The sequence below is a fragment of the Cetorhinus maximus genome, chromosome 34 (assembly GCF_964194155.1).
Source record: "Cetorhinus maximus chromosome 34, sCetMax3.hap1.1, whole genome shotgun sequence".
NCBI lineage: Eukaryota > Metazoa > Chordata > Chondrichthyes > Lamniformes > Cetorhinidae > Cetorhinus > Cetorhinus maximus.
In genome coordinates this window covers 4,301,284-4,445,462 of record NC_135912.1, presented here as the reverse complement: position 1 = coordinate 4,445,462, position 144,179 = coordinate 4,301,284, and the positions used below count along the sequence as shown (strand labels likewise).

General features: G+C 47.5%; 2 protein-coding genes across 2 annotated transcripts; one reads left to right on the top strand and one right to left on the bottom strand.

Moving 5' to 3' along the window:
• The first annotated feature begins 49,048 nt into the window (after window positions 1-49,048).
• LOC144671726 (uncharacterized) lies at window positions 49,049-58,122 on the top strand. The gene is made up of 2 exons (XM_078533736.1): window positions 49,049-49,133; window positions 54,685-58,122. The coding sequence occupies exon 2, from the start codon at window positions 54,718-54,720 to the stop codon at window positions 56,266-56,268; it is 1,551 nt and encodes a 516-aa protein (XP_078389862.1). The 5' UTR covers window positions 49,049-49,133; window positions 54,685-54,717; the 3' UTR covers window positions 56,269-58,122.
• A 15,094-nt stretch (window positions 58,123-73,216) lies between these two features.
• Window positions 73,217-119,652, bottom strand: ap1s1 (adaptor related protein complex 1 subunit sigma 1). Its single transcript, XM_078533884.1, has 5 exons — window positions 119,506-119,652; window positions 90,964-91,142; window positions 81,028-81,136; window positions 76,767-76,904; window positions 73,217-73,421 (listed from the first exon to the last, which is right to left on the bottom strand). Exons 1-5 carry the CDS (start codon window positions 119,506-119,508, stop codon window positions 73,374-73,376), a joined length of 477 nt encoding a protein of 158 aa, XP_078390010.1. The 5' UTR covers window positions 119,509-119,652; the 3' UTR covers window positions 73,217-73,373.
• Window positions 119,653-144,179: the final 24,527 nt, after the last annotated feature.

Genomic DNA, 144,179 nt, shown 5'->3' with positions numbered 1-144,179 from the left:
CACCGACATATGAGAAACACCTGACCTACCCACCTAATCCCATTTACCAGCACTTGGCCCCATAGCCTTGCACGTTATGACATGCCAAGTGCTCATCCAGGTACTTTTTATAGGATGTGAGGCAACCCGCCTCCACCACCCTCCCAGGCAGCGCATTCCAGACCCTCACCACCCTCTGGGTAAAAAAGTTTGTCCTCTCATCCCCCCCTTAAACCTCCTGCCCCTCACCTTGAACTTATGTCCCCTCGTGACTGACCCTTCAACTGAGGGGAACCATAAGGCTCCCTATCCACCCTGTCCATGCCCCTCAGAATCTTGTACACCTCTGCTCCGTAGGGAAGAATTCTTCGACCCGCGAGCGGGCAGGTGCACGCCCTAACCGAGCGGGAGTGAAAAAGTGCACGATGACGTCGGGCGAGCACTCTCGCGACCTTTCGGTTGGCGGGCGCGCACGAGAGGCGGCAGCGTGCCCACCGACAATTAAGGGGCCTATTAAGGCCCTCCATCAATTTATCAAATTGAATTTTTCGCTGCCCGTCTGGCCACTCGGTTGGCCGGCGGGCCGATAGGCCAAGTGGCCTTTGCATTTTTAACCTCGCCTCATCCAGGGGTGGGATGAGGTTTCGAACAGCGACTAAAAAGTGTCCTCTCAACAGGGTAAAAATTCTGCCCACAGTTTTGAACAAACAGAAGGAATTTTACTGTACAAGTCCTATGGATGAGGCCTTAATCCGAGGGCCCACCTGCCTGTGGGTGCGAAAGGCCACATGGCCAGCATTTTGAAGAAGAGGCGGGCGTTGATCTCGTCGGTGCCCTGGCCAATATTCATCCCTCAATCAACATCTTTAAAAAAACGGGTTATCTAATCATGACCACGTTGCCATTTGTGGGAGCTTGCTGTGCACTTATTGGCTGCCGTGTGTCCTGCGTTACAACAGTGACAACTCTTCAAAAAAGCACTCCATTGGCTGTAAAGAACTTTGAGATGGCTGGTGGTCATGAAGGGCGCTATATAAATGGAAGTCTGTTTCTTTTTAACCAAATCCTCCCCACTTGTATAAAAATTATTTTTTCTCATGTCGCCCACTGTTCTTCTCCCTTAAACGGCTATCAACCATTTGGCCAATTTCTCTTTATTTACCCTATCCAAACACTTCAGCATTTTAACCCTTTGTGACCCAGTGCTTTCCCCTAATTTGAAGATGGGGTTATCCCATCTTAGAAAAGTCAAGAGCTGTCACTGCTAACTTATATTCAGGCCCTTGTGAGAGAACCTATATTTTTGGACGTGTGTTGTTGTAAGTTAGCACCTGTGGAGGGGTGACCTTTGGTTGATTGGAGATGGTGACATTTAAGGTATAGAATACACCCAGCTTGGATATACCAGGGTGTTGCCTCAGAGCAGGAGTGGAACCCCGTTGGGAGATATTAACAGGTCACACAGATCAGTTCAAGGGGTAGGGTGAACAGCAGCCCACGGTGCATATTGGTTAATCAGATTAGCCTGGAGCTGGAGAGGCAGCGGAAGGTTGCCAACTCCGTGCAGCAGAAGGACTGTGGTTATCTCCCCGCTGCTGGGGCTCAGAGAGGTCCAGGAGCAGTAATTGCTCGGTGCAGCTGGGGAACTTGGGGCTCAGGGAAGCCCGTGGGGAGCAGTTGTCAGCTCAGTGATGCTGGCAGTTGAGGAAAAGGGAAGCCCATGAGCAATGAGGTTCTGCTCAGAGCAGCTAGGAAGCTGGTAATTAGATGCTGGGGTGCAGCCTTGTGAATCTAGTGGGGTGTGGTCTTAGGAGAAGCGATTGAGCAGCTGGGTAGAAAACAGCCACTGGGGCATTCCAAGTCTGAGTCCTTTGTCTGACAACCGGAAGGCCTCCAGGCTGAATAGGAGTGACTTTTGGGGGAAATCAGAGGCCAGATCCTTGAAAAAGAAGAGGTGAAATCTGTCGTGAGGTACGCAGACTTCGAAAAATCTTTGTGACTCACTGATGTCTGGGTGGGTTTCTGAGCATTCATGGAATCTGTTCTAGTTCTGCCTGCCCTTTAAGGTACAGTTTGCGGTGTGTTTGATCACAGTTTGTCTGTTAATTCATGTGTACCTCATGTTAATTCCGGATGTTAGAGTATAAGATAGATAATATTGACTGTTTGCTTTGTTGACTCTTATATAGTAAAATGTCTTCTAATTGTTTAAAGCTATAGAATCTTGTGGCTTTATTCTCTTAGTGAGTACCTGGGATTTCAAATTTCATCTGAAAAGTTACTGGTCCCTAACCAGTAACAAATTTTGGGGTCTTGTCTGGGAGCGTAATAAATTGTTCCAAATTAATTCATATAGGGTATTATCCTCTTCACCTTTTTCATACCTCCAACTTCCATCATTTGCCATCACACCCTACCAACCCTTTCCCTGAATACTCCACTCTGGCTTTTACCCCTGAGGAAGTCTCCTGTGTGTTCAAATCCCACTCCAGGGACTGAAGCAACACGGCTGGTGCTTCAGTGCAGTACTGAGGGAGTGCTGCACTGTCAAAGGTGCTGCCTTCTGGATCAGACATCAAACAAGGCCCTCGCCTGGGCCCTCTGATGGACATAAAGGGTGATTCACTATTCAAAAAAGAATGGGAGATTCTGTGGATGGTGCACACTACAACTCTGCTGATGGAGGGAGTCCATATTTAAAGTGGTGTCTGTAGTCAATCAAATAATTAAAACCTGCCACGCTTTGGAAAAAGTTAATCTGAAATCCGTAAATGCAATGTGCTAGCCATTATTTCAATCACACAGTGACCTTTATGGAAAATACAACAAACAGTATTTCATATTCTGGCTTGCATAAACCTTTGCACAGAGAGTGGGAGAGAGAAATCATTGTTTGTGCGCAATTATAAAAAGTTCAACGCTGGGGAGTGCGAAAGAGCACACACACACACAAACACAACTCAAGCACACACACGCAAACACAACACACACCCGCAAACACAACACACACACGCAAACACAACACACGCACACAAACACAACACACACACACAAACACAACTCAAGCACACACACGCAAACACAACACACACACGCAAACACAACACACGCACACAAACACACAGGCAAACACAACACACACACACATACATTAATACAACACACACAATCACACACACATACAACATACACTCGCACTAATACAAGACACACAAACACACAGACACACACACACAAATACAAGACACACAATCACACACAGAAATACAACACACTAATACAACACACACACACACACAAGCACACGCATACACTAACACAACACACACACTAATACAACTCTCACACACACACACACACACGCACACAAATACACAGGCAAACACAACACACACACATACATTAATACAACACACACAATCACACACAAATACAACATACACACACACACACTAATACAAGACACACAATCACACACACAAATACAACACACACTAATACAACACGCATACACTAACACAACACACACACTAATACAACTCACACACACACACACACACACACACACAGAGTAGTGAGACACATTCCAGACACAAGGATTAGGAAGTAAGCCTGATGTAGACACAGGAGCTGTGTATGTTAAATAGACCCAGACAAGGCACACGGAGGCTGGGAAGTGAGACACACACTAGTCACACAGGCTAGGGAGTGAACAGGCACTGGACAGCTGACACAGGGGCCGGAGGTGGTGTTGGAGTTGTAGGAGGGGGGGCGGCGATCAGGGGTGCGGGGGTGGTAGGGGTTGTCTGTGGCTGGTCAGGCAGAACCAGACACAGCACAGAGGGTCTTGGAAGTGAGCCAAAGGCATTGCTCATACGTCAGATCATTGAGATCACATGGGGCTGTCTGCATTCTAACCTGCCAGGTTTCAGAGCTTGGACCAATGACTCACTGTTCACAGCTCTAACGAGTTTAACGGGATCAGTTTAAAAGGCACAGAGAGGACAGGCACTCACAGTGACAACCCTTACGTACGGGTCAGTGGCCACGTTAATTTCAGCACTTTATCCTCGCAAAGCCTTCTTCTGCCCCATCACAAACAGACCCGTGGCATGGGAGTGGTTAATGTTTAACGTTCCAAACTCATGTTTAGCTAATAAACCAAAGGTCTGTTTGTGTTGCGTGGGGATTGTGGAATTGTGATGTTTACTGTCCTCAAGGTCAGAGGTTTTAGAAGGAGGAGAGCGGGGGTTGTGGTGCTGGAGATGTAGTGTGGAACACGAATGTGCCATACAGCCCCTCAAGCCCATGCTACCATGGAATTAAATCATCACTGATCCGTACCTTAATGCCATTTTCCCCACATTAATACCCCTCATCCAACAACCTCAGTCTTGAAATTTCAACTGACCCTCAACATCCAAAGCCTTTTGCGGGAGAGGCTTCCACCTTATATTACCCGCTGGCTTTATTCTTTCGCGGGATGTGAGTGTCGCTGGCTGGGCCAACATTTGTTGCCCATCCCTAATTGCCCTTGAGAAGGTGGCGGTGAGCTGCCTTCTTGAACCACTGCAGCCCATGTGGTGTAGGTACACCCACAGTGCTGTTAGGGAGGGAGTTCTAGGATTTTTGACCCAGCGACAGTGAAGGAACGGCCGTTATATTTCCAAGTCAGGATGGTGAGTGACTTGGAGGGGAACTTCCAGGTGGTGTTGTTCCCATGTGCCTGCTGCCCTTGTCCTTCTAGGCGGTAGAGGTGTTTGGAAGGTTCTGTCTAAGGAGCCTTGGTGAGTTCCTGCAGTGCATCTTGTAGATGGTACACACACTGCTACTACTGTGCGTCGGTGGTGGAGGGAGTGAATGTTTGTGGATGTGGTGCCAATCAAGTGGGCTGCTTTGTCCTGGATAGTGTCAAGATTCTTGAGTTTTCTGGGAGCTGCACTCATCCAGGTAAGTGGAGAGTATTCCATCAAACTCCTGACTTGTGCCTTGTAGATGGTGAACAGGCTTTGGGGAGTCAGGAGGTGAGTTACTCTCTGCAGGATTCCCAGCCTCTGACCTGCTCTTGTAGCCACGGTATTTATGTGGCTCGTCCAGTTCAGTTTCTGGTCAATGGTAACCCCCAGGGTGTTGATAGTGGGGGATTCAGTGGTGATAATGTGTGAAGAAGTGATTTCCAATTTCATCTTGAATGACCTGGCTCCAATTTTAAGGTTATACCAGCTTGTGCTTGATTTTCCCCACTGGAGAAGTGATTTTGCTGTTCCCATCCTATCGAACCCATTCACCATTTTAAACACCTCCGATCAGGTCACGCCTCGATCTTCTCCTCAATGGAATGCAAAGCCAAGTCATGCCACCTTGTCCTTGTAATTTAACCCTTGCGGCCCTGGAATAATTCTGGTCCATCCATGCTCATCCCCGCCAAGGCCAATTTCTCTTTGCTGAGGTGCGTTGTCCCGAACTGAACACAGTTACTCCAGAGATGGGGGCTGACCACAACATTAGACAACCGTGAGATAAGCTCCTTCCCTTGGGCTGAATATTTCCCCTCGTCGGGCGGGCGGGCACACGCCTGACCCGAACGGGAGAAAAATAGCGCACGAAGCGGGCGGGTGCTCCGATGTCATTGCGCACTTGCGCGATATTTCGGCCGGCAGGCACGCGTGTGAGAGGCGGTGATGCGCCCGCCGACAATTAAGAGATCTCTGAAGGCGGAGGAGCATGTTAGTGGGGTGGTGAAAAAGGGCTTATGGGACACTTGCCTTTATCAATCGAGGCATAGATTACAAAAGTAGGGAGGTCATGTTGGAGTTGTATAGAACCCTAGTGAGGCCACAGCTGGAGAACTGTGTGCAGCTCTAGTCGCCACATTATAGGAAGGATGTGATTGCACTGGAGGGGGTGCAGAGGAGATTCACCAGGATGTTGCCTGGGATGAAACATTTAAGCTATGAAGAGAGGTTGGATAGACTTGGGTTGTTTTCCTTGGAGCAGAGAAGACTGAGGGGTGACCTGATCGAGGTGTACAAGATTATGAGGGGCATGGACAGGGTGGATAGGGAGCAGCTGTTCCCCTCAGTTGAAGGGTCAGTCACAAGGGGGCATAAGTTCAAGATGAGGGGCAGGAGGTTTAGGGGGGGATGTGAGGAAAAACTTTTTTAACCCAGAGGGTGGTGAGGGTCTGGAATGCGCTGCCTGGGAGGGTGGTGGAGGCGGGTTGCCTCACATCCTTTAAAATGTACCTGGATGAGCACTTGGCACGTCATAACATTCAAGGCTATGGGGCCAAGTGCTGGTAAATGGGATTAGGTAGGTAGGTCAGGTGTTTCTCACGTGTCGGTGCAGACTCGATGGGCTGAAGGGCCTCTTCTGCACTATGTGATTCTGTGATTAAGGCCCTTAACCAATCAATTGAATTGAATTTTTCGCTGCCCGTCCAACTTTATGATTGGTGGGCGGGCGAAATGGCCAAGCGGCCTTTGCATTTTTTGCGAAAGCTCATCCACGGGCGGGATGAGGTTTCGACCGTCGATTAAAAAATATAAAAACTTTGGAAACTCATTTTTAACATGTCCCTGCTCATGTGACCAAGTTTCTTTGGAGGGGGAACATGTTTTCCTTAATTTTACCATCTTTATTTGTAAATTTAAAATTCTTCGGCTCCCTGAGGCAGCTCTGTGCCTTCGGGGAGCTTTCGCCGAGCGCACCAACGTGTAATGCGCTGACTTCCGCACTCGCCCTCCTCCCCCTCACCCCACCCCCCTCACCCAGGCAGCGCTAAGTGTTTCAGCGCGCGATTCACGCTGGCTGGCCGTTAATTGGCCCGATCGTGGGCGCTCCCGGGACCTCCTGCCACTCCTGCCCGGCAAGCGGGAAAACCCTCCCCCTTGTCATTCCAACCTCCTCGAGATTAAGGCTGTCATCCCATTTATGGCCCTGTGGGGGGATTTTAAACAGGAGGGTGGGACAGGAGAAGACTAGGGGGAGGAGGGAATGGGGTCAAATGAAGGGACTCTGCAACCCCTCAGCCTCTCTGGGCTGACACTGCACTCTTGGAAGCGCGGTCTTTCAGATGAAACGGTAAACCGAGGTCCAGTCCTTGTAAAAGATCCCAATGCCGCAATTTTAAGGAAGGGGCTGGTGGGGTGGTGGAGGGATGGGTTTGGGGGCTGCGAGTCCTCCCTGGTGACCTCGGAGCCAGCTCTTATCATTCAAGCGACATTGCGAAAACGATGAGTAGCTCGTGACCACTTTTGCTGTTTGTTGGGATCTTGCTGTGCGCAATTTGGCTGCCCATGTTTCCTGCACTGCAGCAGTGATGACACTTCATAAGTTCTTTGCTGATGGAGAAATGCCTTGGGGAATCCCGGGGTCAAGGAAGACGCACAGAATGGTTACAGCAGAGAAGAAGGCCATTCGGCCCGTTGTGTCTGTACTGGGTCTCCGAAGGAGCAAAGCACCTGGTGCCAAACCCTCCCCACCCACTCTCCCCCTCGTAACCCTGCCCCTTTTCAAATAATAACCCAACTCCCTCTAGAAGGCCTCGATTGAACCTGCCTCCACCACAGTCAGGCAGCGCATTCCAGACCCGAACCACTCGCTGCGTGAAAAAGCTTCTTCTCCTGTCTCCAGTGTTTCCTTTGCCAATTGCCTTAAATCTGTGTCCCTCTGGTTCTCGATCCACCAATGGGAACAGTTTCTCCCTCTCTACTCTGCCCAGAGCCCACATGACTTTGAACACCTCGATCAAACCTCCTCTCAACCTTCTCTTCTCCAAGGAAAACAGTCCCAACCTCTCCAATCTACCTACGTAACTGAACTTCCTCATCCCTGGATTCATTCTCGTGAACCTTTTCCACACTCTCTCTAATGCCTTCACATCCTGCCTAAAGTGGGTGGCCCAGAACTGGGCACAATACTCCAGTTGAGACCTAACCAGTGTTCCATACAAGTTTAATGTAACTTTGTTGCTCTTGTACTCTTTGCCCCTGTTAACTCACTGACCTTTTATACTGCTGCCAGTGTGGAGTGGTTTCCAGGCAATCGACCGTCAGTGTTCAGGGTCGGAGTTCCTTGGTGTGCATTAATATTGGCAAAGGTCCAGCAATGTGCCAAATGTGCCTCTATTAACAAAGGGGTCCCTCAAATGCATCAATATTTGCATAAATGTGTTATGTTGTTATAGAATTTACAGCAGGAGCAGGCCATTCAGCCCAACAGCTGGATACTGGCCCTTATGCTCCTCATGGTCCTCCTCCCACTCTTTCAACACACCCTCCTTTTCGTTTCTCCCTCATGTCCCTTCAACACCTCTGATCGGGGGGCATCTTAGAAGCATAAACGATGTTTCTTAGAGGCGCCACTTGCCCAGAAGCGTGTGAATATTTTCAAGGGGTGGGGGGTCCATGAGTGTCTTGCTCTCTGAAAGGTGGGGGGGAGGGTCCTCACACATTTATTCCTTATCTGGAGGTGGGCCAGGGCGGGCACAAGGGGAAACTCTTTCGAGTTATCAACAGTCACAGATTGTAACTCTTTCGAGTACAATCACAGTTCTTGGTTTCCGGGAGTTGGGGACATGAACCCACGACCTCTCTGATTCAAAGGCGAGGAGTGCTATGAACTGAGCCACAGCCGACACCTCCAAATTCTTTCGAGTTATCAACAGTCACAGAAACTTTGGCTTTCCAAACTGTGAGAGGCAATTGGTGTTTTTGATCGATTTTGCGGGGAGGGCTCTGTACCGTTTTGTCCTGTCAGTTTCAATGCAATTTCCGCACGCCTGAAATCACAAAGCCTTTTGAAACCAAAAAAACGATTTAAAAAACTACCTGCAGCAGTTTTGATGCACTTTGCAAAGGGCTGGATGCTTTGAGAGGCAGTCTTAAAAAGTCCTTGTGCATTGAGGTGTGTTAGAAATTCTCCCCCTCTCTCTCTCTCTCTGTCTCTCTTTGTTTCAATTAGTGTTGTGAAAGCTTTTCAATATCTCCCCACACAGCAGCACTGACGCACAGTGAGTTTTGCAGTGGGTGAGTCACCAGTCTCAGGGGACTATATCACAAATATAAGCAGTACTGATGGCTCCTGAATACAGATGAACGACTCCTTCCCTCCCAGCCCCCAGCCCCCAAAACCAGGAAAAACGAAAACCCCATTCAAATCTCATCAACACTTCAAAGCTTCGCCCCCCGCCTCCCCCCCTGTGACAATGAGGTGCAAGTCCTCTCTCTCACTCTCTCTGGTTGTCATCCACCGTCGTGCCCTGGGTTCTGTTTTTGTGAGCCGCGCCACGTCACCCTCCAAGCGCCACACGATCCATGTCGTTAATTTAAATGCCATTGCACTTTTTGCCATAACCATTTTGAAATGTCTGTAACGTTCCCTTCAATGTGTCCGAGCACCTCGGAGTGCAACGTGATCTCTCTGGAGAGGATTTGAGTAGCATTGATTGCACTTTCTGTAAGGACCCTTCTGAAATGTTTGTAATGTTATTTTATGAATAAAGTATATTTTTGCAAAAAAAAATGCATTTACCCTTTATGGTATCTCTTTATCACTCTCTCTTTTCTCTTCCCTATTTCTCTTTATAAACCTCTCTCTCAACTTTCTCTCACTTTCTGTCCATCTGTCCTATCTCTTACCTCTTTCCCTATCTTTCTTTATCAATCGTTCTTTCTCCCTCTCTATCTTTCTTTATCAATCTCTCTATCTTTCCCTATCTTTTTTATCATTCTTTCTTTCAACCCTTTCTCTCTCGATGTTTCTTTCTGTCCATCAGTATTATCTCTCTCTCCTATCTCTTTCCCTATCTTTCTTTATTAATCTCTCTCTATCTTTCTTTATCAATCTATCTCTCTCCCTATCTTTTTATCAATCTCTCTTTCAACCCTTTCTCTCTTGCTATCTCTTTCTGTCCATCTGTATTATTTCTCCTACCTCTTTCCCTACCTTTATCAATCTCTCTTTCTACCCTTTCTCTCTTGCTATCTCTTTCTGTCCATCTGCATTATTTCTCTCTCCTATCTCTTTCCCTACCTTTATCAATCTCGCTCTCTTTCAACTTTCTCTTTCTTGCTTTCTCTTTCTGTCCATCTGTATTATTTCACTCTCCTACCTCTTTCCCTACCTTTATCAATCTCTCTTTCAACTTTCTCTTTCTTGCTATCTCTTTCTGTCCATCTGTCTTACTTTTCTCTCTCTATCTCTCTCCCTCTCTTTTTTATCAATCTCTCTCCCCCCCCCTATCTTTTTAATCAATCTCTCTTTCAACCCTTTCTCTCTCACTTCCTCTTTCTTTCTATCTGTACGCAGGGATGATGTTTCCTTTGGCTAGGGGGGCCTAGAACAAGGGGTCAGAGTATTAGGATAAGGGGTCGGCCATTCAGGACTGAGATGAGGAGAAACCTCTTCACTCAAAGGGTGGTGAACCTGTGGAATTCTCTACCACAGAGGGCTGTGGAGGCCAAGTCACTGAGTACATTTAAGATGGAAATAGATAGATTTCTAGACTCTAAAGGTGTTAAGGGGTATGGGGAGAGAGCGGGAGTATGGTGTTGAGGTAGATGATCAGACATGGTCATGTTAAATGGCGGAGCAGGCTCGAAAGGTCAAATGATCTACTCCTGCTCCTATTTTCTATGTTTCCATGTTGGCAAACAACCATGGCCAACATCTTCTCAGGGCATAGAACCTCAAGAGAGAGGGGGAGGGTTTTTTAAATTCTTTCATGGGGTGTGGGCATCAATGACAGGGCCAGTATTTATGCTTATCTCTAACTGCCCCTCATGCTCACAGTGAGATGAAGAGGGGGCGGGGAGGGTCTTGTGAAGCATTGGATAGCATGGAAAAGTTGGGCCAAATGGCCTGTAGTTTGCACTGCAGGAACTCACCAAGACTCCTCAGGCAGCACCTTCCAAACCCATGACCACTACCATTCAGAAGGACAAGGGCAGCAGATAGATGGGAATACCACCACCTGGAAGTTCCCCTCCAAGCCACTCACCATCCTGACTTGGAAATATATCGGCCATTCCTTCACTGTCACTGGGTCAAAATCCTGGCACTCTCTCCCTAACAGCACAGTGGGTGTACCTACATTACATGGACTGCAGCGGTTCAAGAAGGCGGCTCACCCCCACCTTCTCAAGGGGCAATTAGGGATGGGCAATAAATGCTGGCCCAGCCAGTGATGCTCACACCCCATGAATGAACATGTATAAGAAAAATTATTTTGTAAAAACCCATCTCCGCTATTCTGGTGGACGTATGTTTAATAGAAGGAGAGCTGTTGGCCATGGGGCTGGGGTGTGAGGGGGCGCCATCACAGCTAACCCCCCTCCCAACCCTACATGTGGCGACAGAGATACACAATGGGGTACTAGACTGAGTGGGAGCCCTGGCTGATTGCCCCGCTGCTGGTTAACTCTGAAGGATGGGGAGGGGGGCGGTGGAGGGATGGGTACATTGGAATTGGCATATGGATCCCTGGCACATAAAACTCTGAGAGAAACTGCACTCCTCGACTTGAGATTCTCCGAGACATTACTGAGAGCTGCGGTGTCGTGAGATAAGGACTTATTTCTCCTGCAGGCTCCTCTGTTGCTTCTTCAGAGAGAGAAAAAGTCCCGGCATCAAAATTCCAACTACTGCTTGATTCATCAGTTCTAGCCTTAATAAAATCTGAATGGAAATTCAGAAGGGAAGCATATCTGCTGATGCAGTGGCTCTGTGAGTGTTTTATGTTCTCCATTATAACTCCATCTCATATGTTCTTCATCCTCTGGAAGTCTTGTCTGTAACAATGAGTCATCCGCAAGTGTATCTTAGCATCATCTTAGCTGAGAAAGGCACAAGTTTGTCAGACGCATCGAGGGAGTGGGGGGGAAGGGTGGGCTGGTGTGTTAAAGAATTCAGATACCGAGCGGTCAACACTTAGAGTGTACATTCCTATGACAGCTAGAAGGGAGGATTTGCATTCACATGGCGCCTGTGACATCCCAAGGCACGTCTCGGGAGTGTAATCAGACAAAACTGGGCACCGAAACGCATGGGCCAGAATTTTACCTTTGGTGCGTGGGCCTGTCACGCCTGACACGCCTGAACCGCAATAGGACGCGGGGTGACGCCGGGCGTGTGTCCCGATGTCATCGTGCGACTTTTCGTTCGGCGGGTGTGCACCTGAGTCGGCTGAGCGCCCGCCTATAGTTGAAAGGCCTATTGAGGCCATCGACGAGCTGATTAGCTTGAAGTTTACGCTGTCCGTCCAACCTAACGGCTCGGAGGGTGGGCGAAATGGCCAAGCGGCCTTGACATTTTTTAGGGAGCCTCATCCACGAGCGGGATGAGGTTTCCTAAAGCGTTTTACAAACTGAATAAAAACTTTACTTTGAAAATAAAAACGTGTCCCATCTCACGTGACACAGTCACACGAGAGGGGACATGTTTCATTCCATTATTAGTGTCTTTATTTATTTTTTTTGTGATCCACGCAGGGCGGGTCTTAGTTAGCCCTGGAATCGGGGTGTGGAGCCGATCGCAGGCGGTGGTCAGCTGCTCGACTGCCCCCGCCCGACCAGGCCAAAATTCAGGCCATAAAAAGATATTAGGGACAAGTGACTAGAATCTTAGTCAAAGAGGTAGGTTTTAAGGAGCGTCTTAAAGAAGGCGAGAGAGAGAGAGAGAGAGAGGCTGGGAGGCTTAGGGAGGGAATTCCAGGGCTTAGGGCCCAGGCAGCTGAAGGGGCAGCCGCCAATGGTGGAGTGATTTTAACATTGGTTGCAGAAGAGGCCGGGATTGGAGGAGCGCAGCCATCTCAGAGGGCTGCGGGGCTCAAGGGGGTTACAGAGGTAGGGAGGGCGTGGTGAGAACAAGGAGGGATTTGAAAACAAGGATGGGAATTTTAAAGGTCAATGAGCACCAGGATGATGGGTGACCAGCGCTTGGTGAGACTTAGGACACAGGCAGCGGAGTTTTGGATGAGCTTTAAGTTCATTAATGGTGGAGGATGGGGCCAGGAGTATGTTGGAATTGGCAAGTCTAAGGGTAACAAAGACACGGACGAGGGCATCAGCAGGTAGTTGTGCTGTGGGAGGGGTGAAGTCGGGCGTTGTTACAGGAGACACGGACATGCGATCTTCAAATCATCCCAAAGCGCTTCACAGACAATGAAGGGCTTTTTAAACGCAGTGACTGCTGCAGTGCAGGAAATTCAGAAGCCAACGCCTGCACAGCAAGACCCCACAAACATCAGCGTGCTGATAGTCAGTTTTGTTGATGTTGGTTGGGAGGTTAGCATTGGCCAGGACACCAGGGTGAAGTCTTCCAGTTCTTCAGCCAGCAGTGCTGTGAGGGCTTTTAAGTGCGCCTGGCAGGTGAGTCAGAGCTCATGTGAAAGACGGCACCTCCAACAATGCAGCACTCCCTCAGGACTGCACTGGAGGTGTCAACCTACCTGGTCTGGCCTACATGTGACTCCAGACCCACAGCAAATGCGGTTGACTCTTAGCTGCCCCTCTGAAATGGCTCAAGCAAGCTGAGCTGTTCAAGGGCAATTAGGGATGGGTAACAAACATTGGCCTCGCCAGTGATGCCCGCACCCTGTGAAAGAATAAAGAAAACAAATGGCAGGACATGTTGTTAAACTCTTCTTTGAATTTATTCTCTGTCTCTCCCACTCCTGAAGTGAAGGAGTCGAACTCCGTTACAGAGTTATTGGCACTGACATTCCCCCAAATTCACAGGTGACCTGAGAGAACGGACATTTTTAGCTATTCCGCCACGGAAGGCAGCAGACAGGAGAAAAAAGGGAGTGATTTTACTCTTTGCTTGGCACTGCGTCCAATTAAATACCCTGTATTGCACCTCCTGAGAGCCATTAACAACTGAGGCCCAGGATTAAATGCAGGGAAGAGCTGGTTCCCAAAGACTCAAGCTCAGGGACAGGCTATTTGTTAGAATTTAAGAGGTGGTGCACAATCACTTTAAAGTTACCTAGAATCTATTTTCAAAGCAAGTATTATTTCTATAACTCCAAACAGATACGAATAATGAAGGGTATGAGAGGCCTGGGCACACTACATTGAAGTTACATTTCAAATTTTAATATGAATTAAATAGCTCCTTTGCAGCACAACCAACATCTAATTAGAATAAATTAATTTTAAATTATAATCACCCAAAGTATGTTGGATGCTGTTCAGTCACCTCAGGGAGCAGTTGCATAGAGCTCAGCTTCATATAGATCTTCACTACTCACTGAACCCATCTCCTTATTGATCTCATCTCCACACTGGGCCCATCTCCACACTGGGCCCATCTCCACACTGGGCCCATCTCCACACTGGGCCCATCTCCACACTGGGCCCATCTCCACACTGGGCCCATCTCCACACTGGGGCCACCTCCACACTGGGCCCATCTCCACACTGGGCCCATCTCCACACTGGGGCCATCTCCACACTGGGCCCATCTCCACACTGGGCCCATCTCCACACTGGGGCCATCTCCTCACTGTGGCCATCTCCACACTGGGCCCATCTCCACACTGTGGCCATCTCCTCACTGTGGCCATCTCCCAACTGGGGTCATGTCTTCACTGGGGCCATCTCCTCACTGGGGCCATTACCAAACTGGGGCCAACTCCACACGTGGGCCATCTCCTCACTGGGGCTATCTCCTAACTGGGTTCCTCTCCTCACAGGGTCCATTACCACACTGGGAACATCTCACTGGGGCCCTCTCCATACTGGGAATATCTCCACACTGTGGCCATCTCCACACTCAGGACATCACCTCAATGAGGCCACCTCCACACTGGGAATATCTCCACACTGGGGCCCTCTCCACACTGGGAACATCTCCTCAATGGGGCCCTCTCCACACTGATCCTGGCTTCTCACTGCAATTCCCCATTTGTTCTGTGTGTCCACCTCAGACATTGGGCAAGACATTATCGGAGGTCGATCTGTACATCTAATGAGAACCTGTTGGATTCGGGTAAGTGTTTCTGCTGCCAGCAATTTAGAAAATCAGTCGGCCCAATTGGCAGTGGGGGAGGGTTGAGTGTTTGAATCTGCTGTTCCACTTAATTACCCCCCCACCTCGCCCAATCTCTACTGAGCTGGTGGGGAATACTGCCCCTCCAACTGCCATCTGCTTACACACTCTAATCCGGGCACACTCTCCACAGGCAATGATTAATAATGTTAACACACTCAAAGGCAAGCATTATCCAAGGCACGTCCTCATGTACGCCATCACCCTTATGTGCTCACGGTCAAGTTTACACTCACACCAACGCTCAAACATAAGCACATGTGACCACTGGCACACACACCCACTCACCCCTATACGTTCACAGTTGTCCCCACTGGCGCCTGGGCAGAATGCGCAAGCAGTCACATGTACAGCCACCAACTTGCATTCATACACCAGGCAGGCTCTCCCTGTTTGTTTAAGTTCAGGTGGCTTCACTAAAACCAGTGGTCTCTCCCTAACTTGTTAAATACAGTTGGCAAGGAACCAGCGCAGTCAGATTAGCTCCAAGCAGAATCATATCCATGTCTATTTATAAATGAATCTCAGAGGCAATATACTTACTGGCATTCATTTCATTACAGCTAGGCTGTAGCACCAATAAAGAAATGTCAGGCCCCATCACCCAGAGCGCTGCAGATGGATTAAACCCACAAGACAGAACCAACTACCCATTAACGTACCAGAAGGAAAAACGGCTCATGATTTTATTCTGGCTCCCAGGACAGGTACAGCACGGGGTTAGATACAGAGTAAAGCTCCCTCTACACTGTCCCCATCAAACACTCCCAGGACAGGTACAGCACGGGGTTAGATACAGAGTAAAGCTCCCTCTACACTGTCCCCATCAAACACTCCCAGGACAGGTACAGCGCGGAGTTAGATACAGAGTAAAGCTCCCTCAATACTGTCCCCATCAAACACTCCCAGGGCAGGTACAGCATGGGGTTAGATACAGAGTAAAGCTCCCTCTACACTGTCCCCATCAAACACTCCCAGGGCAGGTACAGCACAGGTTAGATACAGAGTAAAGCTCCCTCTACACTGTCCCCATCAAACACTCCCAGGACAGGTACAGCACGGGGTTAGATACAGAGTAAAGCTCCCTCTACACTGTCCCCATCAAACACTCCCAGGACAGGTACAGCACAGGCTTAAATACAGAGTAAATCTCCCTCTACACTGTCCCCATCAAACACTCCCAGGACAGGAACAGCATGGGGTTGGATTCCGGATCTCCAGTCTCTAATCCCATTCTGTGCTCCCAACGCTCCCCATCTCTAATTCCTGAAATCTACACTTGGATCTTCACCACGTCTCTGCTAATCCATCTGGTGAACGGACGCTTTCTGTGCTATATCATTCTTTGAATCTATAGCAGGGGAATGGGACTAGTTGGATAGACCTTTGGAAAAGCTGTCACCGGCTCAATGGGCTGAATGGCCTCCTTCTGTGGGGTATTATTCATACTTCCATGCTAATGTGAGTCGATTGTTGGCTGCAGTCGAGTGTGAAGCAGTGGCATCTTCGAGGTGTTGCTCACACACTTCCAACGCTGAGTCTTCTCGCATTCATTTTTATTTTCATGTACATCGGGAGCTCTCTGGAAGATTTCTGCCAAAGCATGGGGTTTGCAGGCTTCAGAGGGGCAGGCTGTGCTCGAGCGAATGGCACAGAGCTGACCGCATTAAAGCACCGCTCAGAACCTCAGAGCACTTCAGGGACGATCAAGGTGGGAGCCTGGGAAACTGCTGTTATCTGGGCACGTACCCACGCACAGGAAGATCCCACAAACAAATGGCATGCAGCAACGGCTAATGATTTAAATGATGCTGGTTGGGATCATTGAAAGGCAAGGCACAGAAGGCGGCCGCTCTGCCCCTCGCACCTGTGCTGGCCCCTTTGAAAGAGCAACCATGTTTAGTCCCACATCCGCATTTCTGCTGTAACCCTGCTAATTCCTCATCTTCAAGGTTCTGCCTGCCAACGCCTTTAAAATGATTTAAATTGGCTTTCAGCACCTTCTCAGGGCGAGCTCTCCAGATCCCGACAGCTCTGAGTGAAAACATCTCTCCTCATTTCCCGTTTAGACCTTTTACCAGTGATTTTAAATCTCGGAGGTCAGATTATTGACCCGCTTGCCGGAGTCAATAATTATTTTCCTTTTTACTTCGTAAGCACCTCTCTCATCATCTTGGAAACCTTTGTGAGGTCACCTCTTCTTCACTGTACTTCTTAACTTTCTCTTTGCCAAGGGGAACAGTCTTAACCTTGCCAACCTTTTCCAATAGCTGACATTGAGGTGATGGTGGTATAGTGGTATTGTTATTGGGCTACCAAGCTAGTGCCCTTAGGGTAGAGGCTCAAATCCCACTGTGCCTGTTGGTGGAATTTAAATTCAATTAATAAATCTAGGAGGCAAAGTTAATCTAGTCTCAGTAACCTGGTTCTCTAATACCTTTTAGGGTAGGAAACCTAGTGTTCCTACCCGGTCTGGCCTACATGTGACTCCTTACCCACTGCCCTCTGAAATGGCCTAGCAAGGCACTCAAGTTGGTGGGCAACAAAGGCTGGTCTCACCAGTGACGCCCGCAAAAGATTTTAAAAAAGAATGTTTTCTACTCCTCTATTTTTAAACCCAGCCACCCCACCTTACCAACCTGAATTAATGGCTTGTGTGCATGGGCATCATTGCCTCTTTCCCTCCCTCTCCAAATTTACACTTATCAGAATGATGCCCTTTCCAGTTTACTCTCGCTCCATCTCCGTGTTTCCGAAGTATATCGCCTCACAGTTCTCCGCACTTCACAAGCCTGTGTCAATCCGAAGTTTGTAATTAATCCCAACACTATCTGCCGTTTTGCCAAGTTTTGTACCATCTGCAAGCTTTGTAGCATTGCTCCCCGCGTCTAAGTCTAGTGCGGTTATAAACATTTGAAAGAATAAGGGACCCAAAGCTGTCCCTTATTGCTCGCGTGCGTGATGACCTCGGTTTGCACGCCTGACATCACTCACGGAATTCACAGAGTCATTATGGTGTAGAAGGAGGCCATTCAGCCCATCGTGTATGCACTGGGTCTCTGAGCATTTTAACTTAGTGCCATTGCCCTGCCTTTTCCCCATAACCCTGCACATTGTTTCTATTTAAATAATCATCCAATGCCCCCTTGAATGTCTAAATCGAACCTGCCCTCCACCACACTTCCAGGCAGTGCATTCCAAACCCTAACCACTCGCTGTGTGAAAAAGTGTTTTTCTCACCTCGCATTTACTCATTTTGCAAAACACTTTAAAACTGTTCCCTTTGGTTCTCGGTCCATTTACGAGCAGGAACAGTTTCTCCCCCATCTACTCCGTCCAGACCCCTTATTTTGAAAACTTCTATCAAGTCTCCTCTCAGCCTTCTCCTCTCCAAGGAAAACAGTCCCAACTTCTCCAATCTTTCCTCATAGCTGAAATGTCTCATCCCTGGAACCATTCTTGTAAACCTCTTCTGCACTCTCTCTAATGCGTTCACATCCTTCCTATAGTGTGGTGCCCAGAACTGTACACAATAGTCCAGCTGAGGTCTAACCAGTGTCTTATTTAAGTTCATCATAACCTCCCTGTTCTTGTACTCTATTAATGAAGCCTAGAATACTGTAAGCTTTAGAAACAGCTCTCTGTACCTGTCCTGCCACCTGTGTGACAGGGGTCATGGGGCTTGACAAGTTGTTTCCCCTTGTGGAAGAGTCTAGGACCAGGGGACATAATCTCAGAGTAAGGGGCTCGCCCATTTAAAACAGAGATGAGGAGGAATTTCTTCTCTCAGAGGGTAGTGAACCTGTGGAATTCTTTACTGCAGAGGGCTGTAGAGACTGGGTAGTTAAGTATATTCAGGGCTGAGATAGACAGATTCTTAATCAGTAAGGGAATCAAGGGTTATGGGGAAAAGGCAGGAAAGTGGAGTTGAGGATCATCAGATCAGCCATGATCTTATGGAATGGCAGAGCAGACTCGATGGGCCGAATGGCCTCCTTCTGTTCCTACGTCTTATGGTCACCTTTAATGACATGACATTTCGCGCAATTTCACGTGAGTTTGGGTTGGGTGCGCGCGCACCCGATAAAGGTAAGGTTCTGGCCTGGGTGCTACTCTGTCCTTCCATGAGCTTTTTCTTTCTTGACTCTTGGTCATGTGTCTCTCTCTCTCTCCCTTACGTCATCATGCGGGTGATACTGTTTCTGCAGTCTCGCAGAAATTAACCCTTTCAACACTGTACGCCCTAGTGCTACAGAACTCGAGACATATTGATTGTGAGAGTTGTCTTGGGCGCATTTCTCTCCTTCCCTACCCTCAGGACTATTTCCCAGTCTAGATTAGGTAATTAAAGTCTCCTAATAATACCACTCTATTTTTACTACGTGCCTTCGAAAGTTGCCAACAAATTTGCTCATCTATCTTCGTCGCACTGTTTGAAGCTCTTTAAAAACCTCACAGCCATGTAACAGTCCCCCTTCTGTGCCTTAACTCAAGCCAAATAGTTTCTGTCCAAAGCCATTGACTGAATCCTTTCTATTTTGAGAGTGCCAACTTAGACTTTTATAAGATTTGTTCCAGAACGCGTTCTCTCTCTTGTTTCCAAGTCCCAAGGGCTGTTCGAGACCTGCTCCAGGACTTGAGCAGCTAATACAGACTGGAAGTCGCAGTGCAGTGCTGAGGGAGTGCTACGCTGTCAGTAGGTGACACGTTACCTGAGGTCCCTGTCTGCCCTCTCAGAGGGCTAATAAATGGACTATCCCAAGAAGGGTTCTGCCCCCCACCCCATGTCCTTATCAATATTCATCCTTCAATCAGCACATAACCTAGAAGTTCCCCCCTCCAAGTCACTCACCATCCTGACTTGGAAAGATATCGGCTGTTCGTTCACTGTCGCTGGGTCAAAATCCTGGAACTCCCTCCCTAACAGCGCTGTGGGTGTACCTAAACCACAGGGGGCTGCAGCGGCTCAAGAAGGCAGCTCACCACCACCTTCTCAAGGGGCAATTAGGGATGGGCAATACATGCTGGGCCCAGCCAGCGACGTTCACATCCTATGAAAGAATAAAAGAAACAGCTGACCTGGTTGTTGTTTGTGGGATCTTGCTGTGTAATGCAGTATTTCCTTACATTATAACAGCGACTGCACTTCAAAAGCACTTCACAGAATCACAGAATTTTAACAGCACAGAAGGAGGCCATAAGACCATAAGACCATAAGACATAGGAGCAGAAATTAGGCCATTCGGCCCATCGTGTCTACACTGCCTCTCCAAATGAGCATTATGACCTAATGCCATTGCCCTGCCTTTTCCCTGTACCCTTGCACATCGTTTCTATTCAAATAATCATCTAATGTCCTCTTGAATGCCTCGGTTGAACCTACCTCCACCACAGTGCATGCATATTCCAGGCTGTGCATTCCAGACCTGAACCACTCGCTGTGTGAAGAAGTTTTTTCTCACGTCACACTTGCTTCTTTTGCAAATCACTTTAAATCTGTGCCCTCTCGTTCTTGATCCTTTCACGAGTGGGAACAGCTTCTCCCTATCTACTCTGCCCAGCCCCTTCATGATTTTGAACATCTCTGTCAAATCTTCTCTTAGCCTCCTTCTCTCCAAGGAGAACAGTCCCAAACTCTCCGATCTATCCTCATAGCTGAAGCTCCTCACCCCTGGAGCCATTCTTATAAACCTTTTCTGCACTCTCTCCAGTGTGTTCACGTCCGTCTGTTAGACCATAAGACATAGGAGCAGAAATTAGGCCATTCGGCCCATCGAGTCTGCTCCGCCATTCAATCATGGCTGATAAGTTTCGCAACCCCATTCTCCCGCCTTCTCCCCCGTAACCTTTGATCCCCTTACCAATCAAGAACCTATCTTTCTCGGTCTTAAATACACCATGTTAGGGGAAATAAGAATTTATTGAAAGGGAATGAATTACCTAAAATCTCCAGGCAAAGGTTACCAGATGAACCTTGCACAGGCTTAGGGCCTGCAAACAATAGAAAGGCCTTGGGAAGTGGACTGGAGTCAGAGGATGACAACAACATAGATTAAGTGTGCTCTTCAATAGATAAGGAAAGGGAAGATGGCCACAGCCTAGGCAGGAGGCGAGGTCTCTGCCAGTGTGAAAGAGCGTGTATGATGTAACCTATATGCTGACAAGGTTGGAATTTGAACATTGTTCTTGTACGTGATCAGTGATGTATACATAAACTGTATGCTTGTAGTTTGGCAGAGTGCTATCTCAAGCTGCCTTGAGATGGTTCTCTCCTTGCAAATTGCTCGAATAAACAATCATGACCTGTACCTGAGCCTCCTGTGGTCTGTTTGTCAAACCTACCACAACACTTGCTATAATGTGGCGCCCAGAACTGTACACAATACTCCAGCTGAGGTCTAACCAGTGTCTTATGTAAATTCAGCATAACCTCCCTGCTCTTGTACTCTATGCCCCTATTAATAAAGCCCAGGATACTATTAACTGCTCTCTCCACCTGTCCTGCCACCTTCAATGATCTATGCACATGTACACCCAGGTCTTTCTGCTCCTGCTCTCCCTTCAGAATTCCACCCCTTATTTTATATTGTCTGTCCATGTTCTTCCTACCAAAGTGCATCACCTTTCATTGGAAGTATATGCTGCTTCTGGATATCATGAGGTCATGATATTAACTATAAGTCCTAATGGATGAGTGAAAGGTAATGTGCTAATGTCAGGCATCCATCTGCGTTTTTGCAAACATGTAATTTACAATTGGCTGTGGGAATGTCACTGAACAATCTAATTGTGTTGAATTAAATCCTCATATTCTTTGTCATTACGCAAGTCACAGTTGGTGAATCACTTTAACTCAAGGACCATTGCATGAGTGATGAGCTGTGACACCACCTTCTACATCTGGATTGCCGCATCCCAGCGAGCTGATGGCTCCCGAGTGGCATCAACTCATCCGCAAAGGGGGAATCCTTCATTCATCCCCCTGCTGCCCTTTGCAACCGTGACTCTGACTCTACATCTCAAAACTCTCCGGCAAACGATGGCTGCTTTTGTCTCCATGTGGCTGCCGCGTTGTCCTAGTCGGCCGTGCTTTGCTCAATGAAGGGGGAAAGTCTGGCTATTCAACTGCATGAGTCATCACAGGAAATTAGCCAGCCCCCCCCACCCCAAGGCCGAACACAGTGCGATTGCCAGCGGGGTCAGAAGTGGGACCCCCACTTCCACTGCACCCAGCCCCTCCCCCTCAAGCCCATTCCCCGCACCCTATCCCCACGCGGCTGACATTTCTTCTCCGGAGTCCAGTGGCACCGAGGCCGATTGAAATGCCCTACCCCAGTGAGGCACGGGCACGCAAGGGCCAGAAGGCCCCAAGTTTCCTTGCTTGCTCTGGGGCGGGTTAAGCTGAGCCCAGCTGGCACATACAATACCATAAGAGCAAGGGAGGCAAAACACAATCAGAGGGGGTCCGTGCTCATGGACCCTAGCCTCCTTCTTCTTGGGCAGCCCCTTGGGGTCGAGGGTGGCCTGCTTCCGCTCCGGTTCAGCGGGTTCTGAGATGGTTGGCAGGCCTGATACGCAGCCTGCAGATCCTACCACACCCGGGGCAGGTGGCGCCTTGAAGGTTCTGGTCGATGGCTGGCTTGGAGGGCTGCGCGCTCCCTCCGACGTCTCGGCTTCTCCTCTGCACATTCCCACTGAAGTCCCTCCATGTGCTCGGTGCCTTCTCGAGCGAGCCTCCTCCATTGTGGTCGGCCACAAGCCCAGGGCCTCCTCTGAGTCGGCGGGAATGTCTGACCTCCTCAGGGGTACTTTGAGGGCATCCCTAACGGCGGCTCCGCTGTCCTCCTGGGGAATGTCCTGCCACCACCGAGTCCCGAGTAGAGCAGTTGCTTCGGAAGCTTTGGGTCAGGCATACGAAAGGCATGTCTCGCCCAACAGCGCTGATTTGGAGTGATTAGCGCCTTGGTGCTGGGCAGGTTGGCTTGGGAGAGGACGCTGCTTTCTTGCCACTGAATTTGGAGGATCTGGTGACGGTATTGCTGGTGACCCTTCTCTTGCGCTTTGCGGTAACAGCTGTAGGTTGCCCAAACCTCTGAAGCACATCGGAGCATGGAGACCACAAGCTGTGCAGCAGACCATGACTGTGACCTCAGGCATGGACTTAGAGCCATGATCATTAATCACATCCCTGCTGGAAAGCACATGGCGTGTCTGTGTGTGTGTGTGTGTGTGTGTGGACATTGTACAATGACAGGGGCTGGGGCTGAGTTACGATGCAGCCCGCAGTCGACAAGCTTGCGCGGCGTTCATGGCCGAAGCTCGCAAGTAGCCGCTTGGGCAAGGTCCCAGAGGTGACTGGAGTTCAGGCGGGGCAAGAGCGGGGGCAAATTGCCAGCCACCGATAGGCTCAATATGGCTCTGACGGTGACATTCTCGCCTCTTGAGTCAGGAGGTCTCCGGGTTCAAAATCCCACTCCAGAATCTTGAAGCTGTCATGGGCATCGTGCCCTTGGGGCTCATGACCCAACGTCTTGGTGGGGGCACCTCCGTAGCAACCGTGCAGCTGCGGCTTAAGAAGGCGGCTCACCAACCACCCCCTTCTCAAAGGGGCAGCCAGCAATGGGCAATAGACGCTGGCCTTGCCAGCGATGCCCCAAGAATGAATTAAAATATAATTGCTGTTGCAGGTGACGGTTGCCAACAGTTAGTTGGCACAATCCTTCACCATCCTGTATAACAGGAGACCGAGGAACTACCTGGGCTAAGAGGCTTACATTATGAGGGCAGGTCACACTGACTAGGCTTGTAGTTCTTTGAACGTAGAAGATGAGGCAGGAACCCTCACAACGTTTAAGAAGTATTTAGATAAGCACTTGAAAAGCCATTGCATACAGGGCTATGGGCCAAGTGCTGGAAAATGGGATTAGAATAGATAGGTGCTTGATGGCCAGCACAGACACGATGGGCTGAAGGGCCTGTTTCTGTGCTGGATAACTTTATTAAGGGGTGACCTCATTGTGGTGTTTAAGGTGATGAAAGGATTCAGTAGGGTCGATAGAGAGAAACCATTTCTGCTGGTGATAGGGGGTGGGATCCCAGTGCAAGGATGCAGAGCATTAAAATGAGAGCCAGGCCATTCAGGGACGATGTCAGGAAGCACTTCCCCACAAAAGGAGAGTGGAAATTTGGAACTCTCCACCCCCACCCCCCACCCCCAGAGAACTCGGGGGTCAATTGCACACTTCAAAACTGAGAGTGATAGGTTTTTGTTTGCAAAGGGTATTAAGAGATACAGAGATGGACTATAGGCTAGCCATGATCTAAATAGATGGGCGAACAGAAGGACACAGGGAAGAGGGGGAAGAGTAGACCACACGGCCTGTCAAACCTGCTCCGTCATTCAATACGATCATGGCTGACCTTGGGCTTCAATGCCATTTTCCTGCCCACTCCCCATACCCCTTAATTCCCTGAGAGATCAAAAATTCTGTCTATCCCAGTCTTAGATGTATTCAACAATGGAGCACCCACAAACCTCTGGGGTAGAGAATTCCAAGGATTCACAACCCTTTGAGTGAAGTAATTTCTCCTCATCTCAGCCCTGAATGATCGGCCCTTTATCCTGAGACTGTGCCCCCGGGTTTCAGACTCCCCCGACCAGCGGAAAAGATCTCTCAGCGTCCACCCGGTCAAGCCCCTTCAGAGTCCTGATCATTTCACTGGGACAGCACAGGCTCGAAGGGCTGAATGGCCTCCTCCTACTCCCAGGCACTTGTCAAGCCTGGGCCTGCAGCAGATTTAAAGTTTGCACATGGCTTTAAAATTCTTTCAAGTTATCAACAGTCACAGATTGCAACTCTTTCGAGTACAACCACAGTTCTTGGTTTCCAGGAGTGAGGACATGAACCCACAACCCTCTGATTCAAAGGCGAGGGTGCTATGGACTGAGCCACAGCTGACAACATGCTCCTCATTGGCTGTTCTTTTGAAACATTTAATGACAGCTTAACCAGATTATGTGTCTAGATGCAGCGATAAGAGGTGATGCTGGTGGGAGCTGATTAGCATGCGAAGGGGCAACACTTTGTTTTTGACAGCAGCTGTAGAATGTGCTGCCTGAACGGGTGGTGGAAGCAGATTCAAAAGTAATTAAGACCTTATTAACAGGGACACAGAGTACAAAAGCAAGGAGGTTAGGTTAAACGTGTATAGAACACCGGCCCGGCCTGAACTGGACTTCTAAGTACCACACTTAAGGAAGGACGTAAAGGCCTTCAAGAGATTCGTGGAAATGCTTCTAGGGATGGGAAACATCAGTAACCCCAGGGGAGGTGGTGGAGTAGTGGCATTGTCACTGGACTGGTATTCCAGAGACCCAGGGTAATTCTCTGGGGACCTGGGTTTGAATCCCACCGCAGCAGATGGTGCAAATTGAATTCATTTTTAAAAAAAAAAATATATCAGAAGTTAAAAGTCTGGTGATGAGTATGAAAAGTTAAAACCCATCTGGTTCATGAATGTCCTTTAGGGAAGGAAATCTGTTGTCCTCACCTGGTCTGGCCTACATGTGACTCCAGACCCACAGCAATATGGTTGACTCTTAAAAAAAACTCTGAACAAGGGCAATTAGGGATGGGCCACAAACACTTGCCTCGCCAGTGACACCCACATCCCATGAGTAAAAGGGGAAAAAAATAGTAATGAAGATAGACCAGAAAATTCAGGCTGCTTTCCTTGGATTGGAAAAGGGAAGGTTGAGAGGAGATTTGATCGAGGTGTTCAAAATCATGAGGGGTCTGGACAGAGTAGAGAGGGAGAAACTGTTCCCATTAGCAAGGGGATCAAAAACCAGAGGGTCAAAGATTTAAGGTGGTTGGTAAAAGAAGCAATGGAGACATGACCTTTTCATGCAGCGAGCGGTTAGGATCTGGAGCGCGCTGCCTGAGAGTGTGGGGGAGGCAGGTTCAATCGAGGCTTTCAAAAGGGAATTGGATTATCATCTGAAAAGGAAGAATGTGCAGGGTTATGGGGAGGAGACCGGGGAGTGGCAAGAGGTAAATCGCTCCTTTGGAGAGCCAGTGCAAACACGACGGGTGGAATGGCCTCTTTCAGTGCTATAACCACCCTCTGATTCTGTGACCTCACAAAAACGAATTGGATAAATACTTGCAAAGGAAAAAATGCAGTGTTGGAGTGGGGGGGGATAGGGTGGCAAGTAGAATTTGGAAGTCCTTTCAAAGGGGGCGATGGGCTGAATGGCCTCCTCCTTGATGCTGAGGGAGTTCAAGGTTCATCCGCTGATGTTTCTGATGAATCAATAAGTTCCTGGAATTGTGCAGAATAAGAGCTGTACATGGTGTGTTTCATCAAACAATTGGAGTTCATCTATTTCAGGCCTTCCCCTCTCTCTCTCTCGCTCCCTGTCTTTGAGAGTGCTGCTCTGAAGTCAGCTCCCATAATTTTGGTTGTCATGGGCTGTTGAAATGTTTCAGATCTGTCCCTCCCCCCACTTTGCTACATAAATAGGTCACGTCAGCTTTTGCTAAGGGACGCTGGGAGGATGTTCCCCTTCTCCAGGGAACCTAGCTCTGGGGGGGGGCACAGTTTCGGAATGGGGGGGTCTCCCACTTAAGACAGAGATGTGGAGGAATCTCTTCCCTCAGGGAGTCGTTGGTGTTTGGAATCCTCTACTCCGGAGAGCAGTGGAGGCTGGCCCACTGAATATATTCAAGGCTAGGTAAGAGAGATTTCTGAACTATAGTGGAGCCAAAGGCTATGGGGAGCAGGCAGGAAAGTGGAGTTGAGGCCAAGACCTGATCAACCATGTCTTTACCGAATAGCGGAGCAGTCTCGAGGGGCCGAATGGCCCCCTCCTGCTCCCAAGTCATATGCTCTTATGGGGAATGGGATGCACAGGCCCTGTCAGGTCAGAAGATCCTTTTTTTAAATTCATTCACAGGATGTGGGATTTGCTGGATGGGCCAGCGTTTATTGCCCACTCCTAGTTGCCCTTGAGAAGGTGGTGGTGAGCCGCCTTCTTGAGCCGCTGCAGTCCCTGTGGTGTGGGTACACCCACAGTGCTGTTAGGAAGGGGGTTCCAGGATTTTGACCCAGTGACAGTGAAGGAACGGCCGATATATTTCCAAGTCAGGATGGTGAGTTACTTGGAGGGGAACTTCCAGGTGGTGGTGTTCCCATCTATCTGCTGCCCTTGTCCTTCTAGATGGTAGAGGTCATGGGTTATCCTGGATCCCATGTTATCCAAGAGTGGAAGCTGAGGAAGGGTTATGGGGGGTGGTGCGGGTGAGGTGCACTGGAGGCAGAGACATTAGGACAGCTGGACAAAAGCTTGGCCGAAGTGGCAGGTTTTAAGGGGCATCTTAAAAGAGGATAGAGAGGCAGAGAGTTTTCAGGGGTGGGGGTGAGTGTTCCTGAGCTTAAGGCCCAGGAAGCTGAAGATAGCATCGCCAACAGTGGGAGCGATTAAAATCAGGAATAAGCGATTGGCCAGAATTGGAGGAGCTCAGAGGTCTCAGAGATTCGTGAGGCTGGGGGAGGTCACAGAGATAGGGAAGGGTGGGGCAAAGGAGCGATTTGAAACCAAGGGTTAGGGTTTGAAAATTGAGGCATTGCTAAACCGTGAGCCACAGTGGGTCAGTGAGCACATGACAGTGGGGGGTGGGTGGGGAGGGCTAAGTGAATGGGACTTTATGCGATTGAGGATATGGGGCAGCAGAAATTTGGATGAATTCAACTTTACAAAGGATTGAAGCTAAAAATGTGGCCAGGAGTAGGTTGGAATAGTTAAATCCAAAGGTATATTGACGATGTCAACATCAAGTGAAAAATGATCATATTCATTGTGACAGTCTCTGATATCCTTACCTTTTCCTTTGATTTGTTCATGTTATGAGGACATTGCTGGCTAGGCCAACATTTATTGCCCGTCCATAATTGCCCATGAGGAGGTGGTGCTGCGCTGCTTTGAACCGCTGCAGTCCCGTGTGGTGTAGGTACACCCACAGCGCTGTTAGGGTGGGAGTTCCAGGCTTTTGACCTAGCGACAGTGAAGGAACGGCCGATATATTTCCAAGCCAGCATGGTGTGTGGTTTGGAGGGGAACTTTCAGATGGTGGTGTTCCCATGCATTTCCTTGATATCTTCTATCTCGCACAGGCCCTTCACATATCCACAGGCATGCATGAAGAACACGTACCAGTTCAGATCCCCGCTCTTCAGTGGGACCTGTTACAGAGATTGCTAGGTTTTCACCTGGTGACTCACATCACAAGTGAGTAGACGGCAGAGTCAGCGACAGCAGTGGAGAGTCCGTGTTGAAGGGCGCAGTGATCTCCAAGCAGAGCTGAAGCCAGAAACAGGCGTTGTACCTTGGCAGGCCAGTCGATGAATAGGATAATCATTAAACAGCAGCAGAGGTTATGTGATGCTCCAGTGAGTGTTCCAGTTACACTGTCGAGGGTTGCAGAGAGATTGAAGGAGCCCACCTCAATCATGAGTGTGATTCTGCCTCAGGCCACCATCCATGGATAGAGCGACATGGACGATCAAACACCATCATTGAGCAATTATATGCAACTCTTGAGCAAGGACTTGCAAAATTATGTTTGAAATAGGATGAACAACGGAATAGCCTTCAGCAATCCACTGATCCAATCCACGCCCCAGAATGTTCTCCAGAGGTATAAGAGCAGGCAGGCAATTATGCTGGGCCATGAGAGGGATTATGGCAAGGGGGACATTGAAGTGGGAATTTATATCAAAGTGCGCCCACTTCTCTCCTGGTGCCCTCCCACCCACTCGCCCCATTCCCCAGTCCTTACCTTGTGCCAAAATGGCTGAGTCTGCCCCTGAATCTAACCCTCAGCCTAATCCTAACCCTAAACCTAATCCTAACCCTAACATTCTTATTAACCCTAATTCTAACCCTAACATTCACATTAACCCTAATCCTAGCCCTAACAACCCATGACCCTCACCCTAAATCTAACCCTTATCCCAATCCTAACCCTAACCCTCAGTTTAACCCTAAACCTCACCCTAACCCTAAACCTAATATTAACCCGAACCATAACCCTAAACCTAAATCCCAGCCTAACCCACAGCCTAAACCTAACCCTAACCCCAACCTTAAACCTAACCCTAACCCCTCCAACATAACCCTAATCCACCAGCCAAACTATAATCTATCCCTAACCCTGACCTTTGCTTAGCCTAACCCTAACCCCAACCCTCGGCTTAGATCTAACTCTCACCCTAACCCTAATGTTCGCCTAACCCTAAGCCGCCAGCCTAACCCTCAGCCGAACCCTAATTCTAATCCATTGTTGATGGCGGGAGTGGGGGGGGGAGGGGGGGCACGGGGGAGGGAGAGGGTACTTTTTCATGGCCCCTCACAGACTCAAAATCCCAAGGGAAATCGGCCAAGAGCATCTCCGAGCCGGAATGCGAACAGCTTGCCTCTTCCTCTGCTCAAACCACAAGGAGAGCACCATAAAGGAATGGCAGGGAATCAAAGAGTAAAGATTTGTAGTTGCCCAAAGGGATGAACATGGGTGAATTACACATTGCTGTATTATTAAGTTTCAATTCTCCATTTGAAGCACATGAGGATCAAGGATTCGCACCACTTTCACGTCTCGTCTACTTTGAGTTGCTGGTTGGCCGGGCTTTTCAGTTGTTTGATAATGAATGGGAAGACCTGATTGGACAGTGATCAGTGTTGAGGATGTGGAAAGGGGGTTTGGCTGTCTTCAGGACTGTTTTGTGTTAATGGCATTGGCGGGGGGGTTGGGGGAAGGGTGACGGAGTTGGGGAGGATAGGATGAAATTTGGCTTTTGCATGAGGTTGTGGGATGGGTGCGCTGGTGAAGCCGACATGAACCTCACAATAATCAGGGTAAGCCAGGTAGCAATGTTTGTAGTGAGTGGTGAATTTTCCTTATCGCCTCCTGTCTCCTTGGCCTCCTCCTTCTCCTCTCCCCTCCCTCCCCCGACTGTCCTTGGGATTCTTTGCATCTTGTTCCTCCTGCAAGGCCAATCCTTGCCGTTGGGAAATGATGTGCGGAGTGCAGCACACCTTGGCCATCCTGGAAACCCTGGTTGGTGTACCCTCATGCTTCGTCCCGGTCTGTTCAAGCACCACAAGCACACCTTTAGCATTGCCGAAGGCTTGATCTACATCACATCTGATGGTGGTTTGGCATTCGCTGTAGCCTGGGCCTCAATCCTCAGGGGTGTCACTGGGCACATTTTAAGTGCTCACCTCTTATCTTCAGGCTGACAGATGGTAACCCTTCTTCCATGTGCAAAGATGTTTGGGACATTAGCCTACCGCATGATGAAAGCATTATGGCATTGTCACAAGGATGAGGAGCAACAACTTTGAGGGTGATGGCGACGTTGGCATCTGCTCCTCAAGCATGGTCACCAGCTATCTTTACATGGGTAGGTTTTTAACTCAATGAAAACTAACCCCTTTTTGTCTTAAGTGTCAAGAAGGCCTGCCAGACTTGTTTCTTTGTAACCAGCACATGAATAGTTAAACAGACTTTGAGTAAATACCTTCATCCTTTTAAATCCTTCAGGAAATTTGCTACAGTCAGACTTGGGGTGGTGAGATAGGGCAGTCATATTTTACCCCTCCTCACATGACTGTAACAAAGGGATGTGAGCATCGCTGGCTAAGGCTGCATTTATTGACCATCCCTAATTGCCCTTGAGAAGGTGGTGGTGAGCTGCCTTCTTGAACCACTGCAGCCCGTATGGTGTAGGTACACCCACAGTGCTGTTCGGGAGAGCGTTCCAGGATTTTGACCCAGTGACAGCGAAGGAATGGCCGATATATTTCCAAGTCAGGATGGTGAGTAGCTTGAAGGGGAACTTTGCACGTGGTGGTGTTCCCACCTATCTGTTGCCCTTGTCCTTCTAGGTGGTAGAGGTCATGGGTTTGGAAGGTGCTGTCGACGGAGCCTTAGCAAGTTTCTGCAGTGCATCTTGTAGATGGTGCACACTGCTGCTACTGTGCATTGGTGGTGGAGGGAGTGAATGTTTAAGTTGGTGGATGGGGTGCTGATCAAGTGGACTGCTTTGTCCTGGATGGCATAGAGCTTTATTTTGCGTGTTGTTGGAGCTGCACTTATCCAGGCAATTGGAGAGTGTTCCATCACACTCCTGACTTGTGCTCTGTAGGTGGGGAGTCAGGAGGCTTATCTTGTGCACTTTTTTGTGGTTGCACTACATTAATGGAGTCAAAGTCCTTGAGATTGACATTTAATTGTGGGGATGCCATAATTACCAGTCGATGCCACCTTGCATTAGTGGGAAGCTAGCCAGAGCTGAAACTCCGAATGCCTGCTCATACTGACTGGCCTCCCCGCAGGAATAATTGGCAGCCCTGGCAAGCAAGCCATCGGTCACCTCCCCAACGCATTCAGGGGCTGCTGACTGTGGGATTCCACAAATGTCCCTGACAGAGGCCGCAAGGATGAGGAGCAACAACATTGAGGGTGATGGCGACATTGGCATCTGCTCCTCAAGCATGCTCACCAGCACCAGGCTGCACCGGGTCTTATTCCAGTCAGATGTAAATGCACTTGATGCAAGACCCTAAACCTCTTGAGATCCTGATGTTCAGACATGTTGAGGGAGCTTTTCCTCTGTCTGTAGACCCTGTGTTCTGGGTATTGCCTCCTGCGAGCTATACCTCTTCGCTACTCCCTTCCCTTATAGACCTATAGTGTGTGATCAGTGGGCCACCGCTGGCACTATTTCTGATCATCTTGGTCCTCATCTGAGGTCCAATTTAATGCACCCAACCTGATCTAATAGATCTTTGACTTTCAAAGTGCAGATCAGATCTCCAAAACTCCAAAGTGTAGATGAAACAGACATAGTGTGCAAAAGCAAGCAACTTATGGTCAACACCTACAAAACACTGATTAAGCTTTAACTGGACTATTGTGTCCAGATCTGTGCACCCGTACTTTAGGAAGGATGTGGAGGATTTGGAGGGGGTGCAGAAAAGATTCAGGGGAATGGTTCCAAGGATGAGGGACTTCAGGTATGTGGATAGGTTGGAGAATCTGGGGCTGTTCTTCTCAGAGAAGAGAAGGTTGAGAGGAGATTTGATATAGGTGTTCGAAGCCATGAGGGGTCTGGGCAGAGTCAATAGGGAGAAACTGTTCCCGTCGGGTGGAAGGATCGAGAGCCAGTGGGCACCAATTTAAGATGCTGAGGTGAAATGGGGAAAACCTTTCTTTCACACAGCGAGCGGTTGGAGTCTGGAATGCGCTGCCTGAGAGTGCGGAGGAGGCCAATTCAATCACAGCTTTCAAAAGAGAATTAGATAATTACCTGAAGAGAGAAAGAACGTGCAAGGCGAGGGAGAAGAAGAGATGCAGCGGGACCAGCTGAGTTGCCTTTGCAGAGAGCCAGAACAGTCAGGATGGGCCGAATGGCCTCCTTCTGTGCTGCAACCATTCTATGATTTTGTGAATTTAAATCTCCAGAGTGTTGGAGAAACCGCTAAAACTGTGCAAAGTGACTTCTGAACAGAAGCTCTGTGAAGGAACCCTTTCCCACGGATAAGCAGCTGGTAGATTTGCCTGAGGCTGCTTCAACCCCCTCAGTTGCCTCTGTGATCTCACCATGTTTTCACTGGCAAATTCCAGGCAGTCCAAAATTTCAAGTGAAAAATCAGCGTCACCTTTAATTGAGCGGTTAACATACTTTAGTGGGTAAGCTTCTTCCCCCTTTAACAGGCTGGAGTGAAACCCAGAGTTGGCAGGTTGTACACACTGTCAATCTGGCCAGGTTTAATCATTCCCCCACCCCACCCTACCCCACCCCGCCTCTTCCTGCCCAGAACCCCACACTCCCCCACAAAACCCATGCACTGTTGTGCATTATATTCCAGCCCCAGCCCTTTGGTTGCATTAACACTCTGGACCAAAAGCCTATAGTTTGTGAAGACCAAAGATAAGAGGCAGAGGTCCCTGAGGTAACAATGTACCGAGATATTAACCTAGGCGTGAAACATCTTCTTCAGTCCACTAGCTCGCAGGCAGAGTCTGATCTACAGTGCCACAACCTCCAAGACAGAGGCAAGGAGGCAGGTCCTGAACCCACCCCAGTCAGCCAGAACAGGGATCAAACCATGTACTATTGGCATCAATCCAATCCTCACCAGCCATCTGCCAATGCCCTCTCTCCATCCCAGCCCCCTCCCAAGGAGTCCAAGTTGCTGTGGCAACATACACTTTTACATACATGTTGTAGTCCAGAGCTATGGATAGCGATGGTAGAGGCTCCAACATTCTTTCTATTACATGGCTTACCAGGAATTTCTCCTGGTCTTACCACCTGCCATTGGCATGTGTTGGAATGATTTATAAGATGACACTCAAGTACTTTGGCTGCATCACGACTGCACCTTCCTTAGCCATCAAGTCCTGAGGTCAGACTTGAACCCGGATCATCCGGCTCAGTGGCAGGGATGCTACCCACTGCCCTCAAGACCTCCATGCAGCATTTATCATTGTACGTTCAATGAACTAAAGCGTGATAAAACACCCAGTGGAGTTAAATCTCAACAAGAATTAGACAATAGGAGTCTCTTTTTAAAATAGCATGAACTACAAATATAAACAATGTGCTTTGGGAGCTTTAGTCAGCTTCATGGCAAGATTCTGTGAATGAGTTTGCATTAGCAGCACTCATGATTGTTTTAAGATCTTTAGATACGTGTCTCTAGGTGTTGGGCTGTTCTGCGTGTTGTCTTAAGATAAATGTTTTGAAAAGATAATAGTTGTATTTCATTGTCGTTCTTGCCTTTGTTACCTATAGACTCGACTATTCCAATGCTCCTCTGGCTTGTTGCCCACATTCTACCCTCCATAAGCTTGAGGTCATCCAAACCTCTGCTGCCTTGTGCCCTAACTCGCAGGAGCAAATGAGGCCAATTGCCATTTGCTGGTTTTACTGACCTCAGGGAAGAGGCAGGGATTTGAAATCAGCGACTGATCTACATGCCAATTCTCATCTAATTGACCCCATTGGCCCGAAAAAGGTCACAGTCCCATCTTTGCAGCAGAATAATACATTGCACATCCCATGGCGCAACATTCGTAGAAGTCACTAACCAAGAGCAATGCCACAGGAGGTATGTGATAACATGATTTGCATTCCTGTTGGAAAAACTGTGGCGCGCCAGGCTGCAATGTGACCAATGACCTTGCCAAAACTCTAAAGGTACAGGGGACGTTCCCTGTTCATCACTCACCACTTGTAAGGCTGATGTTGTATGGCCAACTTTATTTGACTGACATTGTGGACTCCTCAGCTGTGGTAACGAAGATTTGCAAGGATGACACCAGACTGAGAGGTGATAACTATCAGGAAAGACTGAACCAGCCTGTGGCTCATTTATCCAGCATGGAGAAGGCCTGATAGAGGTCTCAAGGTTATGAAAGGGGTTTGATAGGGTAAATGTGGAAAAGATGTCTCCACTTGTTGGGGGTGGGGGAGGGGGCAGGGGGTGGGAGGGGGAGACTAGAACTAGGGAGCATAAATAAAATATGGCAATTGGTTACAATTCCTCCAGGAGTCCAAGTTGCATTTTTCCATACATGTTACAGTCTGGAGCTATGGTAGAGGCTCTGACATTCTTTCCATCACATGGCTGACCAGGAATCTCTCCCATTCCTACAGCCTGCCATTGGCGTTTGTTGGAAGGATTTATAAGATGACGCTCAAACACTTTGGCTGCATCACAAGCACACCCTCCTTGGTCATCAAGTCCTGCACTGGGACTTGAACTCAGAACTTCTAGCTCAGAGGCAGGACCACTACCCACTGCACCACACGATCCCCTGCATAGATGTGATGGTCACTAATAAACCCAATAGGGTATTCAGGAGCAACCTCTTTGCCCAGACACTGGTGGAACTCACTATCAAAGTGAGCTGTTGAGCTAAATAGCATAGATACATTTTAGAGGAAACTAGATACTGGTGGGAGCTGCACTCACCTGGATGTTTGCATCCCCCACATCACTTGAGAAGCTTGACACCATCCAGGGCAAAGCAGCCCCGCTTGATTGGCACTACATCCACAAACATTCACTCCCTCCACCACCGACACACAGTAGCAGCAGTGTGTGTACCATCTACAAGATGCACTGCAGAAACTCACCTAGGCTCCTTCGACAGCACCTTCCAAACCCACGACCACTACCATCTAGAAGGACAAGTGCAGCAGACACATGGGGAACACCACCACCTAGAAGTTCCCCTCCAAGTCACTCACCATCTTGACTTGGGAATATATCGGCCGTTCCTACACTGTCGCTGGGTCAAAATCCTGGAACTCCCTCCCTAACAGCACCGTGGGTGTACCTACATCACAAGGGCTGCAGCGGCTCAAGAAGGCAGCTCACCACCACCTTCTCAAGGGCAAGTGGGGATGGGCAATAAATGCAGGCCTAGCCAGCGAAGCCCACATCCCATGAATGAATGAAAAAAAATGTTTTTAAAAACTAGATAAAGGCATGAAGGAGAAAGAAAAACAGAAGGGTATGCAATAGAGTGAGATGAAGAGGGGCGAGAGGTGGCCACTCACAATATAAATATTGCCTAGAGCAGTTGGACTGAACAGCCTGCTTTCCTGTTGTAAATTCTCTACAACTGTCTCAAAGATTGGCACGCATGCCGTGGCTCGGTGGGTCGCACCCTTGCCTCTGTAGTTGTGGGTTCAAGTTCCAGTGCAGAGATTTGGACATGAGAATCGAGGCTGGCACTACAATGCAGTACCGATGGAGAGCTGCACTGTTGGGGGCACTCAGGCTTGGATGAAGTGCCAGACCCTCTCAGGTAGATGCAAAAGGTGGAGAAGAGCAGTGGAGTTATCTCTGGTATCCATGCCTTGATCAATACTGATAAAAGACCGATTAACTGGCTGTTTGTGTTGCTCTGTGCCTCAACTGTTTCCTACATTACAACAGAGACCACACTCCATAATTGGCCGAGGTGGTTGTGAGATTGTAAAAGGTGCTATATAAGTGCAAGTCCTTTGCTCTCTCGTTTGCCAAGCCACTTCTTTCTGTCTCCCCCCGGAAGAGGTGGCCCCCCTTTAATTGATGGCTGCTGAATTATCGGTGAGTCTGAGTCTGAGATAAATGATGTCTTGCGAAAGGACGAAGGGTTCACTGCAGTGAAGAGGAGTCAATCTGTGAAATTATATATTAAGCACAGGTTTGCTGTACCATTCAGAGGAGTCAGAGACACCCACACAAACCAACTTCGTGACAAATGGTTTTTTAAAAGTGTGACATTAGTTGGTGCAGAGAGAAGCTATAAATATTGCTAATGCCTGTCTCCATTCTTATTTTTTGATTACGTGCATTACCAGCATCAACGATCAAAGTTGTCCTAAGATCAAAGCTATCCTATTTGCAACAGGCTGTGTGAGCTGCTTTTTTAGCTTTGATGGGGTCTTATTTATCTCTCTGGCTCTTTTCTTCCCTCTTTTCCCCCTTCAGTTCCTCCCCCCCCCCTTCTCTCTCTTGCGGAAGGAAAAATAAGCACCCCGCCTCTCAGAATGATAGAGCGCAGAAGGAGGCCATTCGGTCCATCATGCCTGCGATGGCCCTTTGAACAAGCCATCCAATTAGCTCCTCTGTTCTCCATAGCCATGCAAATTTTGTCCTTTTCATGTATTTATCCAACACCCTCTTGAAAGTTCCCATTGAACCTGCTTCCGTCGACCTTTCAGGCAGCGCATTGCAGTTTGCAGTAGGTCGGGCTTTGCTTTGAGAATAAAGGTGAGGCTGTTATTTATGTGTAAATCAAGCAGCAGCAGATGCACATACTGCACTCAGTGAGAAAGCCCAGAAGTTGCTGTTGGAGAGGCGGCTTTCCCCCATCCGTTTCCTGGACATGACATCTGACCAAATGCACTGGACGTGTCTTGACCTTCCTGTCCTTAGAACAATACATCAGAGAAGGATGGCAGTTGACTGATTGTACCTGTACTGGCTCCTTGGTACAGTTTTGCAGTTAATCCCCCTCCCCATTTACCTAATAGATACGGACTAAACTAACTGCAAAAGTAAAGGTTTGTCTAATCCTAATCTAAATATGTTTTTGACAGCGTTTTAAGCACAAATCACAGCTCAACAACCTCTCTAGCCCTGAAAATTAACTTCTGCAAGTATGGAGTCGCGTTCCTGTTTCAAATTTAAAAGCTGTTAAAATTTTCAATCGTTTCTTTGATCTCTCTTAATTTTTTTCCCTCTCTTATATTTTACTTTCTGGGCCTGATTTGATATTGAATTCATTATTTAAACAGGGACTTCCTAGCTCAGGCTCTGCAGGGCTCATTAATGATTATTATCCAACTGATTGGTCAAGGAGACCCACAGCTGTCGGTTTTGATCACATAGATCCCAGATGCCCAGTAGAGGGTCTTGCGCTGTTTGGATGTTTGGTTGATAGCAACTTGCCTTGAAAAACCCTATAGCAAGTGTAGCCATTCAATCTTTGCTCACAGCAAGATCAGGCCAAACAACTCATTGCGCAAAAAATTTATTTTGGTGCATTGTGGAAAAGAGAGATGTTGCTGAAGCTTTTCTCCTTGTACTCATCAGGACAAATGCAAGAATGGCAAATTTCAAACGATCACAACAATTTATGATCCAGGAGAAAAGGGTGCTGAGTGGTTGGCAAGTCAACTCTGATCGGCCGAGGTGTTGCCTTGGCCAATCAGAATCACTTTCCAACCACTCAGCACCCTTTTCTCCTGTGGTATAAATTGTCGTGATTGTTTGAAATTTGGCAGTCTTGCATTTGTCCTGATGAGTGCAAGACGAAAAACTTCGACAACAATGTCTCTCTTTTCGGCAATATTCAAGTTCTGTGCTACCAAGTGACTGTTTGTTTTGTGGTATCGTGGCCAGTTCTAGGCACCATACTTTAGGAAAGATGTTGGCCCTTTGTCATGAAGCTATTAATGTATATAATATTTTGGAAAATATATTTCTTTTAAAATAGAGGTTTAGTCTGTGGGTGTGTCTTAATTGGATTAAAGACAGCTAGTCTGAGTGCTTTGATGGGTAGTAGTTTTGATATGTAAGAGAGATAGTGTGCATTTGCATTTTTTGAATAGAGCATTCAAGAAGTGGGGTGAAAACTTGACATCTTTCTAGCAGATACCAAGCCATATGTTTATATTACTAATAAAATTGGTACTATGAAAGGGCTTTCATTGTTATAAGGTGAAGTTCAAAGAGGCTGGTGAGACAATGAGAATTTGAATTCAATCAGTGGTGGTAGGTATAACTTCAGTAGTTTTCGGGTGTGCAGGGCAGAGGCAACGTGAGATCAAAAGGCAGCTGCAAGCCTCCAACTGGCTCCACAGGAACCAAAGTGAAAAGAACCTCATTTTGAATTTGTAAGGTGAAAATGCTTTGCCTGGTGTTTTGGTTAAGTCTATGGGTTGCTGTTACTTATCGAGGATTAGTTTGGGAATTTGTTAAAAGTTATGATAGTAGCAATTTGTAGCCATGTGTGAATATATTTTAATCTGTGTAAATTAATAAAATATGTCATTTAGCTTAATGTAAACCCTCGAGAACTGATGGTCTGATTCCTGAATTTGGTGTTGCATCTCAAACATAACATTAAAAATTATAGGTTATGACAGTTGTTTTAAGTTTCCCTCTGGGATTTTTAAATAACTCCACTTTACCAACTGCATCGGTCATAACACCCTTGAAGAGTGTGCAGGCAAGATTGATCAGAAATGAGGGAATTCAGTTCATGTCGAGAGACTGGAACAGCTAGGATTGTTCTCCTTTGAGCAAAGAAGCTCAAGAGATTTACTGAAGTGCTCAAAATTAGGAGGGTTTGGTGGAGCAAACTCGTTCCCTTGGGGCATCAAAGGAAGGGAGCCGGCATAGAGATGCATGGAGGATAAACATAAACTAGCTTACAAAACACTTACTGGAGATGCTGAAAGTGGAGGATTACTGTTAGGTTCAAACTGGTTACCCAGTCAGCCTGTGGCAACAGCAGCAGATGGACAGGCTAAATGAAAGTGGAGAAAAAGAACATAGATACTGTGAATCATTATTTCACACATTCGCACTCTTCCCCTTGGAGAGCAATGTGAACTGGTGGAAGGATTCTCGGACTGATGAACAGGCTGACAGGACACAACATGAATGCTCCTGCCTCCACCTTAACCATCTGCACGTTGGCTTTTGTGGACTTAGCCAGCTGAAAGGAGTAGGGATGGGGGCAGTGCTTAACCCTATACAGCAGACGGGCTCCCACAGCCCACGTGACTGAAAGAGAAAGGAGTCACGCATGCAAATTCAAAGCTCACCGGGTTCCCCCACTGTACAGATCAAACCATCCAGTTGCAGGGTTGCAGCCGTGCACATTATAACTCAGATATACCACTAGACAAACTAAAACTGAGATAGATCACAATAGGCAGAGTACAGTTTGTTATCAACCAGCCCGCACTTTTACTTTATTCATTTATGGGATGTGGGCTTCCCTGGCTGGGCCAATGTTTATTGCCCGTTCCAAATTGCCCCTTGAGAAGGTGGTGGTGAGCCACCTTCTTGAACCGCTGCAGTCCATGAGGTGTAGGTACACCCACTGTGCTGTTAGGGAGGGAGTCCCAGGATTTTGACCCAGTGACAGTGAAGGAATGGCCGATATATTTCCAAGTCAGGATGGTGAGTGACTTGGAGGGGAACTTCCAGGTGGGTGGTGTTCCCATGTGTCTGCTCCCCTTGTCCTTCTAGATGGTAGTGGTCATGGGTTTGGGAAGTGCTGTCGAAGGAGCCTTGGCGAGTTGCTGCAGTGCATCTTGTAGATGGTACACACTGCAGCCACTGTGCATCAGCGGTGGAGGGAGTGGGTGTTTGTGAATGGGGTGCCAATCAAGCAGGCTGCTTTGTCCTGGGTTGTGTTGAGCTTCTTGAGCATTGTGGGAGCTGCACTCATCCAGGTAAGTGGAGAGTATTCCATTACACTCCTGACTTTTGCCTTACAGATGGTTGACAGGCTTTGGGAAGTCAAGAGGTGAGTTAGTTGCCATAAGATTCCTAGCTTTGCAAAACCCAGAATAAGATGGCTACTGTTAGATGTGATTCTGCAATTGGACAGCACTCGCTGGACAATCCTGAGTGCACCAATAACAACACTAACAACCAATTTAAAATAATCTATTGAATCATAACATGGCTCATTTACACTTGCTAGAAGTGACATATATTCATAAGCAAGGACCCATTCTCTGCTAACAAAAGGAATGTTATCAAGCCTTGCACCTCTTTTGAATTGCCCAGGAGCTTGGGGAACCTATAGCTCCCCATTGCTTTCCCTATGGCAACAACTCAACCAATCAGTACCGTTTTCTCCTGTACTGTAAACTGTTGTGATCGTTTGAAATTTGGCATTCTTGCATTTGTCCTGATGAGTGCAAGACAAAAAGCTTCAGCAACATGTCTCTCTTTTCAGCAAGATTTGAGACTGATTTATTAACGACAGAGGTCAACTCAAATTTGTGATTCAGTTTCAACGGTAACGACTTCCCAGGAATGGATTAATATACAAATGGTGAAAATGATTCCCATTTTAGCATAGAATATAGTTTTATTTTGACAAGTTATTGAGTTCTGATGGATGGAGAATATTGCCTGCTAAAGAGATTGACAGAAGTACAAAACAATAGCAAGGCACTGCTAGGTACAGCCACAGCTAGCCTTGTGATCAGGTTAAGAAGTAATGACAGGGGCATTGCCTTCAGACAAGCCCAGGAATTCATTGCACTTGGTAGAAACATGAACAAGCACACACTTACTCTCACACAGAGTCGGACACTTTTTTTTTGTCGCCTGTCTTGAAGGCTGATTCATGCTGGGATCCATTAGCAACCCTCCCAATAACTCATTCACAAGCTATTCGACTCAGCGAGGCATCACAACAAAGTCCACCCAACATCAACGGGCCACTTTCCACTTGGCGCCACATGGTATCCATCTAGGATGGGATGCCAATCCACAGCCAAGGAGCCCCAAGGGCTAACTCTAACCCCCCAGTCATCACTGCTCTGGGTCTGCGTGGTTCCAGACCATGCCAGGGAGTGCTTTTATACACTTTTTTCAAATCGTATTATTCTTTCCTGGGGTGGGAGCAGCACTAGCAATGCCAGAATTTGATGCCCATCCCTAATCACCCTTGAACTGACTGGCTATTTCAGAGGGCAGTTAAGAGTCAACATCATTGCTGTGGGTCTGGAGTGACATGTAGGCCAGACCAGGTAAGGAAGGCAGATTTCCCTTCCCTGAAGGACATTAGTGGAGAAAATGGGTTTTTACAACAATTCAGTAGTTTTGTGATCATTCTTAATGAGACTAGCAATTCATTCCAGGTTCATTAATTGAATTTAATCACCCCCATCTGCATTTCTGGAATCTGAACTCACATCTCAGGAACATTAGTCTAGCCCTTGAGATTACTAGTCCAGTAACAGAGATTATAGGCTCCCCATGCTCCCAGGTAATTCAAAAAAGGCACAGGGTTTGAGCATATTCCTTTTGTTTACAGTGAACATGTCTTGCTTGTGAAAGTATATCATTTTTAGCAAGCGTAAGTGAGCCACATTATGAGTTTTACTGATTATCTTATATTTGTTGTTTGTGTAGTTATTAGCACACTCAGGATTGTTCATCAAGTGCTGCGCAATCGCAGAATCACATCTAACAGTAGATGTTTTTCTTTCAGGCTTTGCAAGCGCGGGCTGTACTCTGCCTATTACGAACAGCAAAAGGAACATACTGCTCGATGCTTCAGCCAATCAGAGTCGACTTGCCAACCAATCAGCACCCTTCTCTCCTGTGGTATAAATTGCTGTGACCGTTTGAAATTTGGTGTTCTTGCATTTGTCCTGATGGGTGCAAAACAAAAAGCTTCGGCAACTACTGTCATATCTTGGGGACTTCTCCCTCGCTTATTCCTCCTCACTCATGGAAGAATATCAGAAACGTTTCGCAGTCTGGTAGACAATCATTTCCTCCCTTCTTACCTCCAATCTCTCTTTCTCCCCTCCACTCGCCTCTCTCATGGTACCCTATGGTACTATTAGGGTCAGTGTTCTTTTAATTCTCCTGTCTTATCATCCCATGCTCCAAATCCTCTGCCCTCCACATGATGTCTCCATTCTGGGTTGAAGTGAAGACTCAGCAGACTCTCTTTGATTCAGACACAGTCTTCAATCAAGATACCGCCCAAGTCAACATTATAACCGATGCACTAACTCTTTGTTTGTTGCTTTTCTCTTCCAAAGTGATGTTTTGATTGCACAAAACTCAGATGAAGGTCTAAGTTTTATCGTGTAAGCAAAATGGTTGAGACCATTGGTTGGTAAGCCGTGGTTTGCTGATGAAAAGTTTTATCTCTTAAGATTCTGACTGTAGGAGGAGAAAACACCAAAGTTAGGTGGGGTGGGGTGGGGTGGGGGTAGGAAGGGGGGGTGGTGGTTGCGGTGGAGTTCCACATTTCAGCATTATTGGGAAGAATGAGTTACAGTAATTGATATCCTGGGAGGTTACCATTTAACCTTTAACTGGACCAGCCATATAAACACTGTGGCTAGAACAGGTCAGAGGCTGGGAATTCTGCGGTGAGTAACTCACCTCCTGACTCCCCAAAGTCTGCCCACTATCTACAAGTCAGGGTGGAATACTCTCCACTTGCCTGGATGAGCGCAGCTCCAACAACATTTAAGAAGCTCGACATCATCCAGGACAAAGCAGCCCCGCTTGGTTGGCACCACATCCACAAACATTCACTCCCTCCGCCATCAGCGCACAGTGGCAGCAGTGTGTGTACCATCTACAAGATGCACTACAGCAATTCACCAAGGCTCCTTCAACAGCACTTCTCAAACACATGACCTCTACCACCCAGAAATACAAGGGCAGCAGACGCATGAGAAAACCACTCAGCTCTGAGGAAGAGTCATGCAGAGTCGAAACCTTAACACTGTTTCTCTCTCCACTGATGCTGCCAGACCTGCTGAATCTTCCCAATATTTTGTTTTCATTTCAGGTTTCCAGCATCTGCAGTATTTTGCTTTTGTATTACATGGGAACACCGCTACCTGCAAGTTCCCCTCCAAGCCACTCACCATCCTGGCTTGGAAATATATCGGCCGTTCCTTCACTGTTGCTGGATCAAAATCCTGGAGCTCCCTCCCTAACAGCACTGTGGGTGTACCCGCACCAAATGGACTGCAGCGGTTCAAGAAGGCGGCTCACCACCACTTTCCCAAGGGCAATTAGGGACGGGCAACCAATGCTGGCACAGCCAGCAAAGCCCACATCCCGTGTACGAATAAAAACAGAGCGAGGGTGGGGAAGGAAAACAAAAGTCAAGACTCCTCTATTTAGAGTCATACCGTAATACAGCACTGAAGGAGGCCATTCAATCCATCATGCTTATGCCAGCCCTTTGAAAAATCAACAAGTGATTCCCACCACCCCTGCCCTTGCTCTATTGCCTCCAATGTTTTCCCTTCTCAAGTCTGTGTCCTTTGAGAGTTACATTGAAGCTGCTTCATATATTACTTGTAGCAGTGATCACAACGCCCTCCCTCACTGCGTTCAAAGAACTCGTTTGCGTTGGACTTGGGTAAACAGGGATTTAACAAAATAAATTTGCTTCCTAGCTAAAAAGGCAACATAATTGCACAAAAGAAGTTTGACAAGGCTTAAAATTGCCGAAATGGATTGCAGTCTGGCTTAACTTTCCATTCTAAAGAAACGTTTACGTATACAGGGCAGAAATAACCCCTGCGTCTGCAATTTAACAATTTGCGGTTCAAGGGTTTGCACCTTATGACAAGGAACTCACTTGAGAGAACAACTAATAGAGGCTTCCAAATGGTGTAGACAGTGACTGCCCTTGGCAGAACAAAAACACTGCAGTCCAGCTTTTCGACTGCATATGTTGTAATTTGCCAGAACTATGTTTTCTGAAGAATATAGGAGGCTGTGATCGATTGGATGTGCGTAGGTGCTGACGTCACTGCCATTGCAATCTCATCTCTTGGTCTCTGAAATGACAAAAGGTTTTTTTTTAAATCTGTACTGCCCGCCGTGATTCATAACCCGTCTACAGCACTGGACTGGGAATAGGATAGCAACAACTCAGTCCCTTGGTGCACCCACAGTGGCAAGGCACAGGGGTGAGGGTCAAAGGAGAGTTCTGGAGTGAAAGAGAGAGGGTCAAAGAGGAAGGGAGGAGAGAGAGAGAGAATCAGTGAAATTGGGAGGGAGGAAAAAAGGAGAGGGACACTGGGAGAGAAAAATGATAATGACAATCAGCCGGGGGGCAGCAGAAGATGGAAGGGTAAGGGGGGAAAGAGACAGAAAGGATCATGAAAGAGTAGATAGTGAGGGAGGATACAGTAGGGGAGGAGACAGTGACAGAGGAGACAGGAAGGGGGAGAGAGAGTGAGAGAGGAGAGAGTGAGGGAGAGAGAGAGCGTGGGAAGAGTGAGAGAGGAGAGAGTGAGGGAGAGCACGGGTAAGAGGAGACAGTGAGGGAGAGAGGGTAAGAGAGGAGAGAGTGAGGGAGAAGAGATTGAGGAAGGAGACAGTGAGGGAGGAGAGGAGACAGCAACAGAGGAGACAGGGAACAAGAAAGTGACAGGGAGAGTGGAGAGAGAGGAGAGATTGAGGGAGAGAGAGAGAGAATGAGGGAGGAGACAATGAGGGTGAAGGGGAGAGAAGAAACAGTGAGCGAAAGTGAGTGAGGGAGGAGAGAGTGAGAGAGGAGAGAGTGAGGGAGAGAGAGAGAGTGAGGGAGGAGACAGTGAAGGAGGGGAGAGTGGGAGAGGAGAGAGTGACAGAGGAGACAATGAGAGAGGAGACAGTGGGAGAGGAGACAAAGGGAGAGAAAGCATTGTGTGATGAGGCAGTGAGAGCGGAGGCAGTGAAAGAGGGGACAGTAGGAGGGGAAACAGTGAGACAGGAGAGAATGAGAGAGGAGACAGGAGAAAGAAAGCATTGTGTGATGAGGCAGTGAAAGAGGGGACAGTGGGAGAGGAGACAGGGGGAGAGGAAGCAGTGAGAGATGAGGCAGCGAAAGAGGGGAGAAAGTGAGAGAGGAGACAATGAGAGAGGAGAATGCTAGGGAGAGAAGGAAGAAAAGTAAAAAGGGTTTACCTCAGAATGGAGATGGAAGAGGAGAGGAGAAAAGTAGATTGAAAAACATGAGATAGAGGGAGTTGAATAAAACAGAAACCAAAGAAGCTGCCTGTGAGAGTGAAAGTGACAGAGACAATAAGGGACAAACTAAGGGAAGCTCAAGAGCAAAGTAAAAGAGGGAGGTTAGAGGGGAGATGTTAGAAGGAGCAATGTGGGCAAGACAGAAGCAGAGGATTAAATAAAAGGGAAAAATGAGGAAATGGGGCAGATTCAGGCAACCAAAAATACAGCGAGAGAGAGAGAGAAAGTAAGAGGATAGAAGGGAAAACTGATAGAAAAGTCATGAGAACACGAGAAACATAACAAGCTTTTCAAAGACCGGGGTGATTAATAGTTAGTCATATCCCAGGCCACCTGCTATAACTGAATGTTAATAACAGGCACTAGAGGAATTGGCTTCCAAACAAGAGGGATGCATGAGACAGGATGTACAAAAGCTCAAGAGAGGACAGAATAGAGAAAATAACCCACAGGGGGAAGGGGTTAGGGAACAGAAAGCACAGGGTATTAGCTACACTGCACATCAACAGATCAACTTATGGGATGTTTTTAAAAAGCTAAATTGTAAATATGGTATCAGACTAACAGTGAGGGAGCAACAGGAGTTTGTATTGATTGAATTCCCTCCGTATTAAATCTGTAAAATGATGTTTATTCACTCACTATTCGAAGGATGGGGTATCTAATGTAGAAAATATGTTTTGTGAGTTCCTGTTTACTCACCATTTGCATGGGCAATACAAAACAGCCATGAGAATATTAGAAGGTAGAGGGAGAGAGAGAGAGAGAGAGAGAGAAAGAGAGAGGGAAAGAATAAGGGAGGAAGGGAAGGCAGACAGAGAAGGATGGGGAGGAAAGAAGAGCCCAGGAGGTAGAAGAGGAGCAAAGTGAGACAGAAAGTAGTGGGAAGTAGCAGAGAGTCTGATATTGACAGGAGAAAACAGCATGATTTAACATTTGGCTGTGTATACAAAACAGAAACCCCAGAGGGAGACCTGAATTCCATTTCATTTGCTTCAGTCAAAACCCGTAACAAATAAATTAAACTTTGAAAGCATCCGGTTGCAGTCCTGTTTCCGGTTCTAATTATCTAATGCTGTTGACCCCACAAACAAACTGACTGCATGATAATCAATTCCTCTGAACTTGGGCAAATACAAAGAACTGACAATATGCCATGTTGCTCATTTTAAACACCCTTTCATTGAAAAAGATCCTGATGGGGGCCAAGCTAGGATGGGTGTCTTGTCTGGTACACACTGTCAATAAAACAGCTCTGCCCAGAACTGACAGGGGCGTGGGGGGGTGGGGGGGGGGGGGGGGGGGGGTGGGGTGGGGTAGATAACTCAGAATTATACCCATGGCATGGGCATCTCTTGGCAGGACAAGGTCACCAACTTCGAGTTCCTGGAGTGTGCTAATTCCATTAGCATGCACTCATTCTTAAGCAATTCTGCACCATCTCAGGTTTTCCCATCCATTGGATGGATGATGGTCATATACCCAAAAACTTTCAGTATAGTGAATTACCCAGTTATTCAAGACCTCCTGGCTGTCCATACCTCTGCTACAAGGATACCTGCAAGTGAGATATGAAGATAGTGGACATTGGCACTGATGACTGGGAGACTGTCACTGATAGCCATGACCTCTGGAGGCTGATTGTTTGAAAGGGCATTGGAAGAGGCGGGCAGAAACAACAAGCTCGAGAATAATGTCCAGAGAAAACAAAGGCCTGTGAATCGTGCACCTTCTGAGCCTACTATCTTCCTCTGTAGAAAAAATAGGCAGAGACTGCCATGGCAGAGTGGTGGCCAGGCGATGCTTAATACAGTGTTAATCACTAGGATGCAAACCATTGTCTAGAGATGGAAGCTCTATCCATGGTGTTGAAAGAAGGTTGGCAAACTATGTCTTGCTGTTTATGGTGCTGGAAGAGTAATAGCTGACTGGGGTTCACTGTTCATTGTACTGAAAGTATAACATATTACAAATAATTGCTATCCATGGATACTGGAAGGACAGTAAACGACTAGGGCTTGCTGTCCATGGTCCTGAAAGGATAATCGATGCCTAAGGTTTACTGTCCATGGTGCTGAAATGATAGACGAGGCATTGGGTTTGCTGTCCATGGTGCTGTAATGGTAGTCGATGGCTAGGGTTTGTTGTCCATGTCACTAAAATTGTAGTTGGTCACAAGAGCTGGATCTGTTGTGTTTTACCGTCATTAGCTGGCGAAATAGGTTTTAACTGCCCGTTTTGTCTAGATGTATGTCCATTACATTTGTATTTACCCGTGTCTAGAATTCATTCTAGAATAGGGAGCATAGTCAGGGACTGAATATTTACCCGTGTCTAGAATTCATTCTAGAATAGGGAGCATAGTCAGGGACTGAATTTGTGTCAAACGCGCTTTAAAGCCAGCCCGTCATTTGAGGGGAGTCCGAGCGTGAGTGTGTTTATAGTGAAAAATGTCCTGTGGATAAGATCAGCATTCCTGGTGGAGGGTAAAACCGAGTAATCAACAAAGACATTGACACCCCTCACAATGCGGCACAACCCCTGGACTGACACGGGAAATAATAAATATATACTTTGAGTCCGAATTTGAGTGGGGAGGTTATCACTGTCAGTTATATATGTATGTATATATATATATATTATATATATATATAATATATATATTTATATATATATATTAAAATTAAACTGTCTGAGCCCAACACATGTCAATAATCGAGATCTCTGATGGCTCTGCCGTCACTTCTAACCATATCTGGAGTGAGGGCTTAAACCATTCCTACAGATATAACGAAAATCGTTGCATATAATGTTCATTTATAGTTTCAACTTATATGCAGGCAGATGGACATAGGTAGAAACCTCGTGTACCTATATAGTGTTAATTTTATACATTATATATAGGCGCCTTGTATTCTATATAAGGTACCTTTATATATTGCACAGTTACTCGCACATGTAGATTTTTATAAACATTTTGCCGTGCATTGGTGCACATTAGAGCCGATTGTTACTTCATTTTGCGAACAGGGTATTTTAGTATCTGTATATGTCTGTTTTTATGCCCGTGTGTTTTTTAATAAGTTGATTCAAGTTCTGAATTGTGTTTTCCCCCCGTGAAATCATCTCGAAACCCCGCTACAATGATCTGACATCTTCTAGAAACGTCCTCTGTTAATCTTGATAAACAGCTTACCAGAGTCCACACTCCCCCCCCACCCACTCTCTCTCTCTTTCTCTCGTCGCAGTGTGTAGTGATGTTTGATTGTACACTTTAATGCTTGTCCTAATTATTCATTGTCTGGTGGGTGATTTTCTTTCTTTCTCTCTCTCTCTCTCTCTCTCTTTCAGCTTTTATTTTACGCCGAGGTTACATCTGCATAAGAACTAGCCGGGATCGCGCCTCAATGGCGGCGGTGTGCCTTCTTCTGCCTTTTCCCTCCTCCCTCCGTGTGAATGGAGCAGAGGTTTCATTCATGAATTTCTGGGCTGCGGGTGATTTCCACACGATAGGCTGGGGATGAATGAACCGCTGACGTCAATGCAAGGTAGCGTCATGGTCAGGCGGGGCGTGGGGGCGTTGGGGGGAGGGGGGTGGGTGGGTGGAGTTTGGTGGTTGGTTGTGGGGTGGGGGCGGTGTGCTCCCTGAAAGGCATAAAAGCCACGGGCGCTGTCCGCGGTGCTGAAATCCAGAGCCGGCGACCCAGACGGAGAGCAGCATCGCCTCTTGAGTCCAGACTACCTTCTGTTACACCTCAGACACCGGACCTCCCAGGTAAGACAAAGACTGCCTAAGGGACCTACATTGAGAATAAAACCTTTAAATTAGAGCTGCGTCCTCCAACAATTCTGTCGATGCTGCAATACTCCAACACCGAGGGCTGTTGTGGGGAGAAAAAAAACCTATTTAACATATTCGTTAATCTGCCAGAGAATTCTGACATTATTCTCGCGTTTTTGGATGCGAAAATTAATTGTTTGTTCACCCATTCTGATCAGTTTGATTGCAATTTGCTAAAAGTAACCCGATAATATGGTCCGTGAGCTCATCGGTTTGGAATAATTTCCACACTGAGGTATCCTTATGAGAAAATCAGGAAATTAGATATGAAACATTTAATGCATGTTATTTATTTGTGTATAATGCTTATATTGTATAAATATGGACAATATATGTTTTTCATATCAATGCATATATTAAAATGTGCACATTTTATTGTGTTTGTATAGTTGTATTTACAGATGGAGATCTCTCCACAAACAACGCAATCATGCCAATAACAGTCGCTATCAAGCCATTTGTTTCTCAGTGCAGGCTACAGTTCCAGGGATCAATGAAACTTGACTTAATCCTCGAAGTGCATTAATTTCGAGAGGCTAGCCAACAGTGAATAGGGATGAATTGGTTCTGGGTCCCTGGATCGGGAGGGGATGGGCGGCCGCATTCCGGCTGCAGTGCACGCCGTGAGACGCCCTGCTCCCTGGCAACAGCACAGATGGGATTCCCCATTCAGCGCTGGCGTTTAGATTGAATTCGGAGCTGCTGTACACATCCTTGCTTTGGTCCTTTGATCAGGCAGTTGCTGGCAACCTAATACACACATAGATAGATAGACAGATAGACAGATGGATGGATAGATAGATAGATAGATAGATAGATAGATAGATAGATAGATAGATAGATAGATAGATAGATAGATAGATAGATAGATAGATAGATAGATAGATAGATAGATAGATAGATAGATAGATAGATAGATAGATAGATAGATAGATAGATAGATAGATAGATAGAGATGGGGAGAGAAAAAGATAGAAGTAGAGAGATAGATAAGTAAATGGATGGATAGGGAGAGAGAAAGATAGAGATAGACAGATAGATAGACAGATAGATAGATAAATAAATAGATAGATAGAGATGGGGAGAGAAAGAGATGGAGAGATAGATAAATAAATAGGTGGATAGATAGAGAAAGATAGAGATAGATAGATTATGAGAGATAAATAGATAGATAGATAGATAAATAGGTAGATAGATAGATATAAAAACAAAAAACTACTGCGGATGCTGGAAATCCAAAACAAAAACAGAATTACCTGGAAAAACTCAGCAGGTCTGGCAGCATCGGTGGAGAAGAAAAGAGTCGATGTTTTGAGTCCTCACGACCCTTCAACAGAAGGGTTCTGTTGAAGGGTCGTGAGGACTCGAAACGTCGAATCTTTTCTTCTCCACCGATGCTGCCAGACCTCCTGAGTTTTTCCAGGTAATTCTGTTTTTGTTCTAGATAGATAGATAGATAGATAGATAGATAGAAAGATAGATAGATAGATAGATAGATAGATAGATAGATAGATAGATAGATAGATAGATAGATAGATAGATAGATAGATAGATAGATAGATAGATAGATAGATAGATAGATAGATAGATAGATAGATAGATAGATAGATAGATAGATAGATAGATAGATAGATAGATAGATAGATAGATAGATAGATAGGTAGATAGGCAGGTAGATAGGTTGAGAGGTACTCAGAGACAGACAGATGTAATGAGGGAAACATGCAAACATTGTTATGCTGGTGTCAGACACGTTGCATTGACGCACTGACCATCTTGGATTCACTGATGCGATTCCCTCAATCCCAATAGGGACTGGGTCCTGTCCTCCTGTATGCAGTTAGCAGATTGAAGAGTGAATGGAAACTGATGCAGAACCATGGGAGGTGGGGTGGGGGAGTATTTTGGTTCAGAAATGAATCAGGCAATAGCAACCCCCCAGCCCCCTGCACCCCCACCACCCTCTCCCCCTCCAGCAACTCCACACACACTCCAGCCACTACCCCTCACCTGCCCACATAGTCTAGATGCCCAGTGGGTGACAGGCAGGCACCTCTGCATTGCAAAGGTTGAACTGGGGAGAAATTGTTCACCAATTAGTACCTTGGAATTGTCGGCTGCTGTCACTGCCCATCAGAGGGGAAAAAAAATCCTGAGTTGCTGTGGTAACCAGAAGGCTGCAGACGTGGGCACAGTCTTCAGGGACTGCAGATCAATTGGTTGCCATGGTAACAGCTACTCGTATCTTGCAATCAGTGTCCTCGTCCACTGTGTGGCAAACTCTTTTTCCCTTTTGAATAAAATTTACACTTTAAATTAAACCCAAATAACATGGTGGGTGCTTCCTCCTCCTGTTGCTCTTCAGTCTCTGCCTCACTTTCCGAAAGTTGTCCATATCCCAACGGGGCAGATTTTCAGCGCTTATGTTCATATTGAACAGCAACATGAGAAACATGTCAGTATAACTCACATCCACTTGATGTGATATTCCGATAGTCTCTCCGAATTAATGTCTGTCTACACCAGGAGCTGTACAGTTAGAACTAGGCTGTGGATCAGAGAGAGAGAGAGAGAGATAGAGGGAGAGGGAGAGAGAGAGAGAGAGAGAGAGAAGTCAGACAAAGACACGCATATAGAGAGAGATGCACACAGACACATATGTAGAGAGATGTACGTACAGACACACATATAGAGAGATGTACGTGCAGACACACATATAGAGAGATGTACGTGCAGACACACATATAGAGAGATGTACGTGCAGACACACATATAGAGAGATGTACACACAGACACACATATAGAGAGATGTACACACAGACACACATATAGAGAGATGTAAACACAGACACACATATAGAGAGATGTACACACAGACACACATATAGAGAGATGTACACACAGACACACATATAGAGAGATGTACACCACAGACACACATATAGAGATATGTACACACAGACACACATATAGAGAGATGTACACACAGACACACATATAGAGAGATGTACACACAGACACACATATAGAGATGTACACACAGACACACATATAGAGAGATGTACACACAGACACACATATAGAGAGATGTACGTACAGACACACATATAGAGAGATGTACACACAGACACACATATAGAGAGATGTACACACAGACACACATATAGAGATGTACACACAGACACACATATAGAGAGATGTACACACAGACACACATATAGAGAGATGTACACACAGACACACATATAGAGAGATGTACACACAGACACACATATAGAGATGTACACACAGACACACATATAGAGAGATGTACACACAGACACACATATAGAGAGATGTACACACAGACACACATATAGAAGTATATAAAGAGATAGGCACACAATATACACAGGGATGCACATGCAAACACACAAAGACGAACACATGCACAGTGAAAAAAAACCCCAAAGCCTGTAAGAGAGACACAGAAATGAGGAGATAGACTGAGAGAGACAGGAACAAAGCTACAAAGGCATACAGGTAGAGTCAGAGACCCAGTCAGAATCAGACCGAACAATAGAAGGACAGAGACTGTAATCCAGAGAGAGATGTTCGAGGATGTGGGGAGGGGAACGACATTGAACACTAGGGAATGTGCGTTGATGAAAATGCCCTGGGCTTGTTAACTTGCCTTACTCCGCATTTCTGACCCTGGTGTTATACAATCTCTGTACCTCAGACTCTCAGTCTCGAAGTCTCTGCCTCGTTCTGTTTGTATGTTTGTCCTTATTTGACTCTTTCCATTCCCTTACTTTTGCGCTCCTGTCACCTGCTTTCAAAACCTATTTTTTTGCTCCCTCTCTCTCGTACGCCTCTGTTTCTGCCTCTTTATTTCTGCTTGTCTCTGCCCCTTATCTTTCCCCCTCTCTCTCTATGTCTCTGCTTACCTCTTTCTGTCCTGTCTCCATTTCTCTACTTGCGCTTCTCTCTCTCTCACTCTCTGCTTCTGCCTGTCTGCCTCTTTCTGCCTGTTCCTTTGCATTTTCTGTCTCTGCTTTGTACCTGTCTGTCTCTCTGCCAGTCTACCTGGCCATCTATCTGTCTGTCTTTTCTTGCTTTCTCTCTTTCTCTCTCTGTGTTTCAGTCTTTGTGCTTCTCTCACTCTTTCATTGTCATCCCATCTTCCCAGTTTTTATATGTTTTTCTCTCTCTCTCTGCCTTTGCCTCCCCTGTTACTGTCTCTGTGTTTCTGCGTTTTGCCTGCTTTCGTATCTTTATCTCCACGACCCAACAAAACGATCCTCCCATGTTCTGGTCACCAAGGGAATGGCCAGGGTCAAGCTGAATATACTCCCCGCTGTGTATCTGATCCGTGTATTATTTCAAGGCCCTGATGTCACAACCTCTTAGATGAGGCAGGGCCCTCCCACTTCTCCTGACAAGTACCACCTGGTATTGTCTGAATGTTGGCCCATCTTTGTGTTTAAGAAGCATCTTTACTCATGAATAGTCTACCATCTAGTATGTATCCACTCCCGAGCTCAGAGAACCATAGAAATTTACAGCATGGGGAAAGAGGCCATTTGGCCCAACATGTCCTTGACAGCTGACATGTAGCCATCCAGGCTAACTGGGGGAGACGGTGGTGTAGTGGTATTGTCACTGGGTGAGTAATCTAGAGACCCAGGCTAAAGCTCAGGAGGCAGGGGTTCAAATCCCACCACATAATTAAAACAAAAATCTGGAATTATAAGGACAGTAACAGTGACCATGAAACTATCATTGACTGTTATCAAAACCCATCTGTTTCACTAATGCCCCTTCAGGGAAGGAAATCTGCTGTCCATACCTGGTCTGGCCTATGTGTGACTCCAGACCCACAGCAAAGTGGTTGACTCTTAACTGCCCTGTGAAATGGCTGAGAAAAGCCACTCAGTTCAAGGGCAATTAGGGGTGGGCAGCAAATGCTGGCCTTGCCAGTGAAGCCCACATCCCATGATAGAAAAAAATAAAACAATCTCACTTCCCAGCACTTGGTCCGTAGCCTTGTAGGTTATGACACTTCAAGTGCCCATCCAAGTGTTTTTTAAATATGATGAGGGTTTCCACCTCTACCACCTTATCTGCTCCAGATCCCTGCCACCCTCTGGGTGAAAAGAAATCCCCTCAAATCCCTTCTAAACCCCCTACCTCTCACTTTAAATCAATGTCCCCTGGTCTATGAAGTTATGGATGCTTCAGCCAAGGGGAATAGGGCCTCCCTATCCACTCTATCTAAACCCAATGTAAATCATTTCATCAATGCAAAAACACGCAATAAAACCTGCTCCATTTATTCAAGGGAATGTGCTTATTCTGTAAATAGCCTGAAAATCTTGGTCGAAGAATGACAGAAGCCACTCATCTGTGTACATTGGTGACACGGGCTGTAGACTATTAACTTCAGAAGAGTAATGGGTGTTGGAATTTCACCAGATGTTCTTTCTGTGTTTTGTATCCATAGCTTTCTTGTCCCCTCCTGTGCCGCTCTGCAAAGATGTTTTGGCCAGCCCATTCGCAGACCTTTGTACTCTTAGCTATGAGCCTGACCTTTGTCAGTGCTGTGCCCCTTGCAGAAGGAAGCCATCGGGAGTACTCGGACCCAGCCAGCCTGAATGAAAGCGACCAGCTCTCTCACCCGCTACACAGGCAAGACCAGGGGATGCTCCCCGAAGATGGGAACATGCCTGAGGGCGAGATAGAGAGGGTCAAGAGCCACCAGGTCAGAGCGGCTGCCTCCCACCCCAGCGCCCAGCGTGAACCCAGTTACGACGATGAGTTATTCAAGGACGTGGATGCCAAGACGCTGGCGGCCATCCTGTTACAAGCTCTAAAGGTGGATGAAGACAAGCCAAGTGGCAGCAGGGAGGAGCCAAGGTGGCACAGTGGGGGTGTGCCCCCCTCCACCAATTACAGGTCACCCGAGGCCGGCAAGAAAGACTTGATGGAAAATGTGAAGAGCAGGACCAGAGTGAGCAAGACCCAGAGAAGCCCACTCTCCCAAGACAGTGAAGACTCAGAGAGGAGAGAGCAGGAAGATGAAGAAGACACCTTGACCCCTCAGAGCATTGATAGGCTGGAGGCAATGTTGCAGGACATGGAGAAGTATAGTACAGCCACCAAAAGGGAGAGGTCCAACGCAGCCCAACGCTCCTTGCCCATGTATAGCACCAAGAGTAATGATGAGTCAAATGAGAATGATGTCCTGAGGGACCTGGATGCCTTTGAAGAGCTGGTGGGCAGGAAGGACAAGTACTCTAACTATGAGGAGAACCAGGAGGATGCCAGAGGCAGGATGAAGTACGGGGCTGAAGATCTGGAGGACAGAGAGGGAGGCAGGAGGAAGGTGGGGCAGGAGAGGGCCGCAGATCGAGCTTCCGACCTGCTGCTGCAGTACCTGTTGAGGGGGGAAGCCAGCGAGGAGGAGGAGGAGGAGGAGAAGGTGAGGGAGGACCAGAGGGCAGGTGGGGGCTCGGACGAGAGTGCCTCCGAGGAGAAGAGGGCGGATGAAGACGAGGACGAGGACGAGGATATCGACCCGCAAACGATAGACAGGCTCATTGAGATCTCCAGCAAGCTTCACCTGCCGGCGGACGATGTGATCGACATCATCAACGACGTGGAGAAGAAAAGGAAGGATCCAGCGGAGAGGGTAGAGAGCAAGCATGGGGCATCCTCAAGGGACAGGTTCAGGTATTCATCCTCCCATTCGGACAGCAACTACCTGCCCCGCCATCGGCCAGAGAAGGCAAGGCACCACCCCAACAATGAGATGAGCCTTCAGCAACTGCTGGGTGCAGAAAACGCCCTGGACTATGACAGCGTGCCCTTCACCATCCCAAGAAGGTACCGACCCAGGCCAAGTGGTTACCCCAATTACATCCGCCCTTGGATCTACCAGCAACGCCACCGACCCTACTACTATCAGCCCCCACCCCCTGTCTACAGGAACAAAGACTACTATGAGGATGAGACGCAGGACAATGAGGAAGAGCTGGAGAACTACATTGAGAAGATCTTTCTCAAGCATCCAGAGGTCTTTCAGTAGAGCTAAAAAGAAAAGTCAACGGTTTCTCTTCTTCCCTCCCCACCTTTTTATTTCTGTCTAAAGTACCTGGTGTGTTGAGGTTTTGTGCATGAATCAGGCAGACATGTGGACACATAAACCCTGTGCATGGAGGCGCATTTGAAACACACCATGCATCGCATCCAACAGCCTTGTCACCCCCCCACCAGCCTAGAGGGAAAGTAGAAGGCGATAGAAGAAGCGAAATCTGATATTTTTGTACCGTGATGTATGTGTAGAGCCAACCCGAGTGCTCCAAACGATGTCCCGAATTTTTAAAACAGTTCCGGTTTAATGTGATGCTGATAATGTGTGTGTGTGTGTGTGTATGTATGTGCATTTGACTTCGAATCTTGCCAACTCTTTCCACCCTGAAACAACATTTCATAGGAATCGATCCATGGCTTAATCGGTTGTAAAGAAGGGCCCATGTTGAGGCGGTGGCATTGCCAGAGCAGGTGGCAACTCTGAATAAGATCACACGTTAACTGAGGGTGTCAAAGCTTAAGGAACAGGGTCCAATGCATACGAGCAAGGCATTTACATGCTACCTGTGTGTGACCGTCCATCGTCAGTGTTAAGGTCCCCACCCCAACAGAAAACGCACTCTTGCACAGGCAAGAGTGTCCTCCCTCTGCAGAAAGTGACTTATTGGTCGTAGGTGATACTGTAGATGACACTGAGGCTAATGGCTTCATGTCCACCACCCCGAGAGGGGGGGATGATCTGAATTCGTCCCTTAGGCCCCCTGGAAGAAGCTTACCATAGTTACAAGAATCTTTTGCAATTCATTGAGTTGGACGAGTTTGGAATCCAATACACTCTGCTGCAGAGTTTCACCAGGTCAGGCCAGGGAAAAAAAAAAGTGCTAACAATGTTTTTTAAAAAAGCAAAAAGCTCCCTATAGAATTTACTCAGATAGTTTGCAGTTAGGTTGGGGGAAACTCTCTGCCTTGAACCTTGCTTCCTTCTATTGCTACTGGGCAGGAGCTGGTCAGTAATGGAGATGTACCTCTAGCGTTCCCCCTTTCCAATCCCACCACAATGTTTGCACCCGCTCTCACACATCCCCAGTTAGAGAGCCGGCCACCTTCGAGAGGAGGTGGTGGCCTGTCGATTGCCCTTACCTGTCTCAGTCACTTGGCCATAGGGTATAATGGAGAGGTGAGCTCACAGTCTGCGATATGTAAAGGATGACAGTCGGTTGCAGAACCCGGGCTAAGAGGTTTGCCTATCTCCCAGTCTAAGGATCCCACTCCTGAATTGGTTTTCAAGTATCCATCCCTACAACCTCAAGGATTCAACCCAGAAACTGAAGCAGGTTAATGCAACCTCTGTCCTGAAACCCGGTTGGAAGTGTGCATTCACCATGTGGTTATGCACTGAGGAATTGTCCCACCAGTAACCCACACAATTATTTGTTTAAATGCATTGTTAATTTTTCCAAAAAAGCCATTGGTTGACTGGAGGTGGAGGTAGGATTCGACCTCTGTTGCTCTGCGTTTACTCTTATCACCTGTGCCATGACATAACGAAGACTGATGGGTGAAACGAAGAGCTGTGGTTTGAAAATAAACAGAGACGGAGGGAGGGAGAGGGGGATCTGTACCTTGTGCTCCACTGTAAATTTTCTCAAGTCTGCGAATATTGCTTCTTGGAGTGTACGCAAAGTCTTGTTATCTATCTGAAGAAAATACAGAGTCTTTTGATGTTGCAGCATCCGATGTGTTTTTGCATTTAATAAAAATTGATGTTGTAAATAGCATGGCGGGTGGTTGGGCAGGGTGGGGGGAAATGGTTGAGTACTAGTTTTGAAATGAATAAAAAGCAAATATTTTATTCAACAGTAGTCTTTTTGTCTTACGGTTCCATTGGGGGTGAGGGAAGCAGCTCCCTCAAGCTGTAGCAGAACATCAAAAATTCACTGGCTTGTTGCTCCATCCGCTGTGGGTTATGCAGGGCATACTGCAGACTGTCAAACACAGAGCACAAGGGTCTGTTATATACAGGGGAGACAATACGATCTGGCATAGAGAAAACCTGCCTTTATATAGCGCCATCCACGTCACAGGGCGCCCGAAAGTGCTCTACAACCAATGAATTACTTTTGACGTGAGGTCACTGTTGCATCGTAGGCAAGGGTGGCGACTATGGTGACCTGGTAATATCATCGGGTTAGCAATCCCAAGGCCCTAGGCTGACGCTTTGGGACATGGGTTCAAATCTCACCATGGCAGCTGGTGGAATTTAAGTTCAATTAATAATCTGGAATTGAAAAGCTAGTCTCAGTAATGGTGACCGTGAAACCATTGCTGCAAAACCCCATCTGGTTCCCTAATGCCCTTTAGGGAGGGCAATCTGCTGTCCTTACCTGGTCTGGCCTCCATGTGACAGCAACTTGGTTGACTCTTGACTGCCCTTTAAACGGACGAGCAAGCCACTCAGTTCAAGGGCAATTAGGGACGGGCAACAAATGCTGGCCTAGCCATCCACACCCCATGAAAGAATAAATAAAAATACACACATCAAGCTCCCAGGAACAGCAATTCAATAATGACTCAGGTCATCTGCTTTGTTGTGATGGTGGGCTGAGGGATGAATATTGGCCAGGACACCGGGGAGAACTCCCCTGCTCTGCTTCAATGTAGCACCATGGGGATCTTTCACATCCACCTCAGAGGGCAAACTTGGTTTAATGTCTCATCCAAAAGATGGCACCCGTGGTTGAGCAGCATTCCACCAGCGCTGCGCTGGGAGCATTCGTGAAGATTTCTGCAGCCAGGTAGAGTGGGGCTTGAACCTAGAAATGCGTGATTCCGAGATTAGAGTGCTACCAACTGAGACACAGCACAGAACCATCAGAAACAGGAAAAATGCACAATGTGGAGTCTGTTTCATACAAGAAAACACACAATATAGAATTGGGCACATTAAGGAACCTTGCATATGTGTGATTCGGCACATCTGGAAATGCACAGAACAGCACATGTCAAACACAGGGTAGCGCACAGTTCAAACCTGTCACAGAAAGAACCATACACAAGCTCTCATGGATAGGCTAGTACGCAGTCTGAGTTATAGAAAGGATGACAGTCGCACAATGGGCAGAGTGGCCTCCTTCTGCGCTGCAAAGTGAGGATGTTTCCACTTGTGGGGGAGACTGGAACCAGGGGACACAGTTTAACAATAAGAGGTCTATTGTTTGAGACGGAGATGAGGAGGAAATCTTTCTCTCTAATGGTCATTAGTCTGTGGAATTCTCTTCCCCAGAGAGCAGTGGAGGCTGGGTCATTGAATATATTCAAGGCTGAGTTAGACAGATTTTTGATTGACAGGGAGTCAAGGGTCATGGGGGACAGACTGGAAACTAGAGTTGAGACCACAGTCAGAACAACCATGATCTTAATGAATGGGAAAGTAGGCTTGAAGGCCGAATGGCCTACTCGTGCTCCTAAGCCCTATGTTCCTAAATCTTTCTACATTTTTTAAATATCTGGAGAGGAGGAATGTTCAGTGATGTGGGGAGAGGAAGGACATGAATTGCTCCTTCAGGGAGTCAGCACGAACACAATAGGCTGAATAGCCTTCTTCTGTAAAGAACTGGATTAGCCATATCAATACTGTGGCTACGAGAGCAGGTCAGAGACTAGGATTCCTGCAGTGAGTTACTCACCTCCTGACACCCCAAAGCCTGTCCTCCATCTACAAGGCACAAGTCAGGAGTGCGATGGAATACTCCCCACTTGCCTGGATGAGTGCAGCTCCCACAACACCCGGGAAGCTCGACACCATCCAGGACAAACCAGCTCGATTAATTAGCACCACATCCGCAAACATTCATCTTAATGGATGGGAAAGCAGGCTTGAAGGGCTGAATGGCCTACTCGCGCTCCTAAGCCCTATGTTGCTAAATCATGTTCCTAAAAATGTGGTTGACTCTTAATTAGGGATGAGCAATAAATGCTTGCCTAGGCAGCGATGCCCACATCCTGTGAACAAGTAGTGAAAAATAAATTCCCTCCACCACTGACGCACAGTAGCAGCAGTGTGTACCATCTACAAGATGCACTGCAGCAGCTCACCAAGGCTCATTAGGCAGTGCCTTCCAAACTCACCACCGCTACCATCTAGCAGGATAAGGGCAGCAGACACGTGGCTACACCACCACCTAGAAGTTCCCCTCCAAGTCACTCATCATCCTAACTTGGAAATATATCGCCGTTCCTTCACTGTCGCTGGGTTAAAACATTTTTAAAATTCATTTACGGGATGTGGGCTTCACTGGTTGGGCCAGCATTTATTGCCCATCCCCAATTGCCCCTTGAGAAGGTGGTGGTGAGCTGCCTTCTTGAACCGCTGCAGTCCATGTGGTGTAGGTACACCCACAGTGCTGTTAGGGAGGGAGTTCCAGGGTTTGACTTTCTATGATATGTTACATGAAGTGTTCAATCCTGTGCAGAGAGAGATATGGGATGTCATAGTGTAACCCAGCTCATCAGAGCTGTGTCAGGGACACCATGGTGCCTTTAATGTGGAGCCCCGCTCATGTGGTACCCACTACACACAACGTTAGTTTAGATTGAATGCAGTGAAGGTCAGGCAACTGTAAAATGGGGGTCAGAATTTAGCGACGGCTGTGAGAGTGCCATTGATGCTGGAATCCTACAGTTCTTTATCCAAAGTAGGGGTCCCAGCGGGGGAGCTGAGGCAAGTAGATAACCCCTCACTCCGCCCTGACCTCAGCATCATGAGCTTCGCGTAATTTTCATTCTAGGGCTTTATTTGCACACTGTGTGCGCTCACAATCAGTTACCCACCTAAAACTGACCGGTGAACTGGAGATTGTAGGAGGGTTTTGCTATTGGGAATGGGGGAGTTGGTGGTGAGTGGGGATGGGAAAGGCCTGAGGTTAAAGGGCACCTGCATTTTTGCTTATGTGGAGGTCCAACAGAGAAACCCCCTTTCCACCCTGGGGAGGAGGAGAGAGCAGGGAAGGTGGGAGGGGGGGGTTGGGGAAGGGTGGTGGAAATACTGCAGTGGTTACCATGCACAGAACCCGGGCAAAAGACCCTTACTGGATGTCAACTACTCACAGGAACCGCAGGAAGAGAGCAGGGCATCTGCCGGTGAGTGTCTTGAAGGGTTTTAACTGCCCTTTCCGTGTCTGCTGTATTGGTAGTGGCAGAGTCATTATGGCACAAATGGGGGCCATTCGGCCCATCGAGTCAGAGAGCAGTCCAGTCAGTCCCATTCTCCCCCCACCCCTCCACTCTATCTCCGTATCCCTTGCGAGTTTATTTCCCTCAAGTACCCATCCAATTTCCTTTTGAAATCATTCATCATCTCCGCTTCCATCCCCCTCGTGGGCAGCGAGCTCCACTTACCACTCTCTGCGTAAAAAAAGCTCTTCCTCATGATCTTTTGCCCAAAATCTATATCCCCCCTAATCCCTTACTATCAGCCAATGGGAACAGTTTTTCTTTGTCTACCTTACCTAAGCCTGTTATCATCTTGTACCCCTCTATCAGATCCTCCCTCAATCTCCTTCCCTCCAAGGAGAACAACCCCAGCTTCTCCAACCTAACCTTGTCATTAAAATCCCTCACCCCCTCGAACCATTCTGGTAAATCCCATCCGCAGCCTTTCAAGGAACCTCACACCCTTCCCAAAGTGGCAGATGGGAGTTAAATTCCTTCTCTGGAACTTCAGTTACAGCCCCATTAACATATCTGGTCCAGAAATGCCTCTGTTAAAATTCTCATCCTCGTGTTCAAATCCCTCTATGCTCCACCAGGTCCCCACCGCCCCCCCAAGCGCCCCTCAATCTCTTTCACATCCTCCAGCCCTACAACCTTCTGAGATCTCTGCTCTCCTCCAATGCTGACCTCTCACGTATCCTTGATAATCATTGCTAGACTTTCGGCTGCCTGGGTTTTAAAGTCCGGAATTCCTTCCCTGAACCTCTCCACCTCTCTCTCTCCTCCTTTAAGATGTTCCTTAAAAACTACCCCTTTAATCAAGCTTTTGATCACTTCATATTTAATATCTTTATGGGGCTTGGGATCAAATGTTGTTTGATAATGACCTTTCGCCGTCACCTGTTATGTTCTATTATATTAAATCTGCTGTATAATGCAATTGCTCTTCTTGTTCTATTTAAGCCCTTCCATGAATCATCCTTTAACTCTTTTACTTTCATCTAGTTTTCAAAGCGCTTTAAGTCAGATATGGTGGTGAACTGAGCTGTGTATGTAAGGTCGGACGTGGACAAGAGCAGAGTGATAACAACCAATGAGATGTCTGAAGTGCCGTCGTGGTTGTAATGCAGCAGCCAAATGTGCATAGCAGGATCCCACAAACAGCAACAAGAAATAACGAGCGACGTTTCTTCAGTGATGCTGGTTGAGGGGTAAACATCGCCCAGCACAGTGGGCCGAGCTCCCCTGCTCTTCTTCCATCGGTGGCCCGTTGGGTCTTTAGCCTGAGACGGCGGGTGGGGTCTTTGGCCGAACAGCTCATCTGATAACTGGCACCTCTGGCAATGTAACCTGCCCTCTGCCCTGCACAGACAGCATCAGCCTGGATCACGTGCTCAGGTCTCTGGAGTGGGACTTGACCCCATGACTTTCCAACGCAGAGGCAAGAGAGAGATACAGCTGATATAAGATCATAACTGCTCTTAACCAGTGCTCTTGGGGGAAGGTGGCGTAGTGGTAATATCATTGGACTAGTGATCCAGAGGCCCAGGCTAATGCTCTGGGGGCATAGGTTCAAATCCCACCAAGGCAGCTGGTGGAATTTAAAGTCATTTCATAAATTTGGGATTAAAAGCTAGTCTCAGTAATGGTGACCATGATAACTTGCAAAAACCCATCTGGTTCATGAACACCCCTTTAAGGAAGGAAATCTGCTGTCCTTACCTGGTCTGGCCTACATGTGACCCCAGACCCACAGCAATGTGGTTGACTCCTAACTGCCCCTCTGAAATGGCTGAGCAAGTCACTCAGATTCAAGGGCAATTAGGGATGGGCAACAAATGTTGGCCTTGCCAGTGATGCCCACATCCCATGAAAGAATAAAGGAAAAACCATGGGGATAAGGCCCAGAGCTGAACCAGTCTCCCCATAATCCAACAGAACAGAGATACTGAGATGTTAAGGCTTGACTAATATCACACTGACAAAACACAATTAGTAGCACACACTTCCTAATTGGAAAGCTGTGGGTTTGGATTGTTGAGGGCAGCGATGTCATGGTTCATTAGAATTTGATTGGGCCCATTTGCATATTGGTGGCAAATGAGTAATATTGACGTGTTTGGTATAATCGGTTGGTACTTGGCTCTGACACCACATTTCTATATTTAGCCATCCTCAGAGAATAATGCAGCCTCAAAAAGCTGGACCGGATTTTAAAATAAATGGATTTCCCTTTCATTTTTTTTTCCAATTCGTTCATGGGATGTGGGTTTCACTGGCTGGGCCCAGCATTTATTGCCCACCCCTAATTGCCCTTGAGAAGGTGGTGGTGAGCTGCCTCCTTGAACCGTGTGATGTAGGTACACCCACAGTGCTGTTAGGGAGGGAGGTCTAGGATTTCGACCCGGCGACAGTGAAGGAACGGTGATACATTTCTAAGTCAGGATGGTGAGTGACTTGGAGGGGAACTTCCAGATGGTGGTGTTCCCATCAATCTGTTGCCCTTGTCCTTCATGTTATAGAGGGAACTATTTTTTGGTGGGTGTGGGGGGTGGGTTTACCTGATGGGTAAAAGAGACCAGGTTTCCTGCCTCCCATATTCACCTCAGTATAAGTTGCATGCTTGAAACTCACCTGACCTGAACCTGGTTGCTGTGAAATTGAGTCTGGTGTGGGGACTGAGGCAAGTTCACGGAAGGCGAGAGAGAGGTGGGGAGGTTTAGGGAGCTAATTTCAGAACTTAGGGCCCAGGCAGCCAAAGGCATGGAAGCCAGTGGTGGAGTGTTTGAAATCGGGATGCAGAAGAGGCCTGAATTGAAAGTACAGAGAGATCTCACAGGGTTGTAGGGCATGAGAAGCTAACAGAGATAGCATAGGCGAGGCCATGGGGAGATTGAAGGATGAAGATGGGAATTGTAACAGTGAAGCATTGGTGGGAATTATAAAGTTGCGGCATTGCCGGTGCAGGGATCAGTGAGCACAGGGGGTGATGGGTGAAAGATAACGCTGAGAGTTAGGGAACTGGTTTCAGCATTTTGGAGGAGCTCAAGTTTCTGAAAGGTAGAAGCCAGGAGGGCAATCAGGAGAACATTGGAGTAGCCAACTAGAGGTCAGTGCACAGTAGGCAGAACACTGACTACATCAAGTTGTGGGATAGACTGAATAATTACAGGCCAGTCAGTCTGATCTCGGTAGTGGGAAAATTATTGAAATCAATTCTGAAGGACAGGAGAAACTGTCACTTAGAAAGGCATGGAACAGTCAAGGATAGTCAGCATGCATTTGTTAAGGGGAGGTGGGGCCTGACTAATTGGATTGAATTTTTTGAGGCGGTAACAAGGAGGACTGATGAGGGTAGTGTAGTTGATGTGGTCTACATGGATTTTAGCAAGGCTTTTGACAAGGTCCCACATGACTGACTGGGTGAAAAATAGAAGTCCATGGGATACAGGGCAAAGTAGCAAGCTGGATACAAAATTGTCCCAGTGGCAGGAAACAAAGGGTAATTGTTGACGGATGTTTTTGTGACTGGAAGGCTGTTTGCAGTGAGGTTCCACAAGGCTCAGTACTCGCTCCCTTGCTTTTTGTAGTCTACATTAATGATTTAGACATAAATGTGGGGGGAACGATCAAGACGTGTGCAGACGACACAAAAATTGGCTGCACCTTTGATATAGGAGGGGGGTAGCTGTAGACGGCGGGAAGATATCAATGGACTGGTCAGGTGGGCAGAAAAGTGGCAAATGGATTTCAACCCAGAGAAGTGTGAGGTGCTGCATTTGGGGAGGTCAAACAAGGCAAAGCATTACACAGTAAATGGGAGGATGCTGAGAGGTGTAGAGGAAGTGAAGGACCTTGGAGTGAGTGTCCAGAGATCCGTGAATGTAGCAGGACAGGTCGATAAAGTGGCTAAGAAGGCATATGTAATCCTTTCATTTATTAGCTGAGGCATAGAATACAAGAGCAGGGTGGTTATGTTGGAACTGTATAAAACATTAGTTAGGCCACAACTTGAGTCCTGTGTGCAGTTCCGGTCACCTCATTACAGAGAGGATGTACTTGTACTAGAGAGGGTACAGGGGAGATTTACGAGGATGTTGCCAGGACTGTAAAATTGCAGCTATGAGGAGAGATTGGATAGGCTGGGGTTGTTCTTGAAACAGAGGAGGCTGAGGGGAGATTTGATTGAGGTGTGCAAAATTGCGAAGGGCCTGGTAGAGTGGATGGGGGGGGCTTATTCACTTTAGCAGAGAGGTCAGTGACTAGGGGTCATAGATTTAAAGTGATTAGTAGAAAGATTAGAGGGGAGATGAGGAAAGATTTTTTCACCCAGAGGGTTGTGGGGATCCGGAACTCACTGCCTGAAAGGGTAGTAGAGGCAGGAACCCTCAGCTCATTTAAAAGGTGTCTGGATGTGCACCTCAAGTGCCATAACCTGCAGGGCTACAGACCAAATGCTGGACAGTGGGATGAGGCTGGGTGGCTCGTTTTTTGACCAGCACAGGCACGCTGGGCCAAATGGCCTCTTTCTGTGCCATAAACTTTCTATCATTCTAGCTACAGCGGGTCAAGAAAGCAGCTCACCACTGCCTTCTCAAGGGCAATTAGGGATGGGCAATAAATGCTGGCCCAGTCAGCAATGCCCACATCCCATAACTGAATAAAAAAAGACTCCTACCACATAATAATCCATAGCCCAAAAAGAAACCTACAAGTGATAGTTGGTCAGCAAAGTCAGCACAAAAGGAACTATCTTCCCTTTACCCTTTGTCACCATGGAGGGCAATGGCTATCTCCCTCCTGCAGATTCTATGCCCTGATTTTTCAGCGCTCCCACCCCCTCACCACTGCAGGGGTCACAAAATCTCACATAATCGTAGAGTGGTTACTGCACAGAGGGAGGCCAGTTAGCCCATCGAGTCTATACTGGCAAGAGCAACTCAGCTAGTCCCACTCCACTGTCCTTCCCCCATAGCCCTGCGGTTCCAACAGGTGTTAACCCAATTCCCTTTCTGGAAATCCCAGTTGAATCTGGCTCCACCAAACCCTCAGGCAGATCCTAACCAGCCGCTGCATCAACAAATGTTTTTCCTCATGTCATCTTTGGTTCTTTTGCCAATCACTTGAATTCGGTCTACTCTGGTTCTCGATCCTTCTGTCAATGGGGACAGTTTCTCCCTGTCTCACCATTCCAGATCCCCTCATGACTCTGAATAACTCTATCGACCCCCCCCCACCCCCTCAACCTCCTCTTCTCTCAGGAGAACAGCTCCAGGTTCTCCAATCTATCGACATAACTGAAGTCACTCATCCCTGTAGCCATTCTCGTGTAGAGGGAGCTTTACTCTATATCTAACCCCGTGCTGTACCTGTCCTGGGAGTGTTTGATGGGGACAGTGTAGAGGGAGCTTTACTCTGTATCTAACCCCGTGCTGTGCCTGTCCTGGGAGTGTTTAATGGGGACAGTGTAGAGGGAGCTTTACTCTATATCTAACCCCGTGCTGTACCTGTCCTGGGAGTGTTTGATGGGGACAGTGTAGAGGGAGCTTTACTCTGTATCTAACCCCGTGCTGTACCTGCCCTGGGAGTGTTTGATGGGGAAAGTGCAGAGGGAGCTTTGCTCTGTGATGCTCCAGTTGAGGAAGAACCAATGTTTTATTCAGTTTCATCGCACCTTCCTTGCCTTTGTACCCTATACCTCTACTTATTAAAATTGTGTAACCTCTTCTCAAGCTGCCCTGCCAGTGATTTGCCTAGTAACACCTAGGTGCAAAAGGTCTGTCTGAATAACTAGAGATGGCTGACGATTTTGTATTGGTTGGGCCTCTTGGAGAGTCAACTTCCTAACTTGCATTGTGAGCATTATTTGTCTGCCAAGCCATTCATATTACAGCATGGTGCCATATTGACAATCTAACCCCTTGCAGGCCAACGCTTCTTAATGGAACATACATATATCAAGCTCAGGTTCAAACGCTTCCACAATGAAGCACTGTTGAAGTGCAATCACTGTTGTAATGTTGGAGACTCGGGAGGAAATTTGCCACAAACAGCAGTGTGATAATGACCAGATAATCTGCTTCAAGTACTGATCTTTGGGGAGCACTCTAATAGTGCTGGGTTATCTTTCACAGTCACCTGAGTAGGCAGATGGGTCTCAGCTGAAAACCGACACCTCTGACAGTGCAACACTCCCTCAGTGCTGCATTGGGAGTATCAGCCTGGAGGTGGGACTTGAACCCAAGACCTTCGGAGGCAAGAGCGCGACCCTGTAATGGACTCTTGGTATCTGACTCGCTTTACTTGCCCTGTGAGTGTTTGATGGCAACAGTATAGAGGGAGCTTTACTCTGTATCTAACCCCGTGCTGTACCCGCCCTGTGAGTGCTTGATGGCGAAAGTGTAGAGCGAGCTTTACTCTGTATCTAACCCCGTGCTGTACCTGCCCTGGGAGTGTTTGATGGGGACAGTGTAGAGGGAGCTTTACTCTGTATCTAACCCCGTGCTGTACTTGCTCTGTGAGTGTTTGATGGCAACAGTATAGAGGGAGCTTTACTCTGTATCTAACCCCGTGCTGTACCTGCCCTGTGAGTGCTTGATGGTGAAAGTGTAGAGCAAGCTTTACTCTGTATCTAACCCCGTGCTGTACCTGCCCTGTGAGTGTTTGATGGGGAAAGTGTAGAGGGTGCTTTACTCTGCATCTGACCCTTATGCTGTACCTTTATTTAATATTCATTCATGGGATGTGGGTGTCGCTGGCTAGGCCAGCATTTATTGCCCACCCATAATTGCCCTTGAGAAGGTGGTGGTGAGCTGCCTTCTTGAACCGCTGCAGTCCATGTGGTGTATGTAACACCCACAGTGGTGTTAGGGACGGAGTTCCAGGATTTTGACCCAGCGACAGTGAAGGAACGGCCATATATTTCCAAGTCAGAATGGTGAGTGGCTTGGAGGGGATCTTCCAGTTGGTGCTCTTCCCATGTATCTTCTGTCCTTGCCATTCTAGGTGGTAGTGGTTGTGGGTTTGGAAGGTGCTGTCTAAGGAGATTTGGTGAGTTTCTGCAGTGCATCTTGTAGATGGTACACACTGCTGCTGCTGTGTGTTGGTGCTGGAGGGAGTGAATGTTTGAAAAAGGGGTGCCAATCAAGCGGGCTGCTTTGTCCTGGTTGGTGTGGAGCTTCTTGAGTGTTGATGGAGCTGCACTTATCCAGGCAAGTGGGAACTATTCCATCACACTCCTGACTTGTGCTTGTAGATGGTGGACAGACTTTAGGGAGTCAGGAGTTACTCGCTGCAGGATACTCAGCCTCTGACCTGGTCTTGTAGCCACAGTATTTATATGTCTAGACCAGTCCAGTTTCTGGTCAATGGTAACCTCCAGAATGTTGATAACAATGGTAATGCCAGTGAATGTCAAGGGGCAATGGTTAAATTCTCTCTTGCTGGAGCTGGTTATTGCCCGGCACTTATGTGGTGCGAATGTGACTTGCCACTTGTCAGCCCAAGCCTGGATATTGTCCAGGTTTTTCTGCATTTGGACATGGACTGCTTCAGTATGTGAGGAGTCGTGCATGGTGCTGAACATTGTGCGATCATCAGTGAAGTGTTTGATGGGGACAGTGTAGAGGGAGCTTCACTTTGTACCTAACCCCCATGCTGTACCTGTCCTGGGGGTGTTTGATGGGGACGGTGTAGAGGGAGCTTCACTCTGTACCTAACCCCCATGCTGTACCTGTCCTGGAAGTGTCTGATTGGACAATATAAATGACACAACATTAGAATGCCTCACCCTGCCAAACTCAATTACCGAAAAGATGATGGCAAGGGTTCATTGCGAATAAAAGCTCAGACGTGTGCAATGCACCCGCTCAAATGTTTAATAAATAAAAACTCCAATTTCACAGATTTACATGGATCTTTTCACTTCACACATAGTCCAAAAATAAACATTCAAAACTCTGATAACACAAGGATGGAGTCTGAAGTCAGGTGAAATCCCACTTCATCCTGGCTGTGATCGGGAGCAATATTTAAAAACACAACACATTTTCAGCTGCCCTTTGATTGCCCTGCTTTCTTCTTGGGAAGTGCGAGTACAGTTTTACAGCACAACAGGGCTTTGTTAAATCTCCTCGGCACTCTCTCCGAGCCCTTGACCCCCTTCCTGAAGCGTGGTGTCCAGGCATGGCCACAATGCTTCAGCAGGGGGGGGGTCTGTCCGTCAATAATTCATAAAGGTTTAGCATAAATTCCTTAACAGAGGCACCTCCCGTCACTGTCCTTTGTACCCTAACCTGTTACACAAAGGAGGCAGCAAGCTGGAGAGCGCGGGGTAACCAAGAAAAGGGCATAAGACAGTGTTTCCCGAACTTGTGGGTCACGACCCCATTTGGGGGTCACGGAAACGGCAAATGGGTCATGAGAATTCACGACACCCAACGCCCCTGCCATCCCCCCTGTACTGTTTCAGCAGCAGGAAGTAACCAATCGCAAGCTGAACCCCCGGCCTTGGGCACGTTGATTGGCTGCGATGGCTCCGATCAGGCATGCGCTGTGACTTAATGCGTCTACGGACATACATCAGATGTTTTCCAGAGCAGTGGCAATCGAGGTGGACCGGGATTTCATAAATGACATCAGCCCTGTCACCAAGGGTCAGGATTTTCATATTTTTATGGTGTATTATATGTTGATTGATAATATACAGTGTATTATAAGCCTTGTGTATAACTATTTTACTGATATTTTGCTTTTGTTGGCATCTGGAGCCGTGTTCATTTTCAAGTGTTAAAATAGCGTCAAATGGGAAAATAGTTTGGGAAGCCCTGGCATAAAAGATCCAACCCTTCCCAACATTTAGTGATAAGTGGGATTTCTGGTTAAATAAAAAACAAACTCTCCCTTTTAAAATGGGTAAAATTCAGCATTATTCGTGTTGTACAAACAGGAGAAATGATTGACTTTGAAGAGAAAAAAATCCAATTAGTTTTGTACAAAAGAGAACAGCCAGATGCCATCATTTTGGAAGGTTACACGGGGTGAGGTGGTGGGGGAAACGAGGGGGAGCGAGAGAGGGGGGAGAGAGAGAGAGAAAGAAAAAGCGAGAGCGAGAGCGCGAGCAAGAAAGCGAGAGCGAGCGAGAAAGCGAGAGCGAGCGAGAAAGCGAGAGCGAGCGAGAAAGCGAGAGCGAGCGAGAAAGCGAGAGCGAGCGAGAAAGCCAGAGCGAGCGAGAAAGCCAGAGCGAGCGAGAAAGCCAGAGCGAGACAGAAAGCCAGAGCGAGACAGAAAGCCAGAGCGAGACAGAAAGCCAGAGCGAGCGAGAAAGCCAGAGCGAGACAGAAAGCCAGAGCGAGACAGAAAGCCAGAGCGAGACAGAAAGCCAGAGCGAGCGAGAAAGCGAGAGCGAGACAGAAAGCGAGAGCGAGACAGAAAGCGAGAGCGAGCGAGAAAGCGAGAGCGAGACAGAAAGCGAGAGCGAGACAGAAAGCGAGAGCGAGCGAGAAAGCAAGAGCGAGACAGAAAACCAGAGCGCGAGCGAGAAAGCGAGAGCGAGACAGAAAGCGAGAGCGAGCGAGAAAGCGAGAGCGAGACAGAAAGCGAGAGCGAGACAGAAAGCGAGAGCGAGACAGAAAGCGAGAGCGAGCGAGAAAGCGAGAGCGAGACAGAAAGCCAGAGCGCGAGTGAGAAAGCGAGAGCGAGGCAGAAAGCGAGAGCGAGCGAGAAAGCGAGAGCGAGACAGAAAGCGAGAGCGAGCGAGAAAGCGAGAGCGAGCGAGAAAGCGAGAGCGAGCGAGAAAGCGAGAGCGAGACAGAAAGCGAGAGCGAGACAGAAAGCGAGAAAGCGAGAGCGAGACAGAAAGCGAGAGCGAGCGAGAAAGCGAGAGCGAGACAGAAAGCGAGAGCGAGTGAGAAAGCGAGAGCGAGACAGAAAGCGAGAGCCAGAAAGCGAGAGCGAGCAAGAAAGCGAGAGCGAGACAGAAAGCGAGAGCGAGCGAGAAAGCGAGAGCGAGCGAGAAAGCCAGAGCGTGAGCGAGAAAGCGAGTGACAGAGAGTGAGAGTAACCATGTGAGCGAGACACAATTTATTTCCCATCACCCACCCTACATCCTGATTCCTGGTTTGATCAGTTAATCAGTGTGTGACTTGGGCAGGAGATGGCGGGGAGGAGAATACTGGGTGTTTACGATCCTGGAGTAGCACAGAAAGCCATCCTACCGGAATGAGGTCATTTTACGGTCTTGGCTTTGAAGGGGAGCTCGAGGCGTGAAGCCTGGTTTAAACCCGAAGTGGACAAAGCAGCCAGATCTCGACTTGCTCTCTCAAGGACATTTGAGGATTAAGCTTGTTGGGAATTGGGGCTTTGCGGCCTCACCCGTGATCTGTTTGTACCAGCGCTCAGACTCCGAGATCTGAGATCGTTGGTTACAATATAGCTGCATCCTACTTGGGTCCTGCCCCAACCTCTAACGGTATATTGCCTTTGCTACGATCCCGGTGTGGTACACAACTCATCACAGGTACGGCCACTTCCCATCAAGTGGATGAGTTAGAAACCAGGCTGCACCGAGTGATGAGGCGCAGGTCCCAGCACGCGACGAAGGCGCACACGGCCCGAGCTAACCTGTCACCAAGCCTGACGTTACCTCCTCGCCCACCAACAGCCCTCTCCGTAACCACAAGAGTCACACGCACGTGTGAAAACGGCAGCCAACATCTGGGCCGAGTAGAAACAGGCCCAAATCCCTCCGACCTCCTGCACAAAAACGATCAAGACCATTCAACTGCACTTTAAACAGCCCGCTGATGATGAAACCCTGCGTTGCCTTTTAGAAGGTGCGTACAATCACATAAATGGGCTTCGGTCACCCTCACCTTTGCAAGACAGTGATGCCAAAGCCCTTAGATAATAGCTGCAAATTCAGCATTGCGAGCGCCTGGGCCATCACTGCACAGGGTTGGGGAATTGGTTCGGGTGAAGAATCCGTGTCCATTTGTGACTCTGGAAACACAGGTAAAGGCAAACAACCCACCCACCCTCCCTCCAGTTTCCATATCCAATGTGCACAGCCCAGTGAAGATCTCTATTTGTGCGGGGGGGGGGCGCACACACTTCTCACCATCATAATTTTGGGTCGCAGGTTGTGCCCAAGGTTTTTGGCTGCCAGTTGCGCCAATGCGGCTGCCGGGCGGCACTGGCTGCGGAGAAGGGTGTCCGCCGGCAGCCCTCTCACGGTAACACTGGGACGGCAGGCGTCTAAGGGATCGGAAACACCCCGCGGAGGGAGTAAATGGGTGAGGAACATCGTCAGCGGGCCCAGCTTGGCGGGGCAAAGGTCTGCCCCATCCATGCCCGGAACCAGGGAAGCCTTCCATCTGCAAAACGGCTTCCACGACACACACACGGGAACAGATGGAAGAAAAGAAAGGTGTTTCCAGCTCAAGCCCCTTCCTTTACATGGGGGCAGCGGACAAGGGTAAGAAAATCTTGTGTCTGTCTGTCTGTAATAAAGACTCCAAGCCCTGGTTCTACGTCAGTCCCCACTACCATCCCCCAAGAGAGAGCCCAGTCCTGACTCTACACCTGGTCCCCACCATCTCCCAGTTAATCCGTTTGACCCTGCCTGGTCCAGCTACAGCGCAAAGCCTAGCGCGAGGGTTAGGACTCAAACCACTCCTCCCCCCCCCCCCCCCCCCCCCAACAAGCCCAAGGGTGAGGGGGAAACTCAGGGCGCGAAAAGTTTGATTCTTTATTTCAGGCAGACAGACAGACAGGCTTCCACAGGATCAATAGAACGCTAGTCGTGTTTTTATTTACCCCACCAACCCCCACCCTCCCCCAGTCAACCGAGACCTCCTTCTCCGAAATCAGCCGTGTGTTGGGTCCATCGAGCTAAGCCAGTCCCATCTCTTCTAGAACACTGCGGGGAGATTCATCGTCCTGCAGAGGGGGGTGGGGTGGGGGTGGTTGGTGGAAAGCAAATTAATTTTCACATAAACGCCAAAATCGGGACTAAAAAAATCTGACACAAACGCAACTCATACAATTAAAGGCTTTAACAGTCCCTCTTATCAAATGGTAATGTTACTGGACCAGTGATCCACAGGCCCAGGCTATAAGAATACAAAGTTTGTGACCATGACAACTCTCATCAATTGTTGTAAGACCCTGTCTGGTTCACCAATGCCCTTGAGGCCATTCTCACCTGGTCTGGTCTACATGTGACTCCAGGCCCAAAGCAAAGTGGTTGACTCGTAACTGCGAGCTGCTCAGTTCAAGGGCAATCAAGGATGGGCAACAAGTGCCAGGCTTGCCGTGTGGCATTAAAAAAAAAGCCACTTGGATTAATTTAGTGCTCATCAAAAGCCATTTCTGAATCGATCAGGATTTAAAAGGAAACCTAAACTACCTAAGAGACAGGGTTAGAGAGAACCAGGGGAGGAGACAGAAAGATGGGGGTTAGTTTGGTGAAATTGGAGTTGGGCGGTAACATAAGCCAGGCGACAGGAAATTGGTATTCTTTTTTGATGACGTCAGAAGGGGGTTTTGTTTGTAGTCCGACTCTCATGCCTCCTGGACCAATTAGTCGATCACCATCCGCAAACTACAACTCATCGGGATTCCCTTCGCGGGGTCACCGCTGGAGAGCAGCTTCATTAAAAACTTTTCTTTCACCTTTTATGCAAATCCCCCTCGTTGCCCTCCTTGCTCATGGTTTTGTCAGCATGTAACACTGAGAGTGCCTGTAAACATCCTGTATGTAAACGGTTGCCTGTCACGATGTAGTTGCAGGCACTGTCCATTAGGTGGCTCTAGGAGGTGAGTTTCCAAAGGCTCTCTTTTAGCTCTGCCTTTGTTTATTGAAGAAAAAACACACGACTGTGGGAAGCAAATTTCTCGTACTCAAAAATATATTGGTCAGAAAACCACTGCGCATTATCACAGGGGTTAAGTATTAGATGAGTAATTACTACACTTGAAGCTGTATCCATTTTCCTTCTTAAAGGCCGGCTAATTGGTTTGACTCAAAACTTATAACGTTTATATGGAAAATCATTAATTCAAAAATTAAACAATGAATCTAAAGCTCTCTCAAAAGCTTATCCCGTTTACACTAATAGAATAATTTCTTTGAACATATCAAGGGATGATCAAAATGAGATTTTAAAGGTCGCCAGTTGATTTGACTGAGTAGAGAGAAACTATTTCCTCTGCTGGGGGGAGTTCAGGACAAGGGGTGTGGGGCGAACCTCAAAATTGGAGCCAGGCTGTTCAGGGGTGATGTCAGGAAGCATCTCTTCACACAAAGGGGAGTGGAAATTTGGAATATAAATAGAAAATGCTGGAAAAACTCAGCATGTCTGGCAACGTCTGTGGAGAGAGAGAAACAGGGTTAACGTTGAGTCATTGGCTCGGTTTCTTTCACCACGGATGCTGCCAGACCTGCTGAGTTTTTCCAGTGTTTCCTGTTTTTATTCCAGATTTCCAGCATCCGCAGTATTTTTGCTTTTATCTGAGTGGAAATCTGGCACACTTCCCCTTAAAAGGCTGTTGAGGCTGGAGGTGGAGTTAAGATAAAAGGTCTGCCTCATTCTGATGGAGCGGTGGAACGGGCTGTAGGGGCTGAATGGCCTCCTCCTGTTGTTCTGTTCCTGCAACCAGAATCATACAGAATGGCAAGGTTCAAGGTTCAAGGTCCAAGGTCCAGCTCTAGGGCTAAATTTATTGGTCTCAGCAGTTATGTTGGAGCTTGGTCTGTTTTTTTCAAACCCTGCCGTCAGTCACAGAAAATTTAAAAAAAAAATGCATTCCCCCCACCCCTCCCCAAAAGAAAATGGCATTGGGCAGTGGTCCAAAAGAGAAGCTATTCGCGGGAGGGGTGAGAGAACTGACGAAGGCCCGGGGGAGTGAATGGACAGAACGGTGTGCCAGTCGAACAGCAGCTTGCCATAATCCACAGAGGCAGGATTCTTGCTAAGCAAGTGGGGGGGGTGATAGGTGAACAGGGGTAGGTGGGATGCAGATTTCAGGTTACTATCACATCAGCCACGATCTTATTAAAACGGCAGAGCAGGCTCGAGGGGCTGAATGGCCTCCTCCCGCTCCTTGTGCGTACGTTCTTGTGGTCCCTTGGAGGGTGACTCAGTGAGTTGGTTAGAAAATAACTGCACTGTAACCTCTCCAATTCAGAAATTTATTGTTCAGGAACACCAGTTGTCCAGACATTTTTTTTTTTGAACAGATCCAAGCAACTCGCTTTAGTGCTGTACTTTGGGAGCAGAACCACGGCACGACATTGAAGGGCAAAATGATTTTTATGGCTGCTTTGTAATATTTCATCACCGTTCCATGCTTCATGTGACTATTTGCCACTTTCTATTTCACGCACTTGTGATTTTCTAATCAAGAAAATTCCCAAATCCAGGAATGCCCTGGTCCCAATCATTCCCGGCTGGAGAGGTTAGGGTGTATTTATTGAACTTTGAGCGACTGGTTTCCAATTCTGGGTTCCCAACTCTGGCCGGACGCATTCCTGGAGGTTTTGTCACACGACACCGCCCCCCCCCCAACCCCGGGACTGCTTCACAGTCACACAAGATCATCTTGTACGAGGGATGGGTCCCGCATAGCACCATCAGGGACTGGGAGGTCCCAAGAGCCAGTCTGAATTGGCTAAGCGTGTCGGAAAAGAATTTCCCAGGTTCCCTCTCCCAAATTTTTCTCCCCCCCCACCCCCCCACAACGGATTTGAAACCTGAGAAAGGAAGCCAATTCCCCATACAATTTGCACAGTTATTTTGAGAGGATAAAGGACTGACAGGTTTATGGACAAAACGAAGGGGACCTGCGGCTAAGTAAGGCCGCTCCTTCAAAGAGCTAGTACAGGCAGGGTGGGCTGAGTGGCCTGCTTCTGCGCTACAAGTTTCTATGGCTCTGTGAAATTGGTCGGGGGTTTTGAATCTGTTTTCTGTTAGGCCTCTCCCAGAGCAACACGTGGTTTTGGGTGGGTCCATATGTTGTGGTGCACAAGGCGTTGTGTCTGCATGGGCGAGGGAGCCTTTTCCTGTTTATCTGCCAACTGACATTTGCAACATCTGTGTACCATTCACACAGACCAGATGCCGAGCAGTGTTCTCTCCTTCTTGCATTTGCATTCATCTCCTGTGTCAACTCCTCTGCCTGGCCTTTCGCATTTTCCCCGCTCAACGGGGCTCTGGTATGGATAGGGGCCCCAGGGCGCACCACCACAATGCGCCCGACAGCGGCCACCAACTGCGCACCTACCTCTTGCATGAGGTCTGCTTGCTCGATGGCCTTCAACACATTCTTCTTCGACGTATCTTGGATCTCGCCCCCCATAATAAACTCGTCCAGGATGAAATAGGCCTTCTCAAAGTTGAAGATTATATCCAGTTCACATACCTGCAAACAGAGAGGAATCAGGAACACCGAGACATTTGTGAGTGGTGGGGGAGGAGGGTGTGGGGGTTTGTGTAGGTGCCCCCTCCCCTCCCCCCCAGCAAGGTTTGTCCAACCAGTTTTGGGTTTTTTTCCCCAATTAGTCCCAAGCCCAATGATAGCTCCCCAAATGGGTCAATGCTTCAAAGCATAGTTCAGTGTAGTACTGAGCCACACGGACCCAGAGGGCCCCTACAGGTACTCCAAATTTTGGTTTAGTTACCATAATTTTCTGAATAGTTATTTGGTAGTACAAAACTTTAGTACTGCTGAAAGAAAAAAGAGACAACCAATCAAAGCTTTTTGTCTTGCACTCATCAGGATAGCTTGCAAGAAATTACCAATATTAACAGGAGAACAACAATTTACACTACATGGGAAGAGAGTGCTGACTGGTTGGCAAGTGGACTCTGATTGGTGGAGGCATTGCCATGGAGAATGCAGCATGGGGCAGTTAACTGCCCAGCTTTATTTAAATTCAAACTGGGCAGGTCGAATCTGATTGGTCAAGGCATTGCCCTGGGGAATGAACCATGGAATGGCTGTTCCCTAACATTTCGTTTAGATGAAAAAGGTGCAAAGAGTGGGCATGTTCCTTCTGTCTGCAAATGACAGGGCCCTGTGTGTGAATATATGTGGCTCCTGGCATACGTAAGTGAGCCACACTGTTAGCCTGGCTGACAAGCTTAAGGTTGGTTTTCAACACAATCAGGATTGTTTAGCAGGTGTTGTCCAAACGTGGAATCACGTCTAATGTTAGCTACTATATTTCGAGTTTTGCAAGCACAGGCTGGCTGGGTACGGTCAGTGCTTTGCCTGTTGTGGAGAGCTGATTGATACGATCTGTCAATCAGAGTCCACTTGCCAACAATCAGCGATCTCTTCTCATTCGGTATAAATTGTTGTTCCCCGGTTACTGTTGATAATTTCTTGTAAGCTACCCTGTCGAGCGCCAGATGAAAAGCTTTGATAGCACATTCCTTTTTTTCAGCAACTTTCTGGAAAGTTAACTCATAACATTAGCGCCAAGAATCCCACCTTGTTTGCCCTGGGGAACCTGTCTGCCAGTCGCATACTACACCAATTCATCAATTAAACATGGTCAGCCTCACTCGATCTTATTGAGTATTGCGTATTTCGTGTAGGCATGGCCTCTCAGGGTATGAAAGGACCTTTGAGCTTAGTTGGGTTTGCTCTTTACTTTTGTCAAAATGGATCACTTTGACCTCAGTGTTGTAATAGTCGAGATGTGTACTATGCATGGACTCTTTGTTCATGAAAATTGAAGGTAGCTTCTTATATCAAAATTACAGCACAGAAACAGGCCGTTTGGTCCAACTAATGCATAATGGAGATTTTCCTTTACATGACCAACAGTCCCGAACCCAACTGCCAGCTCTATTCCCATATCCCGTACCTTGTCCTTAAATTGGTTCCTAATGTTAACAAGATCCAAACTGGTTGGTGAAGCAGAAACCAAGACACAGAACTTTTCTCTTTGAGAGGGTTTATTGACTTGTTCAGTCTCACAGGTGGTCTCCCACACAACCCAGTGTCCCACCTATCCCCTATTTGTGCTCAAAGACAATTAATGCCCATCACCTATTTCTCTTAACCGTAACAATATAATCGACAGTTACAAATCTTAATGTAATTGTCAGGAAGAGATATTAATGTGTATAATGTTATTGGAATTTTTTAAAAATAGAGGTTTAGTCTGTGTGTGTGTTAATTTGATTAAAATCAGCTCGTCTGGGTACTTTGATATTTACATCTCAAAACTACTACACAGAGGTAGAGGGTACATTTACGTTTTGTTGAATAGAACATTCAAGAGTGGGAGTGAAATCTTGCACCGAACTAGGAGACACCAAGCAATGTTTATATTACTAATAAAATTAGTACTGTGAAAGGGGTTCAAAGGACCCGGTGATACAATGAAAATTTACATTCAAAGAGAAAGGCTGGGTATAACAGAAAGCAGTTGTGTATGTATAGGCCAGAGGCGTGTAAAATCAAAGCAGCTGTAAGCCTACAACTGTCCGCAAAGGAACCAAATTGAAAGGAACCTCATTTTGAATTCATAAGGTGAAAATGCTTTGCCTGGTGTCTGGTTAAAGTCTATGGGTTGTTGTTGCCTTAGTGGAGGTTAATTTCGGGAATTTGTTAAAAGTTATGATAGTAGTAATGTGTAGCCATTTGTATGTGTTTAATTTGTTGTAAAATAATAAATGTCTCATTTAGTTTGATATAAAAACCTCTCGAGAACTGGTGGTCTTATTCCTGAATTTAGAGCTGCAACTCAAAACATACCAATTGAAAATATAGGTTATAACGGTTGTTTAAAGTTTCCCTCTGGGATTTTAAATAACTCAGCCTTATCAATTACTGTTATGACACAGCAGTTTGCAGGGGCGTTGACACCTAACATCACACTGGCGTCACTGAAATCGGGAATCATGACCTGGGTAATGACAGACACGCCGTTAGGAAAGGTTGTGCCCGACTGGCTGCAAAAAAAACCCAACAATTTGTTTTCATGTATCCTCAGGATCGAGGGTGACTTGCTTCCATTCTGGTTTGATGGATTCAGAAGTTCCTGATAAGTCCAATGCGCAATCTGCAGACTCTGCCGCGTGCAGGGCAGGCGGTGATAAGAGGGTAGGTGAGTTGTTTGGAGGTTTGTGCGCTCCCTCTGATGCCTCAACTTCACCTCTGCACATACCAGGCGAAGCCTCTCGAATGAACCTTCTCCATTTTGGTGGGTCAGAAGCCAGGGGCTTCCATGAGTCGGCGAGGATGTTTCACCGCTTCAGGGATGCTTGGGGGGCATCCCCAACGGGGTCCCGCTATCCTCCTGGGGGGGTCTCCTGCAGCTGCCGAGTGCAGTAGTTACTTCGGGAGTCTGGTGTCAGGCATATGACATGTCCCGCCCAAAGGAGCTGGTTCTGAGTGGTTAGCATCTCGATTCTGAGCAATTTGGCCTGGGAGACGACACTGCTCTTGGAGCTTCTTTCTCGGAGGATCTTGCAAAGTTACCGCTGGGGGTATTGCTCCAGAGCTTTGGCGTACTGCTGTTAGTTGTCCAATTCTCCGATGTGCACAGGAGTGCGGGGATCACTGCTGCCTGGTGAACCATGGCCTCAGTCATCGACCATGCCTAATTTAGAGAGAACTTTTTTTGGGGGGAGAAAAAAAGTGTACACTTCTGGGCGTCACACTATAGAAAGGATGTGGATGCACTGGAGAGAATGCAGAAGAGGTTTACAAGAATGGTCCCAGGGATGAGGCACTTCAGTTATGAGGAAAGGCTGGAGAAGTTGGAACTGCTTCCCTCGGAGAGGAGAAGGCTGAGAGGAGACTTGATAGAAGTTTTCAAAATCATAAGGGGCCTGGACAGAGTAGATAAGGGAGAAACTGTTCCCGTTCGTAAACGGATCGAGAACCAGAGGGCACAGTTTTAAAGTGTTTTGCAAAAGAAGCAAACGCGAGGTGAGAAAAATACTTTTTCACACAGCGAGTGGTTAGGGTTTGGAATGCGCTGCCTGGAAGTGTGGTGGAGGCAGGTTCGATTGAGGCATCCAAGAGGGCATTGGACGATTATTTAAATAGAAGCAATGTGCTGGGTTACGGGGAAAAGGCAAGAGGTTGGCACTAACTTAAAATGCTCAGAGAGCCAGTGCAGACACGATGGGCCGAATGGCCTCCCTCTACACCGTAACGATTCTGTGAAGTGCATTATATTCAGAAAGTTATGGTAACGGAACACAGTTTTGCTGGGACTGTAGGAATCCAAGTCAGTATGGCTCGGTATTACACCGGGCACCAGCGCTCTGAAGAAAGGTCACTGAACTGGAATGTTCCTACTCTGCTCCACTCCCCACAGGTGCTGCCTGTATTTCCAGCATTTTCTGCCTTTACTGCCCCCTATTTAATCCCTCCCTGGCCTCACCCTGCTCTCCCTTTGCGATCTCCGCCATTATACTGCAACTCGGTACACGGAGATTTGCCTTTTAAGTATGCGGCTGTACAGCTAACCCGGCTAGAAAGGATCGCTCTGTTCAGTCGTAGGCGCAAGATCACTTACACTTCCAAAGTATTTGTCCAGCAACTCCACATAACGATGGATGAGCTCCAGAGTCAGCAGCTCGTTGTCTTGGTCCTCAATTGCACAACAGAAATATAGGCTGGCGTACCTGTCAGGGGGAGTCAAGGGCAACTTTTAGCTTCCAATATTGACAAAGCATTTATGAAATATGTTTTTTTTGACTATGCATGTACTCGCAAACATCCATGTATACATGTAACACACACAAATACAACACACACAGTAATTTTCCCAAATATAACGCATGCCCAATTCATGTACACATTCTCCCTTTTGTCATGACCTTTAGCACACTTTCCCCCCCAATCACAGGTTGACGATTGGCTCAAAGCTCCATAGGGAAAAATTTGGCCCCTCGAGCCTGCTCTGCCGTTCAAGAAGGCCATGGCTAATCTGGCTGTGGCCTCAGTTTCATTTTCCTGCCTGTCCCTGATAACCCTTGACTCCCTTGTCAATGCCTTGAATATATTCATTGAATGACCCGGCCTCCACTTCTCTCTGTGGAAGAGAATTCCAAAGGCTAATGACTCTCCGAGACAAGGAATTCTTCCTCACCTCCGTCTTAAATGGGAGACCCTTATCTTTAAACTGTGCCCCCAAATTCCAGATCCCCCCATGAGGGGAAACGTCCTCTCAGCATCCACCCTGTCAAGCCCCCCTCAGAATCTCATAGGTTTCAATAAGATCACCTCTCATTCGTCTAACCTCCAACGAGTACAGGCCCAACCTGCTCAACCTTTCCTCGTATACAATCCCTTCAATCCAGGAATCACCCTAGTGAACCTTCCCTGAAGTGCTTCCAATGCAAGATGTACCCCTCCTTAAGAATGGAGGCCAAAGCGGTACACGGTACTCCAGGTATGGTCTCACCAATCCCCTTTACAGTTGCGGCAAGGCTTCCCTACTTTTATACTCCATCCCCCTTGCAATAAAGGCCACATTCCATTTGCCTTCCTATTTACTTGCTGTACCTGCATGTTTAGAAGAACGAAGGGTGATCTTACTGAAGCGTACAAGATCCTGAGGGGGTAGATGTTGAGAAGGTGTTTCCACTAGGTGGGGGAATCTCGAACTAGGGCACATAGTTACAGAATAAGGGGTCACTCACTTAAAACTGAGATGCGAAGGAATTTCTTTTCTCAGCAGGTAGTGAATGTCTGGAATTCTCTACCCCAGAGAAGTGCGGAGGCTAGGTCACTGAAAGGATTTAAAGGGGAGGTGGGTAGATTTTTGAAATATTGGGGAGTTGAGGGCTATGAGGAGCTGAGGCCTGGGGCAGATCAGCCACGATCTTACTGAATGGCGGGGCAGGCTTGAGGGGCCGAATGGCCTACTCCTGCTCCTATTGCCTATGTTCTTATGTTAGCTTGCTGCAATCCAAACTATAAAAAAGGTAGGGAATGTGGCCAACCAAAAAGGGAGGGAAAATGCCAATGGGAAGTAACAACCAATGCTGACTGGCCAGTCGGAAGATTCAACCAGTTTGACAATGAGACACTCAGGAATAGCGACCGCGACGAAATAATACAGGAGGCCAACGCCTATAGACACCCCGCACCTACCTCACGAAGGAGGCAAGAAGCTTCAGGAGGTGAGAAAGAGGAGTTGCATTTCTATAGTGCCGCTGACCACCCCTTGAGACGCCCCAAAGCGATTTTAGAGCACATTTTTGAAGAGTAGTTGCTGTTGCAATATGGGAAACAAGGCAGCCGAATCACGCACAGCAAGTTCCCAAAAGCAGGAACGCCGATATTTACCAGGTAATCTGCTCTTTTAGGATAAAATATTGCCCAAGAGACTAGGGAGAATTTTCCTCCTTCTTTTGAAATGGGATCATTTTTCATGGGATGTGGGCGTTGCTGGCTTGGCCAGCATTTATTGTCCTTCCCCAGAGGGCATGTAAGAGCCAACCACTGTGGGTCTGGAGTCACATGTAGGCCAGACCAGGTAAGAACAGCAGATTTCCTTCTCCGAAGGGCACTAGTGAACCAGATGGGCTTTTATGACAATGGTCATCATTAGACTTTTAATTCCAGATATTTATTGAATTCAAATTCCATCATCTGCCGTGGTGGGATTTGAACCCAGGCCCACAGAACATTACACTGGGTCTCTGGATTACCAGTCCAGTGACAATACCACCACGCCACCACCTCCCCATCCAAGATGGCAGGTGATTTAACGCTTCACCCAAAGGATGGCACCCCTGACGGTGTAGCGCTCCCATTGTAAGCACTGGGAATGTCAGCCTGGGTAACACGCTCGAGTCTCTGGAGTGGACGTTGGAACTCACAACCTTCTGAATCGAAGCAGGTAAATAATATCAGGGAGGAAAAAAGCCCACACGGAGCGAGGCAAGATGGGCAGGGATGGGGTGCGTCCGTGGACCACACCAAGTGTGCCAACCTGGATGAGCAAGCACAGCCCTATCGCGGCCGGAAATGAAACAGCGAGTGAAGTTATGCAGAGATCAATGAGCGCGGAGCAATTAAGAGACTCTTCCCGGCTCTGCTGAGCATTTCCAGTTCTCTTCAAATCCCCGGCTGGGACTTGAAGTGCCGTACACAGAGAGACAGATTGCAATCTGAACGTTAATCGCTGGAAAGATGTGGTAATAGTTTCCTAATTGCTCCACAGCCAGTAAAACCACTTAAGGGCTTCTTTCCTTGCAACGGTCCTGGTTTAGTTCCAGAACAAGACTGAGTTCGCGCTATGATGTTGTTTCCTCTGGCGTTGGGGAGGGGGGTGTGCGGGGGGGTCTAGAACAAGGGGTCGCAATCTCAGGATGCGGGGTAGGTCATTTACGGTTGAGATGAGGAGAAAGTGCTTCACTCAGAAGGTGGTGAGCCTGTGGAATTCTCTACCACAGAGGGCTGTAGAGGCCAAGTCACTGAATATATTTAAGAAGGAAATAGATAGATTTCTAGACTCTAAAGACGTGGGAGTGTGGCAGGCGCTGAGATAGAGGATCAGTCATGATCATATTGAATGGCGGAGCAGGCTCGAAGGGCCGAATGACCTACTCCTGCTCCTATTTTTTGATGTTTCTTAGCACGGTGACATTTTAAATAAAAATTCTAGTAGCTCACGCAGGAGAAGGTCTATGATACCAATGGAATTAAATCTACTGTAAACAGTCGGAAAGTTGTGAAGGGCGTAAGAAATAACAGTGAGAAGGCAGGGGGCCAGGATAAATGGTCGACAACGAGAACAGGTGTCACCATTTAAGTGCCTGGCATCTCAAAGCACTGGGGAAAGTACCACCAGCGGCGCCTTCGCAAGATCCTCCATATCCGGTGGCAAGAGAGGCGGTCCAACAACATCGAGGTGTTAATCGCTAAAAACCAGCTCTGCTGGGCGAGACATGTCACCAGGCTCCCGAAGTAACAGTTCTACTTGGAACTCGCATGCAGCAGGAGACTCCCAGGAGGACAACAGAAACGCTTTAGGGATGCCCTCAAAGCATAGTGAGGTTGAGGCGGTGGCATAGTGGTAATGTCACTGGACTAGCATTCCAGAGACCCAGCCTAATGCTGTGGGGACCCAGGTTCGAATCCCACCACGGCAGATGGTGAAATTTGAATTCGATATATAAAAACAAGTCTGGAATTAAAAGTTTGGTGATGACCATCGCCGAGTGTAAATCTTGATGCCCTGCATACGGCTGGTGGACCGATAGACTGATACGGAGAGCAGCAAAAAAATAGACTCAATGAAGTCCCAGCAGAAGTGCGAATATTTCTCACTTCTGGGAAACAGAAGACACAAGAACTAGCAGCTCTTTGTTCATCCGATTAAACCCCTTACTCATCTTCTGACATGTGGAATGTCAAAGTAAGGCCACCAATTTGAACCAACATCTTTGCAAAGGTTTTTCCTAAGAAAGGAAACCTGTTGCCTATACATGGTCTAGGCCCAGAATGTGACTTCAGTCCTGACTAGGGTTGCCAAGCCACCAGGATTGGCCTGGAGTCTCCAGGAATTGAAGATCAACTCCCAGGGCACTGCTGTGTTGCAACCCTGGGGAAAATTCATTAAACATTAAAAGGACGTTAAAAAAGATCTTTTTTTGTCATTTTCTTTGAACACTTCTCTTTACCAGGGTTGAAAATGAGTAGGGAAAAAAAGGCTGTTTGACTGACAGTCAAGTGTCATCCAATTGGGTGATGAGTCTTTTTGCTTTCCAATTGGTGTAGGAAGGCAGTACATCACGAGGATGGATGCGTTGGCTGACTAATGGCTGGAGCGTGGGCCGGCTAATAGCTGGAGTGTTGGGGGGGTCAGGGGTGTGTGGTGGGGGTGGGGGCAAGTCATGTGATAAAACCTCTGGGGATACATTTAATCACAGTTGGCAACCTTAGTCCTCAGTGACGTAACTGGCTCTCACCTGATCTTTGAAGTGTCCTAGCAAGCCCCCCTCAGTTGTATCAAAGAAGATGATGGGCAATAAATGTCAGTCTCTCCAGCAATACCCACATCCCAAGAATGCATGCAAAAACTCTGATTAGAACATTAGAAATATTCGGAGCAGGAGTAGGCCCTTTGAGCCTGCTCTGCCATTCAATAAGATTTAAAAAAAAAAATATTCATTCATGAGATGTGGGCATTACTGGCTAGGCCAGCATTTATTGCCCATCCCTAATTGCCCTTGAGGTGGTGATTTTTAAGAATCAACCACATTGCTATGGATCTGCAGTCACGTTTAGGCCAGTTCAGATGGGTTATTATGACAATTGACTATGGTTTCATGGTCATCATTAGGCTTTTAATTCCAGATTTTTTTGAAAATTCTGTCATGAAGCTATTAACGTATATAATATTTTGGAAAATATTTTTCTTTTAAAATAGAGGTTTAGTCTGCGGGTGTGTCTTAATTGGGTTAAAGCCAGCTAGTCTGGGTGCTTTGATGGGTACTAGTTTTGATATGTGAGAGATAGCGTGCATTTGCAATTTTTTGAATAGAGCATTCAAGTAGTGGGGTGAAAACTGACACCTATCTAGCAGCTACCAAGCCATATGTTTATATTGCTAATAAAATTGGTACAACAAAATGTTTAGTTCAGAAGTTGTTGATACAATAAGAATTAACATTCAATGGGAGCGGTAGGTATAACAAGGCAACTATTCTGGGTGTGCAGAGCAGAGGTAATGTGAGATCAAAAGGCAGCTGTAAGCCTCCAACTGGCTAAACAGGAACCAAAGTGAAAAGAACCTCATTTCGAATTCGTAAGGTGAAAATGCTTTGCCTGGTGTCTGGTTAAGTCTATGGGTTGCTGTTGCCTTAATGGAGATTAGTTTGGGAATTTGTTAAAAGTTGTGATAGTGGTAATTTGTAGCCATGTAAATGTATATTTTTAACCTGTGTAAATTAATAAAACGTTTCATTTAGTTTGATGTAAAGCCTCGAGAACTGATGGTCTGATTCCTGAATTTAGAATCGCATCTCAAACATAACACTTAAAATTATAGGTTATGACAGTTGTTTAAAGTTTCCCCCTGGGATTTTTAAATAACTCCACTTTACCAACTGCGTCGGTCATAACAATTCAAATTCCACCATCTGCCACGGTGGGATTTGAACTCAGCATTACTGTGGGATTACTAGTCCAGTGACAATGCCACTATCTCTCCTTTCATCAACTCCACTTTCCCACCCTATTCCATAGTGCCAGAGAAAAGCTATAGGTCTCAAACTTGAACACACTCAATGACTGAGCATCTACAATTCTCTGGGATACAGAATTCCAAAAGATTCAGAACCCTCCTCGTGAAGAAATTGCTCCTCATCTCGGTTTAAAATGGTCGACCCCTAATTTATTTTTTTTATTCATTCACGGGGATGTGGGCGTCGCTGGCTAGGCCAGCATTGATTGCCCATCCCTAATTACCCCTTGAGAAGGCGGTGGTGGGTGAGCTGCCTTCTTGAATTGCTGCAGTCCATGTGCTGTAGGTGCACCCACAGTGCTGTAAGGGAGGGAGTGCCAGGATTTTGACCCAGCAACAGTGAGGGAACGGTGATACAGTTCCAAGTCAGGATGGTGAGTCAGGATGGTGGACTCTCCAGCCAGAAGTAAACAGCCTCTCAGCACTTCCTCTGTAAAAGTCCTCTCAGAATCTTAATATGTTCCAATGAGGTAACCTCTCATTATCCTAAATGCCAGAGAACATTGTCTTATGGTTTCAGCCACTGCGAGACAATTCTCGCTTAGAGGTTGGGTTTCCAGTGTTTGAGGAAGGCATGCACAACGGTCTAAGTTTAACAATTGCGTGGTTGATAGTAATGAATAATCCAGGGCCGGGAATCATAAACCACTTACTTCATCACTTTGTGCTCTTCTGCACATTATAAAAACAAAGAATTACAGAAAAGATCGGTAGGAATGACTGCCAGGCAAGTTCGTAAGTCATAATCCATTTACCGGCTGCATTCAAGACAGGACAGAACTTCCTTCCATCTGCTAATGCACACGCTTAGCAAGGCAGAAAGCTTTACATCCAAGGTTAATGCTGTGCTCAGTGCAAGGGAAGCGAGGGCAAGTTGTGTCACCTTATCACAGGGTGGATGCGGAGAGGACGTTTCCCCTCGTGGGGCAGATTAGAACTAAGGGACCCAGTTTTAAAATGAGGGTTCTCCCATTTAAGATGGAGGCGAGAAGAAATTTTTCTCCCTCAAGAGGGTCATGAATCTTTGGAACTCTCTTACCCAGAGCGCGGTGGAGGCAGGAGGCCAATGAATACTTTTAAGGCCGAGGCGGATAGAGTCTTGACTAACGAGGGAGTCAAAGGGAATGGGGGGGGGGGGGGGGGGGCGGGTGGGGTAGTGGGCAGAATGTAGGCTTGAGGCCACAACCAGATCAGCCGTGATCTTACTGAACAGTGCAGCAGGCACAAGGGGCTGAATGGCCTATCCTGCTCCAGATGCAAATGTCCTACGTATGTATATCGACTCCCAAGAGGTGAAAACCCACGATAGTTGCACATCTCTGACAATTCAATCTATAGACAGGGCACTGGGGTGGGGGGGAGAGGAAGAAGAAAAGACCGGGAGGGCGATTAGTGCAGAAAGACAGAGAGAAAGGAGGACGATGGGGTGGGGTGGCAGGGAGGAGGAGGGGAGGTAAAGAAGTGGGCCTGAAGGACACGAGGGCACATGAGGGAGAGGATAAGGTTAGTGGAGGAGAAAGAAAGAGTTCACACAAGACAGGGCACGTTCATTGGAGACAAATGTACGTGCGGAATGTGAGAGAGTATATGCACGTGAGAGACAGAGAGGAAACAAGTGCAAGTGCGAGCGGGCCCTAGAGGAATGTGCGTGGGACAAAATGATAACCTCACGCTCGAGAGCGTAAGTGCAAAAGAGCGGGAATCAGGGAGCTCACGCGAGCAGTGATGGCTCTGGTATCTACAGCACCCAGTGATACAGCGTTGAGAGAATGCCAATGTTCAGGCGATCCATGGGAGGGTTCAGCACCAGGCACACACAGCAATGGAGAGGGTCAGGGGTGGGAGGTGGGTCAGAAAAAGGGAAAACTGAGCGTGTGCAAAATGAGGCCAGGCATGATTGGAAAGAAAGCATGCAAGTCTCTCGGCATCGTCGACTGTCCCTCGATTCGAGGGTGACGGCCACTCAGGGTCTACCATGGGTCTTCGTGTGACTGAACAGGCCAATTCTCAACCCACAGATTATTTTGGGCACGGGGGGCAGGACGTCCCACGAGGTAGTGGGACCCAGAGCGCAGGGTTTTCTCCCCATTGAGACGTTGTGACTCGAGGTGCGATCCAGCTCGATGGACAAATTGTCACCGATTTGGACGATTGGTCGTGGGTTCCTCCCGGTCATTAATGTCAGGGCTGCTGCGCATCAAGGGGAGCTTCCGAGTGCCTTTGAAATGTTTTCTTTGTCCTCCCTTGGAGCTCTGGCCATTTGAGAGTTGAGGAAATAGGACCTGGTGGGGTGGTGGGGAGGGGAGTCATTTTTCTGCCAACTGGACACGGTGTCCGGTCCCTCATGGTTGATTTTATCAGCCAAGATTGAATGACGGAGCAGACTCGATGGGCCGAATGGCCTATTTTCTGCTCCTATGTCTTATGGATTTTGCAGTTGTCGTCCAAATGCTGTGGAACTGGCTTCAAGAAGGACACCAGCATTTGTTTGATAGTCCTCCCATTGAATCTGGAAGGAACTTCTCTAGCGCACTGATGTGTCGCTGCTACACAATCCAGATCCTGCTGCAGTACAGGAGTGTGGTTGACTTGTGGAGGTCTTTGTTGCCAAGCACTTGCTGCCTTAGTTTGTAGAAGGCTGAGCTGGTGCTGGATCTCCTCGTTGATGGTGGCCTTTTGAGAGGGGTATGGGGAAGTGCTCAGCATATTCCAGAGTGTCTCCTTCAACATAGACGGGTGGAGGGGGGGGGTGGTCAGTTTAGTTTTGGCACGAGGGCGGCTGAAGTTAAAGAGTTTTCCATCTACTTAATACTGACACCGGGTGGGGTGGGGGGGTGCAGTTGATCTTTGATGAGGTGAATAGCCACTGTCAGGCAGATTGTAAATAATATGGGGGCGTAACACTACCCATCTCCCCCACCCCCCAAACTCAAGGGGAATGGCAACATGAGGCATTTTGGGATGTTCCCTGGGGTTTGATTTAATGGGTCTCAATCGAAGATTGGAGACCAAGAGACTCTATCCCCTTCCCCGCCTCCACTGAATTTTTATTCCACCAGAGACCGCAATAGATTGAAGGACAGGGCAACAACTCCACATCACAATTCCCATTGTCGCATTTGTCTCAAATCCCATTCTAATCACAACCCGCTTCCCCTATAATAAGGACGCATATCCACATGCTTAGAAAAAGGACATAGAGGAATTGGAGAAGATGCAACAACAACAAAGATTTCCGAGGATGATATCAGAAGTGATAAGGATGCCCCCTGGTAGGTTTACGCTGGAGCTGTACCGGGCACGGCCCACTGGGCAGAGACCTCACGACCGACCCACGACATGGGGGGGATTACAGCTCTCGGCTGGCCTGGGAATCCCCCAGGGGGAGCTGGAATCTGTGGCTGAGGAAAGGGAAGTCTGACCGGCCCGGCTCAGCTTACCGTCACCACGACCCTCACCAGGAGAAGCGGTGTGAAAATGGACGGACCGACCGATATCAGATCTGAGTGGTTATACCCACCAGCAAAGATTAAACATGCTGGGTCTTTTTCTCCTGAAATGAGAAGGCTGAGGGGTGACCGGATAGAGATCGGCAAGATTATGAAATGGTTTGATAGGGTAGGTGTACAAAAGAATTTTCCACTTGTGGAGTGACCATAACTGAGGGCCATCAATGTAAGATGGTTACTAATAAATCCAACAGGGAATTCAGGAGAAACTTCTTTACCCAGCAAGAGGTGAGAATGTGAAACTCGCTACCACAAGGAGTGGTCGAAGAAAATAGTACAGATGCATTTAATGTGAAGTTAGATAAGTGCTTGAGGGAGAAAGAAATGGAGTATCATACTGATAACGTTAGCTGAGGACACTTTGTGTGTAGAAGCCTTTCCTAATTTTTAGGCTGTGCCCCCATGTCCGAGACTCCCCAACCTATCTCAAGTTGCTCCTTAACCTTCTAAATTCCAGGGAATACAACCAGAGCTTGTGCAATCCCTCCTCGTAATCTCACCCTTGGAGCCCAGGTATCATTCCGGTAAATCTACGCTGCACTCCATCCGAAGGTCAGTACATCCTTCCTAATGTGTGGTGCTCGAGGGCTGCTTGATAAACCGGAGAGAAAAAGGGAGGGAAGGGGTGTGCTGGGTGGGGTGACAGGAAACAGGCTGGGAGGAGTTTCGCGCGGAGCATAAACGCAGCATGGACCAGTTGGGCTGTGAATACTTTGCAACGCTTTGTAGGAAGGCGACGCACCTCTTGTACACTATCTTCAGGTCTTTCCACTCCAAGAAGCTGCACATCTTGGGCTTGCGCCCCAGGACGATTTGCATCAGTTCCCGCCCCAGTTTCTTCTTCTCCTTCTCCGAGATGGCTATGTACCATTTCTGCAGCCTCAGCTTCCCTTGACGGCTGAACAGCAGCATGAAGCGCATCTGTGGACCCAGAGCAGACCAAGGTGAGCCAACGATAAACTCTACCGTCTAATATCTGGGGGAACCCCACCCCCTACACACCCCCGCCCACCACCACCACCACCACCACCTCCCCTCCTTGGGGTCCTGGGAGGTGGGGAGGCATTATTTATCCCCAATCACTTAAAAAAAAAAAATCTGGTTATTTATCACATTGTTGTTTGCGGGATCTTGCCGTGCGCAAACTGGCAAACATTACAACCCCGATGACAATTCAAAAAGTACTTCAAACATGTTGAGATATCAGAGGTCATGAAGGACACTATGAAAGCGCACTCGCTTTTTTTCTTTGCTTTTAATCTTTTTCAGCAAATGTTGCTGAAAACCATGAAACCGTCGATTTCCAGGGAGAATCCAGTGGACGAGTAGCATTGAAACTAAGTAAAGTTAAAAAAAAACACAGCTTCACCAACCTACTGGTGCTGCTGTCCTCCTAACAGGCAATGGAGACACTCAGGCTGGGAGCTCTCAGCTGTGTTTTTAAACAAAACAGTGCTGTGTAGATTCACACACTGGACTAAATCTAGGTGACTGCACATCCCGAGTAGGAAGTTTTGTTTTCTCATCCTTGGTCATGACGTATTTTATTCATCTTCTAAGTTGAACCCGTGCTGTACCTGTCCTGGGAGTGTTTGATGGGGACAGTGTAGAGGGAGCTTTACTCTGTATCTAACCCCGTGCTGTACCTGTCCTGGGAGTGTTTGATGGGGACAGTGTAGAGGGAGCTTTACTCTGTATCTAACCCCGTGCTGTACCTGTCCTGGGAGTGTTTGATGGGGACAGTGTAGAGGGAGCTTTACTCTGTATCTAACCCCGTGCTGTACCTGTCCTGGGAGTGTTTGATGGGGACAGTGTAGAGGGAGCTTTACTCTGTATCTAACCCCGTGCTGTACCTGTCCTGGGAGTGTTTGATGGGGACAGTGTAGTGTTTTACTGACCTTGAATAACAAATTCAAAACAATTATTTAACAATAGCAACATAATGAAGGGTTTGCTATGTTGTTGAGACCTTTCTGAAAGTGTTTTGCAGAGCTGACTTTAATTCGACAACAACAATCTGTGTGGGCAAACACAATTATTTTTACTAGCTCCAACTGACAGCAATAAGTCAAGCACCCAGTTAATCTGCGTTTAACAATACTGCACAAATTGGTTACTGCCTGTGCTACCACATTCCAACAGTTGCCGCCTACCAAAAGTGCTTTATTGGCTGTGAAGTGCTTTGGGTCTCCCAGAGGTCATGAAAGGCACTACAGAAGCGTGAGTAATTCTTGATTGGTTGAGGGAATTAATTTCAACAATAGCCGAAAAGCAAGATCGCTCCCTTGCTACCTGCATCGAAAGGAAACAGTTCAGCCGCCATCAGAACACAGCAGGGACACGCCTGGCTGATCGACAAAGCACAAGGGCCTTGAGCCTTTCACAAGCAACGCTATATGCAGGAGAAATATTAACCTGCGGTATACGTATTTACCGAGGTTGGCCATTCATTCTGCTGCGAAGGGATGAACGCTCGCGTGGATCCTCAGGGACAGGATGTCTTATTTTCGCGATTCTTCAATAAATGCAAAGCAGTCAAGCTCCTAAGGGCTGCGCTCCCAGAACTACATAGAATTTACAGGCCATTTGACAGGACTGGTCCCAGCCGGTGTTTATGCACCACACAAACCTCCTTCCACCCTATTTCACCTCAGCCCATCAGCATATCCTCCTATTCCTTTCTCCCTCATGCGTTTATCCAGCTTCCCCCCCCACCCCCCCCTCAAGTGAATCTATACTTTCCACCTCAACCACTTTCCCAGGTGGTGAGTTTCCACATTCTCACCACTCTCTGGGTAAAGGGGTTTCTTCTGAATTCCTTATTGGATTCCTCGGCGACTCTCTCTTATATTGATGACCTCTAGTTCCGCTCTTCCCCACAAGAGGAAACATTCTCTCTGTATCCGCCCTATCAAAACCTTTCATAATTTTAATGATCTCTATTAGGTCAAGTCGTTTGGTAGTACAGAACTTCAATATTGCTGAGAAAAATAAATGTCAAAGCTTTTCATCTTGCACTCTTCAGGGCACTTCATAAGGATACCAATGTAGGGGAAAGACCACAATTTATACTGTATGTGAAGAGAGTACTGATTGGTTGGCAAGTGGACTCTGATGGGTCGAGGCCTTGCCATGCAGAATGCAACAGTGATAGTGACTGACAGTTAACTGCCAAGCATTGTTTGAAATTTAAACCAGGCAGCTTGACCTTGAATGTTCAAGGCACTGCCCTGAGGAATGAGTCAGCGAATGTCTGTCACTTATTTTGTTTAGCTGAAACAGGCGCAATGTGTCTACATGCTCTTTCTGTCTGCAAAGAACAGGGCCCTGTGCAGTAATATATGTAGCTTCCTGAACACTTGGCAACCAACCCGCACTCTCTTCACATGCACTATAAATTGTTGTCTTCCCCCTATATTGGTATTCTTGTGAAGTGTCCTGAAGAGTGCAAGATGAAAAGCTTCAACATGTCTTTTTTTTCCAGCAATACTTTCTTGACATGCATACCCACACATTTCTGGCACCATCCTTGTAAACCTTCTCTGCACTCTCCCCAGACCTTCTGTATCCTTTTATAATATGACGACCACATGGATAAAACCATCTGGTTCACGGATGTCGGTTGGGGAAGGGAACCTGCCATCTTTACCCAGCCTGGGCCAACAAGTGACTCCAGTCCCACAGCAATGTGGTTGATGACTAATGCTGTCTTGGGAAGGGCATTAAACGCTGCCTTGCCAATGTCACCCACATTACAAGAAAAAGATGATTCCCAAAAACACTCCCAAGTCCCCATCCATCGGTTTGGCTAAACATTAAAGATGAAATGGCACAACATGAAGGGGACCAATTCTGTCGTCCCAACCAAAGTTTGTCCCTCTACCACCGCCACCCGAACTGTTTATTTGTGCACACATGTAATTTTCTACATCAGTGATTATACTGCAAAGGTAATTCATCAGTTGTGAAGCACTTTAAGTAAAAGCCTGTTTTTCAAATCCCTATGTGGCTTAACCCCCACTTCCCATCTCCGTAACCTTCTCCAGCCCCGCAACCCTCCGAGATCTCCGCGCTCCTCCAATTCCGGCCTCTTCCGCGTCCCCTGTTTTAATCACTACTCCATTGACAACCATGCCTACAGCAGCTGCCAAGACCCAAAACTCGAATCCGCTCCTTAAATCTCGCCACCTCTCCCTTTAAGATGCTCAGTAACACCTACTGCTTCAACCAAATGCACATTTAGGCAACACCTTGAATGTAGTACGATGCCCCTTTATTTCCTTAAGCAGCCTGGCGTCCAATTGCACTCTCCTGTGAAGCGCCTTGGGGCATCGTACTACGTTCGAGGTGATACGTAAATGCAAGTTGTTGTTGAATGCAACATGTTCCTTTACGGCACCCACTCTGCACTAAGCAGATTTCATCCACAGCAACAGGTACAAAATGCTAAGGGCACTGTAAACCTTCATGACAATTTTTTTTTTACACGGGATTAGAGACTTGCGATTAATCAGTAACATTTAGTCACCTATTAGTGGCAGAGTCCACTAAATTTAGCACGATCAGGTTTCTGTGTAATGCAAGATGGAATGCAGTCAACGGTGAATAAGCATGTTTGTCCCTCTCTTCTGTTAACCTTCCCCGACTCGAATGGAAAGCAGCCAGGGACATTCTTCCCCTGTAGCCAGAAAGGGAAACTTCAGTCACAGGCATAGCCGCGGTCAAGGGCACTGGTTTGAACAAGCGGAACTGTGGGTTCTCCTGAAACACTGACAATCCCGAGTAAATTAAAAACAGAGTCTTACTGACTTGGACAGCCCGCAGCCACTGTTTCTCCTTGGAATTCTGCACTGAGGTTCGGGGCACCTGTCTCCCAGTCGCTGCACGGCGCAGAGAAGAACACTTGAAACCGAGAGGTGGACATTCTACCCCCTTCCCCCAAAGCTTTGTTTTTCCACTTCTTTTTTTTTCAAAACCACCTCTTAAAAGTTTAAAAAAAAAATAAAGCAAAAGGCATCTGTTGAAGTACACGGCTTGGGCTAGACTTTTTAAACTTCCGCATTTAGCCACTCAGACTCCGGCTTCCTCATCGGATCGGAGAAATTCCCAGCATGGAAGGAGGCCATTTGGCCCATCATGCACAAGATGGCTGACAACGATCCATCCTGCCTAATCCTACTTTCCATCTCTTGGTTTGCAGCCCTGTAGGTTAGAGCACTTTAAAAAAAAAGTTCTTGGATATGCATTTGAAGCATATGAGGGTTTCTGCCTCTGCCACCCTTTCAGGCAGTGAGTTCCAAGATCCCCACCAACCTTGGTGAAAAGATTCCCACCCCTCCAATCCCCTTTAAACCTTCCACCTCTTATCCTAAATCTATACCCCTCAAGCTAGGGGAATAGGGCCTCCCAATCCACTCAATTTTACACACTTCAGTTAGATTCCCCCCTCCGACTCCTCTGTTCCAAAGGAAACCTAGGCTATCCAATCTTTCCTTATAACTAAAGTTCGCCCAGCCCAGGTAACAGCCTCAAATCTCTTCTGTGTCCTTGAGGGTGATCACATCCTTCCCGCAGTGCTTCAACACGACAACTTGCATTCACATATCACCATTAGTTAATCTGCTATGAGGAGAGATCGAGGAGACAGGGCCTGTGTTCTCTCAAGTTTAGAGGAATGAGAGGTAATCTCATGGAAACAGTCAAAATCCTTATAGGGCTCGAGAGGGTAGATGCAGGGAGGGCGTTTCCCTTGACTTTGTGAGGGGGTGGGTGGGGGAGGTCTAGATTCAGGGGACACAGTCTCAGGAAAAAGGGTAGGCTACTTAGAACGGAGTTGGAGGAGGAATTTTTTCCACACAGAGGGTGGTGAATCTTTGGAATTCTATACCCCACAGGGCTGTGAAGCCTCAGTTGTTGGAGTATGTTGAAGACAAAGATCGATAGGTTTCTAGATATTAAAAACATCAAGGGATATGGGCGGTAGCGCAGGAAAATGGTATTGAGGTAGAAGATCAGCCATGGTCTAGTTGAATGATGTAGTAGGCTCGACGGGCCAAATAGCCTACTCCTGCTCCACGTTAATGGAGAAAAAGCATCCCAAGGCTCTTCACAGAGGCAGAATGGAAGATGAGCCGGAGGAGAGACACATTGGAGAGTGGTGAAAGGTTTAGGTGGGGAATTCTAGAGTTTATCTTTCAACCATCATCACTAAAAACAGATGATCTAGTTATCATATTGCTGCTTGTGGGAGCTTGCTGTGCGCAAGTTGGCTGTCAAGTTTCCCACATGGGCCACATCGCAAAACAAGTGTTTTATTGGCTGTAAAATACTGAGGTCATGAAAGATGCTATAAAAATACATGTCCCTCCTTTATCAAACCCGCTACATCTTCACACATTCTCTCAAACGCAAATCATACCAGCACACAAGAACATAACATGTTGCACACAGCAAGACCTGGACAACATTCGGCCCTGGGCTGATAAGTGGCAAGTTACTTCCGCAACACAGAACTGCCAGGCACACAAGGCCACCTCCAACAAGAAAGAATCAAACTATCTCCGTTTGACGTTCAACAGCATCATCATCTCTGAATCCCCTACCTGCAAACACCCTCGAGTTTTCCATTGACCAGAAACTGAACTGGACTAGCCATATAAATACTGTAGCTACGAGATCAGGTCAGAGACTGGGAATTCTGCAAAGAGTAACTCACCTCCTGACCCCTCATAGCCTGTGTACCATACGAAAGGCACAAGTCAGGAGTGTGATGGAATGTTCTCCAATTGCCTGGATGAGTGCAGCTCCAACAACGCTCAGGAGTCACAATAACATCCAAGACAAAGCAGCCTTCTTGATAGACACCCCATCTACCATCTTAAACATTCACTCCCTCCACCAGTGACACACAGTGGCAGCAATATGTACAATATGGACTGCAGCAACTCCCCAAGCCTCCTTCAACAGCATCTTCCAAACCCATGACCTCTGCCACATAGAAGGACAAGGGCAGCAGGAGCATGGGAACACCACCTGCAAGTTCCCCGCCAAACCACACACCATCCTGACTTGGAAGTATATTGCCGTTCCTTCACTGTCACTGGGTCAAAAGCCTAGAACACTCTCTGTAACAGCACTGTGGGTAACCACACCACATGGATTGCAACAGTTCAAGAAGGTGGCACACCACCACCTTTGTAAGGGCAATTAGGGATGGCCCTGACAACGACACCTACATCCCATGGAAGAATAAAAAATGTTTGCTTAAAGCCCACCCCTCTGCTATTTTGGGTGAAACACTGTTTGATTCAAATGGGTTAACCTGTCCAGTAAAACAGAAGCAAAAGAGAACCTTGTGCATGCGCACACCAGTCTCTGTGTTGTAACCTCTTGTACACTAGGTTCCAATGGATCTCCCGCCCATACATAGCAAAGAATGGAATTACGTAGAACTTACATCACAGAAATTGGCCATTCGGCCCAACTGGTCCATAACAGCATTTACCTTCCTCCCAACCTACTTCATCTCACCCGATCAGCATTACCTCCTACTCCTTTCTCCCTCATTTGGTTATCCTGCTTCACATATATGCATCTGTGCTATCCAACAGATGGTAGCGTTCTCACCACTCTCTGAACAAAGCAGTTTCTCTCGAAATCCCGACTGGATTTATTAAATGACCATCAGAAGGCTGTGGAGGCCAGGTCATTGAGTGTATTTAAGACCGAGATAGATAGGTTCTTGATTGGTAAGGGGATCAAAGGGTTGCAGGGAGAAGGCGGGGAGAATGGGGTTGAGAAACTTATCAGCCATGATTGAATGGCGGAGCAGACTCGATGGGCCGAATGGCCTAATTTCTGCTCCTACGTCTTATGGTCTTTTATTGATGTCTCGGTTTTGGAAGCCGCACAAGTCAGCCTCCATTTAGCTATATTTATATTTCTGTAGTTGAGTAGTTTTTCTCTCCTCGTGCACCCTGAATATCCCCCAGTCTCTATTCCGTCCCTGGTTGGAACTGAGCTGCCTGAGGAAAATTGCACCAGTTCCACAACCCCTCCTCCATCTTGTTTTAAAGAAATCGGTTTCCCTACAGGGAATTACGGCAATTAAAATTTACCACAATTAGCACACACTCATCTCCTAATGTTCCGATGACATGGAATTAGCTTCACTTTCCCCCTCTAGTGCCAGTCACCAGTACAGGTTCCCAGTTCTTCATTTCTTACTGTGGCCGATGGCTCTGACCTTGCAGCCTGCTGGTCAGCTCGCTATGGCCCCGGGTCGGATTTGTGTACACCATCCAAGACTAACCCTTCAGCACAGTACAGTACAGACAGCCGTGGCTCAATGGGTAGTACTCACTCCTCTAAGTCAGAAGGGTGTTGTTCCAACTCCCATTTCAGGGGCTTAAGCACACAGAGGGGGGAAAAAAAACCAGGCTGACACTCTAGTGCAGTACAGAGGGAACACAGCACTGTTGGAAGTGCTGTCTTTTGGATGTGGCGTTAAACTGAGGCCCCCATCTGCCCTCTCAGGCGGGCATAAGAGATCCCATGGCCCTATTCTGAAGAACCGCAGGGGAGTCCTGCCTAGTTCCCTGGGAAATAGTTATCCCCCAATCAACGTCACGAAAAATAGGTTATCTGGTCATTATTACATTGCTGTTTGCAGGAGCCTGCTGTGCGTAAAAAGACTAGCTGCCGTGACTACACTTCCAATACTTTATTGGCTGTTAAACATTCTGGGATGTCACAAGCTCCGATTGTTAAGCGTTCTGGGATGTCACAGGCTTGTGAAAGTCGCTATGTAAGCGAAAGATTTTCTTTCCACTTAATACGTTGGGCTGTAGCCTCTGAGCTCCAGGGCCGTGTATCTCGGGGGTGGGGTTACCTCAAAGACACCCCCACTCCTCCGCCACCCCCGGATGTTCCCGGGTAAGGATTGCACAGCATTTACCCAGGAAGTTCAAACCTCCGATCGCCCTGCACTGGGGAACCATCCAAAAATGTGACTCGAATCTGAAACTTTGGATGGTTCCGATTGTCTTACGTCAATAGTTATGCAGAAAAAGTTAGAAGAATTAAACCCACTTCTAGCTTCTGGGCAACTATTGGACAGACAAACCACCCCCCCAACAACCCAACACCACCCCCCCCCCCATGGGATTCTCCCCCCCAACCACCAACTGCACCTCACTCCAGGACTCCCCCCAACCCACACCTCTGAGTCTCCCCACCACACCTCCCAAATGGGGCTCCCCCAATCACACCCGAGACTCCCCCCCAACAGGACTCCCCACCCCAAGCCCCAGGACTCCCCCAACCCCTGGCCAGCACCTCCTAGGCCCAACTCGTCTCTTCCCCTCCCCCACTACGCTTCCTCCAAATTCTAACCACTTACCTGACAAACCTACCTTCTCCCTGGCTTGAAAGTGGCTGGACCTTTAAACCTACCTGATTTACGACAGCCAGTGCCGTAAAAAGAGGGGGCATGGCCTGCACATGTCTAACTCTGCAGCCCTCGAACAGAAGGCCCTGAGGACACGCTGCCCTGCACAGTTCTCGCCCGGCCTGAGTTGGAGGGTCAGACGAGAAAGGATCAGAAGAACTTGATGGTATGAAAGTAGGAGTGGAGTGGCAATCTGACCCCGATTGCCACCCCGCGCAAGTTCAGACCCATTGATATTCAATGGCATTACCATCGCTGAATCCCCAGTTTCAACATCCTGGGGGTTACCCTTGACCAGAAACTGAACTCGACTGGCCATCTGAATACTGTGGCTGAGAGAGCAGGTCAGAGGCTGGGAATTCTGCACCTTCTGACTCCCTAACACCTACAGTGTAGAAGTCAGGAGTGTGATGGAATACTCTACTTGCCTGGATGAGTGCAGCTCCAACAACACTCAAGGAGCTTGGCACCATCCATGACAAAGCAGCCCCGCTTGATTGGCACCCCATCCACAAACATTCACTCCCTCCACCACCGACGCACAGTGGTGGCAGTGTGTACCATCTACAAGATACACTGCAGCAATTCATCAAGGTTCCCTCGACATAACATCCAAACCTGTGATTTCTACCACCTAGAAAGGGAAGGGCAGCAGATGCACATGAACAGCGCCACTTGTAAGCTCCCCTCCAAGCCACACACCATCCTGACACGGAACTATATCGGCTGTTCCTTTACTGTCACTGGTTCAAAATCCTAGAACCCCCTTCCTAAAAGTGCTGTGGGTGTACGTACACCTCATGGGCTGCAGTGGTTCAAGGTGGCTCACCTCCATTTTACATATAAACTAGGAGCAGGAGTAGGCCACTCAGCCTTCTGACAATAAGGTCATGGCTGACCTGGCTGTAGCCTCCCTCCTACCCCCGGTAAGCCTTCACTCCCTTGCTTATCGAAGAACCTATCTACCTCTGCCTTGAAAATATTCAAAGCCTCTGCTTCCACTGTGTAGTTCGGCAAGGACAAATGCGACGGACGAACAGGACTCAGTACGAGCTGGAGTGCGCGTAGCAAGCAGAGCTCTGGATGAGCTCAAATTTATGGAGAGAGGAAGAGAGTTCCAAAGACTCGCTACCCTCAGAGAAAAAAATATCTTCTCAAATGGGCGGACCCTTTATTTTTAAGCAGTGACCCCTAGTTCTAGATTCTCCCAGGAGAGGAAACATCCTCTCCACATCCACCCTGTCAAGACCCCTCAGGATCTTATACGGTTCCTTCAAGTTGCCTCTCACTCTTCTAACAGGCAATTAGGGACGGGCAATAAATGCTGGCCTTGTCAGTGACCACCCACATCCCATGAAAAAAACACTGCCCATTAAGGCATAACAAGAAAACGTTTTACTCTCTGAATGGAAATCTCACGTCTCAACAACCTGCATTCATATAGCACCTTTAACATGGAAAGGCCTGCCAAGGCGCTTCTACGGGACGGAACCGGGCTGCGTCACCGGGCACTCATCCTCCTAAATTTCTTTCAAGTTGTTTTAAGGCAGTAGGTGAAACTGGTAAACATCCCACTCTTAGTTCGGTCTCCAGTGCAAGAGGACACTGGGAAGCTGAAATAAAAACAGAAAAAGCTAGAAATACCCAGCAGGTCAGGCAGCATCTGAGGAGAGAGAGAGAGAGAAAAACAGAGTTAACCCGTAATCATTGGCCAGAAATGTTAACTCTGCTTCTCTCTGAGATCTGCCTCGGATTTTGGACTCAGAAGGCTTCCCGCGTCCAGAGGCAAGACAAAGTGTATGTTTACATCCATTCTCCGCAGCTTGCTTCCCTGGGAACAGGTCGCTTGTTTGAAACCGGAGGCTATAGCTTGAGGGCCGCCAACATGCATGGCCGACCACCAGCTCTTACCACCTGCCTTAGGCGTATTGATAATCAACTTGTGGTGATGTTATGAATGCACCATCCTTGGCCTGGAGTGAGACTTGAACCTGGAACCTCTGGCTCAGAGGCAGGGACTCTACCCACTGTGCCACAAGATCTTTCTCCACTTCTGATCATTCCCCCTTTAATCTGTTTGGTCATCCCCACTACCCATTTCAAATTTCACACATTTTTAGGCCTAATTTTTATAAGCACTCCCCCTCACCCGTTCTTCAAATATTTTTCCCAAACCCACCATTTGTCCTACTCATCAGACATAGGTTGGACCAAAATGTCCCACTCAATTTGATTGCTCAGCACCAGAAATATCCATTCAAAGTAGGGGGCTAGAATCATAAAAAAACAGGAGCTTCCTAGGGGGCTTAGATGCTGAGAGGTTGTTTCCCCTTGTGGGAGAGTCTAAGACCAGGGGACATAATCTCAAAGTGAGGGGGCACCCACTTAAAACAGAGATGAGGAGGAATTTCTTCTCTCAGAGGGTAGTCAACCTGTGGAATTCTTTACCGCAGAGGGCTGTAGAGGCTGGGTTGTTAAGTATATTCAAGGCTGAGGTAGGCAGGTTCTTAACCTTTAAGGGAATCAAGGGTTTATGGGGAAAAGGCAGGAAATTGGAGTTGAGGATTATCAGATCAGCCATGATCTTGTTGAATGGCAGAGCAGACTCGATGGGCCAAATGGCCTACTTCTGCTCCTACATCTTAAGGTCTTAGGAGCGGGAGTAGGCCATGTGGTCTTTCGAGGCATGGCTGCCAATGGATACGCTAGAGATCAGAATAGGAGGATCCCAGAGCTCTCCAGTGGGTTGTAGGGCTGGTGGAGGTTACAGGGATAGGGAGGGGGAATAAGGCCACGGGGAGATTTGAAAACAAGGATGAGAATTTTAAAACAGAGGCGTTGGCAGGTCGGAAGTCAACGTGGGTTGGCAAGCACAAATGTGATGGGTGAACAGGGCTCAGTACGAGCTGCAGTGCGCGAAGCAAGCAGAGCTCTGGATGAGCTCAAATTTATGGAGAGTGGGAGATGGGAAGCCAGCCAGAAGAGCATTGAAATAGTCAAGCCCAGAAAACAACTTTAAAATTGTTGTTTGGTAGTCCAGAGCTTCAATGTTTCCAAAGTTTCTCATCTAGCACCCTTCAGGACAAGTGCAAGAATGCCAAATTTCAAACAATCACAATTTATACCACAGGAAAAAAAAGGGTACTGATGGGTCAACTCTGATTGGCTGAGGCGTTGTCACGGAGACAGCAATGGGCTCCCCAAGCTCCCAGGTAATTCAGAAAAGGCGCGAGGTTTGAACAAATTCCTTTTGTTTGCAGAGAACTGATCCCTGTATATTACTTCTAGCAAGCATAAAATATGAGCCACATTACGAGCTCAACTGATCGTCTTAAATTGGTTGCTTGTTTTTGCACACTCAGGATTAGTCAACAAGTGCTGCCCAATCTCAGAATCACATCAAACAGTTGACATTTTGTTTCGGGTTTTGCAAGCGCCGGGCTGCTTGAAGTATGGTCTGTACTCTGCCTATCACGGAGAACCAAAGGAGCATCACTGTTCAGTTCGATTGGCCAATCGCTGGGCCATACGGCCTACCGTACAACTTGAAAATTGAGGTGTTGCCAGACATGGAGATTCAGATGCAAAGTGGGGCAGGAATAGAGCAGAACCAGCTTCCCTTCCTCGACGGTGAACTCACATGTCTAAACATTTATTGCCTGACCCCATTGCAAATGCCTCAAGGAACGAGCACTATCTAAGTAGGGCAAAGATACTATTTCTGGTGCCGGTCTTACTGGCTCTAGTGCACTTTGATTTATTGCTACCTTCAGCTTTAACTTCCCAACGGAGTCTTTTGCTTCGTCAAGCTGGGATCCAATGTCCCTCTTGACCCAGAAGATAAACAGTGCTCTGCGTGTTACAAAGTTGAACAAACCAGGGCAAATAGAAGCCCCAAGCTGTAGGTCTGGATCTTTATGGGAGTTCGCTTGCTCTCCTGTGTGGATTCAGAGGAGAATTATTCGCCAGCAGAGTCCTGAACTGACTGGCAGCACTGTCTCTGTATTTGTTTAGCTCTCCCAGTCGATGGGGGTGGGGTGAGGTGGGGAAGAAACGTTTCATCCATTGGGTTGGTCAGGGTCAAGCACGTGCGTGTCAGAAGGCTTTTTTTTATGGTCCCATTTGAGTGATATCTCCTAAGTACACAGGCCCACACCAAAGCCAAGTACAGACTACATTCGAGCGTTCTAGCACAGAAAGAGACCATAAGATCATAGGAGCAGAAATTAGTCCATTCAGCCCATCGAATCTGCTCCGCCATTCAATCATGGCTGATAATTTTCTCAACCCCATTCTCCCGCCTTCTCCCCGTAACCTTTGATCCCCATACCAATCAAGAACCTATCTATCTCGGTCTTAAATACACTCAATGACCTGGCCTCCACAGCCTTCTGTGGCAATGAATTCTATAGATTCACCGCGCTCTGGCTAAAGAAGTTTCTCCTCATCTCTGTTCTAAAAGGTCTTCCCTTTACTCTGAGGCTATGCCCTCGGGTCCTAGTCTCTCCTACTAATGGAAACATCTTCTCCACGTCCACTCTATCCAGGCCTTTCAGTATTCTGTAAGTTTCAATCAGATCCCCCCTCATCCTTCTAAACTCCATCGAGTATAGACCCAGAGTCCTCAAACGTTCCTCATATGTTAAGCCTTTCATTCCTGGGATCATTCTCGTGAACCTCCTCTGGACACTCTCCAGGGCCAGCACATCCTTCCTGAGATACGGGGCCCAAAATTGCTCACAATATTCTAAATGTGGTCTGACCAGAGCCTTATAAAGCCTCAGCAGCACTTCCCTGCTTTTATATTCTAGTCCTCTTGAAATAAATGCCAACATTGCATTTGCCTTCCTAACTACCGACTCAACCTGCAAGTTAACCTTAAGAGAATCCTGGACTAGGACTCCCAAGTCCCTTTGCAATCCAGATTTCTGAATGCTCTCCCCATTTAGAAAATAGTCCATGCCTCTATTCTTCCTACCAAAGTGCATGACCTCACACTTCCCCACGTTGTATTCCATCTGCCACTTCTTTGCCCATTCTCCTAACCTGTCCAAATCCTTCTGCAGCCTCCCCGCCTCCTCAATACTACCTGTCCCTCCACGTATCTTTGTATCATCTGCAAACTTAGCCAGGATGCCCTCAGTTTCTTCATCTAGATCATTAATGTATAAAGTGAAAAGTTGTGGTCCCAACACTGACCCCTGCGGTACTCCACTAGTCACCGGCCGCCATCCTGAGAAGGACCCCCTTATCCACACTCTTTGCCTCCTGCCAGACAGCCAATCTTCTATCCATGTCAGTACCTTACCTCAAACACCATGGGCTCTTATCTTACTGAGCAGCCTCCTGTGCGGCACCTTGTCAAAGTTATCTACTTGGAAGTCCAAGCAGATAACATCCATTGGCTCTCCTTTGTCTAACCTACTCATTACCTCCTCAAAGAATTCTAACAGATTTGTCAGGCATGACCTCCCCTTGATGAAACCATGCTGACTTTGTCCGATTTTACCATGCAATTCCAAGTATTCTGAAATCTCATCCTTAATGATGGACTCTAAAATTTTACCAACGACCGACGTCAGGCTAATCGGCCTGTAATTTCCCGTCTTTTGCCTCACTCCCTTCTTAAACAGGGGGGTTACGTTAGTGATTTTCCAGTCCTCTGGGACCCTCCCTGACTCCAGTGATTCCTGAAAGATCACCACTAATGCCTCCACTATCTCTTCAGCTATCTCCTTCAGAACTCTGGGGTGTAATCCATCTGGCCCAGGTGATTTATCCACCTTCAGACCTTTCAGTTTTCCTAGCACCTTCTCCTTGGTAATGGGCACCATACTCACCTCTGCCCCCCGACTCTCTTGAACTTTGGGGATGTCACTCGTGTCTTCCACTGTGAAGACTGACGCAAAGTACCTATTCAGTTCCTCCGTTATTTCTTTGTTCCCTACTACTACTTCTCCAGCATCATTTTCCAGCGGCCCAATGTCCACTTTTGCCTCTCTCTTACCCTTTATATATCTAAAAAAACTCTTGCAATCTTCTTTTATATTACTGGCTAGTTTACCCTCATATTTACTCTTCTCCCTCCTTATTTCTTTTTTAGTTGTCCTCTGTTGGTCTTTGTAGGCTTCCCAATCCCCTGGTTTCCCACTGCTCTTCGCTGCATTGTATGCTTTCTCTTTAGCTTTTATGCTGTCCCTGACTTCCCTTGTCAGCCATGGTTGCCTCATCCTCCCTTTAGTATGCTTCTTCTTCCTAGGGATGAATTTTTGCAGTGTCTCCCATATTGCTCCCAGAAACTCCTGCCATTGCTGTTCCACTGTCTTTCCTGCTAGGCTCATCTCCCAGTCAATTCTGGCCAGCTCCTCCCTCATGCCTCTGTAGTTGCCTTTATTCAACTGTAATACCGTTACATCTGATTCCAGCTTTTTCCTCTCAAAATGCAGGGTAAATTCTATCATATTATGGTCACTTCCTCCTAAGGGTTCCTTCACCTTAAGCACCCTTATCAAATCTGCCTCATTACACATCACTAAATCTAGAATTGCCTGTTCCCTAGTGGGCTCCACCACAAGCTGCTCCAAAAAGCCATCTCGTAGACATTCCACAAATTCCTTTTCTTAGGATCCACTACCAACCTGATTTTCCCAGTCTACCTGCATATTGAAATCCCCCATGATCACTGTAACCTTGCCTTTCTTACACACCTTTTCCATCTCCTGGTGTATCTTGTGCCCCACATCCTGACTACTGTTCGGAGGCCTGTACATAACTCCCATTACGGTTTTTTTTACCTTTGCGGTTCCTTAACTTTACCCACACAGATTCTACATCATCTGACCCTACATCATTTCTTGCTATCAATTTAATTTCATTTCTTACTAACAAAGCAACCCCACCCCCTCTGCCAACCTGCCTATCTTTTCGATAGGATGTATATCCTTGGATATTTAGCTCCCAGTCCTGATCCCCTTGCAGCCATGTCTCCGTAATGCCCACCACATCATACCTGCCAATTTCAATCTGCGCCACAAGCTCATTTACCTTATTTCATATACTGCGTGCATTCAGATACAACACCTTCAGTCCTGTATTTCCCGTCCCCTTTCTCATTGTCGTCCCTTTATCTAATATGCTTGAAGTTAGATTCCTAGCCCTTTCCAAACACTCTGTGCTATTTTGTGTTCTGGAGACTTTAATAGCCTCTCCTGGGCTCTCCTTTCTTTTCAGTTTTTTCATAATTTTCCATGAAGTTGAATCCACCACCCCCACACGCTAACCTGCTGCTTTGTTTACCATTAGTCATACTTCTTGGAGTTTTACCCTTCCCTCCCTCCCCACTTTCTAGTTTAAAGTCCTCTCTGTTTAAAGAAAGAGGTCATTTTACCCTTCGGGTCACAGGGATAAGAAACAGGGACAGGAGTAGGTCCCTCGAGGCTGCTCCGCCAGTCAATAAGATCGTGGCTGCTCAGATTGTGGGTTTAATTTCATCTTCCTCCCTTTCCCCCTTAACTCCCTTGTCAATCAAAACTTCCTCTAAATCAGCCTTGAATATATTCAATGACCCAGCCTCCACTGCTCGGTGGGGGAGAGAAGACCAAAGTTGAATGACCCTCAGAAGAAATTCGTCATCTCCGTCTTAAGTGAGTGACCCCTTACTTGAAACTGTGCCCCCTGGTTCTAGACTCCCCTGCGAGGGGAAAAATTGGCTCGGTATCTCCTCGTCACGCCCCCTCAGAATCTCTCATGTTTCAATAAGATCACCTCTCATTCTTCGAAGCACAAATGAGTACAGGCCCAACTTGCTCAACCTTCCCCCATAAGACAAACCCCTTCAACCCAGGAATCAGTGTGCTTCATGCCTGCTCTCCAAAAGGTGTCTCTACGCTGCTCCCCACCCCACCAAATAACAAGGGCTCAAGGTCAATCTTGATGACTGGCACACACAGACACATTCTAGTTCACTAATGACGCTCAGGGAAGGATCAGGGTCAATGCGGAGAGGGTGTTTCCTCTTGTGGGAGAATCTAGAACTAGGGGTCACTGTTTAAGAATAAGCGGCCGCCCATTTAAAACAGAAATGAGGCAAAATTTTTTCCACTCAGAGGGTCGTGAGTCTTTGGAACCCTCCTCCTGAAAAGGTGGCGGAAGTAGAGTTTTTGAATATTTTTAAGGCAGAGGTGGATAGATTCTTGGTAAGCAAGGGGGCGATAGGTTAATGGGAGTAGGTGGGATGCAGATTTCAGGTTACTATCAGATCAGCCGTGATCTTATTAAATGGCAGAGTAGACTTGAGGGGCTGAATGGCCTACTCCTGCTCCTTGATCGTATGTTCGTATCTGCTGTCCTTACCCGGTCTGGCCTACGTGCGACTCTCGACCCACAGCAGTGTGGTTGACTTTTTGCGGCCCTCTGGAAAGGCCTAGCAAGCCACTCAGTTGTATCAAACCAGTAATCAGTGGCTTCAAGAAGATGACCGGGTGCCATCAAGGCGTAACACAGGAGCTTTGTAAAACAGAGTCTGACACCGAGCCACATAAGGAGAGATGAGGTCAGGTGGCTAAAAGCTTGGTGAATGAGATAGGTTTTAAAGAGCAAGGTTCAAGGGGTAAAGCAAGGTAGAGAGGCGGGGAGTTGTAGGGATGGTATTCCAGAACATAAGGTTTTACTTATTTACATCTTTAAAAAACAAAATTGACACTCAACTCGCCCTGAGAATATGAGGAGGGGATTACTAGGAACTTAGATGCAATCACTCACTGTGTACTTAAACACAGTCACTTGTGAATGAACCCAATAAAAAAAGGGTAGGTAGGTTCAATTTTGTCCTTGTTCCTTGCCCAGAAGGTATGGGTGGTCACAGGTTGGGGCCGGCAGCTCATCCCCTGAAGTCTTCCGCTTCAACCGAGGGTTGGGAAAAGAGAGACTCAGCGACGGCAGCTGCAGTGACATGCGGTCAACAGGATATAGCTCACTCTGAGCAGGGTGAGGTGCCAGGCACAGCACCAGCTGGAGACAGTGAATCTGACCAGAAGGCATGGAAACCAAGATTGGCGACTCACCAGGCTGTCAGAATTCTGCAGCAAAAAACAAAAATTGCTGGAAAAACTCTGCAGGTCTGACAGCATCTGCGGAGAGGAAGACAGAGTCAACGTTTCGAGTCCGTGCGGCTCTTCATCAGAACATCTGATGGTCAGAATTCTGCAGTCCCTGCCCCCACCCTCGATTTTCTCCTCTGGATGCTGAGTTTTTCCTAGGGTTACAATTCCCCGATTCCTCAAACATTTAAGAGCATAGGAAATAGGAGCAGGAGTAGGCCTTTCAGCATCTCAAGCCTGCCCCGCCAGTCAATAAGATCGTGGCTGATCACACGTGATATTAACTCCAATCTCTTGCCTGCTCCCCATAACCCTCGAATCCCTGGTCAATCAAAAGTCCGGCTAACTCAGACTCGAATATATTCAATGACCCGGCCTCCATGACTTACTGGAGGAAAGGGAACTCCAAACACCAACAACGTTCAGAGAAGTAATTCCTCCTCATCTCCGTCTTAAATGGGACACAAATATCCCAGGAGAGCTTTTAAATATGGAGGCAATGACAACAAAGACCGATTATTTTCCTTTTATTCATTCTTGGGATGTGGGTGTCATCAGCAAGGCCAGCATTTACTGCCCGTCCTTAACTGCTCCCGAGAAGGTGGTGGTGAACCACCTTCTTGAACCGCTACAGTCCGTGTAGTTAAGGTGTCCCTACAGTGCCGTGACTGAGAGTGTTCCAGGGTTCAGACGCGGTGATGATAAAAGTCTGGACAAGGTATTGCCAAGTCAGGATGGTGTGTGACTCGGAGGGGAACCTGGAGGTGATGAGGCTCCCGTGCACCCGCTGCCCTTGTTCATCCAAGTGGTAAAAGTTTGGAAGGTGCTGTCGAAAGAGCCTTGACAAGTGGCCAGTGGATTTTGTAGGCAGTACATACTGCAGCCAGGGTAGTTGAGAGAGTGAATATTTAAATGAGTTGGATTAATAATTTTAAACCTGAGCTTGGTAGGTTTTTGCTAGACAAGACCATAAAAGGATATGAAGCCAACATGGGTGGATGGAGTTAAGAGAAGGCCAGCCATGTTCTAATTGAATGACACGGAACAGGCTCGAGTGGCTGAATGGCCTCTTATGTTGTGTCTTACATCACTCAAGGAGGCCATACCACCTGTTGTGTCCATGCTGGAATACTTAGCATGATCTAAGCGGCAAGGTGATGGAATCAAGGTGCAGTTGGTTGGGCGAGTTGAAATGAGAGGGTTAAGTTTGATGGGATGAATGGCCATTTCAGGTCCTTGACGTATTTTTTTAATATGCTAATATCCTTAATTTCGTGCAGGGCACAAATGAGTCAATTAAGCAAGGCACAATTTTTTCCCTTTATTCTTTCATGGGATGTGGGCGTCGCTGGCAAGGCCAGCATTTGCTGCCCATCCCTAATCGCCCTTGAGCTGAATGGCTTGCACGACCATTTCAGAGGGGCAGCCAAGAGTCAACCACATTTGCTGTGGGTCTGGAGTCACATTTAGGCCAGACCGGGTAAGGACGGCAGATTTCCTTCCCTAAATTATTTCAATTATAATCGCTTGGGGTACTCTTTTGACACTTCTAGCATTTAAACTTTCTGTTGGCTATGGAAAAAATGATTTGGGGTGGGGTAGGGGATCCCCAATGCCTCCAAAATGGACAACAGCAAATCGGAAGATCACCACAAGTCCTGTGGCAGGAGAGGCTTGGAATTTGCATATAAAATAATTGGATAGATTAAATTAAGTAGACAAATGAAATGGTTGACGGAGGAAAGAATGGAATAAAAGAGCAGAAAACTTCAACAGAGGAGAGTAAACAAGAGAGGAAGAAGAGAATAGAAGGATGTGCTGATGGGATGGGGCGAAAAGGATGAGGAGGTGGCAGTTTGTGTGGAGTATAAATGCCAACATACACACTTCACACTTAGGCCCAATGGCCTGTTCCTGTGCTGTAGACTCAATGTGACACAAGAGGAGCTCATGCTTAATTCAATTATCCCTTAATTATTTTAATTTATTCAGGGTAATTACTATAATAAAACCACTGCTGACATTTGGGCTGCTGCAGCTGCATTAACTCTCGCTTTGCAGCGCATGGGCAGAAAATGAGCCAACCCAGGGAGATGGCAGTAAGGAGGCAAGAAATAGGAACAGGAATGGGCCATATAGCCTCTCGAGCCTGCTCCGCCATTCAATATGATCATTGATGATCTTCTACCCTAGTTCCATCTTCCCGCACTGTCCCCACAATTATCTATCGACCTCCGTCTTAAGTATACTCAATGACTGAGCTTTCACAGCTCTCTGGGGTAGGATGGTAGGGTGGGGGGGGGATAGTGGTAAGGTGGTAATGTCACCGAACTAGTAATTTTGGGGACACGGGTTCGAATCCCATCACAGCAGCTGGTGGAATTTAAGTTCAATTAATAAAATCTGGAATTGCAAGCTAGTCTCAGTAATGGTGGCTGGGACAACTATCATCGATTGTCGTAAAAAAACCCATCTGGGTTCACGAACGGCTTTTAGGGAAGGTAATCGGCCATGCTTAACCCAGTCTGGCCTACACGTTTCCAGATCCACAGCAAAGTGGTTGACTCTTAACTGCCCTCTGAAATGGCTTAACAAACTACTCGCGTCAAGGGCAATGAGGGACGGGCAACAAATGCTGACCTTGCCAGCGACGCCCACATCCCATGAATCAATAAAGAAAAATAATAAGTCCCACCCCCCTTTCCATGTAGTTCTGCCAGGGGTTTTGGGGTTCAGGTTCCGATCTGGTTCCCTTTTGAAAGGCACCATTGCACCCGCCTCCTCCATACACTCAGGCAGTGAATTTCAATTAAAAAAAAACATTCGTTCATGGGATACGAGTGTCGTTGCCTAGGCCAGCACTCATTGCTCATCCATTGAGGTGGTGGTGAGCTGCCTTCTCGAACCACTGCAGTCCGCCTGGATGTATGTCTACCCGTAATGCTGTTAGGGAGGGAGTTCCAGGTTCTTGATCCAGCGACAGTGAAGGAACGACCATGAGAGGTTTTTTTGAAGTTGCAGAGAGGTGGGGAAAAGTCAACAGAGACAATTTTTCTTCCCAGTGATCAAGGGTCTACATCATGGGGGTGGGGCATGGATACAAGATAAAACGCAAGAGGTGTAACGATGCAGAGAATACACGGAATGTGGGGTCTTGCCGTGCATCGCTTCCTATATCACAGCAGCACTGTTCAAGTACTTTGGCTTAGAGTGAGGGGATGTAAACAAGTTCCAACGCATGAGATTTAGGATAGCTAGCTGGAGAAACATGTTTGGACACAGCGTTGGGAATTTGTGGAATGCACACCGCTGAGGGACCTCATCAACACTTAAGAACAGGTTAGATATGTGGTTGAAAATGGTTATGGGATGGTAAAGGGATACGGGCGTAAGGCATGATTAGGTTACTGCTCAAATACAGGTAAACACTAACAGACACAAGCAACTCAGCTGAGCCGTGTGACCTGTTTCTGTACTGTATATGAATTCTCCCATAAAAATGCTTTATATTAATGCCAAACTGCCTGCTTATTCCTTTCATGGGGTGTGGGCGTCACTGGCCAGGCCGGCATTTGTTGCTCATCCCTAACTGCCCTCGAACCGAGTGGCCTGCTTGGCCATTTCAGAGGGGCAGTTAAGAGGCAACCATATTGCTGTGGGTCTGGAGTCACATGTAAACCAGGCCAGGTGGCAGACTTTTCCTTCCCTAAAAGACGATAGTAAACCAGATGGATTTTTATAACAATCGATGATAGTTGCTATGGTCACCATTACTGAGACGAGCTTTCAATTTCAGATTTATTAATTGAATTTAAATTTCACCAGCTGCCATGTCCCCAGAGCATTAGCCTGGGCCTATGGATTACTAGTCCAGTGACATTACCACTACACCACTTGGATCAGAAGCGTGGATTGTATTCCAGCCTGACACATAACCTATAACAGCTGGCTGACTATAGGGCTGAGAGTGGTAGGGTGGGGAGTTGTTGGGGGGTGGTGGTGAAGACAGGACAGAGCTGATCCAGATTTAGTCCTGACCCGACATTCACACATGCAACCTGGGAGGAAAGACTCAGTATCAATATCGTCTGCCAGCGAAATGCTCCAACCAGAATGGTCCATTGTTGTCTGATAATTAGAGGTTGGGGTTCGGGCCAAGAAAGAAACTGACTACGTTCTTGACAAGTTTGCAGGAAAGATATCTGGCCTGAGGGAGCAGGCGAATTTGATTCCGCTGCTATTGATGAAATGTGATCCAATGAAAGGCAAGAGCCTCTCATTTCCCTATTACAGAGGGTGATGAGCAATCCCAAGAGAATTCAGAAGCAACTGTTGCACAATAGGGAGCACAGCACTAGTTCCTTACAACACACCAACCCAACCCTTCCCAAGAATGGAATTATTCAGTCCTGCAGCACAGAAGGAAGCCATGTGGCCCGTCATGCCTGCGCCAACCTCTCCAATTTGTCCCCACTATTCCAACCCTACCCTTTCCTCGTCAACTTGCAAATTTTCATTTTCAAGTATTTATCCAATTTCCTTTTGAAAGTCGCTCTTCAATCTGCTTCCAGCACCTTTCAGGCAGCGTGCTCCAGATTATAAAAACCTACAGTGTAATAAGAAAAATTCTCATTCCCCCTACCTCCAGTTCTTTGGCTAATTCTCTTGTATCTGTGTCCCTCTGGATACTGACCCTCCTGCCACTGGAAACAGTTTCGCCTTATTTACTCTTATCATAATTTTGAACTGCTCCGCTAAATTTTCCCTTAACGTTCTCCGCTCTAAGAACAACCCCGGCTTCACCAGACTCCCCCCGTAACTGAGATTCCCCCATCCCAATTAAACAAAAAGCTCAAAACGAAGCGAGTGTTGAATTGGAGCGTCTCTGGCCACTAATGCTCCACAGATTTCCACGTTACAGAAGAAAACCAAATTGTGGCAAGAAGAGGAAAAAAGGAAACCCTTAACTCATTTAACAAAGGACCTGGATCTGCACCTGAAGTGCTGTAAACTGCAAGGCTATGGGTTGGGCGCTGGGAGTTATGGTTGGAACGGGTGGCTAGTTTAGTGTTTTATCATTTTTGGCTGGCGCAGACACGATGGGCTGAATGGCCTCTTTCCATGCCGTAGCTTTTCTATGATTCTATTTTTAAAAAAAATACGTTGTCTGCTCATTATCTAACTGCTGTTTATGAGAGAGTTTGCTGCGCTCAAATTGGTTGCTGTGTTTCCTACATTACATTGGTGACTACATCATGTACAAGGAGCAGACTCGATGGGCCGAATGGCCTAATTTCTGCTCCTATGTCTTATGGACTACACTTCAAAAGTATTTCATTGACTATGAAGTGCTTTTGGATGACCTGAGGTTGGGAAAGAGCATAAGAAATAGGAGCAGGAGTAGGGCCATTCGGCCCCCCTGAGCCTGCTCTACCATTCAATAAGATCATGGCTGATCTGATTGAGGCCTTAGCTCCACTTTCCTGCCTGCTTCCCCCCCGCCTGCCCCCCCCCATAACACTTGACTCCCTTGTCAATCAAAACTCTGTTTAACTGAGCCTTGAATATATTCAATGACACAGCCTCCACTGCTCACTGGGGGACAGAGTTCCAAACACTAACGACCCTCTGAGAGAGGAAATTCCTCATCTCCATCTTAAATGGGAGACCCCTTACTTTGAAACTGTGCCCACTAGTTCTAGACTCCCCCACGAGGGGAAACATCCTCTCAGCATCTACCCTGTCAAGACCCCTCAGAATCTTAAGCTAAAAGCAAAATACTGTGGATGCTGGAAATCTGAAACAAAAACAGAAAATGCTAGAAAGACTCCGACGAAAAGCCCTGCTGAGTTTTTCCAGCATTTTCTGTTTTGGTTTGCCTCAGGATCTTATATGTTTCACTAAGATCACCTCTCATTCTTCTAAACTCCAATGAGTACAGGCCCAAACCGCTCAACCCTTCCTCATAAGACAAACTCTCATCGCAGGAATCAGACTAGTGAACCTTCTCTGAAATGCTTCCAATGCAAGTATTTCCCTCCTTAAGTAAGGTCATAAGTAAACATGGCACTCCAGATGCAGTCTCACCAATGTCCTGCACAGTTGTAGCAAGACTTCTCTACTTTCATACCCTATCCCCCATGCAATTAAGGCCAACATTCCATTTGCCTTCCCAATTACTTGTTGTACCTCCATGATGACTTTTTTGTAATTTGTGTACAAGGACACCCAGGTCCCGCTGTACTGCGCTATGTGAATGAAGGTCCTTTTTCTGGCAGACTCCCTCCCTTTCTAAGAAATCGGAAAGCCCGACTTATGCATCAGGAGCACGAGAATCTCACGCCTGAAGTAAAAATGAAGGTCACAGAAAACTGTTTCGCAACAGTCGGAGTTACAAAGCAAAACGTATTTACTGATCGCTACAAAGCAAAGGGGGGAAATTAGAGCAAAGAAACACATGGCCTCTGTTTCTGTGTAGCTCGGAGACAATGAGGCCAACAGCAGCTAACTCAACACAGCCCAAGGTTCAAACTTCAAGGGGCCCGGTGCCAAGGAACATAACTAGTTATTCACTGAGCCATTATAGGAATCATTCTAGTAGAAAAAACTTGCTCCTTTCGCACCCTCACGACATCCCAAAGCATTTTCCTGACCCCGAAGTGCTTTTTTCTTTGAAATGCAGTCACTTTGAAATGTTTGGGAAATGCAGCAGCCCATTTGCTCAGTGAGCGCGCACAAACAGCAAGGAGCTCATGATCAGATGATCTGTCATTAAGTGGTGGGGTAAATATTAGTCAGGACGTGATGGAGAACAGCCCTGTTCTTTTTCAAACAGTGCCTTGGTGTGGCTTACATGCACAGATGGTTTTACACCTCATCTTTTTTTATTCGTTGATGGGATGTGGGCGTCGCTGGCTAGGCCAGCATTTATTGCCCATCCCTAATTGCCCTTGAGAAGGTGGTGGTGAGCTGTCTTCTTGAGCCGCTGCAGTCCCTATGGTGTAGGTACACCCACTGTGCTGTTAGGGAGTTCCAGGATTTTGACCCAGCAACAGTGAAGGAACGGCGAAATATTTCCAAGTCAGGTGGTGTTCCCATGTGTCTGCTGCCCTTGTCTTTCTAGATGGTAGCGGTCATGGGTTTGGAAGGTGCTGTCTAAGGAGCCTTTATTTCTAAACTGTGTCCTCTGGTTCTCGTCTCTCCCAAACATCCTTTCAGCAGCCACCTTGTTAAGTCGCCTCAAGTCCTCCCTTCTCTCAGGAAAACATCCCAAGTTTCTCCAAACCATCCAGGATGGTGGGTGACTTGGAGGGGAACTTGCATGTGGTGTAGGTACATCCACAGTGCTGTTAGGGAGGGCGTTCCAGGATTTTGACCCAGTGATAGTGAAGGAACAGCGATGTAGTTCCAAGTCAGCTGCTGTTCCCATGTGTCTGCTGCCCTTGTCCTTCTAGATGGTGGAGGTCGTGGGTTTGGGAGGTGCTGTCTAAGGAGCCTTGGCGAGTTTGTTCAGTGCATTTGGTAGATAGTACACACTGCTGCCACTGTGCATTGGTGCTGGAGGGAATGAATGTTTGTGGATGGGATGCCAATGAAGCCAAAGAAATTCGGGTATAGTAGTAAATAAGTTACGTTCCAGGTTTAGCAATCCTGAGGCTTGGACTAATGACCCCGGAGACAGAGCTCAAATGCCACCACAGCAACTGCCGATTTTAAACTTCATGAACTAAACCCGAAATTAAAAAGCTACTTTCAGTAATGGCACCGTGAAGCTGCCAGCTTGTTATAAAAACCCATCCGGTTCACTGACATCCTTCTGGGAGGGAAATCTGCTGTCCTTACCCAGTCTGGCCAGTACAAGACTCCAGACCCACAGCAATGGGGTTGACTCTTGACCGCCCCCTCTGAAATGGCTGAGCAAGCCACTCGGTCAGATTGCAGAAGGTGGCTCACCACCACCTTCTCAAAAGGATTTAGGGGTGGGAAACGAATGCTGGCCTTGCCCGCAGTGCCGACACCCCTTTGACAGTGTGCCATTGCCTCAGTAACTACACTGGGAGTGTTCAATCTGGACCTCATGCTAAGTGCCTGGAGTGGGGCATGAACCCACATCCTTCTATCCCAGTGGCGAGTGCAAGCCGATGACACCAAATAATGAATTGGGATTACCTAACCAGGCCACAGTAGTTTCAGGATCTTCGTTATGTCACCCGTGCTAAGGATGCTGGAACCTGTGCGAACCCCTCTAAACAGTTTTCCAACCCTTCAGAGCAGTGAAATCACACTGGAACATTAACTCTATTTCTTTCTCCACAGATGCTACCTGACCTGCACAGTATTTCAGTGTCCAGAGTGTACTTGTTTTTGTTTTAAGGTATTATCTCTATTTAGATGACGCGCAGGTATACATCTGCCTTCTGTTCTGTATAATTTTAGTTTAAAGGAAAAAAGTCACTTTAAAAAAAATACAGACACCTTAGATAAACGAAAAGGGGGTGGGTTGAACTCGAAAATCTAGGCACGCCTCCTGATGTAGTACTAAGGGATTGCTGCACTGTCAAATGTGTATGAATCAAAGAACAGTTCTAGCACAGGAGGCCATTCAGCCTTTGTATCTGTGCCAGCTCTCTGCAAGAACAACGCAGCTAGTTGAACTGTCCCGCCCTTTCCTCATAGCCCTGCAAATATTTCCCACTTAGGGGCGAGGTGGGGAGAAATGTTTTTACTTGGAGGGCTGTGAATCTTTGGAATTCTCTACCCCAGAGGGCTGTGGAAGCTCAGTCACTGAGTATGTTTAAAGGAGGGATCGGCAGGTTTCTAAATACCAATGACACAAAGCGATATGGGGATAGTGTGGGAAAAAGGCATGATCAGCCATGATCGTACTGAATCGTGCAGAACACCTTCGGTCTGTCCGCAAGCATTACCCAGACCTCCCTGTCACTTGCCATTTCAACACTCCACCCTGCTCTCACGCCCACATGTCCGTCCTTGGCCTTCTGCATTGTTCCAGTGAAGCTCAACGCAAACTGGAGGAACAGCACCTCATCTCCCGACTAGGCACTTTACAGCCTTCCGGACTGAATATTGAGTTCAACAATTTCAGATCATGAACTCTCTCATCCATCCCCACCGCCTTTCCGATCTCCCCCTTTTTTCCCCCCAGTATCCCACCTATTTCCATTATTTTTAAATGTATTTCCATCCATTGTTTTATCTCTGCCTTTTAGCCTATTTTGATTCCTTCACCCCACCCCACCCCCACTAGGGCTATCTGTACCTTGCTTGTCCTGCTTTCTACCCTTAATTAGCATATTCCTTAGATAATATCATCTCTTTCAACACCTCTTTGTCCTTTTGTCTGTGACATCTTTTGGTTATCTCCACCTATCACTGGCCCTCTATCCAGCTCTACCTGTCCCACCCCCCCGCTCCCCCTTAAACCAGCTTATATTTCACCTCTCTTCTACTTTTACTTAGTTCTGTTGAAGAGTCATACGGACTCGAAACGTTAACTGTGTTCCTCTCCGCAGATGCTGCCCGACCTGCTGAGTTTTTCCAGGTATTTTTATTTTTGTTTTGGGATTTCCAGCATCCGCAGTTTTTTTGCTTTTATCGTACTGAACGGTGGAGCAGACGCGATGGGCTGAATGGCCTAGCCCTGTTCCTAAGAATCTGCCTCCACCACGCTCTGGGTGATGATCTCACGGTCACCATGACCGAGGGCAGCTTTCAATTCCAGGTTTAAAAATTAATTCGTTCGTTAATTACAACAAGCGATGATGGTCGTCACTACTGAAAATAGCTTTCCATCACATATTTTTAAAAAAAAAATCAATTAATTACAACAATCGATGATAATTTCATGGTCGTCACTACTGAAAATAGCTTTCCATCACATATTTTTAAAAAGAAAATTAATTAATTACAACAATCGATGATAATTTCATGGTCGTCACTACTGAAAATAGCTTTCCATCACATATTTTTGAAAAAAAATTAATTAATTACAACAATCGATGATAGATTCATGGTTGGTGTTACTGAGGTGACTTCCAATTCCTCATTTTATTGAACTTAAAATTCCACCAGCTGCCATGTTAGGATTTGAATCCTTCTTCCCCCCTTTTTCCCCCTTTCTCCCCTTCCCCTCCCCAGCCTGAGTCTCTGGATGTGCTAGTCCAGTGATATTAACTTCACAACCGCAGTCCACCCGATGAAAACAGGCGACTTCATTGGCTGTTGGAAGTGCTCCAGGGGTTGGGCAAGGGCAGCTAGACAAAGGCAGGCCTGGCCTTCGATTGATCAATGCTCTTGTCTGGCACCTTGGGCTGCAAGCTGAGGTCCCACCCACCGCCCCTCCTGATTGGCCGGGTTGGGTTGCCATTCTCAATGGCCATTGGCTGGCCCGACTGTCAATCAATCAGGGCGGGCGGACCCCTAGAAACTTGCCCCCCCCCCCCCCCAGTATGACAATTAAAATGCCTCCGGCTCCGCTGCCCCATCATCGCTCCAACGTCGCCAGGCGGAATATAAGGTGATGAATCGGCGGGAAGGAGGAGGAACGAGCGCCGAGGAACCGTTTAAAACCAGTAAATGGGCTTACCTGGTGACGTCGCGCGCTCTTACCTGAGGCTCAGGTGAGCACAAGCCGGAAACAAGCTGAGATTATTCCATTTTATTCATTTACATTCCCTCCCCCACCCCCAAAATTTATTTGGACTCTGGCTGCACCTACCATGTCGGCGGTCTGCAATCTGCGAGTTGCAATCTCCCGGCCCCCCCCCACTCCTCCTCCACCTCCACCACACACACCTCCTCCCTCGCCAGGTTGCTGCCCGCGGAAACTTGCCCACCCGCTCGCTCCTGCCGCCGGAGCTGTCACTCAGCCATCGAGCGGAGGGAGGAGGGCTGCGCATGCGCCGCTCTCGTAGCCGTCCCCGCCCCCTTTCCAAGGTTTCGGGTCTTTCCGGCCGCCCTCGGGCGCTTTCCGATCACCCCGGCGGTGTGAAAGGTGCGCATGCGCCACTCTCGCCGTCCCGCCCCGCCCCCTTCCAAGGTTTCGGGTCTTTCCGGCCGCCCTCGGGCGCTTTCCGATCACCCCGGCGGTGTGAAGGTGCGCATGCGCCACTCTCCCCACCACCCCCGCCTGCCCGCCCGCCCCTCCAAGGTTTCTGGTCTTTCCATCCGTCCTCGGCACTTGCCGATCACCGGACTGATTGAAGATGCGCATGCGTCATAAACACAGGCTCGCTTGCTCTCTCTCCTCGCTCTTCCTCCGTCCCGTTCCACAAGGTTTCGGGTCTTTCCGGCCGCCCTCGGCGCTTTCCGATCACCGAACTGATTGAAGATGCGCATGCGTCATAAACACAGGCTCGCTCGCTCTCTCTCCTCGCTCTTCCACCGTCCCGTTCCACAAGGTTTCGGGTCTTTCCGGCCACCCTCGGCACTTTCCGATCGCCCAGGCCCCTCGGCGGAGTACAGCCACGCACGCGCCGACTCCACGCCCTCACCTAGCCTTCGGGTCTTTCCGGCCGCCATCGGCAATTTCCGATCACTGGGACAACGAGTAGGTGGCCGCGCATGCACCCTGCCCACCCCTGACCACGCCTGTCGAGACGGAGCGGTTGCCATGGCAACGGAGGTGTGTAGGCCTCACCAGGTGGGCTGGGGCTGGAGCTGCTTCCCCCAGAGTCAACCCCAATTGTTTTGTCATTTTCTCAATCATTTATTTCCTGTCTTGAAGGCACGGGGCCGTTTCTTCAACACCAGGCTTTGGACCAAAGGTCAGCAGCACACCTCTTAAAGGGATAGCGCAGAGATAACCAAATATTTAAAGGGGAATTCCCCTTTATTGTATTAATTCCTCTTCTCAAGAAAATCTTTGATTGTTGTTTTTCCCCCTCCTCACCTGAAGCCACTGAATCTCATCAAGGTACTGACTTCTCTGGGGTACGGTTCACCTGGCACTGACTCACACTGGGGTACGGTTCACCTGGCACTGACTTGCACTGGGGTATCATTCACCGGGCACTGACTCACACTGGGGAATAATTCACCTGGCACTGACTCACACTGGGGTACGGTTCACCTGGCACTGACTCACACTGGGGTACGGTTCACCTGGCACTGACTCACACTGGGGTACGGTTCACCTGGCACTGACTCACACTGGGGTACGGTTCACCTGGCACTGACTCACACTGGGGTACGGTTCACCTGGCATTGATTATCTCAGAGGTATAATTCAAATGGCACTGACTCTCACTGGGGTATAATTCACCAGGCACTGATTCGCACTAGGGTATCATTCACCTGGCACTGACTTGCACTGGGGTCTGTTCACCTGGCACTGATTCTGGGGTATCATTCACTTGGCACTGACTCTCACCAGGGTACGGTTCACCTGGCATTGATTTTGGGTTATCATTCACTTGGCACTGACTCTCACCGGGGTACGGTTCACCTGGCACTGATTCTGGGGTATCATTCACTTGGCACTGACTTTCACTGGGGTACCGTTCACCAGGCAGTGACTCGCACTGGGGAATAATTCACCTGGCACTGACTTGCACTGGGGTATCATTCACCTGGCACTGATTCTCTCCGGTGTATAAATCATCTGGCACTGACTCGCATGGGGTCTGGGTCATATGGCATAGATTCTGGGGTATCATTTACCTGGCACTGAGTCTCACTGGGGTATGGTTTTGATTCTCTCTGTGGTATCATTCATCTGGCAATGACTCTTTCAGCGGTATCATTCACCTGGTCCTGACTCTCTCTCTGCGGTTCATCTGGCACTGAATCTCATTGGGGTTAGGTTCACCTGGCAATGACCCTAGGGCATTATTCACCTGGCACTGACTCTGGGTATAATTTACCTGGTGCTGTCATCACTGGGGCATTATTTACCTGGCCCTGACCCCCTGCGAAATGTTTCATCTGGCACTGACTGGAATTTTTAAAAATGCTTTCACAGGATGTGGGCATCACTGGCTAGGCCAGCATTTATTACCCACCCATAATTGCCCTTGAGAAGATGGTGGTAAGCAGCCTTCTTGAGCTGCTGCAGTCCGTGTGGTGTAGGTACTGTTAAGGAGGGAGTTCCAGGATTTTGACCCAGCAACAGTGAAGGAACGGTGATATATTTCCAAGTCAGGATGGTGAGTGGCTTGGAGGGGAACTTGCAAGTGGTGGTGTTCCCATGCATCTACTGTCCTTGTCCTTCTAGGTGGTAGCGGTCGTGGGTTTGGCAGGTGTTGTCGCAGGAGCCTTGGTGAGTTGCTGCAGTGCATCTTGTAGATTGTACACACTGCTACCACTGTGCATCAGTGGTGGAGGGAGTGGATATTGAAGGTGATGGATGGGGTGCCAATCAAGAGGGCTGCTTTGTCCTGCATGATGTCGAGCTTCTTGAGTGTTGTTGGAGCTGTAATCATCCAGGCAAGTGGAGAGATTCCATCACATTCCCGACTTGTGGACAGGCTTCGGACAGTTAGGAGGTGAGTTACTCTCCGCAAAATTCCCAATCCCTGACCTGCTCTTGTGGCCACAGTATTTATATGGCTGGTCCAGTTCAGTTTCTGGTCAATGGTAACCCCCAGGATGTTGATAGTGGGGGATTCAGCGGTGGTAATGCCATTTAATGTCAAGAGGGAATGGTTAGATTCTCTCTTGTTGGAGATGGTCATTGCCTGGCACTTGTGTAGCACAAATGTTACTTGCCACTTATCAGCCCATGCCTGAATGTTGTCCAGGTCTTGCTGCATATAGGCATGGACTGCTTCAGCATCTGAGGAGTCACGAATGGTGCTGAACATTATACAATTATCAGTGAACATCCCCACTCCTGAGCTCAGGATGGAGGGGAAGTCATTGATGAAACAGCTGAAGATAGTTGGGCCTAGGACACTACACTGAGGAACTCCTGCAGTGATGCCCTGGATCTGAGATGATTGACCTCCAACCACCACAACCATCTTCTTATGTGCTCGGTGTGACTCCACCCAGAGGACGGTTTCCCCCCGATCCCCATTAATTCCAGTTGTGCTCGAGCTCCTTTATGCCACACTCAGTCAAATGCTGCCTTGATGTCAAAGTTAGTTACTCTCCCCTCACCTCTTGAGTTCAGCTCTTATGTCCATGTTTGGATTAAAGGCTGTAATGAGCATAGGAGCTGAGTAACCCTGGCGGAACCCAAACTGAGTGTCAGTGAGCAGGTTATCGTTGAGTAACTGCCGCTTGATAGCACTGTCGGTGACCCCTTTCATCATGTTGCTGATGATCAAGAGTACGCTGAGGGAGCAACAGTTGGCTGGGTTGGATTTGTCTTGCTTTATGTCTAAGGACCTGGGCAGTTTTCCACATTGCCGGGTAGAGAGTGTCATGACAGCGGATCACATCCCACATTGCTTACAGACATATTGAACATTTTTAAGGAAGATGTGTTTTTGAAAAGACCTGCAAGCAAAAGCTGGCTGAGAATGAAAAGTAACCACTTGCTTGAAAATTCCTATCTGGATTACCCTTAACCGAGTAGTCCAGAGAGAATGGAATGTCGCATCTAGAAAGGTGTCACGACCTCCTTCAGACAGAAACAATTGAAAAGGAGAGATGCAATGCAACAGGCTAAACTTTAATCTCCTGTAGTTGTGGAGACAATGGAGACTGATTACCATTTCCGTAGAAACCATCTCCTGTTGAGTTATATCTCAGAACGTGGACATGATCTGAGTTGAAAGAAAGCAGATTCTGGGCGAAAGACATGGTTGTTTTTCCATTCCAGGGATACACTAGAAAAAGGGTTAAAATGCCAGCTGCAAACCTGATCTGTGTGCTAGTCTGGTGTTCTAGTTCTGCTGTGCTAGTGTGTGTCGTGAAGGTGACAGCAGAGTCAGTGCCAGGTGATTAATTCCCCAGTGAGAGTCAATGCCAGGTGATTCATACCCTCCCAGTGAGAGGCAGTGCAGAGGAACAGCACTTAGGCATCCCTGCAGCTTGAAGATAAAGTTCTCCTCTCTCTGTTGCTGGAGGCAAGTCACAAGTCAGCAAAGCCACAGTCAAAAAGGAAACAGGACAACTCCTTCAGCGAACCTGAAGAACCAAGTGCCTCCAAACCAACTGCTGAACTGCCCCAAAGTCCGCTTGACTGGAATCACCCAACTTCACGGCCACAACGTTTCACCATCTACTCGTCATGGGCAAGCCAAAGACTGGTTTGTATATCTTTTTTTAACTTTTATTTCTGGACTCAACTTCTCATTTCTAATCTGTATGTGTGTTGCATTTTTGTTATTTTTTTTCGGGTTTTAGGAACTAATAAACTTACTCTTTCTTTGACTCAGGAAAGCCTGGTTAAATTGGTGCCTCCTAAAACATAAATCCATTGGGACTGGAAGAAGATATCCACGAGGGAAGGGATCCTTTTCAGATTAACCTTGTTGTGACCAACTGAGGCGGTTGAATGAAGAAGGGGAGCCAGTTCATCCCTCCTCACCCAGGAGCATAACAATTTGGGGTATCTCGTCCAGGATCACAACAAATTGTGGGACCTCACCCGGGGACCAGTTGTAACAACAGGAACATAGGAACTTAGGTGCAGGAGTAGGCCATTTGGCCCTTCGAGCCTGCTCCACCATTCAACAAGATCATGGCTGACCTGGTTGTGGTCTCAGCTCCACTTTCCTGTCCGGCCCCCATAACCCTTGACTTCCTTGCCTAACAAAAATCTGTCTAACTCTGCCTTGAATAAATTCAAAGAACCCAGCCTCCACTACTTTCTGGGGAAGAGAATTCCACACACCAACGACCCTTTTGGAGAAAAAAAGTTTATCCTCATCTCTGCCTTAAAAGGGAGATGCCAGTGTTGTAGCTGTACTGGAACAGCTTGGCTAAGGGCGCAGCTAGTTCTGGAGCACAAGTCCTCAATACCATTGCAGGAATGTTGTCAGTACCCGTAGCTATTGCAGTATCCAGTGCCTTCAGCCATCTCTTGAGATCATGTGAGGTGAATCGAACTGGCTGAAGACTGGAGACCTCAGGAGGAGGCCGAGATGGATCATCCAGTTGGCACTGCTGGCTGAAGATTGTTGCAAATGCCTTGCCTTTTGCACTGATGCACTGGGCTCCCTCATCATTGAGAATGGAGATATTTGTGGAGCCTCCTGCTCCAGTTAGTTGTTCAATTGTCCACCATCATTCATGACAGGATGTGACAGGACTGCAGAGCTTAGATCTGGCCTGTTGGTATTAATCACCTGGCACTGACTCTCACTGGGGTATTAATCACCTGGCACTGACTCCCACTGGGGTATGATTCACTTGGCACTGACTATCACTGTGGTACCATTCACCATTCTCACTGGGGAATCAGTCACCTGGTATCAACTCTGACTGGAATATGATTCACCTGGCACTGACTCTCACTGAAGTATCATTCAGTTGGCACTGATTCTCATTGGGTATTAATCAGCTGGCACTGACTCTCACTGGGGTATTGTTCACCTGACACTAACTCCCACTGGGGTATTAATCACCTGGCACTGACTCTCACTGGATATTAATCACTTGACACTGACTCTCACTGGGGTATTAATCACTTGACACTGACTCTCACTGTGGGGGTTATCATGCATCTGGCACTGACTCTCACTGGGATATCATTCACCGGGCTGTGGTTGTCACTGGGGTATCATTCACCGGGCTGTGGTTGTCACTGGGATATCATTCACCGGGCTGTGGTTGTCACTGGGATGCCATTCACTGGGCAGTGGTTCTCACTGGAATATCATGCACCGGGCAGTGGTTCTCACTGGGGTGTAATTCAGCTGCCACTGAACCTTGTGGAGGTGCAGTGGCCACTGTCTCAACAGCTTTCCCAAACGGCGATGTCAAGGAAGAGGCCATGAGGTTAGTGGAGGGTATCAGAGTATGTGTTACTGAATACCAAGCAGCAGCTAGAACGCATGCCTGCCAAATTTCCATCTCGCGAGCCCCAAGTGTGCTGTGACCAACTCTAAGGCATCACTTGCTTCCATGCCTGAGATCTGCACAGGTTTTGGTAGAGTAAATAGGGAGAAACTGTTTGCTGTGACAGGAATGACACAGAGTTAAGGTAATTGACAGAAGAACCAGAGGGGAAGATGAGGAGAATTTTTTTTTTCACACGGCGAGCTGTTGTGATCTGGAACGCGCTACCTGAAAGGGTGGTGGAAGCAAATTCAATAGTACCTCCCAAAAGAGAAATTGGATAAGTACTTGAAAAGGCAAAAAAAAGTGCAGGGTATGGGGAAGGGGCAGGGAGAGTGCGACGAATTGCGTAGCTCCTTCAAAGAGCTGGCACAGGCACAGCGGGCTGAATGGCCTCCTTCTGTGCTATATCAATTCTATAACCCATTGACAGAAGCTGGAACCTATTAGACCAATGTGGCACAGCCCACCACTGTGTTAAGCTGCCAAGCCAATGAGAGAACATTCCAAATTTAAACGAAAGATTTGGAAAAACACAACATGTCAGCCAACATCTGCTAAGATTTTAATGTTTTGGGTGCATATTTTTCATCAGAGCAATTAGTAGGAACCCTCGCCTTGGTGCAAGATCTCTCAAAATAAATTGATTTATGACATTACAGGCTGCGTAGACATTTGGAAGGCTGCAGTTTCTATTTAAATGGGTTTGCGTTTTCTCTCACTGTTTCTGATGCATCTCACACATTCCCTTGACAACGGTGTTGTAGAGGAAAATAACTCTGAATGCATAAATCCTATCGCGAAGCTGTTCTTGTAAACAGGATGCGCTCGCAGAGGATGGTGTAAGCGGGAGACAGATTTAACAGCCTCGTGTGATAGCAATGTAAGGCACAAGAGATCATACTGCAGTCTACACAAAACATCATTTCTGCCTATACCCCCCCACCCCCACCCCACCCCATCTATTCCAGTGTCATCTCTTAACACTCAGTTGCAAAATTGTTTTAGTATTGCTGAAAAAAGAGACATGTTGAAGCTTTCCATCTTGCACTCATCAGGACATCTCGCAATAATACCAATATAAGGGGAAAACAACAATTTATACTGTATGTGAAGAGAGTTTATAAGAAATAGGAACAGGATTAGACCATTTGGCCCCTCGAGCCTGCTCCACCATTCAATAAGATCATGGCTGATCTTCTTGTGTTTTAGTTTCCACATTCCCATCTAACCCCGATAATTTTTGATTCCTTTGCCTAACAAGAATCTAACTACTCCCAAGCTTTGTATCATCCGCAAACTTTGAAATTGTCCCCTGCACACTAAGATCTAGATCATTAATATTGATGTAGATCGTAAAAAGTTGAGGCCCCAGTACATACCTCTGTGGGACTCCATTTGTCACACCCTGCCAATCGGAAAAAGACCCATTTATGCATACTCTCTGCTTCCTGCCAGCCAGCCAATCTTCTATCCATGCTAATATGTTAACCACTACACTATGCACTTTTATTTTCCATAATAATCTTTGATGTGGCACCTTATCAAATACCTTCTGGAAATCCAAGTACACTATGTCTACAGGCTCCCCTTTATCCACTGCGTATGTTATTCCTTCAAAGAAACTCCAGTAAATTGGTTAAACATGATTTTTCCTTTCACAAAACCATGCTGACTCTTCCCGATTGCCTTGAGGTCTTCTAAGTGCCCAGCTATAACCTCCTTAATGATCGATTCCAATAACTTCCCCATGACAGACGTCAAGCTAACTGGCCTATAGTTTCCTGTTTCCTGCCTCCCTCCCTTCTTGAATCGAGGGATTATATTTACTACTTTGATGATTGTGCTGATTGGTTGGCAAGTGGACTCTGATTGGTGGAGTTAACTGCCAAGCAGTGTTTGGAATTTAAACCAGGCAGTTTGACCCTGATTGGTCAAGGCATTGCCCTGAGGCATGAGCTAGCGAATTGCTGGCACTTATTTTGTTTAGCAGAAACAGGCTACATGTGTGTACATGTTCTTTCTGCCTGCAAAGAACAGGGCTCTGTGTAGTAATATATGTAGTTTCTAGTACACGCAAATGTACCACAGGGCGAGCCCGACTGACAATCTTAAATTGGTTGTCAGCGTAACTCTTAGCACATTGAGGATTACCTAGCAAATGTTGTCCGATCGCGGAATCACATCTAATGTTGGACACTGTGTTTTGAGTTTTTGCAAGCATGGGCTGGTTGGATACGGTCTGTATCTTGCCTGTTGTGAACAGCGGCTGGGACATGCTGTTTGATACGATCGGCCTACATACCTAGCATCACACTGGCATTGAAACTGTTTTAGCAATCTTGGTGGTGGAGTTTTGGAAGTCTCATCTGCAAATGGCAACCGATTGTACGTTTGAAATCTGAGCTTGCTAGAATTTATTAACCGGAGATATTAAGGGATATGGGACAAAGGTATGGAATTGGGTTGCAGATCAACACGATCTCATTGAATGGCAGGACAGGCTCGAGGGGCTAAATGCTCCCTCCCATTCCTATGTACATATGAAGTCTGAACCCAATTTGCTCTCTCAAGTCAACGTAAAAGCCTCTGAGGCACCTTTTGAAGAAGAGCAGGGGCTCTCCCCAGCATCCTGGCCAGCATTTATCCCTCAGACAAATTCAATAAAAGATATTATCTGATCATTATCTTAATTGTTGGTGGTGGGATCTTGCTGTGCACAATTTGGCTTCCTCCGGCAGAATGATGACTGCGCTAAAACAACAACTTGTGTTTACGCCGTGTCTTTAGCATAGTAAAATGTCCCAAGGTAATTCCCCGAGAATGTCATCGGACAGAATTTGGCATCAAACCATGTAGGGATGCAGGGCCAGGTGATCAAAAGCTTGATCCAACAGGTAGGTTTTAATGAGCGATTTAAAAGAGAAAAGAGGCAGAGAGATTCAAGGAGGGAATTCCTGATATTTGAGCCTAGCTATCTGTAGGCATGGCCACGATTGATAAAGTGATTAAAAGCGGAGATAGGAATGTAGGAACACAGGATAAGGAAGCAGGAGTGGGTCAGGTCAGCCCGGGAGACTGCTCTGCCATTCTATTAGATCATGGCTGATCATCTACCTCAACGTTACTATCATACACAGGAGGCCAGAATTAGAGGAACTCAGAGACCTCGGAGGGCTGTGGGGCTGGAGGAGGTCACTAGTTGGGGGCAGGGGTGAAGCTATGTCGCCTTTCCCCCTTCTAATTTCTGTTAAAATGACCCATGACTGTCAGCCATGCCTGGGAACAAAGAGACCTAAAATCCCAGACTTTGTGGGATCTGGAATTTTTTTGCATATTTCCGCAAGGGATCTTTTACCTTTTCAGAGACAGCCTAAAGACCTACCACTTTGAACAAGCTTGTCATGAACCCTAACATCACCTTAAGTGGCAGAGTGTTGAATCTTTACAACACTCCCGAGAATGAAATACCTTGGGACGTGTTAATTACGTGAAAGGCATTGTATAAATGCATGTTGTCTTATGGTTTCATGCATTGGTTTCTGGCTTTGTTGGAAAGCCTGGAGCGGTAGGGAAAGCTAGAATGGGAGTTGGAATGTTATTCAGCCAAATCTTGTCTCGCGTGTGAATGTTTTGAACCTAACCCAACTCCTAACATCGCCACAATAGGCTGGCAGGGCCTGGCAGACAGACTGCAGGGGTGGGGGGGCTGTATGGATTTAGTTTGGAGGATGTGTTTAATTTCTCAGTTCACCGAGCGTTTGGTCTCAGGGCGGGAGCAGTGTTTTAATTTTAGGTTCGGCACATGATAATTTTAGGGCAGGGAAAAGCAATGTTTGTTTCTAAGCGGTGGGATGATTTAATTTCCCAGAAACATTAATTCGCCGTGGAAACATAACTATGCAGTTTCTGTTGTGGCGATTCGTAATTTCGATGGTTTAACCCCTGCAATGAACCACAAAAATATTTACGTCTCATCGTGCATAGGCATCAATAGCAACTCTGGTCAGATCTTCAGTGATGGGGCCTTTTTTTATCCTTTCATGGGATGTGGGCATCGCTGGCAATGTCAGAATTTGTTGCCGTTGAGAAAGTGGTGGTGAGCCGCCTTGTTGAACCGCTGCGGCCCATCTGGTTTGACTTTACTTCGGCGGTTTGGTACAACTGAATGCATGGCTTGCTAGGTTGTTTTAGTTAAAAGTCAACCACATAGCTGTGGATCTGGGGTCACATGTAGGCCAGACCAGGTACGGACAGCAGATTTCCGTCCCTAAAGGAGATTAGTGAACCAGATGGGTTATTTTTTTAAGGATAGTTTCACGGTCACCATTACTGAGACCAGTTTTCAATTCCAGATTTGTTAATTCATTCAATTTTTAATTAATTATTGCTGAAAAGAGTTGCCGAAGCTTTTCGTCTTGCACCCACCAGGACAAAGCCAATCAGAGTCGACCAATCAACCAATCAGCACCCTTTTCTCCTATACTATAAATGTTTGTGATTGTTTGAAATTTGGCATTCTTGCATTTGTCCAGATGAGCGCGAGACTAAAAGCTTCAGCAACATGTCTCCCTTTTCAGCAAGATTCAAGTTCCGTACTACCAAGCAACTGTTTTTATTGATTAATTGAATTTAAATTCACCAGCTGCTGCTGGATTTAAACCGATGTTCCCAAAGCATTAGCTAAGGCCCCTGGATCACTGGCCTAATCATGTTCCCACTATGCCACCATGTCCTCATCTCAATTCATTCTTATTGGACTGGTGCCTACAGTGCCCTTAATTACTGAGAGACTGGTGTGAATAAAGACAGAGACAGTTAAGGATGGAGCTCTTAATTAATTGGCAATATCACTGAAAGAGACCACAGGGGGCAGATGTGGGAATTGAGAAAATGTCACTCTCATAGAGTGAAGCGTTCTTCTAAGGTTAGGGTTGAGACAGAACAGAGGCAGCTTTACTCTGCATTGACACCAATTCCACACCTTGAATAAAAACAAAAAGTCCTGTAAAAGTTCAGCAGGTGGAGCGAGAAACAGAGTTAACATTTCAAGTCCATGTGACTCTTCTTTGGGACTCTTCCTATCCCACCTTGGACTGGCCAAGTTAAAGACACCTATTCCCCTGGACTGAAATGCCTCACCTTGATGAACATGAGACAGACGGAAAAACTATTTGTAATGGTGATCCCTTATCATTCCTTCTGCTGTATATTGCCGGGAATTTTCCTGCACTCCTGGTTTCCCTCTCTACACACATGAACTTTGTTACTTTATCACTGACTCCATCCCTCTCCCAAGTCACTCGCTGTGGTTGAAATCAGCCTCGGGAAACAGTGGCGGTCTGTTCAATCCACAACTGGGCCTCAAGCACCACACCCATTCTGTCACTGAGCCTGTAAGACTCTCCGCGTTTTCTCACCATTGCCAGAAACCACATCAGCTCTGAACTCCATGGCTGCTCTCTCGCTTTCTAGCCCACTCGGCCAAAACTTTACTGCCATACCCTGTTGCCCACTAAGCCTTGTTTGCTTATTGCTCCCACCCCTCTCTGGCAGACACTGGCCGACTATCCACAAACACTTTGACTTTAACATTCATGCCCTGATCTTCAGATCCGGCCCCCTCCCAAAACTCATCACCCCGCTTTGCGTCCAACCCTCTCCAGTCTTTACTCGTTCCATTATCACCTCCTTTTGCCTCGCTCTGTCATCCCTTCGGCCAGCAGGGGCTCAGCCAGTAATACGTTCACCTCTTGAGCGGGGAAAGTTTTGGGTTTTAAATCCCCTCCAGACTTCAGAATCATTAGCACAGAAGGAGGCCAGTCAACCCATCGTGTCCTGAGAAAGAGTTATCCAGCCTCACCTCACTTTGTCGCTCTTGATTTGTAGCCTTGTAGGACGCTGCACTTTGGCGGTGGGGGGGGAACGTGAAGGCTTTTTAGAGAGGGCGCTGACAAGATTCACAAGGATGGCTCCAGGGACGGGGTTGTCCGGAGAGATCGGAGAAGCTGAGATAAAAGCAAAATACTGCGGATGCTGGAAATCTGAAACAAAAACAGAAAATGCTGGAAAAACTCAGCAGGTCTGACAGCATCTGCGGAGAGAGAAACAGAGTTAACGTTTCGAGTCCGTATGGGACCCAGACTCGACTGGGGCCTTATGTCCTAGCTCTGAAGAAGAGCCATAAGGACTCGAAACGTTAACTTTTTTTCTCCACAGATGCTGTTAGACCTGCTGATGAATTTTTCCAGCATTTTCTGTTTTTGTTGGAGAAGCTGGGGTTGTCCTCCTTAGAGAAGAGAAGGCAGAGAGTCGATGATTTCGTCACCTCACGGGGATGCATGCGGGATCTTGAATGCGCTGCCCGAAAGGGTGGTGGAGGCAGATTCCATGGTGGTTTTCACAAAGGATTTGGATAAGAGGACAAATATTGCAGGTGCCATGGGGAATGGGCAGGAGATTGAGATTTGCTGGATTGTTCCTGCAGAGAGCCAGAATGGGCTGGGCCACTCTGGTTTTTCATGCTTATGCTTGATACACTGGCATCTCTCCTCTGCGATTGGTTCAAACTATCCCTGCTTCAGCCTGGTTGTTACATCGGCTGCAGTGACTTCTCTCCTTCTGTCCACATGGTCAACCGCATTGTATTCAGAGTTCCAGACTTAGAGTCAGAGGGTTATAGGGCAGAAACAGGCCCTTCGGCCCATTGGGCCCATGCCGGCCATCAAGCACCTATCTATTCTAATCCCACTTTCCAGCACTTGGCCCGTAGCCCTTAATTGTCTCTCTCTTCATTCACTCCAGTCTCTCTGTAATATAGTAACAGGAGGAGGCTATTCAGTCCCTTGAGGCTGTCCTGCCAGTCAGTTGAATCATGCTGATCTTTGGCATAATTGAAGCGTATATAACTATGAGGGGCCTGTATAGGGTGTATAGGAAAGACCTATTTCCCTTAGGGCAGAGTCCCAGATTTGTCCTAAGCACGGTAGCGGTCATGAGAAAATGTCGTTTCACCTGCCGGCTGCAATGGCAGGTTTTCACACCGTATCCTGGCATGTCCCGCCTCATTAATAATGCATTCATGGGAAACACTCTGGATCGCTGGTGGGTGGGCTCAGACTTGCCCGCTGGACAGCGGCCTCAGCGCTTCCTCGCTCCAGGCGCCATATCTAAAGCGCCCCAGAGCACAGTCTACTTCATGTCTTCGGACCAGGACTGCTCCAGGCAAGAGATGGCCCCGAAAGCTGGGGCGCCTGTTGGACACAGTGGAAAGCCGTGGCAATGTCCTCTACCCCCATTCAGGCCGCAGGAGGTCCACCGGAGTCACCAATCCACCAATGGGAGGCGGTAGAAGCAGCGGTCAGTGCCACCGTAGCACATAGGAGGTCAGCTATCCAGTGCAGGAAGAAGATGAGTGCCCTCATCCATCTGCCAGGGTAGGTCAACCACCTCATTACTCTCAACTCACACACTCACTAACCCATCACACGACCACAAGGATCTCATGCCTCAATGTATGGCACTGCTAACTCTCAGGCTCATATCCTCTGGAACTCGCATCCTTATCTCGTCCATAGCTCTGCTCACCACACAAACATTCCACGCAGTGCCATGCGTCCTGCTCCCACTCTCTCCATCTGTTTTCATGCTGTAGAAGCTGGCTCACAACAGCAGGAAGAGGTCCCAGACCAGGGATGGAGTGGCCCACAATTGACCCCCTCACTCATCTTGAGGAGCATACCATCACGCTGACTGGTGAGGACGTGGACCCTGCCTGCGGTGACGGTGAGGTCGGCGGCCAACACCCTCGTGAGGATCCTGCACTACATCGCCCCTCCCTCAACGCAACTGTGAGTGCCTCTCCTGCTTTTGACTCTGCTGCCATGCACCAATTATCTCTACTTTGGTTCACAGGGAGCTCTGCCAAGCGGTCGATTCCCTCAGCCAACCAGTCCCTCAGCCCCATCCAGGACCTCACCTCCAGCGAAGAGGATACCTCCTCCATTGAAGAGCTGGAAATAAGCAGCCTGGAAGACCCGTCACTGCGCTTACCCACACCCTCCACCAGCTCAGAGACACGCACCTCGTTGGGGCCTAGATCTAGAGCAGGCTCGGGTTCACAATCTGGTGGTCACCGCACGGACACGTGTCCGCAGCAGGAGGAGGCAGGGTCAGCCGAGCTCCCTGGCACTCAGAGGGCAGCTGGGGAAGAGGCATCTGTGAGGTTTGAGTCAGGTAACGAGCCTCTGGATTCAACCTTCCAACTCTTCCTGGAGAGTCAGCAGAAGGTGGGGGAAACATCACGCAGAGCTGTCGACAGAGTCGGAGGAGTGCGTCTGCCTGCTCTCTGATGAAGTGGCACTCACATGTGAGCACATGGAGGTCTCCATAGGAAGGCAGACGCCATGGGGACCCTGGTCCAGCAGAATATGGAGATGTGTGCAGACCTGCACTCCATTACAGTAGCCATGGGTGAGTTCCTTCAGTGGCAACGCGAGAAGGAAATGGGGCACCTCGACGTTCCTCCAGGTGCTCCTTCACCTCAAGGAGTCAGGCCGGGGCCTTCGGGCACCTAAAGGGAGGGGGAGCGGCAGCTGGACACCCCCAGGTCATCCACTCAGGAACCTCAGAGGCCGTCCTCTCCCACTGAGCCCCCTTTGCCTGTGAGCTCCCTCCGTCCGGGCTGACAGCTTCGTACCCCCCTCCATCCCCCCTTTTATACCTTCCTCTCCCACTCACGGCTAGACTTTTCCTCTCCACCCACCTCGCCGATCATCCTTGGCAGCCCATGGGCAAGACCATAATGTTCCGGAGCAGACCCGGAGCATCAACGGAGACCTCCCTTCTCCCACGAGCTGCTTTGCGGCACAGCCGTGTCTGTGAGAACCCACCCGGCAAGCGATGTGCGTGTTCCTCCAGGGTCCCGTCGCTGTAGGGCTCCAACATCTTCTCCTCGGATATCCACAAGACCCTAAAGGTAAGTCCCAACTTCTGCACGTCCTGCTTGTCCAGCCGTATCCTGGGCCGGCGTGTCTTCCTGCCGAGGGGCGTGGAAGGGCCGATCGTGGCCGGGCCTTACTTTGCATCCCACTAGCGGGATTCCAATCAGGTTCCAATGCTGGCCTCCGGCGGGATTCGCGTTCTGCCATGGCGGACGCCATCGGATGATCCCGATGTGCTTTCACGCCGGTGTGAAACCAATTTCTGGCCCTTACGCTGAGTTGTACCCCTCACCTCCGACACCCACCATGACGCCAAACGCCAATGGGGTCAAAGATTTCGCGCCTTAGTAGAGAGTTCAATAACCTGGGGCATAGACGTAAAGTAGGTAGAAGGATCAAAGGGGAGTTCAGTGGAAAATTTTCACCGAGAGGGTAGTAGGGATCTGGAAATTGCTGCCTGAAATTTTGGTAGAGGCAAAAACACTCATTGCATTTATAAAAATACTTGGATGTGCACTTGAGGTGGCGTAACCTACTGCGACTACTGACCAAGAGCTAGAAAGTGGGATTGGGCTGGTGTCATATCTGGTAAAGGTATGTCCTGTTCATGACTCTTAAAACATGAACTTTACTAATCTTTTGAAACCGACTTTTCTTTTAAAAATGGACAATATGAGCTGAAAAACATGGAAACTGAAGGTCCTCTGACCTGATCTGTGAATTCAAAAACTACCACCCTCTCTCACAAAAAGATACATTCCAGACTAAGAAATGCAAACCACCCACATCCTGAGACTATCCAAAAGACATTCCCGAATTGAATGGGTCTTTCTTACCAAGGATGGTGATTGCCTCAACCCATCTCACCTCAGAATGAATGTCTTTAAACAAAAAAATACCAGGTTGTGACTGGTCAACCTAAGACCAACACCATATTTGGGAAAGACAACTGTGTGAAGTCACGCCGTTTAATCTTTAAGAGCTGCCTACCAAAGGCGCAACAACATCGGAAAGGGCCTTAAGAACCAGAGGCTGTGACATCTTAAGGTCTTCAAGCCTGTCCCTTTTCAGGCCCATCAATACAGCAAACTGACCTCCTGGTACTGAGAGTACAAGCAACTAATTTTGTGACCTGCAGAAAGCCCACCTCTTTGAGAGAACCTTGAAAACCACCTCAGCACATGGCTCTGGCTGTTGAACTTACCAAAACTGCGCTTCAGGAGTGAAGACGTCTTTTCTATCTGGCCTGCAACGTGTGTTTCCCTGAACAGGACACGCTTGCGAATTACGAACTATTCCTTTTGTTTATAACTTGAGAAAGTGCGTTATTCTCTTCAACTGTACTTTCCTTGAGAGTATGTGTGTGTGATTGAGCGCCAGGGCGTTAGACTTCAGGGTGAGCGCGTGAATAAACAATTCACTTTATTTAAACCCACCAACAGCTTGCTGCTGGTTACTCAAATTGTCCACACCCTCAGGGGTTAAGAAACACGCACATCTTTCTTTCAAAAGCAGGGGAGGGAACCGGGATTTCAGTCGTTCTCTCCCACCCCGTCCGTAGCGCGGGATAGGTCTTATGCAGCTGGTACAGACACAATGGGTCGAAAGATAGAAAAGGAATTGAAATGCTTCTGAAATCGTTTGCCCATTGCGTATGGATTTCCATTGGAACTGTCGTCGCTGTTGAATAAAGGTCAAGATGTGATTGATGAGGTACTGCAACTCTGGCACTGAACTACTGGCGCTCCTCAGGAAAGACTTTCCAAGAATTTAGTGAAGCATCTGGTTTATTCACCTCTTATTCCAAAAGCTTTACAACCAGAGCCAGAGAGAGAGAGAGACTGTGCACAAGCAGAAATCTTAATTGAAAGAAAGACAGACTTGCATTTTTTACAGCATCTTTCATGACCCCCGGGTTGTCCTAATGTGCTGTGTACCCAATGAAATACTTTTAGAAGTGCAGTCACTGTTGTAATGTCACGCAAACAGCAATGTGATAAATACCCGATAATGTTTTTTTGTGATGTTGATTGAGGGATAAATATTGGCCAGGACAGTGGTTAGAATTCCTGTGCTCTTTTTCAAAATGGTACCATGAGATCTTTTACATCTGCCAGAGAGGATGGACTAGGTTTAATGTCTCATCCAAAAGACAGCACCTCTGATACCACAGCATCCCCCCAGCACTGTAATGAAGCTTAGATTATTGCACTCAAATCTCTGGAGTAGGCCTTGAACCCTCAATCTTCTGACCTGTAGGCAAGAGGAAAACCTGCTGAGCCATGGCTAACCTAAAAGTGATGCGTACTAATGGAATATGTCATAGCTCCATCATTTAGTCTCTCTCTGTCTCTCCTTCCCTCTCTCTATCTCGCTGCATCTCTTCCTCCATCTCTCTCTCTCCCTCGTTCTTTCCCTCTCTCTCGCTCTCCCTCTCTCTCTCCCTCTTTCTTTCCCCCCCTCTTTCTCTCTCTCCCTCTCCCACTCTGTCACCCTCCCATCCCCCCTCTCTCTCTCTCTCAGTCTGGCTGTCTCTCTCCCCCTCACTCCCTCTCTATCCCCTCTCTCTCTTTCTCTCCCTCCCTCCCCCTCTCTCTCCCTTTATCCCTCTCGCTCCCTCACTCTCCCTCCCTCTCTCTCTCTGTTTCTCCCTCTCTCTCCCCTCCCTCCCTCTCTCTCTCCCTCTCTTTTTCTCTCTCTCTGTCTCCCTCACTCACACCCCCCCTCTCTCTCTCTGTCTCTCTCTCTCCCCATGTCTCTCTCTTTCTCTCCCCCCCTCACTCCCTTTCTCTCTCCCTCCCCTCTCCCTCTCTCCTCCCTCTGTCTCCCTCCCTCACTCACCCCTCTCTCTCTCTGTCTGTCTCTCTCTCCCCCTAACTCCCTCTCTCTCTCCCCCTGTCTCCCTCCCTCACTCACCCCTCTCTCTCCTGTCTCTCTCTCCCCCTGTCTCCCTCCCTCACTCACCCCTCTCTCTCCTGTCTCTCTCTCCCCCTAACTCCCTCTCTCTCTCTCCCCCTGTCTCCCTCCCTCACCCCTCTCTTTCTCTCTCCATCACTCTCTCTCTCTCCCCACCCCTGTGTCTCCCTCTCTCTGTCTCTCTGTCTCTCTCTCCCCTCTCTCTCTCCCATCCCTCTCTCTCTCTCTACCTCCCTCTGTCCCCCTCCTACTGTCCCCCCCTCTCTCTCTCCCTCCCACTCTCTCTCTCTCTCTCTCTCTCTCTATGGGGACAGCTAAGACCAGAAACTTCTGCAGGCTGGTACTTCCATGGGCACATGCAAGTAATGCAGCTGCACAGCCTGATTCAGTATCAACCTGTGTGAACAAGAATGGCCCTGGTTGGAATCCTGATTTTTTTTATCTTATTCGCTTGCAAGTTGTTGGCATTGCTGGTAAGGTTGACATTCATGGCCCATCCCTAATTGCCTTGAAAAGCTGGTGATCAACCTTCTGGAACCACTTAATCTTTTTTTGGTTGCTGTTGTGGTTTGATGCAACAAGAGCGTCTTGCTAGGTCACCTCAGAGGGAAGTTGAGTCAACTATGTTGGTTTGGGATTGGAGTCACGTATAGGCCAGGCTCGGTAAGAATGGCTGGTTTGCATGGCACGTTGATGAACCTGTTGTGCTTTCACGATGGTCCTACAGCTTCACGGCCACTTCTACTGAGACCGGCTTTAACTTAATGCGATGAGTTTCTCAGTGGATGGTTTGGAGATCTGTGAGCATATGGAGGTGGTGGAACTGGTCACCTAAATGCTGCCAAAAATATAGAAATATTAAGTATAACACATTGTTTCTCACAGTATCTATGAAAACTCCTTCAAAAAAAATCCCTCCAGTTTCTATAAAATATGCATCAGGTTGGCTGAATCAATTATATTCTCACCCCTAGGCCAGAAGATTATTGCTTTGAAGAGAAGCAGAAAGTTCTCACGTTGTCCTGGCCACATTCCTCCCTCAATATATAATATTCAAAAAAAAAGAGTTACTGTTGTTATGGCCTATGCAATTGGTAAAGTGGAGTTATTTAAAAATCCCAGAGGGAAACTTTAAACAACTGTCATAACCTATAATTTTGAGTGTTATGTTTGAGATGCGACTCTAAACTCAGGAATCAGGCCACCAGTTCTCGAGGTTTTACATTAATTAAATGAAACATTTTATTAATTTACACAGGTTAAAATATATGTACACATGGCTACAAATTACTACTATCATAGCTTTTAACAAACTCCCAAACTAATCTCCATTAAGGCAACAGCAACCCATAGACTTAACCAAAACACCAGGCAAAGCATTTTCACCTTACGAATTCAAAATCAGATTCCTTTCATTGTGGAGCCAATTGGAGGCTCACAGCTGCCTTTTCATCTTACATTGCCTCTGCCTGCACACCCGAAAACTACTGAAGTTATACCTACCAGCCCCATTGAATGTTAATTCTCATTGTATCACCAGTCTCTTTGAACTTTAACTTTTAACACTGAAACCCCTTTCATAGAACCAATTTTATTACTAATATAAACATATGGCTTGGTATCTGTTAGAAAAGCGTCAAGTTTTCACCCCACTTGAATGCTCTATTCAAAAAATGCAAATGCACGCTATCTCTCTGTTTACATCTCAGACTAATACATCAGAGCACACAGACTAGCTGTCTTTAATCCAATTAAGACTTACTCACAAACCAAAGCTCTATTTTAAAAGAAAAATATCTTCCAAAATATTAAATACATTAATAGCTTCATGACACTGCTCATTCATCTCGTCGATGTTCATGGGATGTTGCTGCTGGCTACCTAATGGCACCCTAAGGCCCTTGCATTGTGAAACTCCCTTGAAATGGCACCAAAGGTCTAACTGCCCGAACAGGGTTGGCATATGACCTGGATTGCACAGCATGAATGTGCAACGGAAGATGAATCAATCGTAGCTTTTCAAAAGGGAATTGGAAATATACTTAAGGAAAGGTTTGCAGGGCTCTGGGTGAGTAAAGACTGGTAGACTGGGCCTAATTACTAATGTCTAATACAGGCAGGAATTATACAGTAAATGGCAGAACCCTTAAGTGCATTGACGGGCAGAGGGATCTGGGTGTACAGGTCCACAGGTCACTGAAAGTGGCAACGCAGGTGGATAAGGTAGTCAGGCAGGCATATGGCATGCTTGCCTTCATCGGCAGGGGTATTGAGTATAAAAGCTGGGAAGTCATGCTGCAGCTGTATAGAACCTTGGTTAGGCCACACTTGGAATATTGTGTGCAATTCTGGTCGCCACATTACCAGAAGGATATGGAGGCATTGGAGAGGGTGCAGAGGAGGTTTACCAGGATGCTGCCTGGTCTGGAGGTTATTAGCTATGAGGAGAGGTTGGAGAAACTCGGATTGTTCTCACTAGAGCGACGGAGATTGAGGGGCAACTTGATAGAAGTTTACAAAATTATGAGTAGCATGGCAGAGTAGATAGAAGCTTTTTCCCAGGGTGGAAGAGTCAATTACTAGGGGACATAGATTTAAGGTGAGAGGAGAAAACTATAGAGGAGTTGTGCGGGGCAAGTTTTTTACGCAGAGGGTAGTGAGTGTCTGGAATTCGCTGCCAGAGGAGGTGGTGGAAGCAGGTATGATAGTGGTGTTTAAGAGGCAGCTTGACAAATACATGAATAGGTTGGGAATAGAGCGATACGGACCCCGGAAGTGCAAAATGTTTTAGTTGACGGGCAATATGATCGGCACAGGCTTGGAGGGCCGAAGGGCCTGTTCCTGTGCTGTACTTTCCTTTGTACTTTGTTCTCATTGTTAGCTTTTTTTATGGAGCAGGCAAAGGTACGAATGGCTTCTGCACTGCATGGCTCTGGGGTGACATGGCTGTGCCAGTAGGAAGTTTCTAGTCATGATGTGCCAGCCGCCATAAGTGTGTGGTGGGCTTCGCAGACTAGGCTTGCCTTTTCCTGCCTACAATTTTCTTATTTTTGTATGTTTGTCAGTTTGAGGTTATAGGGAAGGTTAGCTCAGTTGGCTGGCATCTGCTTCAGATTAATGTCAACAGTGTGGGTTTGATTCCCATTCTGGCTGAGGTAGACGCGGGAACCTGCCTCCTCGAATGCAAAGCAATGGCAAACCTTGTCTGTCGCTCGCCCTCATTCTGAGGATTGGCCACACTGCGAGCAATCGATAAATGCTGGCCTAGCCAGCGGTACCCACGTCCCACAATGAATTAAAATAAAAACGTGCTAATGACTAAACATGGATGCTCGCTCAGCATGTAAGGCGTGGAGGGAATTTGCATTTTTAGATAGGTGAAGGGAGATTTGGATTTCAATGGGATTTTAGCCTGTATACAACTAACCAGATAAGCAGATATTGTCTGGGGATATGGGCTTTGCTGGCTGGGCCAGCATTTATCGCCCACCCCTAGTTGAACTTGAATGGTGAGCCGCCTTCTTAAGCCGCTGCGGCCCATATGGTGTAGGTACTCCCACAGTGCTGTTAGGAAGGGCGTTACTGACAATATATAGTGACCAAATGAAAGTTTTTATATTGTGAGGAAGATAACAACGACATGTGAAACAAGAGAATTTACATATTAAAGAGAGAAACATTTGTAAAAGACAATGAGGCTACATGTCAGGAGAAGACATTGTGAGATCTAACAGAAGTGTGTGAAATAGCCTCAATGAGGCCTCTAGCATTTGTGCATAAGTCTGCTGTCTACCGAAACTGAAGCTGGAGAAAGCCATTTGGAATTCCACTGTCCAGGGTATTGTGTTAATTTGCTAGATCTGTTTAAGATCTAAAATCTATTTTTGGACCATTTCCTTAAAGGGGGGGTAACTGGGAGTTAGGTTAATTAGCAATTTTAGGAGTTATTATAGTAGTAATTTGTAGTCTTATGTATGTGCTTGAAATCTTTCCTTTTGTTAACAAATATTTTAATTTAGTTTTTTAAAAATTTCTAAAAGTCTTGGTGGACTTATTACTTCTGAATTCAGTGCACACATCTGGAAATAAATACAAATTGCAAAACCGTTGTGATAGCGCGATCAAATTTCTCTTGTCGATTCGGTCCACCCAGCACACATCATCGGCCGCATCATAACACTTTTAACACCAGCTTTTTTGAGCACCCACTCGTTTGTCCACTTGATCGTCCATGACACATGTAATATCTGTCTAAGTCCTTTAATTTCGAATGCTCTTATTCGAGCCTCGTCACTCTTCTTGGTGGACCAGTTTCGCAGCCACACATTGCCACGGACCACACAAGGCCTTTCTGAAGCAGAATTTTCATTGTAATCAAGATGCTGTGGCTACTCCATACTCTTTTAAGTGAGTTTGCAATGCCATGACCCTTGTTAAGTCTCCACTGAATTTCTTAGGAAGATTTTGATCTGTGATGAATGACCCAAGATAGTGGAAGGTACCAACCTGTTGAAGCTGAATAGCAAACTACCACTTGTAAAACTGCCAAGAAAAATGGCTTAGGATGAAGTATAGCAGATAACAAGCCAAATCAATAAATGCTGGCCTAGCCAGCGGTGCCCATGTCCCACAATGAATTTTTAAAAAAAATGCTAATGAGTAAACATGGATGCTGGCTTAGCATGTAAGGTGTGGAGGGAATTTGCATCTTTAGATAGGTGAGGGGAGATTTGGATTTCATTTATGCCTTTGGGCAGAGCGCTAATGCAATGGAAGATTAAGGTCAAAGGGATCGGTTGCAGATGCACTGCGGGAATTCACCTGGGCTCCTTAGACAGCGCCTTCTAAACCCAGGACCCCTATTATCTAGAAGGACAAGGGCAACAGATAGACGGGAATGCCATGACCTGCAGATTCCCCTCCAAGTCACTCACCATCCTGACTTGGAAATATATCGCCGTTCCTTCACTGTCGCTAGGTCAAAACCCTGGAACTCCCTAACAGCACTGTGGGTGTACCTACACCACATCGACTGCAGAGGCTCAAGAAAGCAGCTCACCACTACCTCCTCAAGGGCAACTAGGGATGGGCAATAAATGCTGGCCCAGCCAGCGAAGCCCACATCCCCTGAATGAATAGAAAAAAAAAAGAAATGGGGGTTTCTTTGATCCTAGCACCAGCAGTGGTGATCCCGTGATTACAGAGAAAACTTCAGATTTATAACAGCACTTTTTATGACCTCAGGCTACTCCAAAGCACTTTACAGCCAACAAAGTATTTTTTGACATTGGTTATGTGTTTTTTTATTCATTCACAGGATGTGGGCATTGCTGGCAAGATGGGGACTGAGGCAAGACCCAACTGAATGGCTTGCCAAGGGCAATTAAGAGTCAACCACATTGCTGTGGGTCTGGAATCACACGCAGGCCAAATCAGGTAGGAACGGCAGACTTCCTTCCCAAAAGGACATTAATGAACCAGATGGGTTTTTATAGTCACCATTACTGAGACTAGCTTTTTAATTCCAGATTTATTTAATTGAAATTGCCCCGCTACCATGGTGGGATTTGAACTCACGTCTCTGGATCCAGATAACGAGGCCAGTGACATAACCACTATGCTACTGTTCCCAAGTTGTAGTGTAGGAAACACAGTAGCCAAAGAGCAGTAAGATGAAAGACAAGATAATTTGGTGGCATTGGTTGACAGATAAATATTGGCCATGGACACCAGGAAGGACTACCTTGCTCCTCTTTGAAGACTGTGGGATCTTTTCTATCCACCTGAGAGGGCAGACAGGGGCCTCAGTTTATTGTCTCATCAGAAAGACGGTATGTCTGACAGTGCAGCAGTCCCTCGGTGCTGCACGGGGAATACTTGGATTACGTGATCCAGTCTCTGGTCTGGGACTTGAGGTGAAACCCTCTGACCCGGTGTGCCCCTGTTGACACCATAAATGTTGCCCCCCACCACGCCCACCCCACCTGCCATCCCCATTGGGGTTTTCCTGATTGTTGGCAGCCTCCTGCTCCCCAGATATTGGTTGTTGCCAGAATGGTCCTTTGTTCCTGCCTTTCTGAATCACTATCCTCCTCCTCCTCAGTCATGACAGCCGTGTTTTGATCCTGAGAGTAAGAGTGGGCAGGAACAGTGAATGAGTGTTCTGTGTCGATGTGAGCAACTGATTGTAAACAGATGACTTCAGATCAAGCGTTTTCTCAGGGGACACTTTATTTTAAAACTGCAGCATTATTCACAGCCTAAACTTTTGCATACACAACCTCTGGAATGCAAACAGACGTGAATAGAACATTCTATGTGTGTTGTGGGCCGCCTTCTTCTTCTTAGCTTTTTTTTCTCCGTTAGTTGAGCAATGGAATGTGGCCTTGTGCCAATATCAAATTCAGGAACAGCATCCTATTTCCCTTGGGTGTTCTCCCAGTTAGCTAGCTCGTTCCAAGAGCCAGCACAGACACAATGAGCTGAATGGCCTCCTCCACTGCCGCAATATTCTATGATTCTCCCTCTTCGTCATTGTAACCAAACTTAGTGCTAGTGAAATTCCATGTGTGTTAAATGGCGG

What these genes read in the sequence shown, in the direction of transcription:
- LOC144671726 (XM_078533736.1), top strand. Translation starts at nt 54,718, where the DNA reads ATGTTTTGGCCAGCCCATTCGCAGACCTTTGTACTCTTAGCTATGAGC.
- ap1s1 (XM_078533884.1), bottom strand. An exon ending in CTGAAGATAGTGTACAAGAG is followed by an intron (nt 81,137 to 90,963) that starts GTGCGTCGCCTT and finishes TCCCCCTGACAG; the next exon opens with GTACGCCAGCCTATATTTCT. An exon ending in TGGACAAATACTTTGGAAGT is followed by an intron (nt 76,905 to 81,027) that starts GTAAGTGATCTT and finishes CTCTGTTTGCAG; the next exon opens with GTATGTGAACTGGATATAAT.